Source organism: Diprion similis, chromosome 1 (assembly GCF_021155765.1).
Source record: "Diprion similis isolate iyDipSimi1 chromosome 1, iyDipSimi1.1, whole genome shotgun sequence".
Lineage (NCBI taxonomy): Eukaryota > Metazoa > Arthropoda > Insecta > Hymenoptera > Diprionidae > Diprion > Diprion similis.
The window spans coordinates 2,343,220-2,467,643 of record NC_060105.1 but is presented as its reverse complement, the minus strand read 5'-3'; the positions used below and the strand labels follow the sequence as shown (position 1 = coordinate 2,467,643).

General features: G+C 38.1%; 11 protein-coding genes across 29 annotated transcripts; 5 read left to right on the top strand and 6 right to left on the bottom strand.

Moving 5' to 3' along the window:
* Window positions 1-20,955: 20,955 nt before the first annotated feature.
* Window positions 20,956-24,870, bottom strand: LOC124405221 (protein toll-like). The gene is made up of 4 exons (XM_046879933.1): window positions 23,661-24,870; window positions 23,176-23,479; window positions 22,142-22,738; window positions 20,956-22,037 (listed from the first exon to the last, which is right to left on the bottom strand). The coding sequence occupies exons 1-4, from the start codon at window positions 24,866-24,868 to the stop codon at window positions 21,027-21,029; spliced, it is 3,120 nt and encodes a 1,039-aa protein (XP_046735889.1). The 5' UTR covers window positions 24,869-24,870; the 3' UTR covers window positions 20,956-21,026.
* A 2,830-nt stretch (window positions 24,871-27,700) lies between these two features.
* Window positions 27,701-46,114, top strand: LOC124405280 (cation-independent mannose-6-phosphate receptor). Of its 2 annotated transcripts, XM_046880065.1 has the most exons (17): window positions 27,701-27,820; window positions 27,879-28,064; window positions 28,191-28,398; window positions 28,711-28,862; window positions 28,947-29,230; window positions 29,348-29,498; window positions 29,591-29,727; window positions 29,813-29,928; window positions 30,049-30,290; window positions 30,377-30,574; window positions 30,747-30,893; window positions 31,016-31,186; window positions 31,333-31,510; window positions 31,620-31,693; window positions 43,757-43,913; window positions 43,999-44,147; window positions 46,017-46,114. In XM_046880065.1, exons 2-17 carry the CDS (start codon window positions 27,993-27,995, stop codon window positions 46,110-46,112), a joined length of 2,532 nt encoding a protein of 843 aa, XP_046736021.1. In that variant the 5' UTR covers window positions 27,701-27,820; window positions 27,879-27,992; the 3' UTR covers window positions 46,113-46,114. The 2 variants fall into 2 exon arrangements, with proteins under 2 accessions (XP_046736021.1, XP_046736027.1); XM_046880071.1 differs by lacking the exons at window positions 27,701-27,820; window positions 46,017-46,114 and adding an exon at window positions 44,926-45,081 and having other exon boundaries at window positions 27,863-28,064.
* Window positions 32,299-39,782, bottom strand: LOC124405205 (protein toll-like). Its single transcript, XM_046879907.1, has 5 exons — window positions 39,491-39,782; window positions 35,695-36,948; window positions 35,210-35,513; window positions 34,176-34,772; window positions 32,299-34,071 (listed from the first exon to the last, which is right to left on the bottom strand). The coding sequence occupies exons 2-5, from the start codon at window positions 36,900-36,902 to the stop codon at window positions 32,890-32,892; spliced, it is 3,291 nt and encodes a 1,096-aa protein (XP_046735863.1). The 5' UTR covers window positions 36,903-36,948; window positions 39,491-39,782; the 3' UTR covers window positions 32,299-32,889.
* Window positions 46,115-46,994: 880 nt separating the features above from the next.
* On the bottom strand, window positions 46,995-67,323 carry LOC124405227 (diacylglycerol kinase theta). Of its 12 annotated transcripts, none has more exons than XR_006929073.1 (19): window positions 66,830-67,323; window positions 59,630-59,709; window positions 58,232-58,334; window positions 57,796-58,016; window positions 57,492-57,663; window positions 55,801-55,944; window positions 53,845-53,973; window positions 53,617-53,751; window positions 53,404-53,521; window positions 53,124-53,311; window positions 52,790-53,005; window positions 52,562-52,696; window positions 52,292-52,466; window positions 51,869-52,191; window positions 51,487-51,775; window positions 51,241-51,397; window positions 50,966-51,073; window positions 50,287-50,470; window positions 46,995-47,709 (listed from the first exon to the last, which is right to left on the bottom strand). XR_006929073.1 is itself a non-coding variant. In XM_046879946.1 (18 exons), the coding sequence occupies exons 1-18, from the start codon at window positions 66,963-66,965 to the stop codon at window positions 49,632-49,634; spliced, it is 2,943 nt and encodes a 980-aa protein (XP_046735902.1). In that variant the 5' UTR covers window positions 66,966-67,323; the 3' UTR covers window positions 49,434-49,631. The 12 variants fall into 12 exon arrangements, 8 of the variants coding, with proteins under 8 accessions (XP_046735902.1, XP_046735909.1, XP_046735947.1 ...); XR_006929075.1 differs by having other exon boundaries at window positions 52,790-53,002; XR_006929074.1 differs by lacking the exon at window positions 46,995-47,709 and adding an exon at window positions 49,641-49,745 and having other exon boundaries at window positions 50,322-50,470.
* Window positions 53,380-79,528, bottom strand: LOC124405297 (AP-1 complex subunit sigma-2). Of its 4 annotated transcripts, XR_006929089.1 has the most exons (7): window positions 79,298-79,528; window positions 79,016-79,194; window positions 78,702-78,810; window positions 78,328-78,465; window positions 71,219-71,624; window positions 55,040-55,042; window positions 53,380-53,391 (listed from the first exon to the last, which is right to left on the bottom strand). XR_006929089.1 is itself a non-coding variant. In XM_046880097.1 (5 exons), exons 1-5 carry the CDS (start codon window positions 79,298-79,300, stop codon window positions 71,559-71,561), a joined length of 495 nt encoding a protein of 164 aa, XP_046736053.1. In that variant the 5' UTR covers window positions 79,301-79,528; the 3' UTR covers window positions 71,036-71,558. The 4 variants fall into 4 exon arrangements, 3 of the variants coding, with proteins under 3 accessions (XP_046736053.1, XP_046736065.1, XP_046736074.1); XM_046880097.1 differs by lacking the exons at window positions 53,380-53,391; window positions 55,040-55,042 and having other exon boundaries at window positions 71,036-71,624; XM_046880109.1 differs by lacking the exons at window positions 53,380-53,391; window positions 55,040-55,042 and having other exon boundaries at window positions 71,036-71,603; window positions 79,298-79,518.
* Window positions 79,529-80,345: 817 nt separating this feature from the next.
* LOC124405212 (TELO2-interacting protein 1 homolog) lies at window positions 80,346-85,160 on the top strand. The gene is made up of 14 exons (XM_046879919.1): window positions 80,346-80,666; window positions 80,742-80,878; window positions 80,966-81,143; window positions 81,234-81,411; window positions 81,479-81,798; window positions 81,886-82,100; window positions 82,185-82,367; window positions 82,458-82,673; window positions 82,758-82,997; window positions 83,143-83,679; window positions 83,787-84,087; window positions 84,187-84,415; window positions 84,525-84,659; window positions 84,785-85,160. Exons 1-14 carry the CDS (start codon window positions 80,473-80,475, stop codon window positions 84,869-84,871), a joined length of 3,150 nt encoding a protein of 1,049 aa, XP_046735875.1. The 5' UTR covers window positions 80,346-80,472; the 3' UTR covers window positions 84,872-85,160.
* LOC124405268 (ER membrane protein complex subunit 1) lies at window positions 84,756-92,264 on the bottom strand. Of its 3 annotated transcripts, XM_046880036.1 has the most exons (15): window positions 92,041-92,264; window positions 91,756-91,871; window positions 91,382-91,565; window positions 90,807-90,860; window positions 90,207-90,377; window positions 89,769-90,105; window positions 89,377-89,680; window positions 89,110-89,130; window positions 88,565-88,737; window positions 88,330-88,491; window positions 87,749-88,229; window positions 87,469-87,666; window positions 87,243-87,368; window positions 86,930-87,157; window positions 84,756-86,847 (listed from the first exon to the last, which is right to left on the bottom strand). In XM_046880036.1, the coding sequence occupies exons 1-15, from the start codon at window positions 92,181-92,183 to the stop codon at window positions 86,687-86,689; spliced, it is 2,859 nt and encodes a 952-aa protein (XP_046735992.1). In that variant the 5' UTR covers window positions 92,184-92,264; the 3' UTR covers window positions 84,756-86,686. The 3 variants fall into 3 exon arrangements, with proteins under 3 accessions (XP_046735992.1, XP_046736001.1, XP_046736008.1); XM_046880045.1 differs by lacking the exon at window positions 89,110-89,130; XM_046880052.1 differs by lacking the exon at window positions 90,807-90,860 and having other exon boundaries at window positions 92,041-92,263.
* Window positions 92,265-95,224: 2,960 nt separating this feature from the next.
* LOC124405288 (ras-related C3 botulinum toxin substrate 1) lies at window positions 95,225-98,271 on the bottom strand. The gene is made up of 4 exons (XM_046880085.1): window positions 98,085-98,271; window positions 97,760-97,910; window positions 96,464-96,800; window positions 95,225-96,332 (listed from the first exon to the last, which is right to left on the bottom strand). The coding sequence occupies exons 2-4, from the start codon at window positions 97,873-97,875 to the stop codon at window positions 96,198-96,200; spliced, it is 588 nt and encodes a 195-aa protein (XP_046736041.1). The 5' UTR covers window positions 97,876-97,910; window positions 98,085-98,271; the 3' UTR covers window positions 95,225-96,197.
* An 11,313-nt stretch (window positions 98,272-109,584) lies between these two features.
* LOC124416481 lies at window positions 109,585-116,680 on the top strand. The gene is made up of 5 exons (XM_046897602.1): window positions 109,585-109,867; window positions 114,983-115,018; window positions 115,169-115,454; window positions 116,117-116,345; window positions 116,423-116,680. Exons 1-5 carry the CDS (start codon window positions 109,750-109,752, stop codon window positions 116,447-116,449), a joined length of 696 nt encoding a protein of 231 aa, XP_046753558.1. The 5' UTR covers window positions 109,585-109,749; the 3' UTR covers window positions 116,450-116,680.
* A 1,109-nt stretch (window positions 116,681-117,789) lies between these two features.
* Window positions 117,790-120,023, top strand: LOC124404492 (ADP-ribosylation factor-like protein 13B). The gene is made up of 8 exons (XM_046878656.1): window positions 117,790-117,969; window positions 118,051-118,121; window positions 118,194-118,327; window positions 118,442-118,557; window positions 118,970-119,146; window positions 119,232-119,409; window positions 119,495-119,528; window positions 119,600-120,023. Exons 1-8 carry the CDS (start codon window positions 117,911-117,913, stop codon window positions 119,887-119,889), a joined length of 1,059 nt encoding a protein of 352 aa, XP_046734612.1. The 5' UTR covers window positions 117,790-117,910; the 3' UTR covers window positions 119,890-120,023.
* Window positions 120,024-120,439: 416 nt separating this feature from the next.
* On the top strand, window positions 120,440-123,560 carry LOC124404476 (GA-binding protein subunit beta-2). Of its 2 annotated transcripts, none has more exons than XM_046878633.1 (8): window positions 120,440-120,681; window positions 121,149-121,248; window positions 121,403-121,561; window positions 121,663-121,860; window positions 121,923-122,283; window positions 122,360-122,632; window positions 122,714-122,994; window positions 123,082-123,560. In XM_046878633.1, exons 2-8 carry the CDS (start codon window positions 121,186-121,188, stop codon window positions 123,340-123,342), a joined length of 1,596 nt encoding a protein of 531 aa, XP_046734589.1. In that variant the 5' UTR covers window positions 120,440-120,681; window positions 121,149-121,185; the 3' UTR covers window positions 123,343-123,560. The 2 variants fall into 2 exon arrangements, with proteins under 2 accessions (XP_046734589.1, XP_046734581.1); XM_046878625.1 differs by having other exon boundaries at window positions 120,440-120,761.
* The last annotated feature ends 864 nt before the right edge of the window (window positions 123,561-124,424 follow it).

Sequence of the window (124,424 nt, the reverse complement as noted above, 5' to 3'; positions counted from 1 at the left end):
CATTTGGTAACGGTGTTATGCCTGAAATCTGCTTCGAAGGCAGCGACTGGTCGTGATGATTTTTTATTTTTTTTACGGAATTTGCATTTACCTGTACATGTTCGCTGTGACAAAAACGAGGTATTTATAAACGAACGTATCTTCTCTTGGCACAGCTCAACGATCCCCGACTTTCACTGCGAGCATATATTTAGTATCGTGAATGTTAAAAAATGACATTACATCTCGCTTTTCGAATTTGCATCGTATGTCCATAAACAGCGTTAACGACTCCTACACGATTCGTGTCAAAACCGTTTCGCAGTTTTTCGCGTACGACATTTGCTTTCTGGTTTCCGGCATTGGTGCTACTTGACGAGAATCTGAAAGCAAGGAGCGTCAAAACTGTGATAGGATTCCACGTATTTATCTACTGTGATTAACGACGGCATAAACTTGACCCAACGCACAAATACAGCAAACTATAGAATTGGAAGCGAGTTGATAATTAGAATCAAATTTCTCTCAAAAAACCTACCCACGAAATTAATTCAAGCCCTTCCTCAACGTGGCTAGAATTGGAACACGCTTAGCGTTTCCCATTGCGCGAAACTTTGGGAAGAGATGGATCGGCAAAAAATATTGGTTTTTTAGCTCTGTTTTTCGGTGTCTGAGCGATTTGATAAAGCTAATTGTAAGTCTGAGCATTTAATTGTTACTTGGCCTTACTCCAAACGAGATATCCCGCCGAAAGAGAGAAACCTTCTCACCATCTCATCAACCGATGAATTATTCTGGCTATTATTTAAGTAAACGTAACTTGCAACTTCTACTTAAGCCAACATTCGATAAATTACGACCAATAAATGTGGCAAGATTATGAATCTACAGAGATCGTGATTGATTTTTTTTTTTTACACCAAAAATCAGCCACTTGTTCAAGATTTTTTTAAATATTTATCTTTGTTCTAGGGATATAAATTTCTATTTGCTTTAACCGAGGAATGGATTTCACCATAATAAATTTTCAAGAAGACTTTGAAGCTGCAAAGCGTCTAAATTTCGTAACTTACTGTTACTTAATAAATAATAATTCGAAGCGCGAAGGACGATATCTTCCGCAAACATATTTGACAATATTTTTTTGACTGAGAAAGGTTGATTCTGTTCTTCGTAGATGTAAGGAATGCATAAGCAGCGTGCAGACATTCGCACCGCGGTTCCTCGGGATTTATTACACACCATAATAAGTGGGTAGCTCCAGCAACGTAGAGTTGCGCCAGACTCTGGACCACAAAGATTAGCATATTCATGCGATAATGCAGGTCGAGGAAACGTTTGCCACACACAGCGATAAATCAGAGAGGCAAGAACTCGCTGTGGAAAGATATTGCAAAACGCGTGTAAGCTTCGATTCAACATGTGGAATTCCGGGTCTAGGGTAGCGTGACAGTTGATTGACTGTCGCAATATTGCGGGCCTCGCATCATTCTTGCATTTTTTAAAACTTTTAATATTGGATGTAAAGCGACTGTCGACGACGGGAGAACGGCCGAATCGCATTCCACCCAATCGTAGCAGAGTGTCAAATAATTTTTTTCCCTGCCCCACTTCTCGCTCTTTGTGTAATAATTTCACCAATGTGAAAACGTAATTTGAGTGCATAGTTTAAACGTATTTTCACAGCAATATACTCTCTCATGTTTAACCCGTTAAATGATTATATTCTTGAAGTTCTCCGTAAATCTTAAAGCGAAAAAATTTTTTTATTTGTATAATAATCAACGAATAACACTTAGCGAAATTCCAACGTTTAAACAACTTACTCACTGTACGATACACCGAATTCGATGTAAAAAAATTCAAATCAAGAACCACGTGTGTTGTATTCGAAAAATTGGACAAAACTGAAGAGTCGGGAGAAAAATTTGCGATCGCTTAACCAACACAGCTGTGTTTGTATAACGCAATAACAAACAATATTCTCATCAGCCGAATACCAGAGAGGGTGAATATTTTTCTTTATCACACAGATAATTAATGACGACGCAAAATCGAAAGTCTTGCAAAAAAAAAAAAAAATCTAAGCTTGGTTAAATAAATCTACAACCCGTGACGATTCACTCGAAAGAAGGTTTTATTATCTTAGCGGTACTCTGAACGGAGAAGGGCCGTCTGTTAGACTAAAATGGACGAAAGGGAGCCAATCACTCCTCAGACATAAACATTAATCGTCGCCTCGGGATTCTATGGAGTTGAAATCCTAGCACACATCAGAGCCAGACAGATAAAACTGTCTGTTTTCTTCATTACACAGATCAGATAAAGCTCCGCAACGTCTGGCCAGAGGGTCCCCCACACCTTGTACGAAGTTCCATTTATCGTCAGCTAAGAAAACGTCAGCCTGAAAAAATAAGACAGGACAGCTCTCGACGTAAAGTCACATCAAAAGTATCGGTAAGTCGAAGGAGAGCCAGTAAGTATTGTGGTCGGCACAATCATTTCGAAGATACTTTCCTCGGTGGACAGTCAGTCGTCGGCCCGCATGCAAGAGAAAGAGAAAGTAAAAGTCTTCCGTTGCGCCACGATTGACGGTTGTATCATTTCCCAGTCGGCACCAAATTGCCGCCAATCGTTTCAACGCCGCACGCCAGCCGCTCCACCCGCATGCCAATCAGGATTTAGACGAGGAAGCTCGGCTACTGGAATATCTTGTCACGATGGTGATTAAATTTTCTTGTTGCTATTTTTTCTATTCATCAATTTATCATTTCCGATGCTGGTTGTTTCTACGGGCATGAAAAAACTGTGTAGTGAAGTAGTTTTCCTTAACGTAACGGATGAGGTTTCTGTCGATTTTTTTCTTTTTTTTTTTTGTTATTATTATTAGTAGTATTGTTATTATTTATTTGAATTCTTAGTCAGCGGCCATTCCACACTTGGATGCACTTTTGTTATTGGCCCCTTTACGCGCTAATTCATGTTAGGATGGCTTTGAGTTGTGCTATATATCATTTTTATCACCTTTTTCCGAGGTCTGTAGGGTTGACCCTTAGTCGACGGGATTGCTGACGATGATTTTCGTGCAGACAGACTACCATAAATTGATTCTCGCCATCTTGGCATTTGGAGATATAATATATATTGCTGAAAATTTATAATGATTTTTTTTGCAACTAGGAATTTTACATCGGATTTAGTGATCGTGAAATGATGACACGTTTTGACTACCTGATTCTACGTTTGGAATTTGTTCAAGGATTCAGGATAATCGTTATAGTACTTTGGGGAAAATAAATACCAGTACGATACAGGCATTTCGAATGAAATTGTACATCTATAGATGAATGGATAAGCTTGCATAGCACGTCTATCGAATAATCGAAAAATTATGCTGTTGACGAAAGAGGAATCGATTTTCGGGATAAGAATTAATGTACTCGAATATCGTATAAATGCGTGAATGTATATTCGTTGGTTTCGATTTATGTTACAGAGTTATAAGTAAGCCTTGCGCATGAGGTCTTGCAAGGATTTTCAAGTGTACAGCATCGCAGTACTTGAAATACCGAAACCTCAGCACGTACGTTAGAAGATCTTGAATTTAGATTGACTGACAAGCAATTCTGACTGTCGCAAGTAGTCCAGCCTCCTTCGCGTGCAGAGCTATATTACGTCGTACACGTACAGCATCATCGAACGATGAGTTATACATCTAAAGTGAGTAAAGCATACGGAATTTCACAGCTACGATACGTGTGGACTGATATAGGCTAGCGTTTAATTTTCCATAATGTCGCATACACACGCGCACACACACACGTATATATATACATATACATATATAGCCAAGTTTTGGCAAAATAGAGAACGTCAATTGTACTTTTTACTGGAGAATAATGAATTATTGTCAAATTTATCGGATAGATGTCTTCAACACAGACGCCTGATGTAGACCAGCGCAAGATGAACGCACACAGCAAACCCCACAGACTTCAATGCAAGAAGGTCCTTGATAAGTGGCACGGAAAATGAATAACATTGATCGAGCGTTTTTCATTAAGCTGAGCAGATGAAAGATGTCTGAAATGTGCTCGAAGGATTTACTTCAAAAACTAGGAAATGTTCGATTTAATGTAGTTGATGTTAGTTGGATCGTGAAGAAAAAAAGTTATGTGCGTAATGTTTTTGAGTGTTGATTAGATCAGTAATATACATACATATCCATCAGCTACGTATTATCATGTATTTATAATGATACAAGTTTGTATGAATTTGAATAAATGCAATGATACCGAACCAATGATACATCAATCTTAGCTATATATTGATTTGACACGTCCTGCAAGCAGAGCAGAAAATCAAGATCAATCAACTCCGCAATTGGAACGGAAAGATGAGGATGTCAGGAGATTTATTTATGAATCAACGTGATCAGTTCGATTAAACGGTGTTAATTGGGATCTATGGGTCGCAAGAAGTTGGAAGATGATTCTAAAACTGGTTTTGAAGCCAATAATTTTTCGCTGCAAGTGGCGTGGAACGGATATAACGCCTGTACATGTTGAGGAATTTTGGCATCTTGATGATGCATTGAAATCAGTTTCTTGGTACTTTGTGTCCATGTCTTTTGTAAGGCATAACCTTTGCGTAAAATAAGGTCACTGCGGAAAGCATATTACAACATACGAGTGAAGAACGAGGGGTTTATTCGTAATGGTACTAAATATTCAGTGCGCTTGATCTTGCGACGATAGTCTATACACGTGCTTTGTATTCCTGGAGGTAAATCAGTAAAAAACTTACGAGCTCATGGATTGAGCGACGGAAATATCTTGCGTTTGAATATCTAGACTAAGAATTATATGTAATTTTGCAAGAGGAATCAATTGCGCGCATCAGGAGTTGCTGCCAAAACTCGAAAGACTTCCATTTGTCGGTTCTACTGCTGGGCTGTCGTTCGTAAGCTCTATGCTGTTAGCCATACGATTGTGTAAGTACGTTATCTGAGTTTCTGGGGTTCCCAATACAAAGGTAGGGTCATATGAATAGATTCCGCGGCGAAGTATTTTTGGGCCTAAAAGAGTCGGGTCGACCCCGCTGTATTTGTGGCGAAAATTTCGACGTCTATAAGAAGTGCTGCAATTATTTCTCTGAGACTATTTCGACGTGGTTTTGCGCGGAAATTTGATTGGGCGCAGTCCCAATATGCTGGAAGCGACGCGTAAGGAACTGCGGCCAAAAAAATATGGTTTTTCATCGTCGTTTTCTGCTGATGCTCGTACGCTATTTTTGGAGTGTTTTCTGAGTTCGTGGGGGTCGAATTACTCTAGAGATAGTCATACGAATCGATTCCGTGACGGAAAATTTTCGGCTCCGGAAATGACCAAAGAAGTGAGGCTGACCCCTTTGGATTTTTGGGAGAAATTTTGACGATTCCGGAAAGTGCTGTAATCAAATCTCGCAGGCCCTATGCCGACGTAAATTTGCGAGAGAAATCGAAGAGGCGCAATCCGAATACGCTGCGAGCAATAGCTCAAAAGTTACGGCCGAAAAACTCATGATTTTCATCGTCATTTCTCTGCTGCTGCTCGTACGCTATTTTTGAGGTGTTTTCTGAGTTCCTGGGGGTCGAATTGCACTAGAGACGGTCATGTAAATCGATTCCGAAACGTCGACTTTTCGGCTTCGAAAATGAGCAAAAAAGTAAGGCTAACCCATTTGGATTTTTGGCCAAAATTTCGAAGACTTTGGGAAGTGCTGCAATTCATTTTCTAGGGCACTATTCCGACGTAATTTTGCGAGAGAAATCGATTAGGCGCAGTCCCAATAGGCTGCGAACAACGGATCAAAAGTTACAGCCGAAAAACTGACGATTTTCATCGCCATTTCTCTGCTGTTGTTCCCACGCTCTTTTTAATGTGTTTTCTGAGTTCCTGGGGGTACATTTAGTCTAGAAAAGGTCGAACAAATCGATTCCTAGACAAAAAATTTTTCGACCAAAAAAAAAGTGAGGCTAACCCCTTTGGATTTTTGGCCAAAATTTCGACGACTCGGGAAAGTGCTGCAATTAATTTCCTAGGGCACTATTCCGACGTAATTTTGCGAAAGTAATCGATTAAGCGCAGTCCCAATAGGCTGTGATCAACGGATTAAAAGTTACAGCCAAAAAACTGACGATTTTCATCGACATTTCTCTGCTGTTGTTCCTACGCTTTTTTTAATGTGTTTTTTGAGTTCCTGGGGGTCCATTTAGTCTGGGAAAGGTCGAACAAATCGATTCCTAGACGAAAAATTTTTCGACCAAAAAAAAAGTAAGGCTAACCCCTTTGTATTTTTTGCGAAAATTTCGACGACTTTGAAAAGTGCTGCAATTAATTTCCTGGCGCACTATTTCGACGTAATTTTGCGAGAGAAATCGATTAAGCGTAGTCCCAATAGGCTGCGACCAACGGATCAAATGTTACAGCCAAAAAACTGACGATTTTTATCGCCATTTCTCTGCTGTTGTTCCTACGCTCTTTCTGATGTGTTTTCTGAGTTCCTGGGGGTCCATTTAGTCTAGAAAAGGTCGAACAAATCGATTCCCAAACGAAAAATTTTTCGACCAAAAAAAAAGTAAGGCTAACCCCTTTGTATTTTTTGCGAAAATTTCGACGACTTTAAAAAGTGCTGCAATTAATTTCCTGGCGCACTATTTCAACGTAATTTTGCGAGAGAAATCGATTAAGCGTAGTCTCAATAGGCTGCGACCAACGGATCAAATGTTACAGCCAAAAAACTGACGATTTTTATCGCCATTTCTCTGCTGTTGTTCCTACGCTCTTTCTGATGTGTTTTCTGAGTTCCTGGGGGTCCATATAGTCTAGAAAAGGTCAAACAAATCGATTCCTAGACGAAAAATTTTTCGACCAAAAAAAAAGTGAGGCTAACCCCTTTGGATTTTTGGCCAAAATTTCGACGACTCGGGAAAGTGCTGCAATTGATTTCCTAGGGCACTATTCCGACGTAATTTTGCGAGAGAAATCGATTAAGCGCAGCCCCAATAGGCTGCGAACAACGAATCAAAAGTTACGGCCGAAAAACTGACGATTTTCATCGTCATTTCTCTGCTGTTGTTCCTACGCTCTATTTGATGTGTTTTCTGAGTTCCTGGGGGTCCATTTAGTCTAGAAAAGGTCGAACGAATCGATTCCCAGACGAAACATTTTTCGACCAAAAAAAAAGTAAGACTAACCCCTTTGTATTTTTTGCGAAAATTTCGACGACTTTGAAAAGTGCTGCAATTAATTTCCTGGCGCACTATTTCGACGTAATTTTGCGAGAGAAATCGATTCAGCGTAGTCCCAATAGGCTGCGACCAACGGATCAAAAGTTACAGCCAAAAAACTGACGATTTTTATCGCCATTTCTCTGCTGTTGTTCCTACGCTCTTTCTGATGTGTTTTCTGAGTTCCTGGGGGTCCATTTAGTCTAGAAAAGGTCGAACAAATCGATTCCCAGACGAAAAATTTTTGGACCAAAAAAAAAGTAAGGCTAACCCCTTTGTATTTTTTGCGAAAATTTCGACGACTCGGAAAAGTGCTGCAATTGATTTCCTAGGGCACTATTCCTACGTAATTTTGCGAGAGGAATCGATTGAGCGCAGTCCCAATAGGCTGCGACCAACGGATCAAAAGTTACAGCCAAAAAACAGACGATTTTCATCGACATTTCTCTGCTGTTCTTCCTACGCTTTTTTTGATGTGTTTTTTGAGTTCCTGGGGGTCCATTTAGTCTAGAAAAGGTCAAACAAATCGATTCCTAGACGAAAAATTTTTCGACCAAAAAAAAAGTGAGGCTAACCCCTTTGGATTTTTGGCCAAAATTTCGACCACTCGGGAAAGTGCTGCAATTGATTTCCTAGGGCACTATTCCGACGTAATTTTGCGAGAGAAATCGATTAAGCGCAGCCCCAATAGGCTGCGAACAACGAATCAAAAGTTACAGCCGAAAAACTGACGATTTTCATTCTCATTTCTCTGCTGTTGTTCCTACGCTTTATTTGATGTGTTTTCTGAGTTTCTGGGGGTCCATTTAGTCTAGAAAAGGTCGAACAAATCGATTCCCAGACGAAAAATTTTTCGACCAAAAAAAAAGTAAGGCTAACCCCTTTGTATTTTTTGCGAAAATTTCGACGACTTTAAAAAGTGCTGCAATTAATTTCCTGGCGCACTATTTCGACGTAATTTTGCGAGAGAAATCGATTAAGCGTAGTCTCAATAGGCTGCGACCAACGGATCAAATGTTACAGCCAAAAAACTGACGATTTTTATCGCCATTTCTCTGCTGTTGTTCCTACGCTCTTTCTGATGTGTTTTCTGAGTTCCTGGGGGTCCATTTAGTCTGGAAAAGGTCGAACAAATCGATTCCCAGACGAAAAATTTTTGGACCAAAAAAAAAGTAAGGCTAACCCCTTTGTATTTTCTGCGAAAATTTCGACGACTCGGAAAAGTGCTGCAATTGATTTCCTAGGGCACTATTCCTACGTGATTTTGCGAGAGGAATCGATTGAGCGCAGTCCCAATAAGCTGCGACCAACGGATCAAAAGTTACAGCCAAAAAACAGACGATTTTCATCGACATTTCTCTGCTGTTCTTCCTACGCTTTTTTTGATGTGTTTTTTGAGTTCCTGGGGGTCCATTTAGTCTAGAAAAGGTCAAACAAATCGATTCCTAGACGAAAAATTTTTCGACCAAAAAAAAAGTGAGGCTAACCCCTTTGGATTTTTGGCCAAAATTTCGACGACTCGGGAAAGTGCTGCAATTGATATCCTAGGGCACTATTCCGACGTAATTTTGCGAGAGAAATCGATTAAGCGCAGCCCCAATAGGCTGCGAACAACGAATCAAAAGTTACAGCCGAAAAACTGACGATTTTAATCGTCATTTCTCTGCTGTTGTTCCTACGCTCTATTTGATGTGTTTTCTGAGTTCCTGGGGGTCCATTTAGTCTAGAAAAGGTCGAACGAATCGATTCCCAGACAAAACATTTTTCGACCAAAAAAAAAGTAAGGCTAACCCCTTTGTATTTTTTGCGAAAATTTCGACGACTTTGAAAAGTGCTGCAATTAATTTCCTGGCGCACTATTTCGACGTAATTTTGCGAGAGAAATCGATTAAGCGTAGTCCCAATAGGCTGCGACCAACGGATCAAAAGTTACAGCCAAAAAACTGACGATTTTTATCGCCATTTCTCTGCTGTTGTTCCTACGCTCTTTCTGATGTGTTTTCTGAGTTCCTGGGGGTCCATTTAGTCTAGAAAAGGTCGAACAAATCGATTCCCAGACGAAAAATTTTTGGACCAAAAAAAAAGTAAGGCTAACCCCTTTGTATTTTTTGCGAAAATTTCGACGACTCGTAAAAGTGCTGCAATTGATTTCCTAGGGCACTATTCCTACGTAATTTTGCGAGAGGAATCGATTGAGCGCAGTCCCAATAGGCTGCGACCAACGGATCAAAAGTTACAGCCAAAAAACAGACGATTTTCATCGACATTTCTCTGCTGTTCTTCCTACGCTTTTTTTGATGTGTTTTTTGAGTTCCTGGGGGTCCATTTAGTCTAGAAAAGGTCAAACAAATCGATTCTTAGACGAAAATTTTTTCGACCAAAAAAAAAGTGAGGCTAACCCCTTTGGATTTTTGGCCAAAATTTCGACGACTCGGGAAAGTGCTGCAATTGATTTCCTAGGGCACTATTTCGACGTAATTTTGCGAGAGAAATCGATTAAGCGCAGCCCCAATAGGCTGCGAACAACGAATCAAAAGTTACAGCCGAAAAACTGACGATTTTCATCCTCATTTCTCTGCTGTTGTTCCTACGCTCTATTTGATGTGTTTTCTGAGTTTCTGGGGGTCCATTCAGTCTAGAAAAGGTCGAACAAATCGATTCCCAGACGAAAAATTTTTCGACCAAAAAAAAAGTAAGGCTAACCCCTTTGTATTTTTTGCGAAAATTTCGACGACTTTAAAAAGTGCTGCAATTAATTTCCTGGCGCACTATTTCGACGTAATTTTGCGAGAGAAATCGATTAAGCGTAGTCTCAATAGGCTGCGACCAACGGATCAAATGTTACAGCCAAAAAACTGACGATTTTTATCGTCATTTCTCTGCTGTTGTTCCTACGCTCTTTCTGATGTGTTTTCTGAGTTCCTGGGGGTCCATTTAGTCTGGAAAAGGTCGAACAAATCGATTCCCAGACGAAAAATTTTTGGACCAAAAAAAAAGTAAGGCTAACCCCTTTGTATTTTTTGCGAAAATTTCGACGACTCGGAAAAGTGCTGCAATTGATTTCCTAGGGCACTATTCCTACGTAATTTTGCGAGAGGAATCGATTGAGCGCAGTCCCAATAAGCTGCGACCAACGGATCAAAAGTTACAGCCAAAAAACAGACGATTTTCATCGACATTTCTCTGCTGTTCTTCCTACGCTTTTTTTGATGTGTTTTTTGAGTTCCTGGGGGTCCATTTAGTCTAGAAAAGGTCAAACAAATCGATTCCTAGACGAAAAATTTTTCGACCAAAAAAAAAGTGAGGCTAACCCCTTTGGATTTTTGGCCAAAATTTCGACCACTCGGGAAAGTGCTGCAATTGATTTCCTAGGGCACTATTCCGACGTAATTTTGCGAGAGAAATCGATTAAGCGCAGCCCCAATAGGCTGCAAACAACGAATCAAAAGTTACAGCCGAAAAACTGACGATTTTCATTCTCATTTCACTGCTGTTGTTCCTACGCTTTATTTGATGTGTTTTCTGAGTTTCTGGGGGTCCATTTAGTCTAGAAAAGGTCGAACAAATCGATTCCCAGACGAAAAATTTTTCGACCAAAAAAAAAGTAAGGCTAACCCCTTTGTATTTTCTGCGAAAATTTCGACGACTCGGAAAAGTGCTGCAATTGATTTCCTAGGGCACTATTCCTACGTGATTTTGCGAGAGGAATCGATTGAGCGCAGTCCCAATAAGCTGCGACCAACGGATCAAAAGTTACAGCCAAAAAACAGACGATTTTCATCGACATTTCTCTGCTGTTCTTCCTACGCTTTTTTTGATGTGTTTTTTGAGTTCCTGGGGGTCCATTTAGTCTAGAAAAGGTCAAACAAATCGATTTCTAGACGAAAAATTTTTCGACCAAAAAAAAAGTGAGGCTAACCCCTTTGGATTTTTGGCCAAAATTTCGACGACTCGGGAAAGTGCTGCAATTGATTTCCTAGGGCACTATTCCGACGTAATTTTGCGAGAGAAATCGATTAAGCGCAGCCCAAATAGGCTGCGAACAACGAATCAAAAGTTACAGCCGAAAAACTGACGATTTTAATCGTCATTTCTCTGCTGTTGTTCCTACGCTCTATTTGATGTGTTTTCTGAGTTCCTGGGGGTCCATTTAGTCTAGAAAAGGTCGAACAAATCGATTCCCAGACGAAAAATTTTTCGACCAAAAAAAAAGTAAGGCTAACCCCTTTGTATTTTTTGCGAAAATTTCGACGACTTTGAAAAGTGCTGCAAATAATTTCCTGGCGCACTATTCCGACGTAATTTTGCGAGAGAAATCGATCAAGCGTAGTCCCAATAGGCTGCGACCAACGGATCAAATGTGACAGCCAAAAAACTGACGATTTTTATCGCCATTTCTCTGCTGTTGTTCCTACGCTCTTTCTGATGTGTTTTCTGAGTTCCTGGGGGTCCATTTAGTCTAGAAAAGGTCGAACAAATCGATTCCCAGACGAAAAATTTTTGGACCAAAAAAAAAGTAAGGCTAAGCCCTTTGTATTTTTTGCGAAAATTTCGACGACTCGGAAAAGTGCTGCAATTGATTTCCTAGGGCACTATTCCGACGTAATTTTGCGAGAGGAATCGATTGAGCGCAGTCCCAATAGGCTGCGACCAACGGATCAAAAGTTACAGCCAAAAAACAGACGATTTTCATCGACATTTCTCTGCTGTTCTTCCTACGCTCTATTTGATGTGTTTTCTGAGTTCCTGGGGGTCCATTTAGTCTGGAAAAGGTCGAACAAATCGATTCCCAGACGAAAAATTTTTCGACCAAAAAAAAAGTAAGGCTAACCCCTTTGTATTTTTTGCGAAAATTTTGACGACTTTGAAAAGTGCTGCAATTAATTTCCTGGCGCACTATTTCGACGTAATTTTGCGAGAGAAATCGATTAAGCGTAGTCCCAATAGGCTGCGACCAACGGATCAAAAGTTACAGCCAAAAAACTGACGATTTTTATCGCCATTTCTCTGCTGTTGTTCCTACGCTCTTTCTGATGTGTTTTCTGAGTTCCTGGGGGTCCATTTAGTCTAGAAAAGAACAAACAAATCAATTCCTAGACAAAAAATTTTTCGACCAAAAAAAAAGTGAGGCTAACCCCTTTGGATTTTTGGCCAAAATTTCGACGACTCGGGAAAGTGCTGCAATTGATTTCCTAGGGCACTATTTCGACGTAATTTTGCGAGAGAAATCGATTAAGCGTAGTCCCAATAGGCTGCGACCAACGGATCAAAAGTTACAGCCAAAAAACTGACGATTTTCATCGACATTTCTCTGCTGTTGTTCTTATGCTTTTTTTTATGTGTTTTTCGAGTTCCTGGGGGTCTATTTAGTCTAGAAAAGGTCAAACAAATCAATTCCTGGACGAAAAATTTTTCGACCAAAAAAAAAGTGAGGCTAACCCCTTTGGATTTTTGGCCAAAATTTCGACGACTCGGGAAAGTGCTGCAATTGATTTCCTAGGGCACTATTCCGACGTAATTTTGCGAGAGAAATCGATTAAGCGCAGCCCCAATAGGCTGCGAACAACGAATCAAAAGTTACAGCCGAAAAACTGACGATTTTCATCGTCATTTCTCTGCTGTTGTTCCTACGCTCTATTTGATGTGTTTTCTGAGTTCCTGGGGGTCCATTTAGTCTGGAAAAGGTCGAACAAATCGATTCCCGGACGAAAAATTTTTCGACCAAAAAAAAAGTAAGGCTAACCCCTTTGTATTTTTTGCGAAAATTTCGACGACTTTGAAAAGTGCTGCAATTAATTTTCTGGCGCACTATTTCGACGTAATTTCGCGAGAGAAATCGATGAGGCGTAGTCCCAATAGGCTGCGACCAACGGATCAAAAGTTACAGCCAAAAAACTGACGATTTTTATCGCCATTTCTCTGCTGTTGTTCCTACGCTCTTTCTGATGTGTTTTCTGAGTTCCTGGGGGTCCATTTAGTCTGGAGAAGGTCGAACAAATCGATTCCCAGACGAAAAATTTTTGGACCAAAAAAAAAGTAAGGCTAACCCCTTTGTATTTTTTGCGAAAATTTCGACGACTCGGAAAAGTGCTGCAATTGATTTCCTAGGGCACTATTCCTACGTAATTTTGCGAGAGGAATCGATTGAGCGCAGTCCCAATAAGCTGCGACCAACGGATCAAAAGTTACAGCCAAAAAACAGACGATTTTCATCGACATTTCTCTGCTGTTCTTCCTACGCTTTTTTTGATGTGTTTTTTGAGTTCCTGGGGGTCCATTTAGTCTAGAAAAGGTCAAACAAATCGATTCCTAGACGAAAAATTTTTCGACCAAAAAAAAAGTGAGGCTAACCCCTTTGGATTTTTGGCCAAAATTTCGACGACTCGGGAAAGTGCTGCAATTGATTTCCTAGGGCACTATTTCGACGTAATTTTGCGAGAGAAATCGATTAAGCGCAGCCCCAATAGGCTGCGAACAACGAATCAAAAGTTACAGCCGAAAAACTGACGATTTTAATCGTCATTTCTCTGCTGTTGTTCCTACGCTCTATTTGATGTGTTTTCTGAGTTCCTGGGGGTCCATTTAGTCTAGAAAAGGTCGAACGAATCGATTCCCAGACAAAACATTTTTCGACCAAAAAAAAAGTAAGGCTAACCCCTTTGTATTTTTTGCGAAAATTTCGACGACTTTGAAAAGTGCTGCAATTAATTTCCTGGCGCACTATTTCGACGTAATTTTGCGAGAGAAATCGATTAAGCGTAGTCCCAATAGGCTGCGACCAACGGATCAAAAGTTACAGCCAAAAAACTGACGATTTTTATCGCCATTTCTCTGCTGTTGTTCCTACGCTCTTTCTGATGTGTTTTCTGAGTTCCTGGGGGTCTATTTAGTCTAGAAAAGGTCGAACAAATCGATTCCCAGACGAAAAATTTTTCGACCAAAAAAAAAGTAAGGCTAACCCCTTTGTATTTTTTGCGAAAATTTCGACGACTCGGAAAAGTGCTGCAATTGATTTCCTAGGGCACTATTCCTACGTAATTTTGCGAGAGGAATCGATTGAGCGCAGTCCCAATAGGCTGCGACCAACGGATCAAAAGTTACAGCCAAAAAACAGACGATTTTCATCGACATTTCTCTGCTGTTCTTCCTACGCTTTTTTTGATGTGTTTTTTGAGTTCCTGGGGGTCCATTTAGTCTAGAAAAGGTGAAACAAATCGATTCCTAGACGAAAAATTTTTCGACCAAAAAAAAAGTGAGGCTAACCCCTTTGGATTTTTGGCCAAAATTTCGACGACTCGGGAAAGTGCTGCAATTGATTTCCTAGGGCACTATTCCGACGTAATTTTGCGAGAGAAATCGATTAAGCGCAGCCCCAATAGGCTGCGAACAACGAATCAAAAGTTACAGCCGAAATACTGACGATTTCAATCGTCATTTCTCTGCTGTTGTTCCTACGCTCTATTTGATGTGTTTTCTGAGTTCCTGGGGGTCCATTTAGTCTAGAAAAGGTCGAACAAATCGATTCCCAGACGAAAAATTTTTCGACCAAAAAAAAAGTAAGGCTAACCCCTTTGTATTTTTTGCGAAAATTTCGACGACTTTGAAAAGTGCTGCAATTAATTTCCTGGCGCACTATTTCGACGTAATTTTGCGAGAGAAATGGATCAAGCGTAGTCCCAATAGGCTGCGACCAACGGATCAAATGTGACAGCCAAAAAACTGACGATTTTTATCGCCATTTCTCTGCTGTTGTTCCTACGCTCTTTCTGATGTGTTTTCTGAGTTCCAGGGGGTCCATTTAGTCTAGAAAAGAACAAACAAATCAATTCCTAGACGAAAAATTTTTCGACCAAAAAAAAAGTGAGGCTAACCCCTTTGGATTTTTGGCCAAAATTTCGACGACTCGGGAAAGTGCTGCAATTGATTTCCTAGGGCACTATTCCGACGTAATTTTGCGAGAGAAATCGATTAAGCGTAGTCCCAATAGGCTGCGACCAACGGATCAAAAGTTACAGCCAAAAAACTGACGATTTTCATCGACATTTCTCTGCTGTTGTTCTTATGCTTTTTTTGATGTGTTTTTCGAGTTCCTGGGGGTCCATTTAGTCTGGAAAAGGTCCAACAAATCGATTCCCAGACGAAAAATTTTTCGACCAAAAAAAAAGTAAGGCTAACCCCTTTGTATTTTTTGCGAAAATTTCGACGACTTTAAAAAGTGCTGCAATTAATTTCCTGGCGCACTATTTCGACGTGATTTTGCGAGAGAAATCGATTAAGCGTAGTCTCAATAGGCTGCGACCAACGGATCAAATGTTACAGCCAAAAAACTGACGATTTTTATCGCCATTTCTCTGCTGTTGTTCCTACGCTCTTTCTGATGTGTTTTCTGAGTTCCTGGGGGTCCATTTAGTCTGGAAAAGGTCGAACAAATCGATTCCCGGACGAAAAATTTTTGGACCAAAAAAAAAGTAAGGCTAACCCCTTTGTATTTTTTGCGAAAATTTCGACGACTCGGAAAAGTGCTGCAATTGATTTCCTAGGGCACTATTTCTACGTAATTTTGCGAGAGGAATCGATTGAGCGCAGTCCCAATAGGCTGCGACCAACGGATCAAAAGTTACAGCCAAAAAACAGACGATTTTCATCGACATTTCTCTGCTGTTCTTCCTACGCTTTTTTTGATGTGTTTTTTGAGTTCCTGGGGGTCCATTTAGTCTAGAAAAGGTCAAACAAATCGATTCCTAGACGAAAAATTTTTCGACCAAAAAAAAAGTGAGGCTAACCCCTTTGGATTTTTGGCCAAAATTTCGACGACTCGGGAAAGTGCTGCAATTGATTTCCTAGGGCACTATTCCGACGTAATTTTGCGAGAGAAATCGATTAAGCGCAGCCCCAATAGGCTGCGAACAACGAATCAAAAGTGACAGCCAAAAAACTGACGATTTTTATCGCCATTTCTCTGCTGTTGTTCCTACGCTCTTTCTGATGTGTTTTCTGAGTTCCTGGGGGTCCATTTAGTCTAAAAAAGGTCGAACAAATCGATTTCCAGACGTAAAATTTTTGGACCAAAAAAAAAGTGAGGCTAACCCCTTTGGATTTTTGGCCAAAATTTCGACGACTCGGGCAGGTGCTGCAATTAATTTCAGGGCGCACTATTTCGACGTAATTTTGCGAGAGAAATCGATTAAGCGTAGTCCCAATAGGCTGCGACCAACGGATCAAAAGTTACAGCCAAAAAACTGACGATTTTCATCGACATTTCTCTGCTGTTGTTCTTATGCTTTTTTTGATGTGTTTTTCGAGTTCCTGGGGGTCCATTTAGTCTAGAAAAGGTCAAACAAATCAATTCCTAGACGAAAAATTTTTCGACCAAAAAAAAAGTGAGGCTAACCCCTTTGGATTTTTGGCCAAAATTTCGACGACTCGGGAAAGTGCTGCAATTAATTTCCTAGGGCACTATTCCGACGTAATTTTGCGAGAGAAATCGATTAAGCGCAGCCCCAATAGGCTGCGAACAACGAATCAAAAGTTACAGCCGAAAAACTGACGATTTTCATCGTCATTTCTCTGCTGTTGTTCCTACGCTCTATTTGATGTGTTTTCTGAGTTCCTGGGGGTCCATTTAGTCTAGAAAAGGTCGAACAAATCGATTCCCGGACGAAAAATTTTTCGACCAAAAAAAAAGTAAGGCTAACCCCTTTGTATTTTTTGCGAAAATTTCGACGACTTTGAAAAGTGCTGCAATCAATTTCCTGGCGCACTATTTCGACGTAATTTTGCGATAGAAATCGATTAAGCGTAGTCCCAATAGGCTGCGACCAACGGATCAAAAGTTACAGCCAAAAAACTGACGATTTTTATCGCCATTTCTCTGCTGTTGTTCCTACGCTCTTTCTGATGTGTTTTCTGAGTTCCTGGGGGTCCATTTAGTCTAGAAAAGGTCGAACAAATCGATTCCCAGACGAAAAATTTTTGGACCAGAAAAAAAGTAAGGCTAACCCCTTTGTATTTTTTGCGAAAATTTCGACGACTTTGAAAAGTGCTGCAATTAATTTCCTGGCGCACTATTTCGACGTAATTTTGCGAGAGAAATCGATTAAGCGTAGTCCCAATAGGCTGCGACCAACGGATCAAAAGTTACAGCCAAAAAACAGACGATTTTCATCGACATTTCTCTGCTGTTCTTCCTACGCTTTTTTTGATGTATTTTTTGAGTTCCTGGGGATCCATTTAGTCTGGAAAAGGTCAAACAAATCGATTCCTAGACGAAAAATTTTTCGACCAAAAAAAAAGTAATGCTAACCCCTTTGGATTTTTGGCCAAAATTTCGACGACTCGGGAAAGTGCTGCAATTGATTTCCTAGGGCACTATTCCGACGTAATTTTGCGAGAGGAATCGATTGAGCGCAGTCCCAATAGGCTGCGACCAACGGATCAAAAGTTACAGCCGAAAAACTGACGATTTTCATCGTCATTTCTCTGCTGTTGTTCCTACGCTCTATTTGATGTGTTTTCTGAGTTCCTGGGGGTCCATTTAGTCTAGAAAAGGTCCAACAAATCGATTCCCAGACGAAAAATTTTTCGACCAAAAAAAAAGTAAGGCTAACCCCTTTGTATTTTTTGCGAAAATTTCGACTACTCGGGAGAGTGCTGCAATTGATTTCCTAGGGCACTATTCTGACGTAATTTTGCGAGAGGAATCGATTAAGCGCAGTCCCAATAGGCTGCGACCAACGGATCAAAAGTTACAGCCAAAAAACAGACGATTTTCATCGACATTTCTCTGCTGTTCTTCCTACGCTTTTTTTGATGTGTTTTTTGAGTTCCTGGGGGTCCATTTAGTCTAGAAAAGGTCAAACAAATCGATTCCCAGACGAAAAATTTTTCGACCAAAAATAAAGTGAGGCTAACCCCTTTGGATTTTTGGCCAAAATTTCGACGACTCGGGAAAGTGCTGCAATTGATTTCCTAGGGCACTATTCCGACGTAATTTTGCGAGAGGAATCGATTAAGCTCAGTCTCAATAGGCTGCGACCAACGGATCAAAAGTTACAGCCAAAAAACTGACGATTTTCATCGACATTTCTCTGCTGTTGTTGCTACGCTTTTTTTGATGTGTTTTTTGAGTTCCTGGGGGTCCATTTAGTCTAGTAAAGGTCGGACAAATCGATTCCGAGACGAAAAATTTTTCGACCAAAAAAAAAGTAAGGCTAACCCCTTTGTATTTTTTGCGAAAATTTCGACGAGTCGGAAAAGTGCTGCAATTGATTTCCTAGGGCACTATTCCGACGTAATTTTGCGAGAGAAATCGATTAAGCGCAGCCCCAATAGGCTGCGAACAACGAATCAAAAGTTACAGCCGAAAAACTGACGATTTTCATCGTCATTTCTCTGCTGTTGTTCCTACGCTCTATTTGATGTGTTTTCTGAGTTCCTGGGGGTCCATTTAGTCTAGAAAAGGTCGAACAAATCGATTCCCAGACGAAAAATTTTTCGACCAGAAAAAAAGTAAGGCTGACCCCTTTGTATTTTTTGCGAAAATTTCGACGACTTTGAAAAGTGCTGCAATTGATTTCCTGGTGCACTATTTCGACGTAATTTTGCGAGAGAAATCGATTAAGCGTAGTCCCAATAGGCTGCGACCAACGGATCAAAAGTTACAGCCAAAAAACTGACGATTTTTATCGCCATTTCTCCGCTGTTGTTCCTACGCTCTTTCTGATGTGTTTTCTGAGTTCCTGGGGGTCCATTTAGTCTAGAAAAGGTCGAACAAATCGATTCCCGGACGAAAAATTTTTCGACCAAAAAAAAAGTAAGGCTAACCCCTTTGTATTTTTGGCCAAAATTTCGACGACTTTGAAAAGTGCTGGAATTGATTTCCTAGGGCACTATTCCGACGTAATTTTGCGAGAGAAATCGATTAAGCGCAGTTCCAATAGGCTGCGACCAACGGGTCAAAAGTTACAGCCGAAAAACTGACGATTTTCATCGTTATTTCTTCGCTGCTGGTCCTACGCTTATTTTGATGTGTTTTATGAGTTCCTGGGGGTCGAATTACTCTAGAGATGGTTATACAAATCGATTCCGAGACGAACAACTTTCGGTTCGAAAATGACCAAAAGTAAGGCTTACCCCTTTTGATTTTTGAGAAAATTCCGAAGCCTTCGAAAAATCCCCCAAAGAATTTTTCTATACCCAAGTCTGACGTAGTTTTACCCGAGAAATCGATTGCACGTGGCTAGTTGGAATATGCTGCGAGGAATGGAGCGGAAGTTGCTGCTAAAACATATGACATTCCCTCAGGGTATTTAGAACTAAGGGAGAAGGAAAATGATAAACTCATAATTGTTCAGTTTTTGTTTAAATCCAGAGACAGTTTATTCTACATCTTTTTATTCTAGTACAAGTGTTTGAGTGCCAGTGTATTCTGTTTTAACAAGTTGCCAGGTTAATGCTATTTATAGCCTCCCGAATATTCTAATCGTCACTCTCAGATTTCAGTTTACTTAAGATTGATCTCGTGCTGAGTTCACATATTTAAGTGTCTTTCCTTATTCCCACCACACCACTGTTTCATTTCATTAAATAAATCCGATATCAACTCCAGCAGATGTACCCTAGTAATCGTACGGAGTATTATGAAATAAATCAACTTCCAACACCTTCAACAGCTTCAATTCTACGCGATCGTTGCTCTCACTTTCAATATTCTTCACATCAAACAGCCGATTCTTAACGTCATAACATCTCCATTTCTCCACCGAAAATGTGTGCTCATGTAAAACTCTCGGGATTACTATTTTTTTGGTCAATTTCCTTTACACCGGACTGTGCATCCCTGACGACCTATGAATTTTTTAAGTTTTCCGGGAAACTGTTCGAAAAATCGTTACCTTTTCCTTGAACTGAACAAGGAATTAAATGAACCCTTTACGACATAATCAAAATGTAATGATGCACTATAAATAAAAACGAACGTTCACTACCCTATTTCTCTAACTACCGAGAGAAGTTGGTACGGTCATTTCGAGAAAATAGATCGTTAAGATATTCGCATTACCATGGTCAGAGGTGTTTATTCAAAACTTGTCAAATCCAGCTGTAGAAATTTACAGTCTTTAGTACTGTGTTGAATCCCCAGCAGACGCGAAAAGTGAAGTTTGAATCAGTATGATCTACTGCTTAACGGTGACGGTAAGATTATGGATTATCAACGGTCACACCGGTTCCACTTCAATAATAACTTGCTCGCTTAGGTTATTGCTAAAAATCTTGGAAATTATTCGAATGCACAAGCTACAGGATGTCACAGGAATCCTAATTTTTATTTTCAATACACGGCTCCACGCTAAAAGATTTAGGATACACCTTGTCATTAATGTAAAATTAACTCATTATAATCAATATTTTATCATTCTCGAGCACGAAATACATATTTTATGCTCTAAATTGTAGGTACTAGCTACAGACAAATATTATTATACTATTATTCATTACATTCAACCAGGTTGATACGGTTGAATGTGATGGACCGTGTTATCATTCGCGTCTGAATATAATATTTGTTTATGGTGTCAATACATATACAGGCGTCTCGTAAGAATAGTTTAACAAGATTGACGACCATAAGGGTCGGCTATCTACACGTGATTCAGCAGGTCGTCGTGCATGCCTTTTGATAATACTGCTGCATTCTCCCTGATTTGCAGGAATCGTGTCTTTTCCACCGATTATTTTCGCGTCTGAACTCTGTCTTTCTCGTGTTAAATCAATCTGATTATACACGATGAATGGTAAGAGGAGGTCGTGTGTCCGCTGCTCCGGGCGGATGAACGAGTACATTTCTGTCCGGATTAAGTTGGAGGAGTTGCTGGTGCTTTCTCAATATGTTTTTTTCTCTCTGCGTCCTTCTGCTTTGTACATTTTCTTTACGAGGTCTTCCCCGCCTGTAATGAGGCATCGCGTAGACCAGCTTCTCCCAGAACCAAGGATCTCCCCACTTCACGTAAGTGTTCATTTTCAAATAGGCCCGTAGTTCCTCGTCCAACTGGTCGGTGGGCCCGATTTCGCCGTAAACGATGATAATGACTCTGCTCCTGCGCTCGGTGAGAGCCTGACGATGAGCTGCTTGGAACTCCAGTTTCCCCCACTCGCTTTTTACGTAATCTGGGGAGACTACGAGTATCGTGCGCCTTGATTCTTCGACGCTTCTCGTAATCTGCTCCGGTATAATTTCCCCGACATTCCAGTCACGGTAATGAACGCACAGTTTGAACGCGTCGGTGCCGTTTTCGAGCTTAGGGATCAGCTCTTCGTCGACGAACTTTTGATCCTGGTGAGCGTGGCTTATAAACGCGTCGTACTTTTTATTCTTGTCCACTGTCTCCTCTGGAAAAAGCTTGCCGAACAATCGATGGCTGTACAACCATATTTCTATTTGGAATTGGTACTTGAAGCACAACGCTGCAACAATGCCGAACAACAAACTGACCACCGCGACACTGACGCTGCCTGCTATAATTTTTCTGGTCGCAGACGGGCACAAATCGTCAGCCGTCAACGTTGAAAGAGTCTTCCCTCTATGGGCTGCATCCCCGCAAGACGTATTCAATATCTCCGGTAGTCTCCTCCCGTTATTCTGGATGAACTCTCGAAAACTGTTCGCCTCGCATTCGCAAATCCACGGATTTCGGTGGAGCGTCAACCTTTTCAGGGGCGTCGAATTCACAACAATTCCCAGAGCTGTCGTATTCATTCGTTTCATGTCGTTTCCGTCAAGCTCCAATACCTAGAAGAAGAACGTTGAGAAATTAATACGTGCCCGGAAATTATTACTCGAATAGACTTCGTGCATTGATTGCGAGCGATCTCTTAATTTGGCTCTGAATTCACCTGAAGTGTCGGAGGTACGCGAGTGGCCGAAAAACTGGATATGTTGTTGTGCGAAAGCAAAAGCGCCGTGATGTTCCCGTAACCTGATTTACCAAACGATGGCATCTCGGTCAAAAAGTTGCCCCTCAGATCAAGTTCGACGTTGCGACGCGTCAGATTCATCAATCCCCTTGGTGCTTCGCGAAGACCTCTGTGGGAGCAATTCACGATGATAGTATTATCATTTTCCCGTAACAGGCAATTGCACTCCTCCACGCACGTCAACGTGTGGCATTCGAAAGATTTGTATTTCAAATCTGCGACACGTGTTCCTGTCATATATTCCGGGCCACTGCACTTCAACTGGTCAGGTTTTATGTGGAACAGTTTTTGAACGTCTGGATGCATCTGTCCGTCCAAATATTCGAGAAAACTGTTCAAGCTGCAGTCACAGACAATTGGATTTTCATCCACTAATACAATTACAGTTCTATCGGCGGCGAGTTTTGTGTGTTGATAATTAACGAGTGCTGGAGCGAAGGATAAGTCGATTACTTTGATATTGTTATGTCTGATATCAAGTGTCAACTTATCCGAAAAGAATTGCAAATCATCAGCCTGAAAATATAAGAAATACATAATCGAATGAATAATTTTCAATACCGCTTGAGATCGCTCATTCGTGGCTCGACAAACTGTTCCAAAAATACAGTCATCGTAAATATTTTTTTTTTTTTTAACACGAACGTTTCCTTCACGAAAAATTACTACCGACTTTGAAGTGTATTAATTTAATTAATGAACACCATTGAATTAAATAGCTGTTTTACAGTCCAAAAATATGGTTTCACTTGCTGAGAACATATTGCAGTGAGTTTATGTGATATATTATCCGACTCAATGAACCTATTTACTAAAAGATAAAAATGTTGATCAGTCTTCATTTCGTAGATAATTTTTCGTGAGGTCGGCTTGCTGTTCGCGTCAGTTGAAACTCGAAAATATTTTAACAAAAATTATTCACATGTAAATTGCATGTATATTTTTCTACTCACTTTTATTTCGGAAAGCTGATTATATCTCAGGTCTATCTTGTTAAGTTTCGACAGTATGTACTGCCAGTCTGAGAAAATCTGCGCAATACTGTTATTGGCCAAATATAGTTCAACTAAGTTTACACAACTATCGAAAGGTGAAAATTGCCCTGGAAACGTGTCATCAATCAGGGTGAGTTTATTATTCGATAATCGTCCAATTTTCAACGACGTTAGCGGCCCAAAGCTCTTTCGTTCAATGATCCGCATTCCGTTTGATTCCAAGTTCAAATTATCCAAAGCGCCAAGTCCCGAAAACAAATTCCTGCAATAATCGAAAATATACTTGATTATTTTATAACATTATTACGATTGCCTTACAGGTTGAAAGTAGATAATTTTCCTTATCTTGGCCTAGCTTTTCATCAGTTGTATATTTTCTAGCGATTGATTGAAAAGTATGAATATTACATGCATTTGTGTAAGTGTAAATAATGATCACTCACTGAGTAATTTTGAATATGTTATTATTCTGCAACTCCAGCCTCTCAAGTTTTGCCATTGACTGGAATATGCGATCGGGAAGACTCGTTATCTTGTTCCAACTCAAGTTTAGACTTGTGAGATTGGTTAAATCCTTGAATATGTTTTTCGGAAGAGTAGACAACGAATTGTGATTTAAATCAAGAATTTTTATTGCCGAGCTATTTGAAAGTAAGTCTTCCGGTAAGCGCGTCAATTTACTGTATTGCAAGTATACGTCTTGTAGTCGAGGCAGGTTGCTTAAAAATCTGTTGGGTAACGTGATCAAAACAACTCGATTGAATGTCAAAGCTAACTTTGTCAAGTTGCGGTTTTCGGATAATAAATCTTCAGGCAGCGACGTAAAATAATTCCCCGAAATTTTCAAGTCGGTTAGGTTCGTCAGAGACTTGAAGACCTCCGGGCGAAGGGTCGTTAGGTTGTTATTATGCAAACCGAGGCTTCTTAGATCAGTCAAACCGACAAATGTGTATGGATCAATATCAGTCAAGCGATTACCCCAAAGATGCAACAACTTGAGCCGATTAAGACCAGAAAATAGCGATGGATTCATACGCGTCATTCTATTATTCCCGAGGTCCAGAGTCTGCAACTTTGATAAATTGCTGAAAAAATTTTTGGGCAGGTCTTCTATTTCATTTTGTCGTAACTCCAAAGTGATCAACTCCGGGAAATCATCCAATAAATCATCTGGAACCTGACGCAAATTATTCAAATTTAAACTTAATTCCTCTATTTTCGGAAATCCTGACAAATGACGGCGCTTCAAGATAGAGCTCAGATTTCTGTACGATTTAAATTCCAGCTTCTTTGTCGGTTGAACGCCAATCCTTTCAGTTATTTCGTGTAACGGCACTTCAGGTAGAAAACATGACTCGAATCGAACCTCATTCACATGTTCAACTTCGCCAGTTGAATTTAATTTGAAAATTGACCAAGGTGGATCACTGTTGCATTGTATTTTCACAGCATCCTTTGGCCAGATATGAATATCAAATCTGGAATGCACGATGTGTGACGGACAATTAAACTCGCATTTATCGGCATTATTCTGCTGAAAATAACAGCCCGACCCTCTATATTGGCATGGCTGTTGCAAGCTTTGATCAATGCAGGCTAATAGCAATAGCAACGGCCACGTTGGTCCACTGTTCTTCATCTTCTTCTTCATTTTTTGTACATATTCTAGTTCCAGTCAAAAATCTCTCTACTGATGTGTTCCTAAAGAAAGGACAAAAATAAATGCATAATGCTGCAGCTCGCGATCCACATTTTCCAGTTTAGAATGAATTGATTAAGTACAAAATACATTGTACATACTCATAAAGCAGAGTGAGATGAGAGTTAATATGGCGTGCACTTTTTGCATTTCTTCAGAATGAATCCGAAGCCATTGCCATTGGCATAGTCTTGCTCAGATTATAGAAAGCAGATGACCAATTTCATGCTATTGAAGTAATACCGCGAAAAATTGGCGCGAAATACGAAATCGCAATAGTAAATTCGTAGAATTAATGCCATTTCTTTATTTCTGTGTAAAATGAAAATACGTTGGGGTGTTCTTGTTCAGAATGACGTAGAGAATGGGGCTATTGAGCCCTTTTCCGCGTTTGAGATACGTGGATTTCGACGTTTGGAATTGTATAGGACGACGTCGAAATCCATTAAAGCATCCCCTTAATATACCTACAATCGAACCAAGCCGTTAAATCCTCACGTCGACTATGAAAGGAAACACATATCAAAAGGTTTAGTCGAATCAATGCTTCATTCGATTCTAACAAGAAGGGCTTCGTTGAATCAAAGAATTTACGCCGCTAAGTCATTTCGTCAAATTAACCGAATGGAAATAGTTGAATTGAACGAGAAGTAAATGAAATTCCAAGAAAATCTATTTTGTCAGTTCGAGAATTCCTTACTCTCCGTGCGCCATTTAATAATAAAATCCGAATTTTTCCGCACTTTGTCATAAATAATACCGAACTATTTTCTTAAATTACTCAATATTGTGGTGTAAACACTCAGAGTAAAATGTTCAAATAACAAAATGTGCGATTGCGGGCAGTGAAGTGAATATTTATCTGTGTCAATTCAAGTACTGTTGGTTTTACAAAAAGTTTTCCTTCTCATTCGAATAGTTAAAATTCCAATTGTTGGGTAAAACAAATATTTCGATCAGCCAACAGATCGTGAATCGACACAAGCAAATATTCATTTCACCACCCGTAACCGCACATTTAGTTGATTTACGCAAAATTTTCTCTCAGTAAACGTTATTTTTAATACTTGCAAATTCCATAAAAATTATCCTAAATCCGTTATATACATTTTTTTAAATCTACTAAATGTGCTCATGACAAAATTAAGTAATGGGAAATCCAACTGCGCTATCATGAGTAAAAAAAGGATTTTCTGCGTAAGAAGATCACATTTGACCCATCGGGTCAAATGTCGGTTGATAAAATTAAATAGTCGTAGAAGTTGTCGTCGATGGGTTATCGTTGAAGATTTGTTTGCAACCGTATTTACAACATATTTTTTTACCGAGTCTAACTTCAACTCGTTACCATTCTCGTATAAAATAATTTATGAAGTTTTTTTTTCTTCAAATCGTGTTTTACTCTGAATTTGACTTTCCAGTGTACTGAATTCACGTTTTTAGACGCATCTTAAACGATATCTGGACTACTGATTTCCGTACAATGATGAGCTCTAAATAATATGACGGTGAAATAAACAATTTGGAAAACATCCTGTCAAGAGATACTCTATTCAATGTATACTATATGGACTAAAATCGGAAATGTGCTTTCTAACGGTAAAATCAGATGCACGTTGAGTTTGACCCCATAAGAATATCTAGTTTCCTACAGAAATTTAGTGAATATAAAACATACACTTGAAAAATGAATTATATACTTACTTTTCTCAACGACTCGCAGCAAACTGTTGATCTGACATCTTTCCTCTCTATCCTAAGTATATGCCAGTTCCATTCCAGTAACAGGGACGTTTCATTGGTATTATTGAGGCCACAGCGAGTTTCGGGTTGACGGGAAAGAGATGATAATTAGAATCCGCAGGGGTGGGGAGAGTCGCTGAATCATAGCCACTGGTCAGAAGAGAATTTTTCACTTAGTCAGAAAATGTGGCAATACAAGTGGAAAGAATAAATGTTTTCTCGTAAAAAAGCAAACATTTTTGCGAAGTTTATGATTTTTCTATTGAATATTTTGCCAAAGAAAGAAAGAGTTAATTCAGATTGTCTGAATCTGGGTGTACAATTGAAATACCCATAATACCCTATCGACGGTATTACTAGGTCATACAATACATACAATCAGAACGCTACGAAAATCTAAAAACGAGTAAACAACAACTATCTTATTGTTAGTCTTAGTTTAGGAAGCTTCTTGAAACGTGCATTCAAAATGCCACGCTACAGTTGTTATGTTACGGATCGTGATCCTTGGGTTAAATATGAATTTCGGTAAGGAAATAATAATTGAAATGCTATAACCCGTTTCTTCATATATATATAACTTTAGATAAATGTAAAAAAAAACGTAGAATTCTCTTCTTTTTACAGAAACTTTCTTTTGACCTAAACAAACTTTTTAGCTAATGCCGTGATCGCCCTTTACCCAAGAGCCTGCTCAAGGCTGGAGAGAAATGCTATGGGACATGGTCTATAAAACCCATAATGGTTTAGAAAAGAAAAAAAAAAAAAAAGACCTGCAGCCACGGAGTACCTAAAGAATGAGGAGCGTAGCCTACATCGCAAAGGGATGAAAAAACATGTGACGTCGACTTACCGACGGTTGGTAAGATCACGCGCATGTATCGACTGCTGGTAAGCATTAGTCAAAGACATCAAAGAGTGCATGCAAGATGGGCAATCCCCTTTATTCGCGATGCTAGCTCACCAGAGATGAATAGGTTTAGCCTCCGCTAGTAATTCATTTGCCATGCCTGTACACCTTACTCTGTCAACGGTGTGTGAATCGAATCTTCAAGGGAAGGTCATAACGCCGGTAGAATTTTCATTCCGTCAATCTCGAGAACAAAACCTCGAACCGCCGTTCAGTAAAGTCTGATTAATTGGTCAATGTGACGGTAACAAGTAATTAATTTTCGCACCGCGATCAGCGTCCGATTTTGTTTAATCCAATCATTTTCAGTTTCGGGTTACGATACTCAACCTGTTTGAATGAGCTGCAGCACTGTAATTATCGTTGATACCTGGCGCGTGTTGCATCGTTTAAGTAATTTCCACTGAAAGAAAGGAAGAAAAAATGCCAGAATGCCAATTATATATTTCCCTTGCAATACTTTTCACGATACTCACGCAGTTCGTTTCCAGTCAGGTAAGCAATTCATCATTACCTGCAGTTATTATAATTCATTGTAACCTAAATTTCATCATGTTTCATATTTTTCAACTGTCAAAAACTCCTCGCAATTGACACATTTTTATAATTTTCTATTTACAGAAACCAAGTTTCACTTGCGGCGTCAAAGATTCAATACATTTGCACAAGTTTAACTTCACTGAGCTATCGAGCTCGGATATAACGATCTACGATCAGTCTGAGGGCGAAAATATAACTCTACGTCTTTGTTCGCCTCTGTCGCAAACCTGCGCTGGAAGTCACGATTACAGTATATGTTTGCGCAAGCAGGGAACAGAAGTAGGACTGGGTAAGCAATTCTTTTTAAACGTATGTAAGTCTATTCTTAGGAACTATGATCACAACACTGGTCACACGATTGAAGTTGTTGAAAATATTTAATACTATTTTAAGCACAGAAACTTTGCTCTCAAACTGTTGCTTTATAAAATTTGGTATAATGAAATAAATTTAGGTAATTTTATGACTCTCAATGTTTAAAAATTACCACAAGGTATGAAAGATGGCAAAACGCTTTAGAGTGAACTTGAAACAGCTTAAATCCGTTACCTCAATAAGCTTCTACGATTAAAGAAATATTTAACTGGTTACATTTTTACAGGAAAATTTCCTCCGTTGTTGGTGAACAATCATACATCAATGTTCAATTTCACGGGTGACCTGTGCAGCAATTCCAGAAATTATACAGTTTTGATTGTTATGAAATGCGACTATACCGCTATCGACACTACAAGTCCTCAACTAATTCCAAAAGTAGTTCTGCCTTCACACTCAAATAGTAAAATTAGTCTTCCCTGTCTGAAAGGTGTGTCATTATAAACCAGAGATAATTTACAGGGAAAAGATGATCAGTGCACAACATACTTTATATGGAATACTAAATGGGCTTGTAACGAAGCAGTAAAAGCAAATTGCACAGTTGTCGATGATCGTAACAATCTATACGATCTTAGTTCGCTAACAGCATATAAGAATAATTATGTCGTTGACATTGGTGGCAAGGGAAACTTGACAATGAATATCAATGTATGTCATTCGGTTATACATGAATCTGGATCAGAATGTTATGGAACAGCTGGAGCATGCTTAGAAGTACATTCGAACGACTCGAGTAATCCCAAGTAAGTAAAAGGCACTCCAAGATAACGTCCGTGAAGCATACTTTGATTTAACCAATTTAGTTGAAAACTTTTTTGCAAGATCTACTTGTTAATTACCTTAATTATGTACATTAACAGGTACATTAATTACGGTGAAGTAAATCACCCTCTCACCATTAACAATGGTAATTTGGAAATTGTATACACAAGCGGTCACTTATGCAAAGACGAAACAGAAGACTCACTTTGGACGATTATAACTTTCATCTGTGATCCTGAAGCTACTGAGGTATGTTCGGATTCAATTTTATTTTCAACGTGATGCGATACGTAGTAATATGATTATTAAAATACCACTATAAAAATGTTCGTTTGTTACAGCACACCGTGCCAGAGTATAAGAACAATACATCCTGCAAGTATGAATTTGTATGGAAAACATCTCTTGCCTGCAACAAAACGTACTTAAAACAAAATGCTGCAAAGTGCAAAGTAACAAATCCTCGGACAAAATTCACGTATGGCCAATTTTCATTTCCTTAGTTTATTGTTTAAGTTATGTTGTTCAATATAAACAAACTCTTACCTTAAACTTTTCTTCAGTTACAACTTGGAAGTGTTGATGAATAGTGATGTTACGACAAACACATCCGATGGTACTCAATATAAACTTCAAATATGTGGTTCACTCCGTGACAGTAAATGTCCAAAAGGAACAGGTAACTAGCACATGATGAATCATAAAAAATTTTGTAATGAAACAATTCAAGCTACTCAATATTTCGTCTGCAGATTAATTTATCATATAATTTACTTTCACTTTGTTTACTGCCACACAGGAGTGTGTAATACTAAAGACTCGATATCAGTTGGTATGGCTAATGGTAATCTTATGTGGCAACATGGCGGTCCTTATCTTAATTATACCAACGGAGCGATATGCGAAAACGGTCAAAACCATTATACTCTTATCGCATTCGTTTGTGGCGCTGAAGGTTCAACTGGTTCACCAATCATAGTAAAAAAAAATACGTGTTCTTTGATCATACACTGGTACACTAGCCTGGCATGTGAAAACAAGGTTAGTAAGAGATGCAGACCAATTTATTTCTATCGATAGTATCATAAAATACTTTCTTCTCACATTTCACCTATACTCAAATGCAGCTGACATGTGTTGAAAAGCAAACGAACTTACTTCCATTGATACAAACTTCGAAAAATTATGTGGCCAAGGGAATGGATACGGAGTTTCACATAAATATATGCCGTCCTATAGTTCCCACTCCAGGATTGGCCTGTCCACCTGGTAGCGCTGTTTGTCAAGCTGTACGTACCTCCGAAGGACAATATACCAATGAAACCGTGAGTACTGGAAATGCAGAAAAACAATGTGTCTGAACTATATTCAACAAGCATAATTCATTAGTTACATTAAGTGAAATATTTAGCACATATTTGGAAAGCATACAAGATATGAACTGATATATTGTGCTAATTTTTTAGCATTAAATTGAACAATGAACATATTTTACAGAGTCTAGGTTTTCCTGATGAAAAGACAGTTCTCCTTGACAATCAAAATGTTATTTTGAACTACACTCAGGGCTCGCCGTGCCCTGAAAATCCTCAGAAAAATTTATCTTCATCTTTCAAATTTTCTTGCAACTACAATGGTGATCACGTAAGTCTAAAACAGTAATTGATTCTTTTCGGCTTTCTCTCATACAGCTGAAAAAATATATTTACTCAAATATAATTAGTTTCAACTAGATAAATGAATAAGTAAAATATATTACGTTACAGGGATCACCAGAATTTGAAAATTACTCAAATTGTCACTTCAGTTTTATATGGAAAACCAATATTGTATGCGGCACGTTGATTGGAGTTTGGGTTCCACCATGTGTGGTCCAAGATGAAACTCACGTGAACAAAGTGGATCTATCTCTGCTATATCCAAAGCCAGTCCCGCGTGTAAGTGATGTAGTCCACATGTTTGAACGTTTGACTGAAAAATAGCGATGTTTATATCCAAATTTACGAAAAATAACAGTACTCACGCTTTGTATTCCAACAATAAAGACTCTACTAATATTTCAAAAATTTCAATGATTCCACAGATAGTGGCCGGAACAGGAAAGAACTACAGCATAAGCATTTGTGGCGGAAAGGATCATTGCAATGGGTCGGCAGTTTGTCAGGGTACAAATGGCTATGGTACTATCACCAATGTTATGTTTGACTACGACAATAAGGCGATAAAACTCCTGTATGGGAATGGTTCGAAATGTTCCAATAGTAAGTGAAATGAACGTTCGTTCAATATTTTAAAGCAGCCGGATTTGCTCCATGAATATCTAAATAACATCATAATTCATTAGATTATATACCTTTTATCAATTTTCAGAAGTCTATACATCGGAATTATCGTTGATCTGCAATGATAGCGTTGGAATTGACAATGGGCCGAAGCTGCTTTTGGTGAGTGAATCAATTATTGAATAACTGTTATCAGTACTAGGGTACATGAAGATCTTTCTACAAAAAAAAAACCTGGCAAACGAAATTTATTTTTTCTAAGAAAAACTAGGAAAAAGTTTAGAATATCTCTTTTCAGCTCGCTTATTGGCTAGCTAATATAAATTGAATGTTTTTGAACGGCCACGCCAGTTCCACTTCAATGATAACTTGATCGGTATGATTATTGCTGGAATCGTCCAAAATTACTCGAATGCACAAGCTACAAAACATCACGCCGAGATAAAAGTCGAATGTTTAAACCGCACTTGCACACAAAAATATTAATAGGGTCCGTACTATGCGAAGCAAGTTTTACGCGGAATCGGTTTTTTCATCACATTCAGTGAAGCGGGTAATACTTTCAGCGCAGTACGTTATCACCAATCATGCGAAAATGATTTCACGAATTCTTGTTTATACTGATTATCGTCAAACAGATTCGTTTATTCAATAATTATCGAATTCACGAGTACACATTTCGGTCTACGTATAAAATTATTCCCAATAAAAAATTATAACTAGTCTGTCACCCAATCTTTCAGTTCCGTATCAACTTAAAATTAATTCTATATACTTGCAATAATTAATATGTACAACAATCCGTAAATATTTTCACTTTGTGTGATGTCATAAATGATCGTCGATTTCAAACAAATCACAGTTTTTTTTTATTGCACGGCTCTGTGCTGAAATATTTAGGATACGTCTCATCACGAGTATAAAATTATCTTATATTATATCTGCTAGCGTATATCAGTGGAACATATTTTGATGATTATTTTTCAACTTGCTGTTACAATCAGTCAGTCTTAAATTAAATATTTACAATGGCGATTGAAAGTTTACGTTCTAATGCAGTTATGCGAGGTCGTTCATTCTTGAGCAAAGAAAATAAATTTTCTGCCCTAAGTCGTCAGTACTGGCTATACAGGTATATTATTATATTATCGTGCATTATATTCAAGTAGGTAAATATGGTTGAACGTGATCCACCATATTATTATTTGCATCTGAATATAATATTGTTTATGGTTTTTCATACACATAGGCATGTCGTAGAAATGGTTGAACAAATTTTAGGACCATGAGAGTTGACTATACGTGACTCAGTTGATCACTGTATATGCTTTTGATTATGCTACTACATTCACCAGATTCTAAAGAATCATGTCTTTTCCACCGATTATTTTCCCGTCTAAACTCTGTCTTTCCTGTGTTAAGTCAATCTGATTATTGGAAGCCTTGATATTGGCCGCCTCCTTCTTCAGACAATCTGTTATCACAACTTCACCCTTCGCACTGCCATTAGACATAAAAGTGTTTAGCGAGTTCGCTGGAGGAGTAGTAAGCGGAGATGGTGTATCCGTTGCTCCGGGCGGATGAACGAGTACATTTCTGTCCGGATTAAGTTGGAGGAGTTGCTGGTGCTTTCTCAATATGTTTTTTTCTCTCTGCGTCCTTCTGCTTTGTACATTTTCTTTACGAGGTCTTCCCCGCCTGTAATGAGGCATCGCGTAGACCAGCTTCTCCCAGAACCAAGGATCTCCCCACTTCACGTAAGTGTTCATTTTCAAATAGGCCCGTAGTTCCTCGTCCAACTGGTCGGTGGGCCCGATTTCGCCGTAAACGATGATAATGACTCTGCTCCTGCGCTCGGTGAGAGCCTGACGATGAGCTGCTTGGAACTCCAGTTTCCCCCACTCGCTTTTTACGTAATCTGGGGAGACTACGAGTATCGTGCGCCTTGATTCTTCGACGCTTCTCGTAATCTGCTCCGGTATAATTTCCCCGACATTCCAGTCACGGTAATGAACGCACAGTTTGAACGCGTCGGTGCCGTTTTCGAGCTTAGGGATCAGCTCTTCGTCGACGAACTTTTGATCCTGGTGAGCGTGGCTTATAAACGCGTCGTACTTTTTATTCTTGTCCACTGTCTCCTCTGGAAAAAGCTTGCCGAACAATCGATGGCTGTACAACCATATTTCTATTTGGAATTGGTACTTGAAGCACAACGCTGCAACAATGCCGAACAACAAACCGACCACCGCGACACTGACGCTGCCTGCTATAATTTTTCTGGTCGCCGACGGGCACAAATCGTCAGCCGTCAACGTTGAGAGAGTCTTCCCTCTATGGGCTGCATCCCCGCAAGACGTATTCAATATCTCCGGTAGTCTCCTCCCGTTATTCTGGATGAACTCTCGAAAACTGTTCGCCTCGCATTCGCAAATCCACGGATTTCGGTGGAGCGTCAACCTTTTCAGGGGCGTCGAATTCACAACAATTCCCAGAGCTGTCGTATTCATTCGTTTCATGTCGTTTCCGTCAAGCTCCAATACCTAGAAGAAGAACGTTGAGAAATTAATACGTGCCCGGAAATTATTACTCGAATAGACTTCGTGCATTGATTGCGAGCGATCTCTTAATTTGGCTCTGAATTCACCTGAAGTGTCGGAGGTACGCGAGTGGCCGAAAAACTGGATATGTTGTTGTGCGAAAGCAAAAGCGCCGTGATGTTCCCGTAACCTGATTTACCAAACGATGGCATCTCGGTCAAAAAGTTGCCCCTCAGATCAAGTTCGACGTTGCGACGCGTCAGATTCATCAATCCCCTTGGTGCTTCGCGAAGACCTCTGTGGGAGCAATTCACGATGATAGTATTATCATTTTCCCGTAACAGGCAATTGCACTCCTCCACGCACGTCAACGTGTGGCATTCGAAAGATTTGTATTTCAAATCTGCGACACGTGTTCCTGTCATATATTCCGGGCCACTGCACTTCAACTGGTCAGGTTTTATGTGGAACAGTTTTTGAACGTCTGGATGCATCTGTCCGTCCAAATATTCGAGAAAACTGTTCAAGCTGCAGTCACAGACAATTGGATTTTCATCCACTAATACAATTACAGTTCTATCGGCGGCGAGTTTTGTGTGTTGATAATTAACGAGTGCTGGAGCGAAGGATAAGTCGATTACTTTGATATTGTTATGTCTGATATCAAGTGTCAGTTTATCCGAAAAGAATTGCAAATCATCAGCCTGAAAATATAAGAAATACATAATCGAATGAATAATTTTCAATACCGCTTGAGATCGCTCATTCGTGGCTCGACAAACTGTTCCAAAAATACAGTCATCGTAAATATTTTTTTTTTTTTTAACACGAACGTTTCCTTCACGAAAAATTACTACCGACTTTGAAGTATATTAATTTAATTAATGAACACCATTGAATTAAATAGCTGTTTTACAGTCCAAAAATATGGTTTCACTTGCTGAGAACATATTGCAGTGAGTTTATGTGATATATTATCCGACTCAATGAACCTATTTACTAAAAGATAAAAATGTTGATCAGTCTTCATTTCGTAGATAATTTTTCGTGAGGTCGGCTTGCTGTTCGCGTCAGTTGAAACTCGAAAATATTTTAACAAAAATTATTCACATGTAAATTGCATGTATATTTTTCTACTCACTTTTATTTCGGAAAGCTGATTATATCTCAGGTCTATCTTGTTAAGTTTCGACAGTATGTACTGCCAGTCTGAGAAAATCTGCGCAATACTGTTATTGGCCAAGTATAGTTCAACTAAGTTTACACAACTATCGAAAGGTGAAAATTGGCCTGGAAACGTGTCATCAATCAGGGTGAGTTTATTATTCGATAATCGTCCAATTTTCAACGACGTTAGCGGCCCAAAGCTCTTTCGTTCAATGATCCGCATTCCGTTTGATTCCAAGTTCAAATTATCCAAAGCGCCAAGTCCCGAAAACAAATTTCTGCAATAATCGAAAATATACTTGATTATTTTATAACATTATTACGATTGCCTTACAGGTTGAAAGTAGATAATTTTCCTTATCTTGGCCTAGCTTTTCATCAGTTGTATATTTTCTAGCGATTGATTGAAAAGTATGAATATTACATGCATTTATGTAAGTGTAAATAATGATCACTCACTGAGTAATTTTGAATATGTTATTATTCTGCAACTCCAGCCTCTCAAGTTTTGCCATTGACTGGAATATGCGATCGGGAAGACTCGTTATCTTGTTCCAACTCAAGTTTAGACTTGTGAGATTGGTTAAATCCTTGAATATGTTTTTCGGAAGAGTAGACAACGAATTGTGATTTAAATCAAGAATTTTTATTGCCGAGCTATTTGAAAGTAAGTCTTCCGGTAAGCGCGTCAATTTACTGTATTGCAAGTATACGTCTTGTAGTCGAGGCAGGTTGCTTAAAAATCTGTTGGGTAACGTGATCAAAACAACTCGATTGAATGTCAAAGCTAACTTTGTCAAGTTGCGGTTTTCGGATAATAAATCTTCAGGCAGCGACGTAAAATAATTCCCCGAAATTTTCAAGTCGGTTAGGTTCGTCAGAGACTTGAAGACCTCCGGGCGAAGGGTCGTTAGGTTGTTATTATGCAAACCGAGGCTTCTTAGATCAGTCAAACCGACAAATGTGTATGGATCAATATCAGTCAAGCGATTACCCCAAAGATGCAACAACTTGAGCCGATTAAGACCAGAAAATAGCGATGGATTCATACGCGTCATCCTATTATTCCCGAGGTCCAGAGTCTGCAACTTTGATAAATTGCTGAAAAAATTTTTGGGCAGGTCTTCTATTTCATTTTGTCGTAACTCCAAAGTGATCAACTCCGGGAAATCATCCAATAAATCATCTGGAACCTGACGCAAATTATTCGAATTTAAACTTAATTCCTCTATTTTCGGAAATCCTGACAAATGACGGCGCTTCAAGATAGAGCTCAGATTTCTGTACGATTCAAATTTCAGCTTCTTTGTCGGTTGAACGCCAATCCTTTCAGTTATTTCGTGTAACGGCACTTCAGGTAGAAAACATGTCTGGAATCGAACCTCATTCACATCTTCAACTTCGCCAGTTGAATTTAATTTGAAAATTGACCAAGGTGGTTCACTGTTGCATAGTATTTCCACAGCATCCTTTGACCAGATATGAATATCAAATCTGGAATCCGCGGAGAATGACGGACAATTGAACTCGCATTTATCGGCATTATTCTGCTGAAAATAACAGCCCGACCCTCTATATTGGCATGGCTGTTGCATGCTTTGATGAATGCAGATCAGTAGCAACAGCAAAGACCACGTTAGTCCACTATTCTCCATCTTCTTCTCCATTTTTCGTATTTCGGTTCGAGTCTAGACTCTCTCGCCTCGCGTGTTCCTGAAAGAAAAGAAAAAAACAAGAATGACTCTAGCTCGGGATCCATTTTTCTGCATCTGGAATAAATTACTCAAGTACAAAATACTGTACTCGTAAAGCAAAGTTAAGCAAGTTCATATTGCATACACTTTTTGCACTCTACACGAATAAATTGTAAATCATTGGGACAGTCGTTTCTGAATAGCACGCAATTCGATCAACGTTATGCTGTCGAAGTTATTTACTTTTCTATATTGCGTTTAATAATTAGACAAGTCAAAATAACGAAGACAAATTGACGAACTCGTTATCTTATTGCTAACTAATCTAAAAATAAAATCGCCTGTTACATACTTAGCATCGAGATTCAAACTTCCCTCGAAGCGTCAAGTAAAGTAAAAAAATCGCAATTTTACGAGAAGATTGAAGATGAAAATGCGCACCTTATTTAAGAACAATATTGAAAACATTTCACCTAATCGTCACTGCTTTTCAAACATCATTTTCCATAAATCAAAGACAAATTTTACCGTCTGTTTATCAACAAATGTCCAACGTCTCCTAAACTCTTTCAAATTACACACAAAATTCTTCGATGATACATATTTTAAAGAGCCGCAAAAGATCCGCCTTGCAATTTCTAAACTGTATGCCCATTAACGTATATCGTACCAATTGCAAAATCGTTGCTCCACCTTCGCACCCTCATCGTAGATATATATTATAAAATATGGTTCTATACAGATTTGTATTTACAGACGCGCGAAAAAATGTTGTATTCGAATATTCGTCGACTCGTAAAAGGTGAGTGGCACTTCGGTCAAACCCGCCAGTGATCTTGTTGTCGTTATTACTTGGTGCTACGATGTTACACCTAACTTAACTTGACTGTATTCCGTACCTGCGCGGAACCGATTTAATCCCAAGTTCACAAATTTCGTACCTCCATCTTGATTTTGCGCCGCAAAAAAGAGGAACACCCAATTACGAGCCTATTCTCGAAGGTTTTCAAACCCGAGGCGATTATCTTAATGTCGTTTTTATGATTCTGAAGCATCGTGTAGTAAAATGATCGCCAAGTAGCATGCTTAGAAAATCCGACGCTTCGAATTCCGTCGCTTCGTTAATTCGTTGAACTTAATCCATGACTTCGAAAATATCACAATCAAAACCCCAATTTCTGTAAACATCGTTGACTAGTTTTTACAAAACTTCATATTGCAAATTTTCCATTAATTTAACTAGCCATTCGATACCATCGAGTCACTGCCTCACACGTAATTTTTATTAACAATTTTTTTTTTCTTTTTCTTCTATTTCATCGATTAGTTAGAACACCCGTACAAATACTATACCGGCCATTAACCGAACTTCGTATATCTGTTTGAATACTGTTTGTATCCACACCTATCCATACTCACATCGCCAAAGATGAGAATATCGATAGCAAATTATACGGCCGTTATGAAAAGAAAAAATAGCATGACAATAAAGTTTCCCTCATGGATGTTGACCGATAATTCGCACGTAGCATGCAAATCCACGCATCGGATAATACCAGTTAGCAAAGTAATGTGAAAAAAACAAGCTACAGCAACGGCAACTCCCATGAGAACGAGCAAAACTCGTTCCGCGCTTCCAAGGACGAAGCGATGCGGTTAAATAATATTCCGCTTCGTGTTTTGAGAACGTTTTTACGACTCGGTTAAAGTCTGTGTACAATATCTATGTATCTTTTTTTTTTTTTTTTTTTTTTTTTTTTTTCATCTACCCCACTTGGAATTGTTCCATTCGGTAATTTAACCCTCGGTTATATAACAAGGATGATAAAGAGTTACGACGAGATATATTTTTTTATTATCGTGTACATACATATTAGCACAGCCGTGTCTACGTTAAAGAAGGCATTAAATCAATTTGAATAACATTCAAACAACCGGTTATAACAATACCGTTAAATCACCTTCAAATCAGCCATTCGAATTCGGAGAAGAGTGTTACCCGGAGGCTTAATTGCGATGGTTACTGCTCCTGAGGTCAAATCGCAGGGCGCCTGAGCTGCGGCAACCAGTCTGACACCGCGCATTTCGAAAGACATCGGAACAAAAGAGAAAAAAAAAAATGGCGCACTCTAAAAATGAAAATTAACTAAACCGAATAACGCAAGAGCATAAATTAAAGAAAGGAAAAAAATTCTCCCGCGTTTTTCTGCGAGAGGGTAAAGTGAAAATCGCTTGTTTTTTCATACAGCTAGATATAATATAATCATGGGTATTTCACGGCATAAATGAGAGAACGAAAGGAGATAAATAAAGAGAGATGCACACACATGGTGTCACGATTAGCACGAAAAGGAAACGGGATGTGGGCATGCTGGCTGTGTACCCAACATCGCATTATACCGAGCGTTGATGACGTCACACGAAGAGCAACCATTACCGTATCGCTTTCTTAGATCATCCCATCATTATGTGTATTCGTTGAACAACCGAACACCCATAAATCTGTCAAAAATGTTATGCGCACGGATGCAGGTAGAGCGGAAAATGTAAGGATCGCTTACCTGGCGTCAAACAGGGCGGGGTCTAAGTCCTGCAGACATTTGAAGTCCGTGAGTAGTGTAAGGATCGATCCTCGATCCTCGAGTCAGAAATCCACCGCACGCATACGCGACGAAGGAAATTGTCACTGGTATGTGTGTTCGCACAAATCACAGTCACTGCGCAATCGTTAGAGTACGATACGTAATATTTAATAGCGATACGTACTCTTGGAAAAATTTAATACTTATCGCGACAATACAGCAGGAAGTTTAAACAGGATAAGGAAATTTGCAAACTCTGGGGATCTCGCCAGTGATCCAAGCACGCTGATTACGAATCGTCACAAACAGCTTGACACTTGTTCTCGACGCTGCGGTTGGCTACTTTCTATAACGGCTCATGGTAAACTGACTCTGACCAGCTATTCCACGGTCCGCTCTCCACGCATCCATACATACCGTATTCCAGTAAACGTGACGTTTCATTGGCTCGTCGAAACTTCGCCGAGCTACGGATCTAGGGGAAAGTGAGAGCAATTGAAAACAAGGGGTGGGGAGGACGTCGTGGTGTCATTCTTGAACCGAGGAAGAGGGAACAGAATCAAGTTTATGTACTTCTATGCTAATATATATACACTGTACACATCTCTCTGGGAGTGACAACGTCGATCATCGTCTTGTTGGAAATTTATGCATCATGATACACGCGGTTGATATGTAGATACACTTTTTATGAATAGGTACACGTCCGCATGAGCTAATTCTTCAATTGATAATTGGCCCCCCCCCCCCCCCCCTGTTTTTGCGAATCGCAGCCATGTTTCAACTGCATCTTGGTGGATACACTTCCTCGTCATCCGGCGTCCAGATTTTAAGCATTTTGTAGTTGATGAGTTCGGCGAATGTATTTTTTTAATCGAGATTACAGCTTACTTCTTACAAAAGACGGAAAATGATCGGGCAAAAAAAGATATCAGTCTAGGAATTAACACATTCTTTTCTTGATTTAATAGACGGACGAAATAATTACCTGAATTTCATTTACGAAGGTGATGAAATCTTCGCATCTGCTTAATCGCTTGGCTCATAGGAAAAGAACTGTTGCTGACGTATTTCGGGAATTTCAAACACTTTGCAGTATCGACGACACGTACGTGATTCCCGCGCTCTTGTAGCGCTGTTTACGCACTCTCTCAATGTCTCGGAGTGACAAGTCAATCTGATCGAGTAAAAAATCTCTGAGCCTCTGATTTTATTCACTCCAAGCTTTTGGAGTGGAGAAATTCACTCCTTTGTACAAGTTGTGCTTTTTTCATTCCAAGGAAATCTACAGAATACGAGCTTAACACGCATAATACGTAGAAAAGAATCTTGGCATTGCAGTGCAAAAAAAGATACGAGTAAAGAGTAATAATAAAGTTTTACCCACTCGTCAGAGTATCTGATCATGATCTGCAAATAGTTTATTCAAGTATAATATTTCGCCAACTTTGTGCCAACTTTCGAGAGCCGGCAACGTTTGAATTCATGAGCGAAACCGAATTTTCACCGCTCGAACGAACAGATGAATAGAAATAAATCGGCCAGTGATAGATTCAATGATTTCATCAGGATTTTATAACGGTACGATTTGCGGAGAGCAAGAAAATTCACGTCACGCCAACTGCGTCTGCATTGTGCTTACTACACGTGTATTCTCTTCCTCAGAGAAGGTTCCACTCCCAAGACATTGTCTCACGGACAGAACCGCCGCTGAATACTGACGAATGACTGTTACTCGCAAAATCGCATGTTTCTATTAGCCAAACGATTTTCCATAGCCAATGCCCTCTGGTGTTGGCAGTTATAATCTGTCCCAGATTTCCTGGATAATCGTTGAATGATTTGAAAATTTCCCGCATGCTCTCGTCAATTCAACTTCGTTTCGTCGTCTTTTCGACGAAATTTATTTACTGCACGCTTGAATTACGTGAAACTCGACATTATCTTTTTTTTTCGTGGTTTTTTGAGAACCTGGAAAACCAGTATTACCGATCACTGATCGGATACGTGTAACTGAGGATAGCTTAATCACATATTCACGTTCTCCAACATTGACCGCAAACGAATCTCGCTACGATGATCCGAAGATTTACATCTGCATGAAACTTCTATGAATTTCTGAATAGTTCATAGTTCACTGATCTAAAATCCTCGTAGAATAGTTTCAATATCATATATTCGTTAAATAATCTATTCTATCAGGCTACACGTAAGAATAATTATAAACTGCATAAACATTATTTTATAAACATACAAATCCGGTATTTTCTACAAACCACATCCTTGCGAAGCTGCTTGTCGACAGTTCTTAATTACGCATTATATATGCGCGTAGCGCACTGAGATGAATAATTTCTTTGTCTTTTTTCTAATGTTGAAATGTATCAGCGATACCTGTTAAACAAATTCGAACAGGAATTCATATTTTCTAGACAAGTACCTAATTACTAATTATAATTAAAAATTAGTTGAGTAGGGCTTATGGTGTGGACACGTGGCAAAAAAAAAATGACCTACTAAATGGTGGTCTTACTTCGAGTCGATGATATTTATAATTACGTCTACCGGTTTCATTCTGTCTCCTTTCTTCCGTTCTCATTATGATTTTTTTTTTTTAATTATTATTATTTTTTTTTTTTTTTTATTTGCCTCTTCGACGGTATGCTTTCCTTTCTGCGTTTCGGTTAGACTCTTATCAGCACAAACAATACAGCAAAACACGCAGGATGTGGGAGAATACAGTATCATAATTGTCAGCATACAATCTAAATGTGAACATCTAGTTAATTACTAGCAGAATTAATTATACTTGAAAACAATCACCTTACGAGACAATAAACTGACCTTAAAAAAAAATATGAATCAATCCTCTTTATACACCGTACACCAACTTTGCTATATATATGAAATATCCAAACTTTTTTCCCGATTTTCCTTGATGATAACCGCGTGTGTGGCAGATCATTCATGTTACGGTTACTGTGATTTAGAGGAATTTGCCACATCCTGTCATCATCAACCGTCAATCGTCTAGTATATACATTTCTCGTCGATCACAAGTTCTTGATCAAACATAGATATAATCTCCCGAATTCATCAGATTCACTCATTCAGAGGCAGAATGAAGCTCGCTAGATTTTATCACATCATATAAAATCCTGGCTATTGGTAAAAATTAAGACTCAACATCAAGCCGGTAAAACCAAAGAATCCCTAACATACTAATAAAAATTCTGGTATTCCCAGTGGCTCCCAGTCACAGTAGCGGTACCAGGTTTATTTTTCTTATTCCTCACGTTAATGATGATTGTTGCAAAGCGAGATGGGCGCCACAACTGGTTTCGCACACGACATCTTCACACGTCGCGTTATTCTATACGTACAGTGTATAATATGTATACACACATGTGTATCGAATGTATTTATAAACAGCCAGTGAAGATCGTGCTCTTAGGATATTTCTCGATCAGCATGCGAGCATATTATTTTCCCATATTCAATGGTAATCAATGTGCGATGTCACGTGTGTGACAACGAAATCTCTGGACTGTTGAATACGAGGTCGAATACATCCGAGTCGAATGACCTGCGGGCTTTGCTAGAAATCTATGTGGTCGGGATTTCCCCTTTAACTTTTGATACCTACGTGACTTACATGACGATTAACGACTGTGTTTGCATGGATTTGCAAAAACCAGCAAAAGCGAATTGTAGGGACGTATTGCGAAATCGATTTCGAATAGCTGAATATTAATTGATCTGTAAAATGAAGAAATGAGTGTTATTGTTATAAACGATTTGCTAGAACTTTCGTTAACATCATAATAATGGTAAAAAGGATCGTCTGTAATTTTTCTACCCGCATACCCGCTAGCACGTATACATACAGATAATTACGTGACGAAAACAAAGACTTGTGCTAAATATTTTGCCTTTAAAAAGTTGCCTTATGTTAACAAAACAGGAAAATAACATCCCAGTCTATGATAGTATAACTGAAAAAAAAAATATTACATGAATAGAACTAAATAGAGCAACAAAAGCAGGAAATGACAAATAAAGATAAGAAAGTCCAGCAGGACTGTGACGCAGAAATATTATGTGACTGTTGAAAAAACATGACAATTATTTTATGGCACGGAAGGGGAGAAAAAATTATTGTTTCGTCCATAGCGTGACTTTCCCCCAAACGCATGATTCGAACCTAATTAAATCTAATCTTATCTCGTAAAATTTATGCTGCAGGATGCCAACTGCATGGCATCTTTTGAGTGGCATACGAAAATCGCCTGTCCTTCAGAAGTTCCTGTGCTCAAGTCGGGGACTTCCAATGATCCTGTGTCTACAACTGAGACGACACCAGCCCGGGAATCGTTATGGGAAAGCGACGCAGCTATTCAAAGTAAGGACCAATAATGACGTTTAACGAATGTCGATACTGTCGACAGATTAGCTCTGGTCTAAATAAAAAAAAATTCATTTTTAAGCTTGGGCAATTGTCTCCGCGTTGTTCCTGGTCACCGTCGTCCTGATCGCGTGGTTCTACATGCGAAATCCTCGGTGGTGCTTCGATCTTCGGTATCGTATAAGTGCGATCACTGCTTCACGAAACCACAGCCGGGTCCAATATTCGAGGGTTCGTATCCCCATAGATAATAATATCATACACACAAAGTTAGCATAGTCATAGTTGTGTAGTTATTATTATTATTGTTATTACTATTATGTTATAATCATATATATTCTGTGTCGTACGTACGTTAATTGTGTTGTGTGTGTGTGTGTGTGGTAGAATCAATCATTGCATCGAAATTCCATTATCATGGGGGAAAGCTATCATGTGATTCTTTCGTTGAGGATTGGAAAAACCAGGGGTTTGCTTGATTTGCACTAAGCCGGGTCGATAATCGTCTTTTGTACCTTTGGCATCGCACTTAATTCAATTCCAAGAACATTTTCGTGTACCTGTTATACAATTGACACTTCTGGCATCGCCTGGGCATGCCTGAAATATTATATTTTAATCCTTCCTACAGCGCAGAGCGCAATTATAAGTTTAGTGTAACTGACTGGCTAGAATTTTAGCTTCGATTCATTCGTCTGGGTTTTCCTCTACGCCCGGTAATTGAAAGTGACGGCCCTGATTACTTGTGGTACCATTGTCCAAAGCCATAAACGTACGGTCACAAGCTGGGACAAACTGGCGTTATAATCTCCTTCTGAGAATAAATAGCAAATTTGTCAATCCGAATAAATGATAACGGCAATGAATTGTCCTTGTGTATCCGTATACATACACGTCACATGTCATTTACCGCGGACAAGGAATCCCGGTACAAAGACATAATGAAAATTGTATCGACTCGGTGTTGGGCTTGGATGAATTTTCATTCTGCAATAATTTTTGCTTGCAGGAGGAAGCTTGGTAGCGGTGATGGAATTCTGAAGCATTGTGTTTACCATTTTTCTTTACAATACGTTTTTTATTTTCTCAAACTCTCTGTATCGATTGGCTTTTAATTAACAGGTGTATCCTGATACCCGAGAGAATGACTATTGATCTAACGACGCCAAAAAGCTATAGAAAAGAAAGAAAAAAAAAAAAAAAAAGAAATTTATAACTTGCAACATTATTTTGTTAAATAACTGCAAAATATCAATGTCTTGTTAGTCTTATATTTATATATGTATATATATATATATATATATCTTATATATAAGTATACACACATATATGTATACTTACTATTCGATACTCACGGTGTTTCTTCCTTCATTGCCGTATTTTTCTACCATGAAACGCTAACCGGGAAATTCTAAGTTAAACCGCCTGTATTCATTCTTCGTGTATTACGTTTTTTTTTTTTATTGTTTCTGCACTTTTTCAACTTTTCAACGCTTCATATAATATATAAGTTTACTAGAAGAATAATGGTCTGTTCACCTCATCCAGTATTATCTATCACTAGATGTTAATAAACTTTGTACTTGCTTGTGAATATTTTATGCATTGCGATAATAATTTATATTTCCCTGTTATTATTTTCGTCGGTGAAGCAAGAGTAATGTAACATTTATCAGTAAGTCACTATTATCGTTATTTTAGTCCCCCCCCCCCCCCCCCCCCCCCCCCCGCCACTTTTGTTAGACACTTGAAGTGACTAAATAAAGCTAACAAGTATAATTATTATGTGTTTTTATTAAAAACCCTGTTCGCTTGAAAAAAAAATTTAAACAATTTTGTTTTTACTTTTTAGAATTTCGTAAACGAGATAACCCCGCACATTTTTTTTTTTTTTTCTTCTTTTTTTTTCAACAGTTCAAGATTCGTCGATCGCTAAGAACAAGTATTAATTTTCTTTAATATTTTTTCATTCACATCATTACACTACGTTATTAAAACACTGATGTTAGAAAATGAATTTAAATCCAAAGTATCGGGACGAGAGATAAGCATGAAATATTCTTACTGCAATGATTTCAAACATTTGATTTTCCATTGTAGGTAAACACAACAGAAGAGGCTCATTTATTATTGGATACATCAGATCCATGCGGAGATGGGCAAATTGATAGCGACGATGAGCTGTTGGGTGTCTAGTCCTAGAGTATCAAATGAGAAAAAAGAAATATAATATTTTATAGTTTTCTTAGGATTACCAAATAACTGAAGATATTCTGTGTATATACATGAAACGATTCGTTGTCTTTCCTGATTGGAACAAAAAAAAAAAAAAGAAAAAAAAATCATATTTCAAAACGTGTATTTATAATAATTTAAACCTTAGTTGTACGATACTTTTGTAGATCTCATAATTTTTATAGCATTACGAAGATAATGTGAAATGAATGTTATTTAAGAAACTTAAATGTATACAACTCAAAACTGTGTTTTTCAAAGAATTTTTATTTATTTTTATTACCTTTGTTTGCGGCATGTCAAAATACCGCGAATCTGTACTAATGAGGAAACTTGCTAAAAATATTATCAACTTTTGTACGTTAGACTGAAATTCTGCATTTATATACTACATATAGCGTATATAGCATATGCAATATGTAAATGTGTTGTATTATATTAAATTTATGTAAGCTAATAATTTTATAATAAATGTACAAAAATGCGCTTGTGTAAAATAAATATAATATTCATTGATGAAATGTGCAATGTACCATATAATGTTTTTCGTGCATTCAATATTTTCAATACTAATAAAAAAAAAATTTCCATACCATTATCAACAATAATTCAACAAAAGAAAAAGATATCAACGTAATAAATTGGGGAAGAGGTATTTAGTAGGTATTACAGAGTACCATTTTGCTAACTTTGTGTAGCACATACATTCATTTATTATACTTAGATTGTTCATAGCTTATTAATATTCTTCTATTTTTTTTTTTTTTCTTTCTTTCTTTCTTTTCGTTATCTTAAATTTTATTTTATTTATTATTATTCTTTTTTTTTTCCCCTTCTTTTTTAAATTTTATTCTGTTTTGCAACGAAAATGAAATATTTAATCATTACAGTTTTTCATCCAATTAACAAATGCATTTTCGCCAATCTGCCGGCCATGTATCATTCATGCTCCAGCCCGGACACGATGCATGAACAATTGAGCCCCATATTCGGCAGATTAGGGAAGGGAGGCCGTTCATCATCCGGATATGAGGGTCTCCCTTTAAATTTTTCACGTTTTAGTAATTAGTTTTCAATGAGAATTTTTTTTTTCCTTTTTTTTTAAAAGGTATGGTTTTTTTTTTTTTTTTTTTTTTTCTTTTAGTCGCATTTTTTTCCTCCCTTTCTTTCCTTTCATTTATATTTCAAGACATCCAGAAGGGATTCGAGTCTACGGGATTAGTTGACTAGATGCAAAGAGCGCGTTCCTACAAGCGCTTCAATAACACGGACTAGATTCTGGATGTCGTTCGATTTTTCTTTTACTTTAATTTTTTTTTTTCTTCTCTTCTCTCTGCTTTAATTTTTTCTTCCCCCTCATTTTCGTTTCCCAATTTTTATCAGCTTTCAATGTACAACATTCATCGAAAGCATGTCATTCGACCACCCGAGCGTCGCAGCACAGTTCAAGTGAGTCCCTTCTACTTTATTAATTACTGTTTCGTTGAAACTTTCGCAGTCCTTCAACCACATAATTATATATATATATATATATACTATGTATACATATATATTTTATCTCACGTGTTCCTTTGCCTATCGATTATAACGCTATCTCAAAACCTTCTCTTTATCCACTACCATTATATATTATATACATCTGTTTGGCACCAGAATTGTCCTTCCGATCTGGATGATGCCAACACGCATCCATTTCAATCGAAACCTGCAAACACATCGGCCTTTTTTGTTTCAACACGCTTTCGCCCATCTCAACAAATCACTGAATTTATAGTCCCATTGGTACTCGCTCTTTGAATTGATCCACTATACCTGTGCTGCAGAACTTGCTCAGGGGTACAAAACAATTGTCGTATATTCATATTACCGTAGTAAATTTTTTAGTAATCGAATAGATATAATACCGTAACAAGTTCTTCAACGGTAAAATAAGATTATTAACTTTTGAATTATTTTTTCTTTTCTTGTGTTAATTTTTTTTTTTGTTTTTTTCCCTCTTTCTTCTTTTCTTTGGCATAGGTTTTATAAATGTACATGGTGGTTTTGCCACATTATAGTGGAATGTGTTGTCTACCATAAAAGACTCGCGCAAACTTCTCAATTATTATTTATATACTTGGTAATTCGCAAGAGTCAGATGTTTGGACATTGCCAAGACGCCTCGTCACCATCCTCGTTTAGATAGTTTGTACGCTGAGCTAATATAAAGTTTTAAGAGACGAATTGGCAAAAAGAAGCTGTGCCCGTATTCAGCCCTACCGAAATTACATAATTTTTTTTTTTTTTTTTTTTTTTTAATCATTTAATTTACTTATTTAAAATTAACTTTTTTTTTTTTTTTTTACCTCCCTCTTGGTTTAAATTTATTATTCACGTTTTCTAGGAAACTCTGACTGCAACTGGTTTTATATATATATATATAAATTCCAGACTGCCCGGCAGTCAGATTGACAACAATCACAAAATTAAAATCGTAATACTAATACAATATTATGTAAATATATATGTGTATATATATATAAATATATACATAATAATATATATATATATATATATATATATATATATAGATATATTAATATTTAGTTTGTAAATATTTCATATAATAATATATTAATAACAACTGACTCTTTTTTTTCTTTTTTTTTAATTTTTATGTGTTTGCTGCATCCCGACACACGTATTTGCGTGCCTTCACACTGCGATAGCTTGGTAAAATACCATACGAAACGTAATATACATTACAGTTTACTTTTTTTTTCAACTAACAAACTATATATACATATATACATACATACATATATACATGCATATATATATATATATATGTGTGTATGTATATATATGTATGTACATAAACATAAATGCAAATTAATGTTGAAAGCAGTAAGCTTTGTGACGCTTCTCAATTGAATACTGGTTAACATTTTGTAATAACATTATTAAGTACGATCTATTCGTAATCTTACTAAAAAAATATTTATCGATAAAATACATACGGCACTATGATTTAACATTTAAAAATGAGATCTATTTCACTTCTAATAACGCGTGAACAGAAATTAACTAGCACTGAATTTTCATCGAATTTCATCGTGGGCGTGTTCACTTGAAAATTCTTATCTATTATTTCATGTCTCTTATTTCTTGCAGCATTAAAGATGTGTTCGTAACTGCGTTTATGTTTAATATTTATACATATCTCATGTATATATATATATATATATGTGTGTGTGTGTGTGTGTGTGTGCGCGTGTGTTTGCGTGTGTGTGTTTGTGTTATTAAGTACTTATGCGTGTAGTTTAATAATAGCGTAACCGTTTTTTGACGACAGCACGTATCGAGGCCGTTCATCGGATCACAATTGAATTTGCGATCGATTTTATTTATTTATGTATGTATGTATACGTATGTTAATATATAGCGAAATAATACTCGTTGGCGTTCCAGCTCCGTGGGGTATGATAAAGAAGCGTTGATTCAGAAGACCTCGGAATCCGGATCGTTCGATGGTCCGGCTTGAAGTGCTAACTGCATGCTGGGCTCTGTATTTCGCCGCTTCATTTTACTCTTCACCTTCTTCAGCATCGTGGCCTAGGAAGGGATAGGATCAGGAGGATGCACAAAGGAACGAACGATCGATAACAATTGTCAATGCCAATGTCGAAGAGAATATAGCGGTTTCGTTCACAACACCAGAACTGATAATTATATGCAATAATAATGATAGTGATAATAATAACAATAACAATAATAATAATAATGTGTTTGAAGAAGAAAAAAAGTAAGAGAAAAAAAAAACGTAATTATGACGACGATAATAATAATAATAGTAATTCGACAAATGTATATATATATATATGTATATAAACGAATTGTCGAGAAGAAATGAAATAAATTTACATAGTAAAGCTAAATATATGTATACTAATTGGAAGAATGCATGGCTAATCGATAAAATACGGAAAGCATAAACTGCAATGGGCAATTGGTAAGATTCGGATGTGGATTCGAGTGAAAGGGTTGCATGCGCCGAGGAACAATCTTCGTACGAGAGGTCTGTCTGCCGTTTTTATCAGTGGGATCACTCCGAAACTCCCCTCTCGTGCATCGCGCGTATTATTATTAATATATTATACGCACGGAGGAGTCTAGGTAGGGATCGCGCACCTTACAACGAATGATCAAACAACTGACTAGTTGCAAGCTGCAGAATGGTTGATTTACTCGTCCGTGCTCTTGCCCCCCTCCCCATTAGCAGGTAGAATCGACGGTTCGGTATTCCGACGCTTGATCTTATTTTTCTTCAACATGGTTGCCTGAAGTGAACAAAGGAACAAGGAGACATTAGTAGAGTGCGATTAGGGGAGGAATGCATGCGCTGACGGACATCAGCAGTTAGCTAATGCTTATCGCGGAGGTCATGAGCATGATAGCGTTACACGATATAATATAAATAACAAAACTACTAGCTAAATACATATACAGAATACCTATACGATAATATTCAAAATTCACGTGCCACAAGTACTTAATACGTCGAATGACGATGACGATGATGGTCATGATGGTGATGGTGATGATGACGATGACGATGATCATGATCGTGATAGATCACCCCAGCATACCATTTCACTTTATGAACCCTACAAAACGAACTGCCAAACCGACAACTTAATGCTCGGAAAATAATATACGACATATAGAGTATAAATATGCGCCAAAGTCTCGCAATCCTTGCTCGTGAATGATGTTCATTTTGTAATGTTCAACCATGGAATGTTGAGGCTGCAATGAATCTCAATTCGGTTTACCTTCAACGCAGACTTCAGGACTACAACATCGCCTGGACTCTGAACCCAGGGTTCTCCGTCTACCTGAACTGGCAAGTCTGAGTGTAGATGAATTTTTATATGTCCACCCTGAGCATAACATTATCAAATTTTTAAAACCATACCAACACCGTACTACCCAGCTATGTCAACGTTATCCTATAAATTTGTGAAAACAGCAGCACTTTCAATGCTCAAGATACTCGATTGATCATTATCGACAGATTCGTAACTGCCATAACGTTAATTCATCTTACTTGAGCTATTCTCATAGCGGAGCGAAGACCAGACTGTATTTGTCCTAGGTGTACCACACCTGTGACTCCGACTACTTCCAACACCCCGTCCCAATGATTTGGTTTGTTGAACTGATCCTCTTTCTCCGGACCCCACGGATTAGCGCCAGAGCCCCAACTATTTATTTTACAAGCGTCATGAGTACAAGGAATTACTTTTACTGAATCAATGAATGAGTTATAACTGATAACAGCAGTCTGTGATACCTCAAAATATTCAGTATAATGATGCCCTCGACCTGCGGTAATTCTACTAATTTTCCATCGACTTCTAACCGTATTTGCTTGTGCAAGTCTTTACAGAGCTTCTGACCGACCATCTTGCGCAATCCCATTCTAACGTATACTCCCTTGTTGTGGAATCGACTATTGAACTTGTTTGGATTTTCTTCCCTCGCATTGTGAAAGGCCAAACATAGATCCGCGTCGATTCCAATGCCAAAATAATTGTTCATCACATATATTTGGGTATTATCTTCGCTCGTCGAACCAGCAACTGTAAGTCAATGATTTTTCTCTCTTTACAATCACGGCTCTGGTGATTCTCCGATCGTTTATCATTAGGTAGAAATCGTCGTTACATCCATACCTGCGGCATTGGGAACTTGCTGAGATTTGTCCTCTTTGTCTTCAGGGTGGAAAACCACCGTCCATCGATCCAACTTTATTTCCTCGGCATCGATGATGTCCCGCAATAAACTTAGCGGATCTTCTCCACCCGTGTAACCGGAACCCCAGCGCAAAACTCTTGCCAAATCGTTGCCAGTTCCCAAAGGAACAATTGCGCAAGCCGGAGAAGAACACTCACTATCCTGGCCAACGTTGTCAAGACATTGCAATACCCAGCCAATTGTTCCATCCCCTCCACACACAAGAATCTTGTAATTTCTTATATGCCGAAAAACGTACAGTCTGTAAGATAATGTAAAAATCAAACGATAGCACCATGGAACATACTTCCAATCGGCATGGGTTCACGTTCAATTCTTATTACGAGAGAGGTTTCACTCACCCAGGAAGTGGGCCTCCGTTATCCAGATCGAACACTTGGTACGGATTCAAAAGCTTTCGAAAACTGGAAATTAATTCCAGACCCTGACATCCGCCGGACTTGACATTCACGAATACAAGTAGAGGCTGAACACCAGGTGGTACCATACTCGGCTCGATACTGGGCAGAAGCATTACTGTGAAGAGTGAGAGGTAAGCCGGTTAGTTGAATTATTTTGAACAATAAGAGTCCATTTGTAACCGGTGAAAATCCCGTTGCATAAATTTTTACCTAAAAGGTGTTTGTCTTCGTATTTTGATTCACGTAATGTGTACAATGCCTTTACAGCCTTGTTTGAATCCTCGTATATAATCACCATTGATCCATACTCGTAATAAATTGGGCCAATGGATGAGAATTTGTTTTCTGTAAATTTTCAACGCCAATCGTTACCGTTAAGCACAGTATTTCATACGAATCGGTAAAGTATGGCGCGTAATGAAACAAAGTGAAACGAACCTTTGCCCAAGAACTCCGTCAACATATTCTCATAATTACGCTCTGAAAGATTGGGTGGAAGATTGCCGACAAATAACGCGAGATTCGGCCCGTGAGGGTCTTGTTTTAACTGAAGGTAAAATCTCATCAATTCCATTTGACGGATCGAGTCCTTTCCAAGCAGCTTTACGATGTCCCAGGGTTTCTCGTTCCAGGATAGTACTCGTTCCGTAACTACTTGAAATTATAGTTGATTTATCGTTGTTTAATTCCGTTAAAACGGTAAATAATCAGCCTCGCGTTACGTTATCGTACCTTGTATTATAACAGGTACAACAAAATATTGAAAACTCACCACCGCGGTCCAGTAAAATCTCACTACAGCGATATTCCTCGCATTTGAAATTTTCAAGTCCAAACCGAAGAAGGGCCTCACGGATAAGATCAGCTACGGTACTTCCTTCGTCAACGGGGACGTTGCAGAATGCTTCGGACACCTGAAGTTTACCTGGATAGACTCGTACTTCGCCACACTCGTTGTCCCTGTGTATATATAGAGAAAAATCGTAAAACTTGTCACGCTTGATTGAAGGGTATGGAAGTAAGTAAAAAAAACTATTCAGCTAGGAGCTTACTTAAAACGCAGAAAGACAGCCGGACGCTTGCCTTCCTTCCGCTGTAAGTTATTAATCGGTGTTGGATCGCATAAACGAGCTTCGTCGGCGGCGTACAAGTCAGTTAGGTAAAAGTTTTCTGTGAGAAAAGAAGAGAATTTTCCCAGTACGATGACAACAAGAAAATATGTGTAGTTGATCGGTAAACGAAATATACCAGGGCGTTCAACGTACTCAGATCTTTCGTTATGTGGAATGCTCTTAGAGCTATAGTGAGGACCTGGTCGATACTGGCTTGACGAGGCACGTTGATAACTCGAAATATCCGACGCCTCGCAGAAATATTGCCATCGTAAACTTTGATCATCTCTGTAATGGCACATGGTAGATGTATGACCAGGGGGTTGAAAAGGTGCTTCTTGAAGGAGCCTACGCATGCAGACATTGGATAACTTGAAATACCTTCGTCTCTGTCGTCCTTCTCTTTCTGGGGCCTGGAATCCCGGCTGTGAGCACCGCTTTGCTGTGCCGGTTCATCATTGTCTCGATTCCGAGCGTCTCCGCTGCTGAATTCCTCTGAAATATTACGTGCTGTAAAAATAAACAAACGATAAAATATAGTCAACATTCAATATCGGTAAATGAGGAACAATTTTCAAAACTCACTCGCTCGGTAGGCTGATTTGAAAATTTTGTTATTCTACCAAAAATTCGCAGTGATACACAATGCAAGGACGCGAAAACTCGGAAGATAGACGAAAAACTGAAATATTTCAAACAGTCGAATCTTGCGTTACGCTGCATCTTTTTACCTTCACCTTTCCACATATCGAGCATTTATTACCCAACGATCGTAACGTACGTCAATGTCGATAGAAAAGCCTGCCATTCAAACTCGTCAATATATGAGCAAGCTCATTTTTTAGAGTCTGAAAATATGGCAAGATTCTTCAAAAGTACAGATATCATTGGAATGAGTGAAATTTCTTAAAAATTTTCTTACTTTTTTCGTCTCAGACTTTTCTGTAATTAATTATCCCTGATTATGTTTGAAATTGAATGTTTGGCGAGGCCTGAGTCCTAATTATTTTCTTAATTACAGATGCAGCACACGTTTCACCGATATGCAAGAAAATATTACCAGCCTCTTCTACACAATTTTAGTTTTCTGTCTTCCCTCTTAATTGGCTACAACACTTCTTACGACTAAACGTACACGATGGTTTTTGAAGCACAGGAGGATACAGCAGTACAAGGATTATGCAGATTATTGCAATCCGTTGTGATGCTCGATTGCTGAGGATTCGTCACAAGCATCGTAGAATCTTCACGCGATATCCAGCTAGCGTTATAGGTACAAAGTGACCGTGAGTAGGTACATGCAGTCAGGTGAAACATGAACATGCGAAAACTGCCAATTAAAAGCGTAATCCGCAACCACAAGTACTCGTACAACGCTGAACCATGAAAGACTATTTTTTATGTACATTATTTGCAATACCGACCAGCGTATACAGCAATTATTCAGCATTATCAAGTTATTTTTTGCTTTCTCTTGGCGAGGCTCTTTCGAAGGCTAACAATAACGGGGATACAATAAATTATGAGTGTGACGTTATCATTCTTTAAAAACATAAATTTCCCTATTTAATCTAACGGACTTTCGAATATGCACGTAGATTCTACAAACTCGCTACTTCACTACCATTAAACTAAAGAGATATTCCCTTCGCTATACACAAAGAGTAAATTTGGAACCTACAGCAGGCAACATAAAATAATAATCGATACTCGAGCATATCATTAAATCTGAGCATATAAAAACTGACAAGATGTTTTAAGTGACGCGGTGTTACTTCAGTGGAGAAACTTCATTTGAAACTATCCTCATTTGCGACTTCACCAGTCCTTTGCATCTGACGTTATTTCTTTAAATTTCGATACTTTTCTTCCATTTTTCAGCACATTTTTTTCAACAATATACTCACGCGGAAAAAGCTAGTCAATAATGATTGAATGGAAAACTAGATAATTTCATGGTTGATTATGGAAGCTTGTCAACGCTAAATTTGCGTTTATCCAGCTTTTTACAACTGCCAATAGCGGTACAAAGTGAACATCGATTGTTCGGTAGGACATTGCCGTTAATATTTACGCTAAGCCATCACGAAACAACAGTGACGATATATCCCCCAAAGAAAGCTAACGCACTCATGATTCCGCGAATAATAAAATTGTTCTGCAAAGATGAAAAGAGCATGAGATATGCACAATCACGTATTATGCACGTACGCGAAACGGTGAAAAGTATAAAGTATGGGTCAGAGCTTTCCACCCTTGAGCGTAAGTGTAGTTGACTATTCAGTATGCACACATACATGGTTCGCATGGCAGAGGATGGATTAATAATCTAGGTACCTCGAACATAAGGAGGGGAAGCATGACAATTTCCATGGCAGCTACGATGCAAAACTAGTGAAAGGCGCCTCAAAGCTGCGGCAAGGTGGCCTTCGCCCCCAATTTGTTCACTCTCAGCGAAATCGAATTGCTCTCCAGTGTAATCTTCAAAGAGAAGCAAACAATAGTCCGAATTTTCTTTTTCCTTCACCTTTTACAAACTATTCAAACAAAACGAGTTCTGCTCAATTTCTGCTCTCCCAAACACCCGACTGCATCGATACACATTAATTTTCAGAAGCTGATACGTTATATCGTATCATTCCAATACATGATACCATATACTGTCCTTGAGAAATTTAATCGTCGCAAAGTTCTACCAAACTTGCGTAAGTCTGTTTTACTGATTTTTTGTACAAGTGTTTTATTCATTAATTTGTATTTTTTTTTTTTTTTTTTTTTTTCTAAGAATCTACATCACGCTTATCAACATGTGAAACTCTTTACAGTGGATATGATAGTACGAAGGATGCTTCAAAGGGGATTTTAATATGCACGTGTGTAACTATAAATATGTGTACATTAGTGGTCGATGAACAGCAGGAGTGCGGTGTTAGGCGTAAGACATTTTGTAAAAAACATCTTATGGATATGGATTGGATGCTAAATGAATTCTATTCTTATGATCATCTTCAAGTATAATTCGGGCTGCAGGACACTGTGTGAAGAAATTTAATTTACCTAGAAGTTCATCTCAACTGTTAATATACGTAGTAATTAAAAATTGTAAATATTTATTTCTGTCGGCTCTCTCTAAGCTTTACATTCTACTCTAAAATGATTAAAAATTGATTCTACATTACTGCAACTATTACAGCTGCAAATACAAAGCATTCTGAATTATAATTATTATACGTTCAATCCTACGATGACAAGGTGTGAATTTTATTTTTATCATATGTATATGCGAAATATTTTATGTACCTACCCTGTCAATGTTCAAGCTTTTATAAATAACATAAGATTATTACAAGAACAGAATTAATTGACTGGAATAAAAACTGGAAAATTTTCGTGTGTAATAAATTACAGATACAAGGATATTGTGCGATGGTGCGTGATCGATATAATGTGAAAAATAAGATGTGTCACTGTAACTGCATACGTTTAAAAAAAATTTAAGTATACCGCAAAAATTTTATTTTATATCAGAGTAATCAGAGCAATAAACTGTATTTAAGATTTTACTGTACTGCAAATTCGTATATTTCGCAAACAAAATAATGCAAGTGGGTATAATTCGATTTTTCAATAAAATTCAAGTAGTTAGAAAAATATTAGGCCTTATGCTAAGCAAGAGGCAAACTGCAGTGTTAATGATCGTACCTTGATGCAAAGATGGAAAAATACGAGCAATGATTTTTCAATACTAAAGACACGGAAACATTGATCAGGATTAAATTCAAATGTAAGTATAACATGTAATACGTATGCATGTATATATACATATACATATATATAAATACATATATATGTATATATCGTACATCGGAACATCGTTCGAATTCTTGGCATTCTGTATAAACCGATGATGTATCGATACAATAAAACCAGATAAAACAAGGCCGAGTAATATTTATCGTTGGCTCGATTATCGTCCATTTTGCCAGATACACTTTCGGTAGAATGATGGTAGTGAAGCAGACACTTACGGCAAGAATACTCACGCGCGAGAACTTCCTTGCGACGCACCTGGACCCCAATGATCGCCTCCATAGGGACTTCGGTGCGAGGTATACTGATTGCATGTGGAGGCAGGTAAATTGGCTCCAAATTTCCAAAGGTGCATTCCGGCGGTATGTTCTTGTGGCAGTAGGCATGGGACTGTAATCAGGTTTGACGTTTGAATGATCAACGATTCACGGAATGCACTGTATATACCAATGACACGATATCACCATTGAAATGAATAAAACTAGCTTATCCTGATGTTGAGAAACTATCATGGTTAATTACCGTCATGCCACACCACTCGCACCGATATCCGGAAAGACATTCTGCCGACCAGCAAGTCTTCTTGCATACCACGCATTTCGAATTGCTCGGAAGATTCCCTTCCCGCCAATGATGGGTGTGACGCACCGAAGCTAAATCCTTCCCCGGCAGGTAAGTCGCGTTCTCCTTGCAATCGGCAACCGCAAAATCCTGGCAATCCGTGTGCACATAGTACTCGCATACTGTGCATCAAAAGAAACAGTCATCAATACTCTCTTTCGCTCTTTGGTGAAAATTTTTACCGTAAACTAAATCGTAAGTATGCGCTTAATTTCCTAATCCAAGAATATCTTTTCTTCGTTTTTTTTGTCTACTTCGTTATTCTCAACATGTTTGTTTAAAACTTGAAACACAATCATCGATATAAATTATAAATCCACGAAAAGTCGTTACTTACTCTCACAGTGAATCGATGGGCTATCCTCGAGGCGTTTACGACATACATTGCAGAATTTTCTTTTGTGGTGCGCTTGTTCGGACCAACAATGTGCAACCGGGTTCTGTAAAAATGAAAGAGAGTGTAATAATGAAAAAAGAAAAAAGGCAGAATAACCACAAACTCCAAACTTTCAGCAACTCAAATTTACAATATATAACATATAAAGTATAAAAATTAATAAGAATACATATAGTACAAGCACGAATCGATTGATCTAAACATCGAAGTGGCAGGGACGAAATTGTCAAGTAGCACGTGCGAGTTGCTAGTCAGACACGCGTGGTGGTGGATGATGATGATCGCGTTGTGGTGACGTAATTTAAGTAGTAACAGATTATCGAGTGTGTGGTGGTCCGGCGGCGTAGAAGTAGCGTCAAGAGCCGTCATAGTCGGACAGGTGAGAGAGAATAAGACGAGCGAGTATCGGTCTGACCAACGCGGGAGCGTATCTACTTTGACGAAGAGTTTCACAGCGGAGAGGCAGAGCAACCGGAGGCAACGGCCAAAGAGAGCCGGCGGAGTTCTCTGTTATTGATCGTCGGGCTGTCCGAATTGCCCGACGATTCGAGTCGCGGATAGAGGCACAATATTGGCGTTAAGATAATGTTAAATGAGACTCGCCTCGCTGGAGTGCGTGTACGAATAATGTCCTCGATACGGAGAAGCGGAATGTCGGAATTTTCAAATATTCAAAAAACTTATACCCCGCGTTTTTACCCGTAACACTTTTCTAGACCGAGGAGGGTCCTCCCCCCCCACCCCCCCTCCTCCGCCCTTCTCGTTCCGACGAACAAAGCTTCGAACTTCGTGACGTTTGTTCCACGTCACGACACTACGTTCGTCATCGGCAATTGAGGACAGAAATACCACGAGGTTCCAAGATCGGTAATGATCTGATTTTAGTTCTTAGGCTCTGTGTTCTCAGGCCATTTGTCCACTTTAAATGAAACTATCTTCAATTGATGTTGATCGGTGAATTGAGGCAAGTTTTTCAGAAAGCCTGAATGATTGTTTACGTCACTGATTCTTGTTCTATTTGTGAAGTGAGAAATTTAGAGTAAATTGATCATCACCTTCTGAAATTAATCTTCATTTGTCGAATTTCGTAGACAACCGTACGAAAAAAAACCTCAACTTGGGCGCAATTTGTACACTCAACTTTTTTATTATGGAAATTTAGCGTTGTGTACGAATTGGGGGTAAGAATTTATACCCAAGTTGAGTTTTTTCCGTGAGGGCAGAAGGACAGGAATTGACGTATGAGAAGTAAAATCAAAGATGAGTGAAAGGATAATTCAGTCTGTTGTATATACGATGGACAGACATGTGTAAAGTTTATTCCGTTATTAATCTTACCTTGATCAGGCTTGCCGCGATGCTGGAGCAGGGAGAGACGACGGTCTTGAGACAGCGGTCGTGCACCACGAAGTTGCAGACTGTAACAGAAATGTTTGAAAATATATTTTAAGAAACTGGCTCGAGGATAGCGTGTATGTAATGCGCATATGTATATATTGAGTTTTATTTAGCTGGAAACAAAATATAAATCTGTTAAAAGACGTGGAGTTTAAGAGAGAGAGAGAGCAGAAAAAGAAAATTTTCCGACACGCGCACGATGACGTGTAAGAAATGTAATAAGGAAACGAATTGCAACTGTATAACAATTAATGGATAATATTCGTGTATCCGTGAGCCTATGTAAGTTTTTTTTGTCCTCCTTATCCTTATACACACAAACGCTGCGAGACACAGGCTCTTGCGCCGGATAAAATAAATGAGAAATTCATCCTGCCGAGTGTGTACTTGTCAGTTTCCTCCAGCAGCCGTCATCCCTCAACACGAGTGTTTGCGCGAGAACTTCCAAGAGGAAATGTCAAACACCGAGAGGAAGAGTTTTATTCTTTGACAAGTAGCTTACGCAGCTACTGCTGCTGCGCCAATGCACAGACACTTGCCGCGATACAAGTAGAAGTAGAGGTACAATCATCCTCTGCGAGAGTCTCAGACCTTCGAGCTGCAGCTCGCGAAATTTTATACATTTTTTATTCGACTTTGTAAACATGCGCACATATATTGTTCAAACTTTCGCTAGCAGTAGAAATACTAGCAGTAGATGTATAATGTAACTTCGCCTGACGCCACCTGCGGGAACTTTTATTTATTGAACGTCAATCAGAAATTGGATATTTTCACTCTTGCGTATTATACGTAAAAAAAAAATCTGCGAATTTACCAGTAAAACTGATAAATATAAAGTAAATTCATCGGTTTCAAACGCCAAGAAGAGGTTCCTTAATATTCACACGTTTTCCCGAACGAAAAACTACCGATTTTCCATAAATAAAAAAAACCATATCAAGATATAGTCACTCGATACGATGTATTAAAAACCGTGTATCAATCTTCACTGATCAAGAATCCATTTATCACGAAAACTTTTAGCTATCGATACAATTACTAGAAATTATAATTTATTACTTACATTAAATTTTACTATTCGAATGATTCGTATCTTTAAAAATTCTCTAAACTTTCCCCGAGTTCAAAAATCTATGAAAAATTTGGTCTCATGGCGTGTAGCTTCGCAGCAGAAAGCATCTCCGAAGCTTTAACGTGCGTATCATGTGAGCGCGTGTAATAAGTGTAAAGAAGAAAAAAAAAAGAGAAAAAAACATTCTCTAGACATCCGCGTCTGGATGGTACAGGGCGTAAATGAGCCGTAGCTAGAAGGAGAGCAAGCCGCATAACTGAGAAAGCGAGAGGAGAAACAGGCGGTGACATTATATCAGAGAATGCGGCATAAGAAGTAGAAGGGCGAGACAAAAACACGAGCAGCACATAGGTACCCACTTACTTAGATGCAATTTGCAATTCATATACCTACGACACTCCGGGGCAGTGCTTGAGATGTGTAACACAGTATCGATCTGGGGAGAAGCACCAGCAGCGGCACCTTTCCTCGGGTAATCAAGCCGTAGATTAAGCAATCGATAATCTCAAGAGTCAGTCTAAGAGGAAGAGAGAGAGAAAGAGAGAGAGAGCTCACGCTGCAGGATCAAGAGCCGGTTGAGATATTGTGTATATAGCTTGCATACATGAGAGAATAAAAATCGTCTGAGCTTTAAGCCGAGGTGTTGGACTGCCTGTGATGTATAACTGATATTATATGGCAAGCCGACCGAATGCGGTGCAGTATTATCGCTTTGTGGGTCAAATTGTAAAGCGTAAGAACGCCCATTCGCAGGCGGAAAAAGAGAAAATCCCGGTTTATTAAAACCGCGGGTTGTTAATTGCGTAATCCGTTTGCGTCGACAGTGTCTATTTTCTGCTGATAGGACCGCCAAACCTCTAAAATAAAGTGCCCTTGGGACGAGTTGCGCGCTTCTCTATCGGGTTGGGCTCCTAGGTCTACACACAAGCTTAAAACTGCCACACACACACACACACACACACACGCGCGCACACACTCCAATATCGAATTCGGCGTGTAACGCTGCACGGCCGGTTCGTCCCGGGACCAATTCCGCCTCTCTCCTACTTTTACCTTTACTTTTTCGCCCTCCCCTTCAACCCTCGAGATCGAACCTCGACGTGGGCGAAGGAGGTCGCAGGGCATGTCCTCACGCAATTCGTGCCAAACTCGGTTTCTGCTTGGGTCACCCCTGCAGGCCACCCCGATCATTTCATTCTTAGCTCCTGGCTTTGCTTGTTTTCGAAGAAATCGAAGGGATGGAATTAAAAGCGAGAAGGAGGGAATAAATTTACAACATCCAGGTTATTAGGACGCAGCAGCATCACCCTTCTTTCGGGCACAAGCTATTCCATACCGGCCGGCCAACCGATGAAAACAACTCCATTATTTATACATACGTATATAGGCACACGATGGGGTCGATCTAGACATGTGCCTGCCGAATAAAGATGCGTTCATATATGAGTCCATATACCAAAGCTGCTAGGAAATTATTTTTTTTCGACTCTACCCCAGGACCGAAGACTGATCGTTAACCGTATACACTATCTTTTCAAACAGAATGTCCAGGCGAACGTATATATATACACTATAATACATGGACATGTGTGTAGGTTTGAACCAGAAGTGGACTAGTGTCATGACGCGGAGGAAAACATGATTATCCTAGTTTTTAAGAGTAATTCAGAGAAAAGAATTAACGCATTTAACAAAACGCTCTCACACTTGAGATTTGAAAAATTTTCCACCGCTGACAGCTCACGAATTGAAGCAATCCTTGAAGAATCTCGAAATCGAGTTACGTCTGTAGGGTATATATCTGTAACGAAACCGGAAAACGGATCAGATTGACAAATGGTTGAACGAGGCGTTGAAAACTATCACATCAAAGTCCGACTCGTGGATGCAATGTATAGGAAGAAAATAGAAATAAGTAGAAGAAGGAAAAGTGTGGAGAAGGTATAAAAAGTACACATGTCGGGTGTCTATTTTAAGCACCAGAGAGCAGATTTCGCGTACTAACACTTGGCGCGACGTGAGCTAACGGTTTATAACTCCCCGATTGTACTTGGAAGTGAGACAGAATACGTCGAGATATCCATACGATCATTACAGGCATGTAAAACGTGTTAATCCGAGGAAAGGACGGATTCCCCGGAATAACTAATTTTCGGGGGGCACAGATGTTGCAACGGCTGAAAATCAGCGCTGCTTGCGGTTTGCCGATGCAATAAAATTGGGAAATTCGGAAAAACATCAACGAAGAAAATTACGCGAATAAGCGCAGGATTTCCCACGATAAGGGACAGAGCTGTTCACCTCGGTTGCGAATTCGCGACGCGATTTTCACCGCGCATGTAGGTTCGCGTGACGGAAACGTACACTACATGCGGTGATAATTACATAAAATAATAATTTTTAATTCATTATAATTTATCAAATAGCTTGAGAGCTATTTTCTACTGTCCACGCGACATCCAATTAAGCAGCGAGTTTTCTCCGCTAGTTTTAAATTCAAAGTCGAATATGACGGCACGACGAAGTCTCAGCGGTCGGTCAAAGATTCTTACCGTAAAAATTGTCAGAAATTTCTTCCGCAGCTTATATCAATACCTCCACAAACTGTTATAAGTACCCATGCTTTCGTAAATTCATACGTGACCGTTGGCACTCACAAGTTGGTTGAGTCTCGACTCTTGTCGTCGTCAATTGTGGTTGCGGAAGTCTGATTAGATTGAGTTATAATTAAGTGCATGCGTCTTTCTTCGTACTTACGTAATTCAACGTCCCTGTAGTTACGTCGCCGCGGTATGTCGCACAACGATTACTGAACTTGACCGGGAGTAACGACTAAGCCGTGTGTGTTCACGGTCTCGTTTCCAACAGGTACCTGCTGTAACTCACGTTTTACTTTTTTTCTACAGTCAATTTATCCTGTGAAAAATTGCACCGCACACTTTTCGTACAAAAGCTGTAAAATTCCTGGTCTTGGAAGTAAGAAATCTTTAGCCGAACCTAAAATCTTTTTGTAAAAAAGCACATTATGCGTTATGACGCGTTTCTTGGTGCATAACGTTTGCACTCTGGTAGTTCCTAATGGGTTCAACTGCAAGTTCCAAGTATAATAAATAAAACGTACATTTTCTCATGCACCAACTGATCTCTGCGTCTATAATTACGGAGAGATATAGGTACACTAAAAATACACCCACCGATGTATTACCTGTACGTGTAAAATTCTTTGATCATTTTCAGAAATAAAGAAAAAAATAAAAACTAGTCTTTACTGTCAAGTTGATTTCAAATCTCAAGTTACGCATTTCAGGAATAACAGTAGTACGTACATAGATGACTGTATTACTCGTCAATTAATTACACCGGAAATTGTGTGGTATAACTTCTCAGAGTACACGTCATACCTGCGTATTGTACATGCACCCTCAATCTAGAGTTTCCCTCTTTTAATATATAATATATTAAACCCACACGCAGAGATATATCGATGAAACGTATAACACGCAAGGCACATCATGCAGCCTGAATAAAATCGATGGGTAAAATACACCTGGATAATCTGCCTATATGCGGAGACATTACGTACGGAAATTATCGCAGGTCAGAGCGTGTTGCCTTATACTTGGCACCCTACGCACTTTGGTCTACTCTCCTCTAAATTTATCGCAGTGGAATATCTCTTGACGGCCTACAACTGGGGTTCTGACGCATATTCAAACCTTCCAAACGAAGGATATATGTGTACAACATTATATTACACGACGTTACGCGGTGTATTGTCTCAACGAACTCTCCGGTCTCCCATAAAATAATTTTCTCCCACACATGCGTGGACAGAAGTATCGCAGGATTCGATTGAAAATGTGAAATTCGTTACTTGATAAAAATTCCGACATTTTTTTTTTTTTTCTCTCTTCAAACTGAGACACACACGTGAATGGTTACAGACATCATTCATGAATAAAATTTAAATTTAAGAAAATAAGCTGTTGCCACATGACAGCGTCACAAGTCATTGAGAGAAAATAACTCAACAATTAATAAGACATCTTCAGCCTGATGGTGAAGATAAACTTCAATTCCAAAGAATATCAAACCACCAATCGTAATGAAATTTTCAAATGTTTGATAATTTTGCAACAACCCTAAAGCGAGTTACAAGGGTAAGTTTGGGTACTGGCGAGACGAAGCAACGTCGAATTATTATCGACTGCAGTGTCTAACTGTGGAATGAGACGAAAGATGTGAAGAAATAAAAAATACATATATACATATATATATACACATCTAGCATGTGTGTGTGTGTGTGTGTGTGTTGGTGTGTATGCGCATAACGGAGGGTGAGGAGCTGGTAATAGAGGAAAGAGTAACCCAGTTCTGGTAAAATAGTAAGCGTTCGGTTATTCGGTCGTTGGTTACTCCTCTCCGACCGAAACCCGTGGCTCGGGTTTTCTGCCCGTGTTTATGTGAATATATCTAGGTTCTGTGTGGGGGGCAGGGACGTGACGTCACAGGGGCTGGCGGGCAGGCGGCTGGTTGCTGGTTGCGGGTTGCGGGTGGTGGAAGCGGGCAGGGCAACCAGCGGGAGTGCCGCCATAGCGTCCACATAGCCTCCTCGGCACAGCTTCCATAGCCCGCTTCCATAGTCGCCATAGCGCTGCCACCCCCCAGCCACCCCCTCGCCTCCCCTCCCTCCCTCCCTCCCGCGATCAATGCTCGTGCGAGCCGCGATGCGCGCGTCCTCGACCCCCGCCTCGTCCTCCTCGATCCGCGTCGTTCTTCGCGCTACGACGCTTCGGTGCTCCGGGCAGCGGCGTCGAGAGGCTGAAAGCCCGATTATGTATCCCGCCTCCCTGAAACACCCTGTAGGAATACGGGGTGGTTATAGACCCCGGGTGCAGGTGCGAGGAGACCGTTCCCTTTCCCTTTCGTCCTTCCGGGGATCCTTGCAGGGGCAACCCTGCAGCCCGCCAAAAAGTCATACTCGTCAGGTGCGGGAGAGGCGAAAACTATACGAGGTCCGGTTCGCCTGCTGCAAGCTCGATTAATCGGCCGACCCCGAACCAAGCGGAGAGGGCCTCGAACGCTTTGGCATTCGAATCCATTCATGTCGGCTTCAAACATCCATTCATCGCCGTTGGAGGTCAGCCAGATATTCACACCCCGCTTGTCCTCCTTCCGACTTCATTTCACTGCTTTAAAATCCTACCCTCCCCCCACCCCCCTCCTTGCCTGCCCCTCGCTCCCCCGCTCTGCACAACTTCTCTCTCGCTCTCTCTCTCTCTATCCCTCCCTCCGAAGGCATCGCGGTGACGATTATCCCCAGGATCGACCTGCTTTCGGTTATCATGAATATCGTTACTCGACCGAGGACTCTATTATACCGGTTATCGATTACCGAATGTATGTACTGCACAGAGCATGAACGAGATTAGTGTAAACATCGGTGCACTCTTCCGGACCTTTTATCACGGCTTAAATTGATCATGATCCAATTTCGACTCTGTTCAATGAATCCAGCTTTGGTGGTAGTGAGAGGAACCGGCGGTCCGGTGTTCACTCTGATCAATGAGAGATCAAGGTGTCGACGCGACGATACATGCAAAACAGTTAGGCGAAGAAAAAAACAGAATCACAGCAATGATTTCTGCCTTGATACAAAGTACAAGGTACCCAGTGGATTCGGGGAACGTCACGTATCACGAATCCTTTGCGAAACCTAGCCGAACTACTATAGAGTAAAACTATATCCTTATAGGATATAACTTCTAGAGGTACTCTGAGTTTGAAAAAGGTGTACAATAAATTAGGTACATGCAGTACACCGGGTACTAGAGGGTAGGTATAGCTGTTCAAGGGTTGTTCTCGTATAAGAACGGACGGAAAGACGACGAAGACGAAGAAGACAAGTATAAGAGATACGCACACAAACGCGTTAAGAGTATAGATGTGAGGGTGTAGGTATGCATACATGTACCGGGTGTGTGCGTGTGTGTGTGTGTGTGTGTGTGTGTGTGGGTGAGCGAGAAAGATGGTGAGGTGAGATAAGGAAGGAGGTTTACGCTTACCTTCGCAGGTGTACCCCTGCTGTAAGAGGCCCCAGAGCATGTCCGTGCAGTGATGACAGTAGGTGGGTTTGTGAAACGTTTTCTTACTGAAGCTGTGCCCATGGCTGGCTGGTGTCTCGGCCGAGACCGACGCCATGATCCCTGACCCACCGCGGCACCGTTTACGCCAGATTTTCACCGTGAAATTACACAAGGCACACGCCGCACATTTGATTATAATGTATTACATGCCTATGTGATCTCGAAACCGTACGCGAACATTTCGATGCCGTAGGGTGTCCCTGTCGATAAACGTCGCGTTGTGCCTAGGGCGCATTTCCTGATATTTCACAGCGGCGTACCTTCAACACCGCGGTCCGCACACAGCTGACCATATCAACGCACTGCTGCGTATAACGCGTGCGTGTGCGTACGTGCGGATTGGTCTGCGTGTGCGTGTGTTGCAAGTATTGAAATTAGTTATGCCGAAGGGGCTCGAGAAGGGATGAGAGAAGATATATATGCGAAAAAAAATGGAGATCGGAGGAGAATTCTTCACTGCTCCTCCGAAGACGACTAAGAACGATCGTCCTGCTGATGGTACAACAGTCTTCTTCGTTCGTTTCTTATTCACAACTCTCTTCCTCCGATGATCCGGCCGATCTGCGTCGCCTCCGCAACGATCCGCGAGCTTTTTTGATTCGGCCCGAACCTTTCTCTTTCTCTCTCTCTCTCTCTCTTTGTCGCCTGTTTGGTTAGTAGGTGCAGGGACCGACGAAACCACCTCGCGTTTTCGGCACACTGCACTTGCTTTTCAGCCCCGCAAGCAGGGACGGCGCACGCCACGTACGCCACCCCAACCCGGACTCGAGCCGTTCCCGTCCTATCCGTCCTATCAACCCGACGAACCGACGGACCGACGGATCAGCGTCTCGACGTCGGAACGACGACGTCACAGACTCACGCGCCGACGCGCCTCTGCACCATGACATCCGCGCAACGCGACGACATCCCAGCAACTCTCGACTCCCCCTTTTCCCCTCGACGACTGTCTATCTATTCATCTACTTATCTCCTTATCTCAACGCCTATCTGACGTGTTATTATTATCTTCCCGTAGAGCGGTACGATCTATGAGATAACTATACACAACTTAGACATCTGGCGGAGCCAACTCGCTCGCTCGTTTTTCGCGCACTGAGCGACGACGATGCCTGCGGGAAAACACGCGGCTTTATTACTGCATGAGTAAAGGTCCGATTTACGCCCTCTCAGGATTAAATTCGAATGATTCAGGTATACGTAACACCTGAAGTAGCGGGCGAACAACTCGACGCACTTTACAAAGCCGATGCAAATATCGCGATGAGGTTTTGCTTTTTAATTTCCACCCGCGAAAGTGCCCTTAGTTGTTAGTCACTCGGCGCGCGCGTTTATTCAAAGTCAGGGTCTCCCCGGTGTGCCGAGGAAAGAATCGCGGCTATCCTGCAGGAATCGCGCAAGCCGCTGCACAGGCGCACTATCAGCTTTTCAGCCCAGGAAGCGAACGGAAGAAGGTCTGGTGTCGATGACGATGACGATGTTGGCGTCCGCTGGTGCGGCGTACATTTCGGGACGATGACGATGACGATGATTTATCGCCGCGTCACAACAGGAATACGCGAATCGCATCGGCGATCCAGCGCATCACAGCCGCTCCGTTAAACGCCGTCAGACGTATAAAGTCGCCGCCGCCGCAGGACGAAGTCGAGGAAATAAAAGCTCTCGAACCGATCGCTGATGACCCCCCCTCTGTTCGCCGAGCGAATGAAGCCCTCGGGATTCCGGTAACGCCTGCGGATCCGCCTGACGCGGGTATGACGGGAGCCAATGTTCGCGCGAAAAGTAAAAAGCCCCTCCAACCGTCGCAAGTCGGGATCATATTTTAAACCGCAACCCGCCGCAGACGCGCGAGTCGATTAGCGCCGCTGCAAGCTCTAGCGTGATGCCGCAGCGCTCCCGATATCCTCTTCTGGCTGCGGTTGTTCTCCGGTGATCATCGTTGCCCCTTTATTTTTTCTTATTCTTCTTCTTCTTCTTCTTCTTCTTCTTCTTCCCTTTTTTTTCTCTATTTACCGATCTGATTTTTCCAACACCAGTGGCACGTCAGCGGAGCTTTTTCACCCTTAGATAAAAAAAAAAAGCTCCTTTCCTTTCCCCCCCTCCTCCTCCTCCCCTCCTCCTCCTTCTCCTCAATTCTTATTCTGCTTCCGGTGCTTCCGCAGGTTCCGGCTCCTCCTGCAGTCCGCCTCTTATAATCTATACCCCACAGAGGCACACCGGACGCACGCACACACGCACGCACACCCCGCACATCGGCACGCACTTCCAGAGTCCGCTTATCACAACTCCCGTATCGCTCCTCCAGGTGTGTCGAGTCCTCCTCAATCCCGGCGACGGAAACTGCGCCCTACGATCAGCCGTATACCGCAGCTAAAACGCAAAGCGAGAGAACCACGCCAAACTCCGTCCGTCGACGACGAGTTCTCACTCGCGAATGACCCGACGACTAGATCCGGAAAACCCGCATGCGCGACGCTACCGACGCTTACCGGAGCCCGTCGTAGAAACGGACGGGTTGCGCCACCGCGAAACGCTGACAGGAATCGCGGTAAATTTCCTTTCAGCAGGTGGAAATTTAAGGTTCGAGATAAAAGGCCGCGGGGCGTCTGCAGGCTTCAATTTTAGGGCTGTTTCGCTACCGTCACCGAAAGGAACGATCGTCATCCCCAGCTGCGATGCGTCGAGCAACGAGATCTGTGTTCCTTGCACAACTGCAGATCCATTCTTGCAAGCTGTTCCTGCAGGGAGAATTTTCAGATTTGTGCATATCCGCAGATTTCCCTTTTATTATCCGCAGGCTTTCGAGATTCATTAATCAATCGATTATCCTCTCAAATCCAATCTTATGTCGAGAAATCGAATATTTCGTATTTTTCCAAGTTTTTTATCTATCAAAAACACAACGAATTATAGCTACGGCTATTGACCAAATTTCGTACATTCATAGATGAATTTTTCTTTGATTTGCATTCCATTTATTTCACACCGGCGAGAAACTGCATAATATAAAGGGTATATATAGCGAGTAAGGAGGCAGCCAGTAATTAGGCCATAACAATTTATTATTAAAATTATTATTAATATCATCATATGTATCGTTATTATCATTATTATTATTATTATTTTTTATTTTTTTTATAGTTGATTGTGGACGGAGCATAAAAGCACGTTCTATTATAACGGAATAATACTTGATTTTCACAATGCATATTGCACGATATTATTAGGCTACTAATTATTACATAAATAATACCATGTCGTATATACCTCTACAGTATATGTATAGCTAGAGACGCAAAGTATATATCACCGAGCTTCAATTTATGGAATACTATAATTGTATGATATGACAATGAGGATTACAAGAAAGAAAAATTAAAGGAACAAGATACTCAAGGAATGTTAATTGAGCTTAAAACCAAGTATCGTAAAAAGCGCTAGTTTGTCTAAAAACCATGACCTTAAAACAAAAAGGAAACATAAATATAAAATAAAATAAAATACGGAGCACAAATAAAAATAAGGAGCTGCTATAATTTAACAAGGTACTAAAAAGCAAAAATCTCGCGCAAGCTGCAGTCAAACTAATTTTAGAAACGTACTGGTCCACGTTAGTTAACAATAAGATGTTAACATTTCTCTCTTTTCTTTAAATTTTTTCTACTTTCTTTTTTCTTGCAAATGTCGTTTATTACAAATACGACATAGAAAGATTAAAATATTTTCTGCCTGTTGTCAGGCGACAAACTTTTTATAAACACGTCGAAATTAATTTGAAGAAATTTGAAATGAATTAAAAACAATAATACATGGATGTAACGAGTTATCTACAATACCTATCGAATCTTACGTACTATAGTGAAATTCACATAATGTGCGTTACCATTCGGTGAATTTTGCATATCTATTTGATGTATATTGCTCCACATCCGAGACATTATTAGCAATAAGTGTTTGATTAATTATCCGACTATCAAATTGTTGGTCTCATATCCCAACGAAAGTTCAATTAAAAAGGAAAAATTGAGTCACGAGTTTACGAGTGTAAAACTTTTAAAACGACACAAAGAACTTGGCCGATTATAAATATCTCGATTGAATATCTTTTTAGAGATAATAATTTAAAAACAATCATTTTCACTACATGCGCAATATTGCTCCGGTAAAGGTTAAAATTTTAATTATACTATAAATGAGTATGAATTGATTGATTAAAACTGTATAGAATTAGATTCATGCGATTTTAGGCACTGAAAATTTACCGCAGACTCAACCGTGAGCCAATGACAAATAAGCAAATCTGTGTACAAAGAAGAAAATAAAAAGAGTTATCTTATTTGTATTATCTTATCTTACATTGTGTATAACAATTCTTGAATGAGAAATGTATATAAATTGTAAATGTTTGGACAGTAATACGCGATCTACTGACGTACTGAAATTGCGAAATTCGAGAATAATAATGAAAAGCTGGAAAATCGCATGTTTATAACTCCTATGGCTAACAAAATCGCATTAAATTAAAGAATAACCACAATTGAAAATAAGAATAAATGGAATGTAGTTCTGAAATGGTGTTAAAATCGACGCACCGCTGGCGTAAGTACATGACCCCTTGGTGTTCGCAGATTACGAAGAGAGAAATTATCTATCCAAGTCCATGATCTTCGAAAAATCCTTGCGGTGTCTCCTCCTGGAACAGAATAATAGAAGGCTGGATGAACGTCGTGATAAACCCGTGACATCGTTATAATATTATACGGAATATGAATAGGGATCAATTATTTTGATGCTGCAGATCATGACACAAGCGATCAACTAGTATGGAGTACAAAATATATTAATAAACATACACGTACCTAGTTTGTAACAAGTTATCTTCTCGATGCAGCTTCAAATGATGAACTGAACCCTTTTCATATAATCAGACATAGGTATTTTGTTATTGTACACGCGCCATTTCACCAAACGTAGACAAAAACATCAAATATAATTTTTAACCGTCATTATCCTTCATGTAATATAAAATAGAGTGCAGAGATATGGGATGTCTAATTTTTTTCATTCGTTCTTTCATCGTTTCGAACCAATGAATGCAATTAAGGATCAAGAATTTACAGATCCACATTCGTACAGTTGTTTTCCTCACAAGTGCAAATACAAATTGTCGATTTGCATTGATTTTTACAATAATTCATTTTCTTTCCAATCTTAAATCCGTTGTTTTTAAGAAAAAAAAATTTCACAATCTTCGATTTCTTAAGTAACAAATTGATAAATTTCAGGTTGCAACAATTATAAAGAGAACACACAGGGTTAGTCGAGTAAAGAACCAATTCTTGTTAACATTCTCTTACACAACTGGTTTAAAAAATTTTCCTCTTTACGTATTTAAAGAAGAACTGAGAGAGCGTGCATATATGAACAGTATGTTATATAATAAAGAATGTTAGCATCATTGCTTCGTTATTTGGTTACACAGAATACATTATACAAACAAATAAGATATGAGATATACCTTTATTTAGTGTATATATACTGAAAAGTGTTCTTTTTTTCTTGCTTTTGTTTAACATTAAAAATTGACATATGTATTCATCTAATTTTAGATACATCAATATATTATTTTATAAAACTTTCTCCTCACTACACACAGATATCAATAGTTCCGAATCATAACGTCGATTAGTGGAATTTTCTCTCTCTCTCTCTCTCTCTATCTCTCTCTTTCTTTCGTTTTCGTGATTATTATAAAAAACGTATATCGTACATCGTTGGCAAAAATGGCAATTGCAAATATTTTATTGTACGAATTAAAATTTAGCGACAACTTGTGTCTGAGTTAAAAATATAAGATTTCTCATGAAAATTTATGTACGTTTCAATGCTCCACAACAGTAGCAGTAGTAATAGTAGTAGTAGTAGAAGTAGTAGAAAAGTTTACAGATATAATTACGTTAATTAATAATGAATCTATAAAAACGGCATCTTTTTTTTTGTTTAATGATAAAAAAAAAAAAAAAAAAACAATCAGTATACATTATAGATCGATAAAAAGTAATAAATCTATTTTCACTTGTAACAATTAATATATGATCCTTTAGGCAGGACAGGTTTTTTATCGCTCTTATTTCGATACAATCGCTTCATAATAATAGTAATTATAATTATTATTATCATTATTAAGTACGTATTATTAGAACCAAGAAAAGAAGAGAAGAAGAAGAAGAACAGAAAAAATATAGCAAATTATGGGTAATAAATCGACGATAGTCGACAAAGGTAACAAGAAATCTCAAGTGTTGGATTATGTATCGTATAAATCGAGATGAACGATGGCGCATCACGCAGGCGAAGCTTCGGCGGGCTGTTTTGACGGTCGTCACTTCCACTTTTTTTTGGCAACGAAGAACTCACACGAGTAGACTTCGCCTATAAAAGCCCTATTTCCCGCAGAGCACCTTCAACAGCTTCATCCTTCCACAAACAAACAAACACCTAACTAATTTCTATAAATGCGCGGTTTGTTCGTATCCTTACGTAAATGTGTTTTTTTTTTTTTTTTTTTTTTTTTCCCCTTTTCTTATCCAAGAGTTACACATACGAGGATGAGAAATATTTTTTTTAATATGGAAGGAAAAAATCTTCGAACTTTCCAAAAAATATCATTTTTTTCAATAAACCAAGCATGTAGATCAACAACTTATTTATGAATTAATTGAATGATATATTATAGGTTCAAAGATATTTTTTGTTAATTTAATTCACAATGTACATTATTGTAAAATGCATAATATATTGTTGCATTATGCATTATTACGTATTCTTAATAAGTTGATGAGATACTGCTGTAGGATTTTGACGAGAAAAATTTTTAGTTCAACTGAAAATATTAATTGCCATAATGTTCGAAGCACCTTTGGTGCACGATAGTTGGTGTGAAGATGAATGGCCGAAAGTTTATGTACATTGTGTAACAATAGTAATAACATTAGTAGTAAAATTAATGATAATAATAACAACAATAATAATGATAATAACAACAAGAACAAGAACAACAATAAAATAGTAACGAATCACAATAACAATAATTATATAAAAATGCAAAAAACAACGACGAAGCTCAATTTTGTGCAGTAGCGGTATATATATATAAAAATATATGTTACATAAACGATATTCAAATATAAAAGACACTTTAATCATTTACATACAAGGATAATTCTTACAGAATTTTCATATCGTCATCTCTTTGATAGAAAGCGGCATATTGTTTCACAATATACGTCACGCGTAATATTTATTATTGGAAAGCTACGAGCAAATTATTTTTCTTGCGGTTTTTCCTGATTATTCCGTATGAGAAATCGTGCAGGTTTCCGAATAATGACATATTCTCTGTATTTTGTTATGAAATGAACAGGACGATATACGGTTTTCAAGGAAATTCAAGGTTTAATCGTATTTTACGGAACGGTAGGTACGCATATATAAATTTATAATTTACTTTCAAATATCTTACTCAAGACAGATCCATCTAAAAATTTTATATACGTAATTAAATATATACGTATAAAAAAAAGAAAGAAAGAAAGAAAGAACAATATTTATAGATCCACGATTTCTAAAAAATAAATTCAATACACTGTCTATACACGTTACTTATCAATACACATTGTGACGTTGTGTAAATTGTAAATATATCAAAGCATACGCACGATTGGTAAATATTTATTTATTAAAAATTAGAAACAAAGGATTATTACATCGTAAAACATCCCATTAACGTATTGTATATACAGCAGCATTTCTATGGCCAGAAAATTAAAATTTTCTAATTGAAATTCGTAATTGAATTTGACTTGTTTCATCGTCAAATATAGAAGTTTATTAGATATAATTTCAGTTTTTTCTTTTCTTTTTCTTTTTTTTTTTCGTTTTTGTTTATTGTATTTTGTTTTTTAACGGTCACACGGATATTATTTTCAAGTTTGTCAGTACAAATGTATTGAATATGTATTACGCATTCCGTCAATGTTTGCATTCGTTTTTATAATTTTTTTCAATTGTTCTTACAACCACTAAAAGTGCAAGTGGTTAAAGTTAACGGTTTAAACAGAAATTTAAGCTGCATTTTGACACGCCAAAACATTTAATAAATATAGAAAGCCAAAAGATATTTCTGGAGAGGATTGTAATAATAACGTTTACTGTTTAAATAGAAAACAGAAGCTTGTACGATCAGTTTAATTTTCTTTAATATTTCTAAGGACAAATTAAGGGCGTGCATGCCAATATACAAGCTTTTATCAACCGATCTGTTATTAGACAAATATTTCACGGGTGTTAATTGAATATTAGAGCTATAGCATGTGATCTACGCGTTATTGCGAAATTGGTCTAATTAGCGCGCGCACAGAGACATGCATAAACGTAGACACAGATTTCCTTTACTAATTGTTCAATCTACAATGACATGACGCCGAATTCTTAGTAAAATTCACTCACGTATCGCGGAATGTGGCCAAAGCGACTAACGAGATTTGAAAGAACAGAAATATTGATATATAAGGAGAGACGAATCCGATCGACTAGAACTAGGAGCTTGGAAGGAATTGATCATTAAAAGATGGCAACTCCAAAGAGCTCCTCAATCTTTGCAAAAATATGTATAATTAAAAACAAAAGCATCCCTACAACCTATGGCACTATAATAAAGAAAAATAAATAAAATACGCAATAAGTAATTAAGCTCGCAAATAGTGGCAAGATAAGAATCATAATAACTGGCAACGTATATGATTTACAAACATGTATAAATAAATAATTGTTGTAAAATAAATTTGCAATATATTACTAAGGCGTTAATGAAAATAACTATTCTAGGATAAATGATAAAATATTGCATCATGAAAATATTTTTTTGGAAATTTGAAAAGTGTTGCAAAGAAAAAATTAAAATAAATAAATAAATAAAAAATAATAACGAAAGTGACAAACATACACTCGCGTTACATGCAACAAATATAGAGAATTCAAAATATACAACAATTGTTGTTTTGACGTCAAGTAATTTGGACTTTCATTTAATAAAAGTTGACTATTTTTCGCCGAAGAGTTAGATTTAATTATTTGACCAAGGGCACTGCGTTATGTGATATACATTGTCTACTATAAAGTAACATTTTCGCTTGCACCCTTAATACTGTTTCTTACCGTGTATACAGTGTGATGTGTTACGTAAGCGAATGCTCGATGCATTTTTAAAAAGAAGAAAGACTGATTGTATATCAATATAGTCGTTAATTTTTTTTAAACCTGTGCTCAGTATTTAATCATTTTTCAACAATTTGGTACAAAAATGACTGAATGATAATTGCAAACTGCATTTAAACCGTTTCAGGACAACAATCTCAAGACGCCGTGTACAAGAAATATATAAAACACTCAATTTATCATGACATGTGTTACTTACGCGCGATAAGTAAGCAGAGATAATTTTCTTTGAACAGGTATTGCAATTAATTTCAAAGCCATTTTCATCGTCTGAACATTTTCCGTTCTAGACATTCACTTTTTTGCATGTTTCTCTTATTATGCAGCAGAAATATTCTTTACGCTAACATAGTTTGTCTGCTTCATTGCATAATACGAGTACAGTTTCATTTTTGTGCCAAAAAGAAAGACAAGCGACAGTCATAAATACCTTTGGCTGTTGTTAAAGCCACAAAAGAAACCTTATCGTTACGAAAACTTAAACTTATAAAAACAGCATATATAAATACAATTTTACCAAACAGAACTGCTATTAAGAATGAAAGATGACGTTGTACTTGGTTTTCAAAATTCCTTCAATGAATCGTCAACAATTTGACTTATAACAAAGTATTCGATCCTGATTCGAATATGATGAACTTATATTAAAAGTATTTCCAGTGTGAACTGGAACACCAGTTTTTTTTTGTCTTATTTTTTGTTCACGACCCTTCTCTCATCATGACAAAAGCTGTACCTGAATTCGTTATCTAAATTTTTAGCTATTTCCTGCATTCATTTATTTACTCATCGTTCTTACTCGATTCGATAAAAACTTGTGTACAAATATTATACTGAAAACCATAGAAATGCCACTTTAAAAATATGAAATATAATATTCAGTACTGGAGACAGCAATGTTTTAGTGCATCAGTAAATAAAAACCCGTTTAAATTAATAGGAGAGAATGTACAAGCTTTCTATACATAAAATACTAAATACAAATTAAATTAGATCAAATATAATGTATCTGTATACATATATATATATAATGTTTAGTTTAAACGAGTAATTTTACATTTTGGCATGCCCTCTACGCGCGATACTAAAAACTATATTATATATTTCAATCACAGAGTAACGAATACAGGTATTTAATGGACATGCACGTAAAATATGACGTCACATTGTCTTATAAACACATTAAACTATAGCACACTGTAAATGTTATGGCTTTCGGGAAAACTTGCAAATTGTTAATATAATAATGCAAGAATCGGCTTATCTTCTCCAATCATAATATACAGTCATGAACCCTATTTGAGATCCGATGTGCTCGATGCACTTTGAATAAATTTTACCCATGCTTGTGTATTAGGACTATAATATGACCATGTTCGACTGAGAGCCAAAAGAAAGATACAAAAAAAGAAATACATTGCATCATTATTGGCACGTCAAGAGTTATAAATCCCATAAATATAGACGTAATAAACACGTGTAAAACGTGGCATACTTTTGTTATTTCTTTGTTCTAATGGCTTCGTATCGTATATTATACAATACGTTCCGATATTATGCTTAAAATTTCACATACGCTACGCATAGATCTGGAAGCTAATAATTTTTTTTCTTCTCTTCCTCTCTCTTTCGTCAATATTTGCTAAGCTCTGAATATAATGTTATTATAATAATAGTCTATACCTCGAACGTGCTGTAAATTCGTATGTTAATAATCTTGCTGTTAGAAACGCAACACACAACTACCATAGGATTAGGCAAATATAATGGATTGTTCTAGGTAAGTTATTACGTATTGGCAACAAGGAACTTTACTACGTAACTCTTCCACACTGCAGAAAAAGGAATAAAATATGTTTGTACTATTTTCATTACACCATTCGTACGTTTAGCAATGGATATTGAATTTCATAAAAATTAATTCACAAGTAATTGCAGAAACGTTGAAATAAAAATAAAAATTTGTTTTGCGACCTGTGACGAATACTTATGATCTTTTTTAACAGTTCATAAACCTGCATTTACACATACTCTCTAGAACAATCCATGAAAACGGACGTAAACATAAGGACATATTATCTTGCAACAATAGTAATAAATAAAACAGGTCACAACTCAATGGGTACATCCCCGTGACTAACCTCCTGCAGTAGATCCTGGGCAGCGATAGCCTTCAGTACATTCTTTTTGCTCGTCTCCTGTATCTCCCCACCGACCAAAAGCTCGTCCAATATGAAATAGGCCTTTTCGAAATTGAAGATTATGTCCAACTCGCATACCTGCGTATTATCAAGAACCATTAATCTCCACCACCCTGGTTACAAGGCCAATACTTGCTGCCTCAGCTTTTATGCTGACAGTTTTTCACATTTTGTAGTTATCGTTGCAAAATAATAAAAAATGATTGGGAAATTGTTACATACGTAGTACGTTATGTAAAATATAAGTGGCATTATCGACGGAAAATCTGGTACCTAATCTAATGTATTTCTTGAAGAAAATTGATACTACTTACACTCCCAAAGTATTTGTCCAACAGTTCAACGTATCGATGAATAATTTCAAGCGTCAGCAATTCATTATCGTTTTGTTCAATGGCACAGCAAAAATAGAGGCTAGCATATCTGAAATCGAAGAGAAAAAATAATATTAAAAAGAAATTAAAAAGTAATCTTATATTATTCACATTAGTATTCTGATAAAAAATAATTTTTATTTTGTATCGTAAACTCCGTGGCTTTTTTTTTTTTCTAAAAAGATTTTTCGAATCGCTGATACACTGTGAAAAGTGAGAAGTAGAATTGACTACAGTTCCATCGTTCAACGTACCTTTTGTACACAACCTTGACGTCCTTCCATTCAAGAAAACTAGACATTTTAGGTTTTCTGGCCAATATCGTTGTGATCAATTCGCGAGTTATCTTCTTTTTCAACTTGTCGGGATGAGCCACGTACCATTTTTGAAGCCGTAGCTTGCCCTGACGACTGAATAGTAGCATGAATTGCATCTGAGAGAAAGAAAATATAACCGACAATCAGAATACGAAAATCCAGCGTCATAATTGTTGAGAACAATGGATGATAAATACAGAATTTACAACGACTACTTACCATATTTTAGAGCGAATCTTTAGGCCTCGAGGCCGGAAATTATTCAAGTACGTTATTACTGATCAACAAACACCATTTAACGCCACGACTCCGTTTTTATATTCAACACATGAGCACTATCGCTACTACAGACACACGGTACGCACTTTGAAGACTTGTTTCCTATCTTTTTTCACCGTTCCGTTTTTCTTTTCGTCCTTTTTATCTCGTGTATTCTATGTATGCATGTATGCTCTCATGCGGCAATGCAATGACTAAAAACTTCTAATGACATACACCACCTAATGGAATTGTTCGTCAATCGTCTTACTATGTCCTACTAATTTGCCATTTTCCGGGTAACATCGGACAAAAAGAAGCCCAGAGAGAAGCCAGCATTGCGTTTTTCGTGTCCCCAATATAGTAGCACTTTCTCACACGAAATAGGTTCTTTCATAGCCTCGTATCGTGCATCAGTGGTCTTATCCACTGCCAGTATAAAGTAACATACACAGATCGATTATCGACATGAATATACCAGGTACAATTAGTTCTTAAAATCTATTTCGTGTAAGAGGGCGCTACTACTTAAGGCAATCAATTGCTTTATACCTTAGAGCACGGTCTTACATACAGGTCTAGGGACTCTAGTGGTGGGGGAAGTACGCTTACGCTGCAGTTTTTGTTTTTCAACGCTACCGCTAGTTGGCACTAATGGTAAAGTAATGTTCGCAAACATAACCTCAAATTTCTCAAACTTTGCAAATGCCGTGGTCCAAAAAAGTACGTAAAAATAGTGAAAATCGCATAAATCGTACATCGTTATATATTTTTAAGAATAACGTGTGCCATTATCACTTCGTTATCGCACACCACTTATTGTTTGAGAAATTTGAGGTTATGTTTGCGAACATTACTTTACCATTAGTGCCAACTAGCGGTAGCGCTGAAAAACAAAAACTGCAGCGTAAGCGTACTTCCCCCACCACGCAAATTTCGACGAGTCCCCAGGCCTGTATGTAAGACCGTGCCTTAGAGCATTTGTTGTCATTAGGTTATGTCATGCCGTGATATATTTTATGAGCAAATTTATTTATAAAGATATTTTTATTTTATTAAATTGATCAGCCACTCGTGAAAAATGTATTTCAAGATTTGTACACTGATATAGGACTGCATTAACACTGGCTGTCGCAATGGAGCGATTTAAAATATTCGAAGGTTTTACAAAACTCAAACCACTTTGTGACAGTTTGAGAAAAAATCCAAATATTGTTGATACGGATCAACTGAGAAATCAGGTTCAGGAAATATCACCTGCGGTAATACAAGATCTTCAAGAGCACATCTTACTACCTCTCGTGACTAATTTGTTGAAAGACGATGTGAGGTAAGCTGACCTTGCTTCAATTATTTAACATTTGTATGTGAATAAAACTATGGAAGCTGACTGAAATTCTTTTAGCAAGGAAATAAAATTACATTTAATCAATTGCCTGCGAGCCGTACTTTCAAAAACCAGGATGGCAAAAGTGGATGTAGTTACACGATTATTCTCAACTCTTGTTTACCAAATTTTTGACCAAGAACAGAAAACGATGGGTAAGAACAAGCTTTGTCAAAACAGCTTGTATGATTGGTACCTAAAACATTATCCGTATCAGCATTAATTTCATCCTTATTTTACAGTTATTGAATATCACGAAGAATTAAAAGAGAGCGTACTTTTGTGCATGAGCGATCTGATATGCCGAAGTTGTACCGATGTAATTGAAGCATTTTACGTTCGTAAAAACATTGGAAAATTTAGCCAGGCCATTTATTTATGCGTATCCATTGCTAAGACAGAAAGATCACAATCCCTCAGGTAAGTTTGTCGAGGGGTTTTAGTGCTGTATTGTCCTCTGTCACTTTCTTCTTCTCACAAATTATGTTCACTCTGTAATCTTGGCTTCAGGTTAGCAGCAATCGAGACGATAATAACTTTATCACTAGTCCACGATAATTCGGATACAATTGATGCAGGACTACGCGCTCAAGCAGCAAATTTAATCATGCTGCTGTCTCCTGGTATCATAACTGGGCTTCAAGAAACAGCTCAGGGATCTGAAATACAAGGACATAAGATTCCAATGGTAATTTCAAATTTAGAAATAAAATGATATTCTATAAAGAAAGGTAATGATTCAAACTTACTTCCAGATGGCCCTTCGAGCATTAAACAGAATACTTTGTCTAATAATGGAAGATTTGCCAGAATCTGACGTAGTAACTCAGTTAATTTCGCTCTCCGCATGTGATACTAAACCATCTATTGATCCCTTGGGTCTATCGTCAAGAACTAAAGATGGAATGATAAAATTCATGGAAACAGCAAATCGAACCCAGCAATGGCTAGATGCTGCTTCAGCAAAACTTAACATTTGCATACAAGCATTGGCAGGATTAGTGAAACATTCTCATTCAAGGGTAAGAATGGAATTGGCTGAATTCGCAGGCGCATTGCTGCTCAACTGTCCAAGGTATTGAGCCAATAGTTTGAATCCCTGCTCCTCGATTCCTGGAAAATAAAATAAATAAGTGGGAGATACAGTTTTTCGTTATTTCAGAAATATGAAACCAAATCACAAACAATTAACGGAGATATTGATCACTCTGTCTGAAGATGACACTGATGAAGTTAGTACAGCAGCAACAGCGGCATTGAATGAAATCAGGACAAAATGTGCCGAAGGAAGTAACACAGCCAGGCCTATTCTAGAGGAGTTGGAAGAATCTTTTTACACTTTACTGACGAAATTACCAAGAATCATGCGGACAGGCGGTGGGTTCGTTTGATCTGTAACCGATTACGGTACACAAAGTATATGGCCAGTTTCTATTGTAAGGCAGAACCTCAAATTTTTAGATCATTCTGAACAGATGTCTTGCCTTAATCAATTTGGAGGATACATCAAAATCCTAGGGACAGAGCAGCTACCTCAAATCATGTCATCGGTAGCGCATCTTCAGAGACTACTGTTGGCTCTTGTTTACACCATTGAATTAGATTGCAGTGATATTTCACTTTTGGAAGATGTAGCTATCAAAGGCAAGTATGCACTCAAGGTGATTACCAATAATACAATCATAGGTACTGCAAGATAAAAAATGACTTGCTTCGCTGTTGATTACATTTCAGATTTCGACAACATAGTTCATCATCATGGTTTTGATTCGTGGAGACATTTCAAATTTCTTCGTGACTCAATTGCAGAAACAAAGATTAGTACTGTTTGCAGACTTCTTGGCGAGAATGGGGACATGAAAGTATTAGTAGATACAATTCTTGATATGATGTCAAACATGACGCAATATAGGAAAGAGCTGACACTATTGTTGAACTGGATTATAGGTGGTACGTAATAAAAGCAAGCATGTTCAGACCCCTAGAATTTTCGTACACTATTATCTAATACATAATGGTATAATTTGTTTACAGTGCCAGTAACAAATTCAATCAATTTATCAGAGTATCAGTCCGTTGTTCAGTACTATATAACAGAAAGTACTTGGAACCTACCTCTTTGCATATCAACAGATGTAACTCTTCGAGAAGCACAAAGCAATGTTGCACAGTCTTGCCTACTACTGGAAGGTTTGGGAATCATTGCTCGAACCCTCAAAGAAGAATTCCAGAGATTTCTTTTACAGACACTTTACCTTGTCATTGAAAAAGCTGGCAAGTATCTCAATTTATTTTTCGTAATGCCAATATTCAGGAATACCCACAACAAGCTCAAGTAAATCAGAACCTGTAATTTCAGGATTAAATCATCATCAAAATAATTGAGTATAAAAGACTTTCGTTGTTATTATAATTTCAGGAAGCAGGCAAACGTTAATCAGTATTGCCGGTTTTCATACTCTGGCATCATTTGCAGAGGCAATGCAATATGCAGAAATAGGGATGCTTCTTCAGGCTAACGTTGATTATTTGTCATATCACATCATGTTGAAGCTGCGTAGAGTTGAGCGAAATTCCGGTGTGTTAGATGTTGTTGGTGTAGTCGTCAAGCAATGTACAATGGACATACTGCCATCCCTAGAAGAAATCGTTCAAGATGTACTTTCACAGAGTAATTCAAACTTCCAAGAAAGAAACAGTTATTCATTTTTAAAAGTTTTTCATACTTTTGTTGCTTGTGTAAGAAGACTACTAGGAAGTAAACCAGACGAAACGATATACAATGAAAAGTCAAAGATCTTAACAGACCAAGCAAAAACGGTAATTAAAATATTACTAGAGTACTCTGAATCCAAAACTGTTTCCAATCAACTGGAAGATGATGACGTTGAAGAGGAAATTTCGGATCTAAAGGTAGAAGAAAATCATGACTTGCAGGACTATAACAATTACGAAGGTAAACAAAGCAATCTGATGGTAAATCTGTCATCTTGTTCCTAAAAATGTATACCATCACAAACAGAAAGTGATATATTTCATTTAATGATCATTGATCTATTTCAGACGAAGAGAAGCAAGTCTTACCGTTACACATAAAAATGACGATGGCAATAATGAATCGATGCATCCATTTTTTGCCTTCCAAAAATGTTGCAATAAAGCTACTTGCAATAGAAACACTACAGGAAGGACTTGTTATTTTGAGTAATTGGGAAAACGAATTGTTACCAATTGTGCACCTACTTTGGCATCCGCTGGTCCACAGATTCCGAGATTCCAGTCCAATAATCATTAATCGTGCATGGGGTCTACTCTGCACTCTTGCCAAAGTATCTAAGGACTTCATAAGATCGAGAACGCTGAAGTAAGTTATTCCTTGGTAAAGCCTTATTTGATATATCGCACAATGTCTTAACTGGTAATTACTATAATTTTTAGCTACCTCTATTACTTACTATTACAGAGAAGTGTTGCCGGCTCTTGAAAATTTCTTGACAAAAACAGCAAAGGAAAGTTATAAAAAGGATTCTGGTAGTGTGTACAAGTATACTCAAATATTTAAACTGCAGAGAGAATTACTTTCTCAGTTAGGGGATATTGTCAACTATTTAAAAATTCACGAACGCGAATTGTGGGATGTACTAGAAGCAGCAAAGCCTTATCTAAGCAAATATCAACATCGTGATTTACAGGTATGCTGCTACTTTAGTAAAATAACTTTCTGTGAATCTTGCTACTATGCACTATAAGAATTGAACTTTACATACCAAACGTCATTCTGCTCTTTGATTCGAAATTTAGGTCAATTGCGTGGAATTGTATAAAAAAATTGCTGATTACAATGAGGATATTGTTTGGATAAAATGTCTCAGTATAACAAGTTCACCCGACAAATCTAATAGAACAGCTGATTCGACGTGTTCTGATATCGATAAGGTACATTTGAATGACAATGAATGATTTATAAATTCAATTTTTGATGAGTTGCTGATTTATAAATCAGCAGTACAGACCAACGAACATTTTCGTGTCTTTATAAATTTCGATTTATTGTATTCCAGGTGGCAAATTTCAATATACAAAACGAATATCAGGTGAATATAGAAACGATCGTAACTTACATTCAAGATAAAACGTTCAATATGTAAATATAATATGGATGTCATTATGTACAAAACTATGTTCAATGCACCTATGCAACTATGTACGTTATATTTTTAGAATTACATGTGTTTTTCTTATACTGTTGAGATATTTCATCGAATAAATTGTTTACTTACATTTCTTGTGTTATTTGTTAGCAATTATTATTATTAACCAGAGATACAACCTTCTATGTTTCATTCAGAAAGGGATGATTTGCTATTTCAATTTCGTGTAATACACTCCGGTTCAAAAGCTCGGATGTCGAATGGGTTCTCAATTTGTCTTTTACTTGAAAACTTTTAATTGTTTATATATATATATATATTTTTTAATTCAGATGTCTAGTTATAATGTATTCTTATTTTACTGTCTAAACGATACAAAAAATGCCATCAATAGAAGAATGTCTGTACAATAGTTTAGTACAATCTCCCAATTGGCTACTTTTATTCTCATTTTTATTATTATTTTATTCAATACATCATCCTTTAAATACCCTAACCGACACCATCAATCATTTTAAATACTGACTGATAATTTCAACAAATCAAAGTTAAAATATTTGTATTAACGTTGCAGCCTCAGATTACTATACGGCAACTAAAATTACAAATGCGTTCACAAATTTTGTGGACAACAATACTTTTGTTTCCATTTGACGTATATTTTATTTCACTTTTGAAGACAAAAAAGACACGAATTAGATCCCACCTGTGGGTCGCTAATTTCGAATAAATAATTGATTGGCCAATTTGAAAAACCAATCCATAATTGTTTAACACTGTAACTTATTAAAAAGAAATATGGCACTCATATCAAACAAGCATACTATCCAACGCCCAACCAACGAAAGAATTTCGTAAGGGATGGGTATGTGTAAACAATTTTATTCTGTATCGTGCCCAATATGATAATCATTTAAATCCATTGAATGCAATATTCCAATTTTCGAAATATCGACGGTTTGAAAAACTTTACTTCAATCAAAATAATAGTAAACGTATTTTATGCAGTGTAACACTAACAGCAAGCGTTGTATGATTGAGAGAATATGCAAACACCTCAACATTCTTTTATTCGTTTAATTTTTACTGCGGTGAATTAGTTATCGAGAATTATGTATAAAACTTGTCTACAAAATTCACTCATATCTTTGGAAAGCTTTAACTCTTTTACTAGAATGACGAATTCTACCTGAAACTGTGAATTAAATACATCCCAAAGTATGCACGTTTACTATGTATTGTATATGTATTGTATACCTGTGCTCTAGTTTTAGTACTTCAGCACATAAGACACATGGAATGAAATGGAATAGTTCTATTACTTTGTCGTTTGTGTACATTAATTTAGAATTTACCGCTAATTGAAAATTTATCCATCACAACATAAATAATAAGTAAATAAAGACAGGATATTTGACATAGTGCTGTCTATAGTACACGATAAATATATTCACTTGGATAAAATTGAATTGAAAGCTTGAAAAGATATATAACATCCGCATCTAAAGTAAATAAAAGACATTTTTTTAAATCATTGTTAATCGATACTTTTTTTACAAATCATATCCTGCATAATTTATTTTTTTAAAAGACAATATCCACCACGTACCAGTAAAAGAGTTAAATAAACCTATATAATCTATTTTAAGATCATCTTTGGGTACATTAACCACTTACTAGATATTGTTTTGTACCTTTAATAGCTATTTATAAAATATTGTATTTTGCAATATTACCTTCAACTATCAGCATTCTCTATTGTGAACAAAAACCAGATGAAAACAGTACTAGATTCAGTCCAATCTCGATACATCATTTCCATGCTTGTTTTTGTGCCTTGCGTGATGCTAACTTCTTTGTAACATAAGACGAAACCGTTAATGCTACAAGAACTATTGTTATAAGATAATAGTCGAAGTCTTCCTTTAGTACGTCGAAAGTTTTCGATGGGGCAACTCGTGTGTAGAACAAGTCTATGAAAATGATAATGATCAAAGGATTAATCAGTCAATAAAATCTCACTTAAATTATTCATTCAAATTTCCATCTACTTACCCAGACCATATACAAATACTAGACAAGTACTTTCAAGACCACTAGGACTCGTGTGAATTCCAGAAACCCTAGCTATGCTCTGATTGTAATTAACAATTGCGTCCATCTGAATTGGAATTTCCGGCATATATGGTATAACTCCCTCCTCTCTCATCTCTGGATTAATTGGTCTCCTCGGATCAACAAGCATCCATGGTAATTCTAAGATACCACCATTGGCTAACGCAACTGCAGAATATAATTTTGGTTCATAGCATGGCAATGAAATATTTCTAGACATAATTTTGAGCAACGATACTTTCATGCAACTTACCCATAATATGTTTACTTGTTATTCCTTTTTCAGTGATAGTTTCTCGCAAAAATTCGATTGATGCAGGGAATATAAATGCTTGTCGCTCTACAATCGGCAAAACTGTTGTGGTCAGCGAAGAGAAAGCTGAAAATGTAATGAAACATTAGAAACTATGCTAAACTTTTATTTTATTTGACAATTTTCTCGTACACACACAAACACACGTGTATTTACGCACACACACCTGTGGTATTACTCTGAGTTTTTCCTTCGTAAAGTTCCAACGTAGCTATTTCTGTTCGACGACTTTTTTCGTTAAAGTAACTATACACAAGCCAATTTTCTGAATGTACAACATGGAAAGGTCCTCGAACTCTCTTATGCACCACAGAAAATACCATGGCACCAGAAACCACATCCAATAGGTATAAACTAAGCGTGTCTGGAAAAAAATAATCATTGCTATCACAATTCTAGATTCCAAAAATATTAAACTTTTTTTGTAAAATACCTATATTTCATACTTTTATGAGTACTGCCAACCCCTTGTGCCACTATAGCAACTAAATTCGGATTTATGTACTTGTAAAGTACAGATCGATCACCCAGAACTCGCCCTTGGGAATGGACACGCTCTATTGTACTCTTCGAAACGACATCTATTATTTGTTGTGTTTTTGTAGGCAGAATGACTTGCCAGACAGTGTGCGCTATCAATTTCTCAGATGTGCTGTATGCAAGTGAAAATCCGCTTAGCACCCCTGTTTCTTGGTCAGCTGTAAAGATGTAAACACTCTTGGCTACGGAAGCAACAGTTGCTTTGGCGCTCTCAGGAAATGCGTGCACAGAGTCTTCGGTATCAAGAAGAACAATTGCGCGAAGAAAATCGTCTGTAGATACATGAAGCAACATAGATTGCTTAATTTTGTATCCTAGCTTATTAACTTCGCCCAGCAGCTGACCCGTCATTGGATTAAAGGTGTAAATTACTCCATTGCCAGTTTCCTGTATAAATAATACACAATATGTATTTAACTGTTAGAACTTTGTACAAAAATTGTTTCTGTTCATATCCAGACACTGTATTGTAGAACAGTAGGATTACCTTATCGGTTGCCAGAAGCGTGCATTGAGGAGGATGAGGAAAATGTCTGCTACCTCTCTGTACGTACAAAACCATTTTCTTTGATGCCTTGGAAAAACCACTAATATTTTTCACTCGTAATTGCCAAATGATTTCTCCCCGTTTTGATTCAATACCGTATATCTAAAAAATGCACTGATATAAAGCACGTAAATAACAGATAAAGAAAAGTTCCTGTAAATCTATTTCCTCATACCTTTCCAGCACTAGTGACAGCAACGATCATTTTATGCAATCCAAATTCATCTCGCACTAAATCAGCCCTCTGAGTGGACTGCGGAGGTGAAAAACCCATCACAGCTTGAAGTAGACCCTTTAATTGGTTCGCTTGTGAACATATTCTTCGGACCATCATACTTACAACATCCCCTACAGAATTACGAATCAAGTTGATTATCTACATAAGTTTACTGTTAATTAAAAAATAACAGTAAAAAACAGAACACCTTAAACGTGGTTTTTTGGTGAGAAAACAGCTTCTAAAATAAAACCATTCAGAATTTGTAGTAAACTCCAACAACACACTAATGATATTGACTCACGAGATTGAATTGCTCTATTACAGTTCTAAGTTACATTCTTACGAATGAGGCAATCAATCGGTATATACTAATTCGCTCAGTCAAACTATCTACAGAAGTAATTAATTTTTTGCTTGGCAATCATGCACTATTATTATATGTAAGTAAAAAAATAACACGCAATTAAATTTCAACCAGCCTGCTTCATAGAACTACTTACATGAACTATCTACCTCAAAATCTGTCGGCGGCCATTCGTAAAACAAAATATTATTAATACATTTTATAATGAATTGTTGAAATGAATGAGTCATTAGAGTGGATAAACGCTAATTTGAAGATTCAAGTGAAACTTTTTTACTAACTTTAGATCCATATATATCGACATAACAACATTCATCAGCTTCTTTGATTCTTAGAAATGTGATTATAAGACTTGTTGATTATTAGTAGTACAGCATTTAGAGTAAATTAAAAAAAAACTCACTCTCTTTTTGGTCAAATTCCGTTTCGATTGCCTGTTCCCTATCTGACATAGGCAACTCCATCATTTCTACCGCAACTATATTAGCCAAGGCTTCTTCTCTCAGCCAAACAAGACGACTGTGTTGTAATAAAGCAACACTGTGATCCTCTGATGATAAAAGGTGTCGGCAACCTGTGCCCTTTGGCTGACGAGGACAGACAGATGCCACAATTGTAGGAGCTTGTATGGAATTGTGAGATAAAGATACGGATAAATTCGGAATTGGAGCAAAAGTTGACAACTCTACCGCTGCGACATTTACAACCTGCAAAAGTTCAAAATATTCAATTAGCGCTTGTATCACCTTTGATACCTCTGTTAATAAAGTTGACAATTCTTCAATAATGAATAACCTGATTTTCAAACGAAGTCTGGAGCAAAACCTTTCCCTCATCAGCTGTAGTTATGTAAAGTGCAGTATCTTTGTTTAAATCATTAGAAATGGGTGTCGATTCTGTGTCAATTACAATAATTCTCTTAGTATGACCGTTTTCTCGGCTGACTGATACTACGGGTTCGTCACCAGGTACAGACTCCAAATTGCTCAAATGGCCAGTCCCAGAACCAAAGATTTTTGTTACTGGGATGGCCTGAAAATCTGGATCTGTTGCATACAAGTGCAGAATATAAACTTTATCAGCTAAATCCGGCTGATCAATGCAGACTATATATGGCGCAGCCAAGACACATCTGAAAATGTAATTTATAATTGGTGAATTTCATGGATATTGTTACTGTTTGGACCCAAAAATGTTACATGATTTATTCGCAAGTGAAATTCAATAACTCACGTGCTCTCTTTCCTTATAAATGCTGCATCAATCTTTCTAGACTTAAGTTTTTCTCCAGTTTTACCATCATATGAAGTAACTTCAACCTCTGTTTTGTGCGAGTCATCATTATATATCGGTAAAATATGGTGCAGGGTTCCATCTTTTATGTGCCACATCACATCTTCTATTCTGTAAAATGAGGATAATTTCTTCATTATTCATGACTATTGATAATTCATGTCTACTTATGCAGTAGATAAAACATTGCAATCAATTCTATTTCATAATTCGAGGACGTTGTGTTCTGTGATACAACAGGTGCTTGTGGTGACCTCCGTGAAAAATTAAATGCAATCTATAGTATAAAGTTCCTTTTCACATTTATGTACAAAGTGTAAGACAGAACGAGCCTCATTGAAGACCAGTAAGAGATTATTTCAGAAATTTGAGTTTTCACTAATTTAATTTAGGCAGCCTCTCATATATTGTTGTGCAAATAAGGCATGTACTACAAATCGGACTTTGAATTGTTAATACTTGGATTCTACTATGGTACTGAATATTGTGACAATAATATGTGTATTGCATAATGTGCACAGAACTTGTGTATTAAAAAACCTTTCAGGGCCGTACAATCCTGTTGTGTTAAATGATAATAGTGGAGAGTCAAGCCTGAAAAAAACCGTTAATTCAAGTAAAGTAGGTAGTTTATACATCGTCATGTTATTTAAAAGTATTTGTACAATTTAGTACAACGTTTACTTTTATTGTTACTAATTATTGACTACTCGAGGGTGTAAATAATTACAGAACTGCATCGACTAATATTCTTGTTTCAGGTATCACGTAAAAAGATATTGAACACTATCTTTGAGAATATTCAAGTATATCCACTGTTTCATGTAATAATGACGAAATTGAAGTTCGTAACGTTAATGTAGTGATTCACTTTTAGAGAAAAATTATTATTTCGCAACTATGGGATAAGTGTCTGAAATTTAGTATTATATATATTTTCAAGTAAAGCGTATATTCAAATTTTTCGAAACTGAACTCCTTCAAAGTCACTCAAAATCTTCCAAACAGTAATCTTTTTTTCAATATTTCGATACTCAATGTTACTAACTCCAATCTGGTTAATAATGCTAAGTAACAATAATCCAATGTATAGTTTTCTCTATGTAAATACAAACCTTTCAGGGTTCTGTTCGGCTAATGGCCATTCATTTAGGATATGACCAGTGGCCAGGTCCCAGGCGCGAACAATAGCCGGAACTCCACCGCTCACTGTAATGAGATCGCCATCGGACACACCTCCCAAAGCTCGAACACGACCCGCACATCCTTGTTCTAATACTCGTCGCCATAGTATCTGGCCTGAGAAAAATTCAAAATGAAAATTCAGGCTACGATGAGATTGAATCGCGGTTGGCGATGACTAAATTCTTGAAGAATACTACCAAATTGAATCGACAATTACTTTTCATAAAACCAAGAACACGTAGGACTATCTAATGGCTAAAACAAAGTAAAACTGGTACAAACAATATAAATAAGGAAGACTTACCTGACTTGAGATTCAAAGCAGCAACAACATTTTCTTCGGTGGCAACAATAATCTTTTTAGCCGCCGATACGGTATCGAAGCTGGCGAATTTAATTTTTCCCACGTAATTCTGTCGCCTGTAACGTGAACGATTAATTGAACCGGTGATCGAAATAACGCAGAGTCACTGCCGTAGCTGTCAATCGAGGTGAAAAGTGGTGTGCAGTGAGGTATCGTATCATGCATTATTAAGGAGGTTCGGCACTGCGGTGACGATTCAATTACATTAAAGTAGTAAACAATTACCAGTCAAATTTTCCAACTTGATCTTCGTAGAGGCACAGAGATAAATTAAACAGTCCAAAGAATACGATCAAATATTGTAACAGCTGTATATCAGATAGAAACCGGTTGAATTTTCCCCTCAAACCTGGCACGAACGGTCCCATGACGATAAGCAGAGTGAACGTGCCCGTACTTTACGGACGGTCTGCCTGCGACTGTCGAGCTGCCATTTGTAAATTTCACACCACAAGCAGAAAACTTACGAGTTTCGATTGTTTCGATCATGCTTTGATTTTTCACTACCCAGGTGGCGCCAGCAGTGTCCGGGTTTCGCCAGAGTCCCTCCCGCCACAGCGCGCAATTTGAATAGAGAAACTAATTGTAAGTATTCTGCAGTCAAGTAACGAAGGAACTAATACAGACTATGGAATACAGTTACATGTACACCTAAATTCTATATAAAATAGCAGGTATATTATCATACATGTATATTATTATTTCAATGTAAGAGAAAAAAATCGACAAGGAGATGAAAAGCACTAATTAATTTCTATTACATAATTAGAAATGAAAATATTTCTGATATTCAGCGATAAGGATAGAGGACGAACTGCAGGTGAAAAATACACTTTTTCTATTAATTTTAGTATGTATTTCGTATTCACAAATATTGTTATAGAAGCAGATCCGTGGTGACTAGAATATATTATAAATTATTTATCAACTATATTTGTTAAACGTGCAATGATTGTAAATGTTGTAATATAGATTGTAGTAAATCGTTTATTAAACTTTGGTTTACAGCACTCTGTATTAGAGCAAAGTCATACAAAATCTATTGTTAAAGCAATTCCATTTATTGCATTATCTGTAAGTAGTATATTTTTCTGTGTTCAAATTGTAAATTTTTCCATCAAATACTGATTTTATTTGTTCTGTTTTACTCTTTCTTTATATTTGCTCTCTCTTTCTCTCCGTCGCGCACGTTCTCTTTTTCTCGTTTAGTCATCGCATCATTTTACATGTTACTATTTATATTACTTTGAAAAATTATAATACGTCAAAATCGTTATGGAGGAATGTACTATTATTTTCTGCTCCCTAATTGTGTGCGTAACTTGCGTATGTATATATATATATATATATATATATATATATATATATATATATATATTATATATATGTATATATATAAACGTGTATGTTATGTATATTACGTATGTTGCTACAGTTTGGATCTGTATTGACTGTGTTGGAAATGACATAATCATTTCATATTTTATCTGGCTAAAAACTAAAAATTTTCAACATTATGACACACCAAAAGCAAGGCACATATAGAAGAATATCTGTTTATACTGTTATTTTCGAGCGTGGAAACTTCATTAGTATTTACGATCAAGTATCGACTCATATTAGTTGAAGTGCTCATTTTCATACTGACATTCTAAATATTAGCGTCTTATGAAATTTCAGTGGAAAGGAATAATAATGAATGTATTGATTATGAAAATAGGATGATAGTAACGTGCACACTAGAATAAAAGAATAAATGTAAATGGAAAAAAAAAAAAAGAATAAACAGCCGTTCGAAAAAGAAATTAACTCTAAACACGTTACAAAATGTAAATTTCTTTTTTTTCCTTCTTTTATACATTCTATTTCAATTAAAAAAAAAATAAGTTAAAATTTTCTTACGCAGATCTTAAAAATAAAATTAGTCCTATAATCTACACATGATATTTAGAGCTTTTTCACAAACCTTGTCATAAGTGAGAAAATTACAGATTAATAATTTCGATTCGAGAAAATAATGCAATTTTAAAAGATTAGAGTTCAGTGATAAAGAGAAAATTCACCACTTACAATAAATGCAATCCGCTTTTAACGTTAAGCATAACTTAGTAATCATCTGGATATAAAACTATGATTAGTTTCAAACGTTTCACTCTCTCAATTGTTAAAGACACAGAATAATATTTTTCCAAGTACCAGAATATAACAAACTCATTCCAAACACCTATAAACATTGGTTGATGCATTATTTAACAATGACATTTCTGAGCAATAAAATTCATCATTTAAAATGATCATAAAAGACTTGCATTAATAATGAAAGTATAAAAGTATTAAAATTGTAAAAAAAGATGCGATCAGTAATGCCAAACTATGTTAGCGGGTATAAAAAAGTATTTTCATTTATAAATGAAAGGTGTTTGATATGCTACGTGCCAATTTTTGGAAATGAGCCTGTAACTATACCTGGTACAAATCAATGCAATTTATAAATAACTAATTAATAGAACGTTATCGTTAGATTTAAGCATAATATATCGATTGAACTTGACAAGTAAACAAATCACTACAGACCGCCTTTTTTAATAAGTTCATCCTATGCTACATTATATACATCTAGCAAGCAGCGCTCTGCCTTGTTAGTTCAACCTTACCTACTACAATATAATATGTGTGTTAATCTATTTTTGGTTTGCGGTAAAATTTTCATCTTCATCTATTTTTTCGTTCTTATTAATTTAATTGGGAATATTCGTTTAATATGGCATACATTCAGTTCATTGCGTTATCCAAAGTGCGTACATCGCACATATGTCCTACGTTTTTCATAGGCCTTATACCTTTCTTGAGTTTTTAAGATAAATATAAAAAAATATCATGTTTAAAAACTATTTAAGTTTTATTTAGTAATATTACTTTGAGGTGTAGGGGTTTAGAGAGCATGAAATGCTGAGAATATGCTAGGTTTTATCAAAAATTTTTTGAAATATTTAAGATGAACGTAATAAAAATGTGACTTTCAAATATCAATAAACTGCTAATTGTAGAATAGGTAAATAATTGTGCGCCAAACGCAAGATAGTATTTGTTCGAGTCAGATTCTACCTCCACAGCTATATCACCTATAACTTATACTTCAATATAAAATAATATTCAGACTCTTGTGATGAGAATCATGGGCCAGCAACGCGATACTTACAAGCTTATTTGTGATATTTAGTTAAAATCAGGTTAAATACTGGAATATATATGTCGTTTTACACTTTCAATGATTCTGAACAATCTAGAAAAAAAAATTATAAAATCAGTTTCTTGGACAACTTGATACGAATCTAGATTATTTCAATTTTTTTTTTTGCATTATATCTCTAGCCAAAGATAATAACAATAACAGAATTAGCTTAGGTGGTGGTTTTTTTCAATGAAATAAAGTATAATCATAAGAATTTTTTTAGCAACAGCAGATGTAGAAGTGGGAAAGTTGTTGCTTGTTTTGCTACATGACCATTTTTAATTTAATCGGCAACGTATTGTCTGAGATTTGAACGAACAATCCATGAATTGTATGCACTATTTGATTTTTCGTTGCTATGGCACCATCTACCTACACTTAACATTATGTTCCATATTATATAACTAAATTTCCTCATGAAGACCTGCTAACATTGAATAGCTACCGTAATTTTACTTTACTTTTATTTCATTTGGGAAAACGTAACATGCTTTCAGTTTCATTGTTTGAATACGGATGTTGCATGAATTACATGGTCAATATTCTAAAGCTGTGTCATTGACCGCTATTGACAAACATCCATTTAGGTAATGGTATTTCAGCAAAAGGATCAATAACTGATTTAAAAAATAAATAAATATACATATTTTTAATTTTCTTTTAATCTTCTATACCATAGCTTGACTAACGGAAAATGCGAATTCAGAAATCAGCAAATAATTCCTTCAGTGGGCGCGGTCGAATTGGTAAAATAAAAATAATACAATTCGAAGTAATTTAGTCGAATTAGCAATTTACCAAAATATCAGAACCTATCTTCACGTCATTTTTTAAATTCAGTTGAAAGAAGACTATTAGTACTTCTTAAGTCTTTTACAACTTGATATTTTAGTAAGAATAATTGCTAAATTTTGAGATTTCGTGCACATGATGCCCCGTGTGTAAAATCAGGAAATCAAGTATATAAGACCGTACCTGAGATGAGCCAATTTTTTAGCTACCCAATCGATATTTCGTATCCCATCACCTGAACTTGTGAAAACAACAGCGAACACCCGACTCGTAACAGCAAACGAAATTTTACACTGTTCGATCCTCATCTGCATTTCCTATATTTTCCTTCTCTTTGAATGGTTTTTGTTACGAGTATTTAGAGCATGCTGCACCTTCGTTGTCGGCGTTTCTGTGGCTCCGGTCTTAGAACGGCACGCACAGCTTCATCAAATACTTGTTTCAAACCACGTTGTGTCAACGCTGAGCACTCCATATACTTGACTGCCCGTATCTGAAATTATGTAAAAAATCATTACAGATAATTGACCATAAGCCTGAATACTTTTGCTCCCTTTTTAAATCCTGTCAGACATTAGGAATGTAAGCAAATTCTGAAAGTGGTGTATGCTATTCAAGCTTCACCTTATTAGCCAATTTCTGTCCTTGTTCACGTTTGATAGCGCTAAGTCCTTGCTCAGCCAGAGCAGTGAGAGTCTCTCTGTCATCTCGTAAATCAATTTTAGTACCGACAAGAATCATCGGTGCATCTGGGCAGTGATGTTTAATCTCAGGATACCACTTGCTCGTAACGTTCTCAAACGACGAAGGGCTTGTGACGGAGAAGCAGATTAAAAATACATCGGTCTGTGGATAAGAGAGGGGCCGCAGTCTGTCGTAGTCTTCTTGACCAGCAGTATCCCAGAGTCCTAGGCTCACTGGGATACCATCTACCACCATTGGGGCAGAATAATTGTCAAATCTAAAAATACATTACAACACAGATATTACAAAGATGTTTGTTCAAATTTATTTTGGCCAATTGACTAATTTCACATAGTTAACTAAATTTTTTACTTCAACTTTAAAATTTATAGGGAGCAAACATGATTAAGCAATTCTGAAATTCATTAAATTGATATTAACTTTTCAAATTGAATTATCAGATATGAGGAAATAAAAAAATTATGCTTTTATTGAGGAGATAAGAGAACGCCATCGTTTTCTGTGTAAATAATTACACCCAAGGTTAGTAATGTGCTTTTATGAAGAAGGGAAGTTCCAGTAGGATAATTACAAACAGATTGCTTCCTGTGAATAGTGGAACATTTTGAAGCCATGCCTAAACTATTATTAGCCACCCTACTACTCCACACTTTATGGGGGGAGTACACAGTCGGGAGATAGAATCACAGAAAGGACTTTGATTCAATATTGATCCTTTTCTTTCAATCAGGTTCGATCAATTCGATTTATAAACAAGTTTCGCAAACTGCTAGATTTTCAAATATGATTTTACATTGTTTTAATATTTTGACATTCACAGTACAAAGGTCAGAAATACTATCACAAATTAGCAAACGCTACTTTTTATTCCTGCTTTGGAAGTTTAAATTATAACCAATAGATTCGTTGGTTAAAATTTTGATAATGCGGAAATGAAACATTTGGTAAAATACCAAATCCAGCAGCGATTGTCAATCTAGTTTTAAGGATTAAAAAATAAGTAGAAAGCTACGTCGCTCACAAGACAATTCTTTGACTTGATTCTGGAGATGAATTTTATACAATTTGGAAATTGGGTAAGCAGAATAGTCGTAAGGAAGTCGAGATAGTCGAGGGAAGATATGTAATTAGTTTTCTTGCGATGAGCTAAATTATACGATATGGTGTGAAAATTGTACCGCACCAAGCTGAGTGATTGTAATATGAATTACTTACACGGTGGGTACGTATTCTCCAGGAAAGCTGTCGGTTGTATAGGAAATGAGTTTGCAGGTCTTTCCAACAGTTCCATCGCCGACTACGACACATTTGATAGGCCGACCAGAACTCATGTTATATAAAATTTCTTAGGGTATAATGAAACGACCTAAAGTAAGAAAAGGGTAATTAAATGCTGGAATAAGGATAATTGAATTGTCAATGCTTTCGGCTATAACCCTTAAAAAGGGGCTTGTCTTCGGCGCTACATGCACCTATGCGGCTAGATTAATATTCGCTAATTGTAAGAATAGCACAAACCGGCGGTACGTCGTCTACTCACCAATTTGCCCACAATATTGAGGATTCCTTTTTTAAATGGCACGATTTGGGAGGTAATAATTTTAGTCTGGTATTTCCGGGTTCGTTTTCCCTGCACTCAAGATGAAATTAGTGGCGGAACCGGAGCCATGACAAAATTTTCTATCTATATAGTTTATGGCAGTATGTACTACTCATAGAGGCTCTCTAACGTCATCGGTGCTGTGATCGGGTCGACGATCATCCTAAGCAATACATGGGGAAACTACTCACGGCGACGCTTCTCGAAATTCGGGAAATAGTGCGCCTCACAGCCTCGGCCGATAACAATAATACCGATAATACCCAAGGAGCCGGATGCAAGACTAGTTGCATATGATAAGGCACATTTAGGGTGCGTTCCGAAATTAGCTGGCAGCGCCGAAAACTCCCTAGGACAGAGACAGAGCTAGTCACAAACTCCACAGCGCAAAAGAGATAAGAGATCGCTGAAAGCACTGGGAGCTTTATCACACATTTATAATTGTTTACACAATTGTCATGAAAATTTCAATGATGATTTATTGACAACTTAATTCTCGGCTGACAAGATTACGAAATTTTGTTGCAATAGTACGATACGACACCTTCTTTCTTACTCTGAAAACTGTGAGATGATTTTTCTAGCGATGACGACACAACAAATCAAATACTTTACGATATTAATACAAGGGTAAAGGTATAATACTGATACATCTAATATGTATGGATGCCGTGTGAAGTGGAAAAGAATTTTTCTTTTTCAAATCTGATTCTCAGGCATACATTCTCAAGTCTAGTAATAAACCATGCTTGGTATTCGTCTAACGTTCAAGCCAGCTGAGGCAACAAAACAGCACGACAATGCAACACGAGACTCTCTCAGCGTTTCGATGCAAATCTTATTCCACTGCAACGCAGCGATCCATTGAATCAGAAAAATAAATCATGCGTCATAAGACGTATACTAAAATCTGCAGATCCAAGAATGTAATATAATATCTGGATATAATCACTTTTTGTGATCGTAGCCGTTTGCAAAGAAAACTTCGGCGCATCCAATATCCATTGCTTACGATGTAACAGCTTCTTGTGCGGTCGATGGCGAATAATCCAAGTATACATTTCAAGATGCATGCAACATGTGTGTGAATCAATTGGTTAGATAGATAGATATCGCACGCAACAACTTATCGTAAGAGAGCGTAGGAGTGCTTCTCAATTTCCAAAGGTATTATTATAATGGTGCAAGAAATCCGGCGCCTCCTTGTGAAGACTATTTTCAAGTTCGACGACAAAAATAGATAAGCAAGAAAGGGAAGGGGGATCAAGAATGTTTTGCACGAAACTCGATACACATTCGTGAGTAACTCAATGCATGGATATAAACGACGACAAATGCGTTGATGATGAGTTTGATTCGTTCGTTGATCGACCGATCGACGCTCTTCGCATTTACGAAACTATTAAACTGCGATCTGCATCAGCCTGCGCACATATCGAGGCACGGAAATGATCCGAGAGATGAGAGAAATAGAAAACGGAAGAGAGCGAAGAGCGGGAAGAGAAACGCTAGGAACACTTTCGGTTGAGCAAAGTCTGGACTTCAAATTCCGTCTGAATCGATTACCGATTTCATCCTGATGGAAGAATATAGATTCACTAGAATAATTTCAGGGCCAGTTACTTTTATAAACTTTTGTCAGTACATATAATGAAATGAAAAGCAAATCCGGCGCAAAATAATTTTTTGAAAATTAGACACAGGTGTTTTCGAAGAAGCTGGCCTCGAAGATCTCGTTTTCTGGTTTTGACAGTGCTAACATTTGCTATATCTAACGATCACAGACGAAGAGACTCGTTTTCTATGGTCCCTCGATCACAGGCACTGTAATTGAGGAAGTTGGCAGTTTTCGATACGGGTTACATAAGTTCGGCCTGTCAATTTGGAATGTGACCCACGCATACAATAGTCCAGAGTCCTGCAGGGTTAAAGGATGTCATTCTTATCGTATCGCGTTTCGCTTTAACGGTCAATTAGGCCGATCTGATTTCCCTGCAGTGTACAAACTCAACGCCGATTTTCATTCCACCATAAATTTTTTTCCTTCGAAGCGATTTACATAGGTATATATATAGAACGATACAAAAATACAGTTTAATACATAGACGTAAGACACATTGCTATTGTGATAATGATATTTGTGTACAAACAAATCAAAGTATGTTAAAACAGCCCAGTCGTCAACGATGAGTAAGTAAAATTATCCTTGTACCGAAAATATGAAAGTTACGAATCCTTTGAAGGATATTATCACTTAAATACTAATACCAGCGAGTCGTCGTGGATGCTTTGCAGAAACATGCGTGTAACTTATCCAGCCAGTAGACAACGACCGCATAATTGTTAATTTGGCCTTATGAACTTTTTGCACACTAGCGATAATGAGACTCCTCGCTCGTAACCGTAACCCGACTTCCGGTTTCCGTATACGAAAGACTGTTGACGCGAAATTGGAACTGAGAACAGCACGGGTCAGTAGCATTGCATTGGGAATTATGGATTTTCGATAGTTGTTGACAATGCTCGATTTCTGGCATAAATCGCATAAGTGTTTTCGACTGTTCCAATTTCTACTGTGCACTATAATTGCTGACAAAATCATTCCGATACCTGCGCTGTGTAGGTACAACGTAGATACATAGTACATGATGTTATAGTCAGGCGGATCAATCGGAATTTTATTTTACGGAAGCCGTTCGTCTACATTGTTCGTTTCATTTTTTTTTTTTTTTTTTTTTTTTTTAATTCTTTTTTTCATCGTTATTGCGAAACCGTTCGTTCGGTGGGAAATGGCGTGTATAACCATGCCACATTACTTTTCCAGGTTGATATCAATGGTGTAATTTTTCTTTTTGCAACTATTAATTCTTTTGCAGAAAATGAAAAAACGAGGTTTGAAAAAAAAAAATATATATTCCAGTCATTAAAGTAACGCGGTATCATATATTTGTGGGGTGGAAAAAATCAATCTTCCGGTATGTTTGCGTTATCACGGTTAGTCGAGAATTCGAATACTTATACATTTTTTTCCCTTTGTGTTATGCAAGTGCATAAATAAGAATATAATGCGGACGATATTGAACATTTGGAAATTTCAGTCAACTTCCGGAGAAAAATTCCATTCTATAATATTTTAATAAGAATAAGAATAAACACACACATAAGCCTCATACCTATAAGGCATGCTGCACGCAGACGTGATGTCCATTTCTAAATTACACAGATAAAAAATTAGTCACTCTTGTCGACAGCGTAGGTATATGTATAATGATATTGTTAGCCTGGCTGAGAGGAAAAAATTAGGGTGACTCGTAATTCCAAGAAGGGGGTATAAAACCATGCCTATCAACTCGCTTACTCGGCAACCGTGAAAACGAGCAGATAGCCAACGCGTCCCTAGCCTTCTAGTCAGCCTTTTTTCCTTTATATTAACCGTAGGATACATTTACGGATGGCCCTATACAGCAACGCCAACGAATCAAGAACTGTGTAATTACGGAGAACGATTCCCCATTGAAATAAAAGAGAGTTCTTTGTACGATCAAAAAAAATACCCTGTATTTACCCACAAATTCAAATATTCACTCAGAGCTGCAATAGTTGCAGGCAATCAAGTAACTAATTGTGACTCATGTTTATACTCTTACAATCTTATATTATATTTTGCAAACAGGATGCAGTTTTCTGCTGCAAAAGTTTTCAATTTCGTCCACAAAATCGCAGGTCGAATATCCCAGTTTTGTCCTAAGTGCGTGGACGCAGCAGCAGCGCAAATTGAAAAAGGAAGCAAAAATTCCATCGATTTTTTTTTCAAACTTTTTTCATTTCGAAATTTGACTGCAATTCACGTGGCTTGGGAATTGAAGAAGAAGGAATTATCGGAAAAGGTACCTACCCCGAGAAATTCCCGAAGGTTGAAAAAATCGGCGCGAGATCTTGGATTTATTGGTTGTAATTTTCTTTTATTCGGAATCAAAAAGCGCCCGAATAGTTATTCAGAGTTGATGGGAGTTGGGGGCAAATCAAACGCCCGGACGATACACGCAGTTTAACCTTTCGTTTTGGGATTAACTTGGATAAGGCGATTGTTGACCGTAACTCGATTGGCTGTCTGGTCTTCGGGGAGAAACGTTGCTGCGGGCGTAATTAACACGTTTTAGGTACATACACTGATGTCTAGCTGGAGAATTTGATTGCCAAACTTTACGCAACACACTGCTCGTCAGTCGTACCTGGTCGAGAAACTCCGAGTTAAAACTTAGAAGCCGCAGCCTCCGCAGAGGTGGGTGCAAATTAAATTCGAAATAGAGTAATAACCGCCTAATATAAACGACGTGCCCGCATCGACGTTCCCCAAATTTCGCACATGATGGCGAAAAATATACGAAATTTCGTACAATTCGAAGACGCGCGCGCATTATAGACTTCGAGCAGAATGTTATAATAATAATAATGATAATCACAGTATTCGTTTATTGTGTTCCTGGGACAAGTCTCCTTGATCAGACACCAACGAAGAGATAAAAACAGTGAAATAGGATTAAGATGTAAATAAGAAAATAATAGTTTGATTCAATGTTAATATAAACCGTATAATTACATCGGTGGATGCATCACATAAGCATAGGTGTGAGCTTTTGATGTAGGTATTCTCGACGCGTTACGTTGCCTCTGCAAACATTCACTCGTGCTGGTTAAACATTATACCTCCGTATAGGTATAATGCAAATGGAGGAAGGACGCAGGGGCGTGAAACTGATCCGTTTTGAAAACCGATCGAATGAAACAATGCGCGAAATACGCCATGGGGAAATACGAGAGAATATCGACGCAGTCTACCATATAATGATACTCGATGCATGTTGTGAAGATATTATACCGTATAACGGTAGTAGAAACGATGAGGTGCGATGTGGCAATAATCGTTTTTGCAAAGTTCTGGGTGTAGTGCATTAATGCGTGTTTTAAAAAACGATTGCAAATTCGACAAGCTTGGGAATGAAAACTTGAGCGTTGCACGATGATCGAAGATCGATGAATATCTCTCGTTGAAACGAGACCGATATACCTGTACGATCAGTGTTTTCGACTATGTGCATTCGGGTAAACAGTATTAGCGTCAACTCGACGACAGGACCCTTATTGATAGTCCTGGTGGAAGATTAGATTAACTGCCCGGTACTCGGTTAACTTAATTTTGCGTCTCGCAAGCTCCCTCGGCGTCGTCTCTGGCCGCTCGATCCTCGATTCTGGATCCTCGAACCCCATCCTTCGACGACGTCACTCCACTGATCTCTAGTATGAGAGAGAAAGAGAGAGAGAGTTTTACGACTTTCTCCAAAACCGAACGTCCGACGTCCTCGACGCACGACGTGTTGCACGACGTCTACGTCGTCGGTCCGCAAAGCACACAGACTGCAGGAATTAAACCTTGCTAACAGACTCTTAAATTGCGATCCGTGTCGTTGTTTGCACCTGATCCTCCCATCGCCCCTTAAAACTCATCCCTGATCCTTGGCATCGCGGAGCTCCGCTATCCGTCGGCGAATCTCCGAATCGGCTCCTCTAGCTTGTATATCGATAATTTATCCAATACGTCGCAGTCAGATGCCGAACTTAATCCGAAGTCGAACTACATACTCCGGGAACACGATGATGAATGGGTGTGCTCGATGCGTGATAAAAGCCGGAAAATCCACATTTGGTTTTTTGTCTCGTATTATAGTATAACCCGGCATGTTTGATCGTTAGAATTGCTGCTAAGAATATATTTTTATAGGTATATAAATAACTGTATAGAAAATAAATAATACAAATAAAGGGTTACATCAGCTATAATACCGAATGCCAAAAGGTACAACAAAATTCCGCCGCATTACCACGCGGTTCCAGGTATGCTTATAAATAGGAGGGGGTGAAGGTGGATATTCGGTAATAAATTAACGGAATTATTACACCGGAAGCGGTTGGCCGCAGAACCCGTTGGTGAAATAATTTTCCCCGATAAATCAATAATTGATGGACGTGCGTCGTTCCTGGTAGACATGGTTGTACAAAGGACGGTGATCGGGGTCTGTCGGACGACAAACGTCGACGAAACCTGCGAAACAGCCGCTTTATAGGGAGGAGGGTGCAGTCACTCATTAAATCAAACTTAATTAGCGCCCCGATTGGATTCGAGGTGTGCAGCAAGCTGCGCGGGAAAAACGTGGTGAAAAATTTTTCCCCAGCATCCAGGCGAGGGGTGATAAATTTTTCAGCGTTGCAGCAGAGTGCAGGTTGTTATATTGTACAGACGCGACACAGGCAGGTAGTAAAATTATTACAACGGGGGCGGGAAGATCCTTCCTGAATGAATGTTCCCGCTTTGTCTCGTGGTGTGAGTATACATGGTGCGCCTAAAACCCCTACGACACGCCTCTTTCTTCGAGGTTAAAACCTTTAAGTGAGATGTGTACCAACTGTCTAAAGAAATCCCTATATTTCTGGGGAATTATATTTTTTTGAAACGCTAGCCTACCTCGTTTTTTTTCCCACGCAGATTCAATGTCACAAAAATTAATCACCACCGATCTAGGGTATTTTGGCGTCGTTGGTACACATCTTACTTAAGTCCAGTCCAGCGCGAGAAAGAAATTTTTTGAAGAAAGAAGCTGCACTCCTAGGCACACCATGTATACTCACCCACGCTTTGTCTGGCTACCTGGGCCAGGTGAGGCGTAATAAGATGGAAATATTAGCTACTGCTGCTACTGCTACTGCTGCTGCTGCTGCTGCTGCTGCTGATACTGCTCGCAGAGAGAGGCAGGGCAAATATTAAGAGAAACTCAACACCTGAGCAACCACCGACTTTAGTTCACCCCGCAGCCCTTCCTTCGTCGTATGTGCCGGGGAATCAGAAACGACAAACCGCAAGCTCGGATCCCACATGGCTGCTGGAAGCGTTTGCGGAATGGAATACCACGAAATGCGAAACGTGAAGCACTACTCGCTTTATGTAATTGCCTGCATGCTCGTAACGTTACACCATGAGGTTACACCGTATTATTGCACAGTTACACTTCGCGAGCTTTGGTGGCGTCCACAAATTACGTCATCGGCTTGGAGAGGGGAGGGAAGGGGGGGGGGGCGATGGTACAGAAATTATGACGTAAAAAAATACTTCTACGTAAATAAAATTAAGTCATTATTCGATATGAACATTTCAAACATTAAATTAAAGCTTCTGTAATACATGTACTTCTTTGCATTATGCTAGTTTTTAAATATTTTGTGCCGGTAATTTTTCTTTATAAATATCTTTATAAAATGATATTTGGAAGGGGGGTGAGGGGGAGGGGGTTCTTTTAATCTGACAAAAAATTAGAATCGGGGAGGGAGGGGTCGAAAAACCCTAAAAATTTGATGATCTATAATCTATATAGACGCCCCCTTTGTTATACATTTACTACGCGAATAATTGAGAATAATGGCAAAAGGAGAAATTAAATATCGCGAATTTTTCCGCGCGGTTCGCGTTCCGTACATACAAAAAGCTTTTAAGTCATCTGTTAAAAGGTCATCGCGAATTCGGATAAAATTAGCAAACGACTCGAGACAGCGGGTTCTGCCTTCTCGACCGCAGTGCTAATACCTACGACAACCTCGTGTCTTTAGGGGCGGCAACTTAATTACGTACTCTTTCGATAACACGCGAACCCCGCTCCCATAAGCCCCCGTATAACGCAAGCGGAATGGGATGGAACCCGTCAAAAGTCGGATACACACGACGCGACGGTAGCTTTACGGACCCGAATAGGCATTTGTACATTAGGCCCCTTATTGCTGATCATTGTTTAAGGGTAGGAGACGCTCGCGCGTTAATTGATCGCCTCCATTGTTGATGAAATCCTCGGGGAAACATTATACATTCACCTATTGTTGGTTTCCCGTATCATATATTGCCTATGAATAGTTAATTACACACGATCGGCCCGATTTTGATAAAAAATCATTAGGCATTAGCTCCTTTCGACATGTGTTTTTTTCCATTATCTTCAACCCTTCGTTTTCTTTTCACAATTCAGCTCTCTCTCCGCGATTTTTAATGTCAAAAGTCTCGCAACGATTTCCCTTCCGCTCGACGCTATTTTCTCAGTCCTTTATTAAGTTCCTTGCAAAAATTTGCGCGTTTTTAAATGGCTCTTGGGACGGCACATGTCATACCTATATATACGGGATATATAGTATATGACTCGATTTGAGAAGTGGAAATATTTCTGCGGGTGCAAATGTTATGGGACAGAGCAGGCTTTTAAATGATTACATTGTTGGTTCAAGGGTCCGTCCGTGGAAAGCGCCGTTGTTACTTGTAATTGATTGCAACTTTGTCAGGCGAAAAGTGCGCGAATATTCCTTTTTTCACTTCCCTCCCTCTGACACTTTGTCCGTTACGTCGTACGGCGAGGTTTGCGTGTTTACCTTAAACTTGTATTTTTTCCAAATATCCCCAGAATTTATCCAAGCATCGCTGAAGGCGCGGAGAGATAAGGGCAATATCTACAGGGTCTTCGTGCATGCATACTTATGCGTATATAGTAAATATGCGAGAGACGACTGACGGAAAAACAAGTAAAAATGTATTCCGTTTATTTCAAACGAGACGCGACCATTTTTCGACGATTGTTTTCTCCTCGCTCGCGGTATAAGATAAGAAAAATATTTCACCGAACGTGATATTCTAAGATTCAATTGAATTGTTCATGTTTATTTGCCGTATGGAAAATTTTTTCTTTGTTTTTTATTTCCAAATTTTTTAAACATTTTAACGTGGCTTATAAATGTAGCCAATTCCTTTTTTATTTTCAAATATACGGTATTTGAAATCTAACCCGGTAGGTATATAGATCGATTTTTAACAACAATATATCAATTTTTTTGTGTCTAATTTTTCCCGTATTAAACATTTTTCTCCCCGATAATTATTACACGCATATCTCGCTTAGATATAATAATAATCGGCTTAGGGGATGTATAACGTATACATACGTAGGTATTGCATATATGTATGGATATTGTATAGTTTAATTAAATAACCCGAGCTGCTCAGGCGTATTTGCGGATGTTATTTTTAACAAGAATTTTTTTTTTTCACTCGTTATATAAATATCGGAAAAGTTGGAAACATAGAAAACGTTCAATCGCCAAAAATTCATCGAAATGAAGAAAGACTGCAACAATTACCAAGTAACACAAATTTTGCACAAAATAGAATAACGTATACAAATAAAGTAAAGAAATCAATCCAACGTAATCACAAATCCCACAAATTTGGAAAATGTTATCGGTTGATTGATTATATTCTCCAGGTCTTCAGGCATTTTCGTTACCTAATTCACACGATTTTTCGTTCAACACATAGATTTTTTCCGCCCTTTACAGGTCGTATAAGCTTTCTAAACAGCTAAAATTTCTCCCATAGGACGTAGGTGTGGGTAAGTTTACGATCCAAAAACATGAGGCATAAAGATGCGAAACCCCTTGGTGTAAGAAAATATTTTAAATTTTCCTTCAAACGAGGGAAGAAGTAAACGACAAAATAAAAAAAGTCAAAAAAAGACAGGAAGATAAACTTTCTTCGAAACTTAACCCTGTAAAACCGCCCCTCCATAAATCCATATCTCTATACCTATATGTACAACGTTGATTATTAATATATTTGAACGAAATTACCTTTCTCTCTCTCTTTTTTTTTTTTCGTTTTATTTCAAACAATTAAAAATAGTTTTTTTTTTTAAATACACGAGACTCGAATTGCGATCGGCGAGTTGATGACGAATGGATGAATGAAATCGGCTGCTGTGGACGGAGGTAAAATCGAGGCCGAGTCCGTTCAACGAAAAGTGAAATATCCTAGGCGCTTTAAAAGTGCCGGAGTTAATACACACTAACACACACATACGTTTACCTGTCGGATACGGTGTTACCTACATGTATCTGTACCCACGCATGCGAAGGGTGCAGGCAGGGCATCCCTTGCTCGGTCGTCGGCGCGCAACCCCACCACGACCCCCAGGTTGGCAGTGAGAGAGAAAGAGAGAGAGAGAGAGAGAAGCACCTGACAGCCAGCACCTCTATAAAAGGATCGGCAGAACGAGGGAGCAGCCCGAGTTCAGGTGCAAACGCGTGTGTTTAGGTATAGTTATATACATATACATATTGTACGATTAGAAATAATTTCGTACGAATTATCCGGTGCGAATATATATATATATATAATATATATGTATGTATATATATTCTACTCAAAAAATTTAATTAAAGTATAATTATTGGTATAGTAATACAAATATATTATTACAAGTTTCACTTGAAATTTTGTTTTCTTGGTATTGCGAGCACGATGTTTTCAAATTTCGCGATAAAATTATCGATGGTGGTGGTTGTAGTTGTTTGTTAATTTTTTTTTTTTTTTTTTTTCTTTTTGTGTTCTTTCTTTTCCTTCTTCTAGCCTTACGGAAAAACACGTTAAATTACTTGTAACAATTAACTACGAACGTATATGATATATTCAGCAGAGAAATTAATTGTCAAACGAGTCGCGGTGCCGGGGCGTCACATTACGCGGAGAGTAAAAGAGAAAAAAAATGATAAGAAAGAAGAAGAAACAAAAAAAAAAAAGAAAGAAAGAAACACCTTCGATCAACCCTTTTCTACAATTATATACAAAATACGCGGATCTAACGTGTCGCGGTACAAGTATCATCCGCGGTTCAACCTGTTGCAGACTTGCACATCGTTGTTGAAAGGAAAGAAAATTTCACAAAAAAAAAATAAATGAAATAAATAATAACGTTAACAATAATTACAAAAATTTAACCAACCAAGTTTAATTGCGGTAAAGAAAGTAGGAGAAAAAACTCGTTTACATATCTGTAATGTAAGGTTCGCGTTTTAATGACACGGTATCACTGTTTTTTTTTTTTTTTTTGTCGTTTTTTTCACATAAATATTTTCTCTGTATTTCGTCGTCGAACCGTATATATGAAAAGAATCTTAATTGTTCTTCTTCCGTACAAGTAACGCAGTTAAAAATAATACTTGATTTACAGTCAAAGAGTTGACTCGATCTACCTTGTTTTTTTTTTTTTTTGTTTTATTTGTTCTTGTTTTTTTTTGTTAATCTTGTACTCGCACCGTCATCGGCGTAGTAATAGTGAAATACGATTCTTAGGCACACGATATACAACAGACGTATGTACAAAAGCGGCACATCGACGTCGACATCGATACGGTTGTGACTCTCGGAGAGCTTTCGAGTGACGAAATTTTCTTCTCTATTTTGTTCTTGGGTATTCCCATCGAGAATAGTCCGTCATAGATCCATCCGTGCATATATATATATACCATACATATATATACATACCTACATACCTGCATACGTATATGTATAAAGTGCAGAGAGTAGCTGAGCTGGACCCTGGAGGCTAAGGAAAAGTCACAGGAAGTTGGAGGGACGCGGAGACGAGGTCAAAGGATACGCAGGACTTTCACACCTCGATAGGTACCTACATATTACACGTGTGCAAAAGAAAAGTGAAGAAATATCGGACGAGACAGAGACGAGATGCAGGAAAATCGAGCGGACGTTTCCTCCTCGAGCAGGAGTCACGCTTTTGCCCTAAATGCGGTCACGAGATCATTGATGTTCATGCTTGTCTTCTGCTTCGCCGGATGCGCCGCTGGTAAGTAATTACTATTAAAAACTAATAATTGTTATTCGCACCGCGAACACGGTAATCAGCTAATCATCGAGTATTACACGAATTCGTATTAAATTCTGGTTGCATTCAAACTTCCGCGATGAATAATTTGTTTATCGCAAATGTTGAGATATTTTTCGTTATTATTATTTACTATTTATTATCATTATTAAAAAATATACTATATATGTATATATCAGTGTCTTCTTATATGATATTCCGTGTTATAATTTTGTTAATTTTTCTTTCTTTTGAATAAAATTGTTATTTTTCAGACAGCATGCAGATACGTGCGGTTGTAAATTTTTATCCTTTGAATTATTTGTCGTGTAATTATTATACACAGAATTTTTTTGGTCGATCAGAGTTTGACACGTTTATATATTTATATATATATATTTATATATATATATATATATATTATATGAAGGCGGGAGCGGTTATTAAATCACACCGACAAGTCGTTATACCGTAACTTATAATTGAAACGTCGGTGGATGTTAAACCGAGCAAGTTTGATACTAACTAAGTCCTTTACGTATCGAAGAATTAAATCGGAACAATCAGGTCTATTGTGTACATGTAAACATGATTTTCCCCTGCCGCGGTGTGCACGGTTAGTAAACAATTTGATTAAAACTTGACTTAGCTAAACCGCCGACGTCGGGCTTGCAAATAAGTTGACACTTGGAATTTGGATTAGCAAACTTTGGCATAGAATTTGCTGCACGGCAGGCTGCCATGCCGATGAGACGAAATTTTGAAAAATATTCTATCGACTCAACGAAGACTGAAGTTAATCCCATCATTTGTATAAGTAATGTTATAAAATGAATATTTCCAAAGAATTGCTCATTCGCATTTAACACTTTGTTAATCATCGCGAAAAAGAGGTCGACACATGCAGCCTCGTAGCTGTGACGGGCTTATTTTAATAATTGTGAAACGTGAGGAGGCGTATAATGTAGATGTCAAAGCACGCAATGATACCCTCCATAATAATCTCTTCTGTAGACGTCGGCCCGCTGGGCGATTTTTGTATAATCAACACGCAAAAACGTTTCAGGTAGGTTTGGCTTTCCCGGATATTGTATTAATATTATACAGTGTATGTGTGTGTGTGTGTGTGTGTATACATACAAATGTATAATACGTATAGAATACATGGATACATAATATAGGTATCTATAATACCGACATCTGGCTCCGTAACGTGATTAATAAGCTTGATCCATTTGTCTATCGCTTGTTAATTAAATTGTGACTCCCGGCGAGGTGTTAACGAAGGAAGAATATATACATATATACATACATATATACACAGTATATACTTGTTATATTACATTATATATATGTATATAACGGATACAACTCGCGACAAGCGGTTTTCAAGAAATCGTGCAAAAATAGGATTCAGAGGAAAAGAATATACCTGTTCATGTAATTTAGTATCTCGTTAGATCGGTCGTCTTGGACGAATTCAAATTGTTAAACTGATTAGCGATTCGTGGAGGATGAGAATGAAGAGAAGGAGGAGGAGGGTTGTGGAAAGACTGAAACATAGATGCGCAAAAAAAATAAAATTGAAATAAAACAGCACGTGCACATCCGTGACCAGTTTATCGTACTTTATACACACACACACACACACACATATATATATATATGTTCAAAAATTAGGCGGGTAATTAAGCTAATTTCAAATTTCCAAAAACGCACGTGAGAGTTTAGGGAGTTTATTTAAATAAATACGAATACGTACTAGATACGTAGACATTTTATATACCGAGATATATGAGTCAATTTGAATTCCATGTATCGATCATCATCGACACAATTGTTTCCGCGAAATCAGGCGACGACGAGTTTCATAAATTGCGCGGTTGATATCGCGGATATCTCTATTTAAATAACGTTAAATCAAGGATATACATAGAATTTCGGTTTAACGCTTCGATCACTCGCATCATCGCGTTGTTGTAAACACGGCTTGCCGATTTCGTGAAATTAGATATGAATATTGAGCGTGACCCGCAGAAGGATCGAGAGAGGCTCACTGATTGCGGCCGATAAACAAAACCGAAAGGATGATCCTCGGGGATTTAGAACGCGATTCTCCCCCGCTTAGCCTCAGATTAATACTTGAGCCGTAAAATTTATATTTACCTTGACTTAGACCGCTTGTAGCCGGTAGCTGCATGCGTATAGCGATGGCCACTCGATCAACCGTTGAAAAATAAAACAAATAATTAGAATAGACCATTAATCCGACCCGGTGTTTGAAGCGCGACGTGTGACGTATGCACGCCTCGTACCGGCACCTTTGTTATTTCGATCTACATCACACTCACATATACATATAACTATAATTCTCTCCTCGAATTCAATGTATATTAGCCGTATACGTGATAATTTTATTTTTTTTTCATTTTTTACGCCAGATTTACTTGATTACTGCGCTTATTTTTCGTTAAACTTACTTTGCTTGCCTTTTTTTTTTTTTTTTATTGCAAAACGTTTATTGTCGTTATTATACTGCTCGTCACCTTTTCTTCTTCTAGCCAACGCATGTCACACGAAATGACACATATTTCTATTTCTAATTGAAGTGCGTACGTATAACGGTTCGCCCCTCGGGGGGTTGCGTTCGCCCAATTACTTAATGGCCTGTTTAATTAATACGACTAATTTTCGAACGCGCTCCTCAAGCTTCGAGTGAGCGAGCCGATGTGACGTTCGAAATCAAAACCCTCTTGAAATCGCAATATGTACTTGTTCGTCGATATTATAAGGGCATACCTGCATGTGTAATAATAATTATCGGGGATGTGGAAGACCGTGATAGCTTTTAATAATAATAATTATAATAATAGACAGTCTCTGTCGGAATCGGAAAGCTGTAACGGAAAGTTTCGCTTCATCGTCAAACGAATCTTTCGTGCAAATATGACCTGCAGAATATGAATTACATCGGCGAGTCGAGAGAACCGAAATGCACACACAAACACGGGTAAATCAAACATTTGCGTTTTACCTTATTTACACAGTTCCATGCGTGTAAATGTAAGGCGCTATTTACGGTTACAGGTATATGGTCGGAAAAAAAAGGAGAAAAAAAATTGTACAAGCAGAAATATTAATATTATTCGGAAAAATGTAAGGAATAAAATTGAAAGAACATTATCAAGAGATGCTAATCAAAAATCAACTCATTCAAACAGACGTGCAATGGATGCACGAGTCTCGTCTCTACGGTCCGCTGGTTTCGAACTAGAGAGGATGATTGCGAATCTACAAACGCGATTCTGCCTCCGAGTGCAAATTAACGAATGAATTACGTTACGTTTATATAGATATATATTATTTTATAAATATTTTCTTGTTATATATACTTATATTTTTCTAATAATCCCGAAGGTAAGAATTTGAAGGTGTCAAAATAATACGCAAATCCGCGGTGGAAAATTGTAGGATAATTACGGGATTAATTAGGATCCCGTTTTTGTTTTCACGAGAAAAATTTTGCTGAAAAATCGCGTATTTGCAGATGCAATTGGTTTGAACCAGCGTTTAAGTCGTTAAAATATTAGCTTCAGCATTAAACTCGATAAAGGAAAAAGTTTGTTTAAACAATTTTCTCATGGCTATATATAGCTAAAATAATGGCGTGTAACTACAACTTCGTAACAGGATGTTCCTTGCGATATCTTTATATGCATAATATGCGTTCGCCGTCCAGGATCGCTGCGGATACTTTGCATTATATGTATCATATAATCGGTATATGCTCAGTTTTTATACTCTATATATATGTTTATACACTATCCGCAGTGCAAACTTTTATAATATGAAACCATATATATGTATATTCGGCTTCTATTCGTTGCACATACAGGATTGCAGACAGCGCAGTTATTATCATACAATGTAACAACGTTTACATTACCGGAAATTGTAATTTTCAGGGAGGGGGGGAACGGAAAAATGTAAGAAATGCCAAAATTTGCGTGGCAAAAAATTTTGCATAAGGTTGCTGTGCACCAACAGCCGAACTACAAACACACTCAATAAATTAGTAAACCAACCAACCACCTGTTGGGTTCGCGTACTGTCCGTAGGACAGCCAGTTTAGGCACACCCTATATAGGTATATATTATATATATATATACCTAGAGGGAGAGAGACAGAGAGAGAGAGAGAGAGCCGATGTTTGAGTCGATGAGATTCTGCAAATATTTGCGATTGAATGCCAACACAGCCGAGTCACATTCACGGCTTCTGTGTGTATAAAACTTATGTGAGCTTGCAGATGTATCCGGTGATAGCGAAGGGTTCTTCGTTCCCAGGGTGGTTACAGTAACGCAAACACCGAAACATCAACGTACCGACTCGAGGGTGTCATTAATTATTAGAAAATAATTATTGTCTCGATTGGCATCAATTAATTTCACAATTACGTAACGCGAAGCGTTTATACAATCGGTCGTAGAATTTTTTTTCTTTTTTTGCTCGATATCGGGGACACAAGATTATCCGCTCAGATGATTTTTCGTATTTCATAATATGGCGAGAAAGGTCGCAGGGAATTGAAATTGTTCTGGAAGTGGAACTGTAGGAGGCGAAAACAGTCCGTTGAAAAACGGACCTACATAATTTATCTAATTGTAAATTGCCCTGCTACCTGAGCTTGCCAACTGTCGGGAAATTAATTAAGCTCTGGTTCAACCGTATAAGGTACGTGCTTTAGGCTTAAGGATATATTTCCAGAGCTTTTGTTGTGCTTGGATATATAATTTATGCGACGTGTGCGCGCTTCTATGCTTGCGGGATCAGAAATTATACAACGGAAATCTACGGACCCGTAAAGCGTGTCCGATTGTCAATATGATCCAGCCGTATGAAATATTTCGCAAAATTTCAAGCCCCCGTAATATACCCTCTGTAATAATATGACGAAATATGAGAAGTATTGACACCCACTTTTGGCTTTCTGGCATTTTATGATTTAATTTCGAAGCCCTTTGAGGCGAAAGATGGATCAATTCTCTCTCTAATACCGACTGATTCCCTCACGTTTTTTCTTTCTTTATTTTCAGGCTCCTGTCTCAGCTACGGACACTCGTGTTGGGGCGGTAGGCATTGCTTCAGATTCATTATACCTACCCTACTTTCATTTTCCATCGAAAAGAGAAATTTCACCTTGCGAGCCTGAGCTTGAAAATTATTTTGAGAAAACTTTGATCTGCAACGCGAGGCTAAATGTTATTGCGGCAATTATACAGCTCATGGAAAAAGAAGCGGCTATAATTACCCGGCTGGTAACCGTCCGGAGAACGACGAACGTCCAGCGCTTGCAGGCGGTCCTGGAAACGAAGCTGCTGGTCAGTCCCTGCAGGATCGGTGGGTGCTTTCGCGCCTCGTTACACGCCAGCTTTCCGCCCCCGCAGGGCCGCAAGAATTCCAAGAAAATTGGTACAACTCGAATAAAGGCCGAGGGCACGCTCGCAGCTGGGGCTCTAACGACGTCGGACCTTCTTCAGCGGTCGAAATCGCGAAGCCCCTCAGACGGTAATAATGAGCGGGGTGGATATTCCGAATTTCAAAACTCACGAGGGCGCCGAATTCCGATTTTTTTCCTGGCGAAACGTCGGAACTTTGAATGGACGAAAGCCGATCCTCAAAATTCCGAAAGTGCGAAAATGAAAAAATTTAAAAATCATCCTTTCTTTTGGATTTTCGATATTATTACGTTTGGAATCCTGGTCAACGGTTTTTCTCATTTTTTATACCCATTCGTTGATTAAATTACGCTCTGTGGTATATTTTAATTTTCGAATTTTTAATCTAAATCGAATTTTGAATTTTCGGAATTTTGCTTTATCGTAACTTGAATTATCGGAATCTTGCGATTCGGAACTTTGAGCCGTCGGCTTTCCGACAATTCGAAACTTTCTTGTTTCTGCAAAGTCTGATTTCTTTACTTCAAGTTTCGTTACAAAATAATTCTAAATTAGGCGCTCTCAGAACTTTTCAAACTCGGAATTTCATCCCGCCCGGGTGATAATTTTGCTCTATACTTTTACCATAATCCGTTTGATTTTCGATATTCAATCAAATATATGTGCAACGTTATGTTGTCGTTCGTTGACATGTGATTTACTTTCTCACTATTTCTCTCTTTCTCTCTCTCTCTCTCTCTCTCTCTCTCTCTCTCTCTCTCTCTATTACAGGGACGAAGTGGAGGTGGAGAACGACGACGATGACGACGAGGAAGAGGAGGACGAGGAGGAAATACGCGACGAGGTCGTTGTTCCCCGGGTAATGTCACGCGAGGTACGAGAGCAGGTTTTGGAATCGCGAGACATTTCGGACGACGATGAATTGGTCCTTTTACCACCGTCCAATAGCCACTTCAAACCGATCGGACAATCGCACAAGCTGAGATTATTCAAGATTTTGGTAAGTGTTTTCGGATGACAGTATATCAATATCAACGTAGATTCTTATTTTAATGAATAATGTTTTTTCTCTTCCAGAATGGAGCAGCTGGAAAATTGAAGTAAGAAAATGGAGACACGGCTAACGCAACGCGACTACCGACGGCATGTTTTATTTATGAAAGAAAAAAATTATAAATTTATTTATTGACAAGTTATAATATTGTTGCTATATTGAAGTATTATTATTGTGAATTGTTATTCATTATGTCAACTTAAAGGTGTTCCGCAGGCGTGTAATTTGTATTTAATTAAAGGAAAGCGGGTTGTATTCTTGTATATTGCACGTGAATGGTAGATTTGATTGTTGTTGGTTTTTCTTCTTTTTTCAGCCGTTTTTTCGTTTTAGAAGAATATTCCGTTCACGTACGGAGTTTAGGAATTACTAAATTATGGGTGATAATCATGAATACCATATTATAAACAAGAAACAATATTTCAAGTATTATAAAAACGGACGGAGTGAAGTCTTCTACAACTATACACATGCAGTGTACGGTGACAGTTCATTCTTGGCTCATATTAACGGATAAATATTGTAGAGCAGAATTTCGAACTTGATTTGAAATTTCTGTGTTTCGTTTTCCGAAATTAGATGAAAATGAAAACATGTTGTAATTGCTATAATTTCATTAACAACGAGATTCTCCAGCTCCGTTGTTCGTCTGATCAATTGATTTATACAATACGCGTCTGGAAGATTTCTGCCGGCAATTTATGTGAAGTCTTGAATAAATGATGTTGAAATATATAAAGAGAATTGAAGTGTGGACGTGCCATCAAGTCACGTGAATCGTGTTGAAAAAGTTAACGAACAGAAACAAGAACGATCTGGAAGACAGGGTTCGATACATGCAAAATTGCAAAAATTTAATTTCCCACTATTTTATAGATAAATGCATAATCTGTTGCTATAAACTAGCGCCAAAGGTAAAGGGCTGGACCTTTTGCGTTGCAGTTTGGTTTGCAAAAAATCACATAGAACACAAAGAGATCGAGTTGATTGTTTCTTTATCAGGTGTCGAATCGTTCAACGAGGAGTCTGTCGTTGAATTAATTGGCCTTTACGAAACAAAATATATCGGGCCTAAGTATCTTTAGTCAGTGGCACTGTTCAATCGAAATATACATATATGAATATACATTATTATTAACTACTGTATAATAATATGCAAAAATTGTTTACTACCATATACTTAAACTAAACTTGTTTAAATAAAACACAATGAAGAGATCTATGTATACATTGATCCTACACTTGTTATTGGAACCGAGTCAAACCTGCTGCTATTTGATGCACACAAACTTACCGACAGAGTACAGATCAACATGATGTTCACACACTTACCGAGAATTCGGAATCCACGTGTTGCGCCATCTACCAGTGGAAAAAAATTTCTTGGGATTACGAATCTATGCTCACAGACGGCATACGTCAAACCCATTCTGTCAAAACAACAAACATCGTTGAACAAATTGCATGGTAATGAGGTTATAGACGCTACGAACAAAAGCAATCAATCTAACATGGGAAATTGCATTCGTGCGGTGTTGAGAAAATTTCGCAGAAAACCGCGGAATGAAAAGCAAGTATTGAAAAAAGAGTGTTTCGATGATCGAAAATTGAAATTGTGGGCAACATAGATTTAACAAAATTTTACTTCCAGAAACATTGTCATACTTTTCGTCGGACTCGACGGTGCGGGAAAAACGCTAATTTTGAATCGAATAGTTGGAGGTAATTATCCACAACTAGATCGATGATCAATTTTACAATTAACCGAAACCAACGTTCTTTTCCTCCATTCAGATCTGGACCAAAACGTTGTACCTACAATGGGGTTCCGCACGATATCCTTGAAACACAAATCGTGCAACGTTAAGGTTTACGACCTCGGCGGAAGCCCACAAATTCGATCGATATGGCCGAGGTACTACAACGACGTAAGTACAACCATTTTTAGCAATATTGGCTTTGACTTCAAACACATTGTCAGCTGATGAAAATACAAAGCATTCCTAAGCAAAGTCTACTACTTGTTTTCTAAACAATTCTAGGTGCATGGCCTCGTCTATGTCGTCGATGCTAGCGATACCTCCCGTCTTACAGAGAATCGAATTATTCTCCGAGATTTAATATCGCATGAAAATGTTTCAGGCAAACCGTTATTACTGTGAGAACAATACATGCGTAAATCAGTATACAATTATATATTCACTGTTGTTAATCTACTCCACACGTTCAACTACTTTGTCTGACAAATTTTTTATATTTATGCACTTTCCACAAGTTCCAAAAATTCCAAAAATTCTATATGCTGAAATGCGCAAATGCACCAGATATCAGTTGGCAAACAAACATATTACTAGCAGCTTACAACCAAAAGACTGAATATTTATCAAGTAGTCTACGGTTGAACGTGTAAAATCTGTTTTCAGCACCTGTGTTTATTAAATAAATTCACCAGCTTCTACCATTCTTTGAAAATTCTATCGCTACGCATGACAAATAAATGTTCCACTGTATTTGAGCTGCATAATATCGAAACTTGTTCATCCTCACTATGGTTTTTATTACTGTAACAGGTTAGCTAACAAGCAAGATTTGGATGGAGCACTAGATGAATTGGATCTGGTTGAGAATTTAGATGTCGAGCGTGTGGCAAATGCGATGCGTTGTCCCACTCGGGTAGAAACTTGTTCCTGTTTCTATGCCATGGCAAAGTCCCGAAAAAGTACAGAGGGGATTATCAATGGTTACAAGTCAGTTTTCACTCAATCAAATTTGACCAAAATTTGACTGAACCTGTTATAGTTATCAAAAGATTAATATTCATATGTATTGCAGATGGTTGCTGAACACAATAATGAAGAATTATCAAACGCTTAACAGCCAAATCAAAAGCGAGCCACCAATCCGTAACGGGTTTTCAGCGAGGTCGATCACCTCGTCTCCAACACCGTCAAAGACTGAATCTATGAACTCTGATCCGTTCAAACCAATACATAGTTTGTTAAAACAAAATGTAAGGGTTATTCGATTCTTTGTATTCCGCAATATCTTGACTCAATATATGCCTATTAATCTTCATTTGGTTTTGTATGCTACAGAAACTATCCGGATCATCGAATAGTGTAAAGAATGGTAAGTGCCGGCGATGTGAACAGCGATGGTTGTTTTTTGAGATTCGATACAATCTGACCTCATTCCGACAGGTACAAATGGGAAAATAATACCTCTGAGAAGACTGCTTGCTACGTGTACGAATAAGACAACACCTATGCCCATTGGAGATCGAGCAGACGAGCCTGATCTGGTGCTACAGCGAACAGACTGCGACTCTACGATCTTTCAAGTGACTGAGAATAATCGCCAGGAAACAGTTATTTTGAACCCACTGAAATTGAAACCTGGAGTGCCCAACACGCGGCCATTCACAGCTCCAGATAACTTTTCTAGGACAAAAATTGAGGCAACGATATCAACAATTCAGGACCAGCGGTAGTCGCAGTAACCCTGCCTAATGGATGCAAGCAAAGCATTGCTGAATACTGCTGAGCAATTGGTATAAAATTTCAGCGTTCTAATTTATTTTTGTTACAGTATCACTGGAATTAGCGGTGAAAACATTGTGAAAGATAATAAGAGTCATTATTGTATAACCGTAATTTTATCAAAGTCAGAATCATTCTGTGCCTTGTAACATCTATTTATTTATCTATTTTTCTAACTGGTTAGTTCAGATAGTACAAAAGTCTGACGTCGTTAACGAGATTCGAAAAACAAGACGAATCAGAGTTTAATATAATTTTGTGAGTACTACGATGTATACATGTGTGTAATGTGTGAAACAGTGAAATATAAATATACTTTTGTACAAGAAGATTAATCTCTTCACGAGTAATTTATCAGACTCTTACCTACTTGATTCGAAATATCCCCACGCAGACAGCGTTGATTGAGGTTGCGTCGAACTCTGACCTTACAGATTCCTACCTTACCGGCAAATGACTAGTTAGTTATATTTTCGTCCCATCGAGTTAGCCTGGCGCCACTAAACACCTAGAGACTGCTGGGCGATAGCGATAAACAATGATAATTTTAATGAAATATAAATAGAATTAAAATGCAAATCTGCCCAGCAGTTGTGTTAATTTCTGGAGGTATAACGAATGCAAGGACGTGATAAACGAAATAGTAGAAAAGGATTATGGTTGAAGTTGAATAAAAAGGCCGCGGAATGGTCGCCATGTCATTGAATGTGTGGCAAGAGAATGAATTGAGAAGGCTGTGGAAAGTAAGAATCCCAATAAACGGCGTGTGGTTGTTAGAAAAGTGTCGTAAAATAGTTTAAAAATCGAGAATAATGTGTCCCCTGTAAGTAAATATTGTTCTAGGATAGTTTGCCGCAAGGCCTGTCTGTTAAGCGGTGGATAATCTCAGGGCCTATGACAAGGGACTTCCGTTTAATGGACAGGAACAGGAAGTTCATCTCTGTTTCTGAGATGGCAAAATAAAAACATCCTGTACAGATGAAATTTTCGAAAAATAAACGCGACTATTTTTTGGGGGTCATAACCAGACATGTCATCGCTTCTATTAACATCGATACAATCTTGTTTCGCTTACCATTCGCTGGTTATCGTACACACGAAAATTACAAGGTCGCATGGATGTATTTTGTGCCGAGGAATGGATCGCGATAAATTTTTCAAAATACGATACGGAAATCTTTTCAACAGTCGCAAATCCCTTTGGTTCTAGGGCTTGGGGAGCCAACGATTAGGACGAAGTCGCAATCATGCAATCCGAAAGTATATGTGGCAATGAAATTGAAGGACTCGATGCGGATACTCTCATTCCGGTGAGTTACCATCAGTCCTCACGATTCTCCATCCTCTCATCTGTATGGTCCAGAACCAACGCAGACGTGTTATCGTTAAGCTATCTTCTACTTTTCATATATATCTATCTTGTCAAAAACTTGAACGTGTAAATCAGCGACCGTTGTTTACTAGGTTGAGATCGTTTCATGCGACGGGCCGCAGCGCACAAGGTCGCAAGAGGCTTTGTCAATAGTCGAACTAGGGAAGCAACTTTTACTTGGCGCACGAAATGGAGATACGGAAACAGTCCGAGACCTGATGTGCAGAGGCGCGCCGTTCACAACGGATTGGGTAAGCTATGCTCGAACCGATTTCTGCCAAAAGCCAGACTACGCTCTTACTCCAGCCATTTGCTGCACGATTATGTAAAGTAATTGGTTCTCTATTTGCAGCTAGGTACAAGCGCCCTGCACCTCGCTGCGCAAAATAACCATACAGAAACGGCTGAAGTATTACTGAGAGCTGGAATCTCCAGAGATGCGAGGACGAAGGTTGATCGTACGCCACTTCACATGGCTGCGTACGAAGGACATCATCAGATGGCGCAGCTGCTGCTTGACTATGGCGCCGATGTAGACAGCAGGGATATGGTAAGGAAATTCAAGAATTTTCTACCCACGTTAAACCCACTATCCTGATGCTCTTTGTCCAGTTGAAAATGACGCCACTTCACTGGGCAGTGGAACGAGAACATGCGGAAGTTATGCACGTTTTGTTGGAACATGGTGCTGACGCAAACGCGACAAGCAAGTTTGACAAAACACCAATCAGCCTAGCTCTAGAGCATAATAGGCTCGATTTAGTCGATGTACTTCAACAGGAGCGAGAAATATTAGGAGAAAATCCCCAACATCAGAATCAAGCTAGTACCGCAGAACTGGAGGTTGCGACGCACAGCTTAATGCAGCTTGAAGCAGAAAGAGAGCGGGAACAACAATTAGAACTCCAACAACAGCAGGAACAACAGCAACTGCAACAGCAACAGCAACAGCAGAAAAGAAAGCTGCAAACAGGTAAAATGAGTTTTGTTGAAAATCAAACTGTAAAACCGTCAGACACTGCGTATAAAGTTGTCTTTTATTTCTTCAGCTCAAACGGGAAAGAAACAGAGAATGATATTCCAACAAATCAGAGTTCCGTCGGTTAGCGACGAGGAACAAGAACGAGAAATGATAGGTACGGATGACAACGAAAGTCGGAGTCACGAAGACTTGGACGGGGAGGAGGGGGCTGAAATGATTGCTGGCGTTGAGCAGCCCTTGCGGTTACTTCAGGCTCATGGTATTACCATGATACCGGTAGACAATGATTCTACTATAGTAGAAAATGCTATGGAGAGTGGGCAAACTGTAGTACTGACTGGTAAGTGGCCTGGAATGAATATTTATCGGTAAGCGATTGTAAGTACTCACCACGTTATCGGTTTTTCTTTCATTCCAACAGAAGCCGGTAAGTTAGCCCTTAATTTGACGAGATCGCAACACATGGGGATGAAGCGGTTACACGTCACGGGAAGAAGAGGTTCTTCGCGGAAAGTTATCGCCATTCGAGCGGATCAAATATTAGGACAAGCTAATTCTAGCCTCACGCCACGAGGACCGAATATACTAAAGAGAACCACGATGGACAATAAGGCTGGGAAGTTATTTTTCGCTTCTCTCGCCAACACGACTTCTTCCAAACCGACTCTGACACAAGCAAAAAATATCATTTCCGCACCCAAGGTAACGGGTTTATATTACCATGAGTATATTTGACGTGACAAAGTTTCGCATATCAAATTTAAAACGAAGGTTTTCCGTTCGTTTCAGCGTAAAATAGCGTCGCCAGTTAAAACAGTCGAGCCGACTATACTGCAGCTGAACGAAGATATTGAGGAGATTACGGAGGAGGATAATTCCGGCGACAGTGCTGTCGAACAGGTCATGGATATCGCATTGCTCAACAAACAACTGGCCGAGGCCCGTCGGCAAGCTGCCGAATATCGCAAGCAATTAATGAAAAAAGAAGAAGAGGCGGAAAAATACAAACAACAATTAAAGTCCATCACTGCTCAAGCCGCGACGAAGTAATTCACCTGATTATCCGCAATACGTGAGATTTTATGAGGAGAAATTCTCGCCGACGTGGTAGTGAGATCACGCTGACGGATCATCTGAAATCGATTTAATCGCAATTATCGCGATTGGCACGAAATGAAAGCGTGCTCATGTCGGGAAACACAAAGTGTGTTATAGATTACGATATTTTTTATTTCTCTAAACGTTGATACATGTAATAATGAGGAGAAAAGAAACAACTAATTTCATACTAAAAGTAATCAGATTTATTCAATCCTCTTAAACCATTCCTCATCCACGGCAGGTCGGACAATGAAGCTAGATTCAAGATTTGCTCGACCGAGATTACGTCTTATCATCTTCGGTTGGTGGATCGTTTGATACGATCTGGATCATTCGCCTAATCTCGTAGGTGTCGCCATCCAGTGACTATTTCGCGAACTACTTTTGCCGCATGCTGGAGAGCGGGAGTTAGTGCGAATAATACGAATGATTTGTATTAGAAAAAATAGATTTTTCATAGAAACAATCGTATTGAATTTCGCTATGTCGACAGCTTTAAATTTTAGAGACTAAAAACCACTAAACACCCTGGAGACACGAAATAAATCACTGAAGGAAGCTTTTCCATCAACGCCGGTTTAACGGGGCAGTAAACTGGCGTCTCTGCCGTTGTGATAAATGATCTTTCAAAGGCTGGTGAAGTTTTTTTCGACCGGAAAATTCTTCGGTTTATACGTCAGAAGGCTTGACGGAAGATACAGCGAGTGTATGGATCAGTTTTATCGTCCAACATCCAGCGCAGGTTTACTAAAAAGACTCACTTTCCACGCTAGGCTTACTGGCGTCTGTCAGCCCCTTCGATCTAGGTCAACCCTTTCAATTTCGCCTTATGCAAAAATTCGTCCGAGGAATATATAAGCAACGTCGTTTGTCACCCGGCGAAATAAAAACCAAAAAAAGGAAAAAAAAAGAAAATTGAGGGAGACCAGAACCCCTAAATTTCAAGGGCGTGATCGAATCTGCCCCTGAATGTGTAGGTAAATAAGGATATACCTACTAGTGCGATTTATCTACGGTTTGAGCTTGAAGAT

What these genes read in the sequence shown, in the direction of transcription:
- LOC124405297 (XM_046880097.1), bottom strand. An exon ending in GTCAAGGTTGTGTACAAAAG is followed by an intron (nt 78,811 to 79,015) that starts GTACGTTGAACG and finishes CTTCGATTTCAG; the next exon opens with ATATGCTAGCCTCTATTTTT. An exon ending in TGGACAAATACTTTGGGAGT is followed by an intron (nt 78,466 to 78,701) that starts GTAAGTAGTATC and finishes GATAATACGCAG; the next exon opens with GTATGCGAGTTGGACATAAT.
- LOC124405221 (XM_046879933.1), bottom strand. Translation starts at nt 24,868, where the DNA reads ATGAAGAAGAAGATGAAGAACAGTGGACCAACGTGGCCGTTGCTATTG. An exon ending in AACATATTCAAAATTACTCA is followed by an intron (nt 23,480 to 23,660) that starts GTGAGTGATCAT and finishes CGATTATTGCAG; the next exon opens with GAATTTGTTTTCGGGACTTG. An exon ending in ATCAGCTTTCCGAAATAAAA is followed by an intron (nt 22,739 to 23,175) that starts GTGAGTAGAAAA and finishes TTATATTTTCAG; the next exon opens with GCTGATGATTTGCAATTCTT.
- LOC124405212 (XM_046879919.1), top strand. Translation starts at nt 80,473, where the DNA reads ATGGAGCGATTTAAAATATTCGAAGGTTTTACAAAACTCAAACCACTT. An exon ending in GTTGAACTGGATTATAGGTG is followed by an intron (nt 82,674 to 82,757) that starts GTACGTAATAAA and finishes ATTTGTTTACAG; the next exon opens with TGCCAGTAACAAATTCAATC. An exon ending in ATCAACATCGTGATTTACAG is followed by an intron (nt 84,416 to 84,524) that starts GTATGCTGCTAC and finishes TTCGAAATTTAG; the next exon opens with GTCAATTGCGTGGAATTGTA.
- LOC124405268 (XM_046880036.1), bottom strand. Translation starts at nt 92,183, where the DNA reads ATGGGACCGTTCGTGCCAGGTTTGAGGGGAAAATTCAACCGGTTTCTA. An exon ending in CAAGTTGGAAAATTTGACTG is followed by an intron (nt 91,872 to 92,040) that starts GTAATTGTTTAC and finishes TTCACGTTACAG; the next exon opens with GCGACAGAATTACGTGGGAA. An exon ending in GCCGAACAGAACCCTGAAAG is followed by an intron (nt 90,861 to 91,381) that starts GTTTGTATTTAC and finishes GGTTTTTTTCAG; the next exon opens with GCTTGACTCTCCACTATTAT.
- LOC124405227 (XM_046879946.1), bottom strand. Translation starts at nt 66,965, where the DNA reads ATGGCGTCGGTCTCGGCCGAGACACCAGCCAGCCATGGGCACAGCTTC. An exon ending in AACGGAGGCCCACTTCCTGG is followed by an intron (nt 52,192 to 52,291) that starts GTGAGTGAAACC and finishes ATTATCTTACAG; the next exon opens with ACTGTACGTTTTTCGGCATA. An exon ending in GCAAGTTCCCAATGCCGCAG is followed by an intron (nt 51,776 to 51,868) that starts GTATGGATGTAA and finishes ATTGACTTACAG; the next exon opens with TTGCTGGTTCGACGAGCGAA.
- LOC124405280 (XM_046880065.1), top strand. Translation starts at nt 27,993, where the DNA reads ATGCCAGAATGCCAATTATATATTTCCCTTGCAATACTTTTCACGATA. An exon ending in GTGATCCTGAAGCTACTGAG is followed by an intron (nt 29,499 to 29,590) that starts GTATGTTCGGAT and finishes CGTTTGTTACAG; the next exon opens with CACACCGTGCCAGAGTATAA. An exon ending in TGGTTCGAAATGTTCCAATA is followed by an intron (nt 31,511 to 31,619) that starts GTAAGTGAAATG and finishes ATCAATTTTCAG; the next exon opens with AAGTCTATACATCGGAATTA.
- LOC124404492 (XM_046878656.1), top strand. Translation starts at nt 117,911, where the DNA reads ATGGGAAATTGCATTCGTGCGGTGTTGAGAAAATTTCGCAGAAAACCG. An exon ending in TCAGGCAAACCGTTATTACT is followed by an intron (nt 118,558 to 118,969) that starts GTGAGAACAATA and finishes TTACTGTAACAG; the next exon opens with GTTAGCTAACAAGCAAGATT. An exon ending in ATAGTTTGTTAAAACAAAAT is followed by an intron (nt 119,410 to 119,494) that starts GTAAGGGTTATT and finishes TGTATGCTACAG; the next exon opens with AAACTATCCGGATCATCGAA.
- LOC124416481 (XM_046897602.1), top strand. Translation starts at nt 109,750, where the DNA reads ATGCAGGAAAATCGAGCGGACGTTTCCTCCTCGAGCAGGAGTCACGCT. An exon ending in CTTCGCCGGATGCGCCGCTG is followed by an intron (nt 109,868 to 114,982) that starts GTAAGTAATTAC and finishes CTTTATTTTCAG; the next exon opens with GCTCCTGTCTCAGCTACGGA. An exon ending in ATCGCGAAGCCCCTCAGACG is followed by an intron (nt 115,455 to 116,116) that starts GTAATAATGAGC and finishes TCTCTATTACAG; the next exon opens with GGACGAAGTGGAGGTGGAGA.
- LOC124404476 (XM_046878633.1), top strand. Translation starts at nt 121,186, where the DNA reads ATGCAATCCGAAAGTATATGTGGCAATGAAATTGAAGGACTCGATGCG. An exon ending in CGCCGTTCACAACGGATTGG is followed by an intron (nt 121,562 to 121,662) that starts GTAAGCTATGCT and finishes CTCTATTTGCAG; the next exon opens with CTAGGTACAAGCGCCCTGCA. An exon ending in GCAAACTGTAGTACTGACTG is followed by an intron (nt 122,633 to 122,713) that starts GTAAGTGGCCTG and finishes TCATTCCAACAG; the next exon opens with AAGCCGGTAAGTTAGCCCTT.
- LOC124405205 (XM_046879907.1), bottom strand. Translation starts at nt 36,902, where the DNA reads ATGGAGAAGAAGATGGAGAATAGTGGACTAACGTGGTCTTTGCTGTTG. An exon ending in AACATATTCAAAATTACTCA is followed by an intron (nt 35,514 to 35,694) that starts GTGAGTGATCAT and finishes CGATTATTGCAG; the next exon opens with AAATTTGTTTTCGGGACTTG. An exon ending in ATCAGCTTTCCGAAATAAAA is followed by an intron (nt 34,773 to 35,209) that starts GTGAGTAGAAAA and finishes TTATATTTTCAG; the next exon opens with GCTGATGATTTGCAATTCTT.
- LOC124405288 (XM_046880085.1), bottom strand. Translation starts at nt 97,875, where the DNA reads ATGAGTTCTGGTCGGCCTATCAAATGTGTCGTAGTCGGCGATGGAACT. An exon ending in GGAGAATACGTACCCACCGT is followed by an intron (nt 96,801 to 97,759) that starts GTAAGTAATTCA and finishes ATGTATTTTTAG; the next exon opens with ATTTGACAATTATTCTGCCC. An exon ending in GACAGAAATTGGCTAATAAG is followed by an intron (nt 96,333 to 96,463) that starts GTGAAGCTTGAA and finishes ACATAATTTCAG; the next exon opens with ATACGGGCAGTCAAGTATAT.